This window comes from Lonchura striata, chromosome 15 (assembly GCF_050655825.1).
Source record: "Lonchura striata isolate lonStrDom1 chromosome 15, ASM5065582v1, whole genome shotgun sequence".
NCBI classification, from domain to species: Eukaryota; Metazoa; Chordata; class Aves; order Passeriformes; family Estrildidae; genus Lonchura; species Lonchura striata.
Window position 1 is genome coordinate 2,494,496 of NC_140717.1, and position 142,967 is coordinate 2,637,462.

At 44.8% G+C, this 142,967-nt stretch overlaps 3 protein-coding genes across 3 annotated transcripts; all 3 read left to right on the forward strand.

Annotated features, from left to right (window-relative positions):
* Positions 1–1,976: 1,976 nt before the first annotated feature.
* On the forward strand, positions 1,977–72,273 carry LOC146765976 (TOG array regulator of axonemal microtubules protein 2-like). The gene is made up of 8 exons (XM_085592816.1): positions 1,977–35,380; positions 36,691–41,219; positions 42,381–42,498; positions 43,464–43,567; positions 44,924–45,128; positions 50,481–50,697; positions 51,744–51,830; positions 52,716–72,273. Exons 2-8 carry the CDS (start codon positions 40,900–40,902, stop codon positions 52,949–52,951), a joined length of 1,287 nt encoding a protein of 428 aa, XP_085448942.1. The 5' UTR covers positions 1,977–35,380; positions 36,691–40,899; the 3' UTR covers positions 52,952–72,273.
* A 76-nt stretch (positions 72,274–72,349) lies between these two features.
* LOC146765977 (TOG array regulator of axonemal microtubules protein 2-like) lies at positions 72,350–80,759 on the forward strand. Its single transcript, XM_085592817.1, has 3 exons — positions 72,350–76,920; positions 78,082–78,199; positions 79,165–80,759. Exons 1-3 carry the CDS (start codon positions 76,601–76,603, stop codon positions 79,273–79,275), a joined length of 549 nt encoding a protein of 182 aa, XP_085448943.1. The 5' UTR covers positions 72,350–76,600; the 3' UTR covers positions 79,276–80,759.
* Positions 80,760–84,229: 3,470 nt separating this feature from the next.
* On the forward strand, positions 84,230–139,681 carry LOC146765978 (TOG array regulator of axonemal microtubules protein 2-like). The gene is made up of 9 exons (XM_085592818.1): positions 84,230–106,781; positions 108,092–112,621; positions 113,783–113,900; positions 114,866–114,969; positions 116,326–116,530; positions 117,666–117,882; positions 118,929–119,015; positions 119,901–138,264; positions 139,575–139,681. The coding sequence occupies exons 2-8, from the start codon at positions 112,302–112,304 to the stop codon at positions 120,134–120,136; spliced, it is 1,287 nt and encodes a 428-aa protein (XP_085448944.1). The 5' UTR covers positions 84,230–106,781; positions 108,092–112,301; the 3' UTR covers positions 120,137–138,264; positions 139,575–139,681.
* The last annotated feature ends 3,286 nt before the right edge of the window (positions 139,682–142,967 follow it).

Genomic DNA, 142,967 nt, shown 5'->3' on the forward strand with positions numbered 1-142,967 from the left:
GCAGCTGCTCTGTTTTGCAGAACTGCATGACAGATACTACCTATATTTGTGGAAAGCTCACTTAACATTTTAGATGAAATATTAATTTATTTTTCTGTCCAGTAGGCTAGGATTTTTAATTGTGTGAGAGCTTGCACTGAAGCAACTCGTGGGGTGAAAAATGAGGTTAGTATTACAGAAGTGCACCCCACTTCATATTTCTCATGGTTTTGATTGTTCTGTTTAACATGAAAGGAACAAACTTAATTCTAAATACAAACTATATTTATGATAAACTTAATGTTATGCTTTTGATTATCTAATTGATTGTCCCTCTTTTTCTTTTGCCATTGAAAAGCAATGGTAAAATGAACAGAAAAATCACAGGCATTACTAAAACTCATTAAAACTTAGTAAAAAAAGTCTATAACATAATTAAAAACACACTTATGAAAAAACCCAAAGTCTACAATCTTCTGTGGGTGAAACACAAATCTTTGCACAATCCACTTTTGCTGTGCATCCTCTGATTTACTTGTGGAGAGATTAGTGTTCTCTTGAAATTGATAAGTTTAACATTCTTCAATGAAATCTATCCAGATTCTGCACCTGCTAAAACACAAACAAACTCAACACTCCCCACAGGGACTGGAGGGTCCTCTCTCAATTCTGTTTCCTAAAATTTGCATGAAGAAATGGAAATATCAACATCTTTATAATAAACATGAAAAAACATCAAGAACAAAACAATGCATATAGTAAAGAAACTAACAACAAATAAAAATCAATCAGATAATACACAATTAATATTACATATAAAATCACAGTTACCAAGTGCTACACTATCAAATTGTCATCCCAGAGTCTGCAGCAGCTGATAAACCTTAAAACAACAGAGATTTGGATAAAACATGTCCGGATCATGTCTCTCCAAAACTCCCTTTGAGGCTCAGCTGCCTTACATGGTCAAATTGTCAAGCCAAAAGGACTTGAATACTTTTTGATGCAGAAAACACCTGGGTCAATCACACCATCCACGTAGAGCCAGAGCTTGGCCAGAGCTCAAACTCTAATTGGAGGATATGTTTTAACACATTATAAAACAAAAGTCCTAGAAATAACAGTTATAAGTAAAAAACCTTATTATTAAAACTTTATCAAACTATCAAATAATTGAACCTGTCTAAAATCTCTTTCAAGACAAAAATTCTCTAAATACAACAAACCCTTTCTTCAGAAATCTGAAAATTTGAAGTCTGAAATCTTGAACTAAAATTTGGACAATGAATTTTTAAAGGAAGATGAATTGCAGCTGCATAAAAGATTGGATAAAGAAAACACATGAGTAGTTAAAAAATCAAAAACACAGGATCCTGAAAAAATATCTTGTAATCAATCACCTAAAGAGACAATAAAACATATGAAAACTGACTGTAAATACTATAACAACACCTTAATACCTTAATACCTTAATAATAATTCTTATCACAAAAATCAGACAACTCACATTTTATGATTAACCTATTAACAGGAAATGTTTAAAATAGTTTAAGCAAATCCTTTTAAAGCACTCATATAACATTAGTAACAATCACTACTTATCATTACTTACAAAAACTTAACAATCACTATTTATCGTATTATCTATAAAACTTAAAAATCACTATTACTTATATTATTATCTATAAAAACCCAAAGACGGAGATTACAAACTCAATACTAAAATTCCATCAGATGACATTTTCTCAACTCTTTGTTTTCAGAGACATTTTTGGTAATTAAATCATTACTAACATTTCTATCTTTATACAGTGATTTTTATCCATATCATATTTGAAATAACATTGATTCACATAATGTTCATCCTTCTTGGTATCTTGGAAAACACTCGGTACTGCTGTACTTTTTCATTACGTCTTCTGACTCTTGTAAGAAATTGGGAAGATGCTGTTGAAATTTTTGCTGTAGTGTTGCGATCCCGCCACCGGCGGCGCTGCTGCTCTCGGCGTTGTCGCTGCCATGGCAACCAGGACTGTGCCGCCATCTCCGCCGCCATTGCTGGGCGCTGCGGGGAGATGAGGGGCGGCGCCGCCTCGCTCCCGTCCTTGTTGTGTCACCTTGTGGATGGGAGAAGAGACACCCCCGCCACGGCCGCGCCCCGCCTGCTCCGGCTCCAGCGCGGCTGAGCCCCAGGAACGCCCCTCTCCCCCCTTGCGCTGCTGCTCGGCAGCAAGGAGCCTTCCGTCTCTCGGCTGATGTCCGCTCCGCCCCGGGCTCGCCTCCGGCTCGGTGCTGGCCGGCCCCGCTCTGTCTGGCCCCGCGCCTGCTCCGTTCTACCTGATTCCCGTTCACAAAAAGTGAATTTGGGATCCCAGTCCCGTTGCCATAAAGCAATTTGGATCTCAATTTCCAGCACCTCAATGCTACTAGTGTCTATGGGAGGTACAGGCATTTCAGAAGCAGAGATGGGAATGGGAAAATTTGTGAGAACCGGAGGGTTTGGCTCACTGGAGAGAAGCGAGGATTTACATTCCTTATTTTTCTCCAGAGCTGTCCGTATCACTTCCACCGCCCTCTTTTCTGCCTGACACATTAACAATTCGTTATCAACCACTCTCCAAAGTTTACTCATTTCCTTGCCCGGTTTATCCTCATCTAACACTAATTCCCACAACTTATCCCTATATCTCCTCCATTCGGAAAGTTCATGAACACTATGGGGGTTAACGAAAAAGCCGTAAGACTCAGCATGATGCAATAGCGAAGGGAGATCCTTATCTAAGTCAATCCCCCTAATCTGCCTTTTTCTAAGAGAAGCACTAAATAAATCATATGCTGCTTGCCTTTCCATGATTACGTCGGTACCATTGCTGGCTCCTTCAGGCTTCGGCAGCACGTATCGGCTGAGCCCGCTTCTACGGTCACTCAGGGCGCGGAGCAGAGCGTTTTGCCTCTTCTCTTTATTTTCGCCGTCCTTCCAGCTGCAGGACCCGAACCCCAACGCAGCACCTCTCTCGCCTTAGGCTCGGATCAGGTCCCTGCTTTCGGGCGCCAGTTGTTAGAGGGAAATGCCGCGGGAGACAAGACTCATGCTATCATGATCATCAAGTCTCAGTTTATTGTGACAGATTACACAGTTTATATATGTTCGTTAATTAGCTCATACATATTGCAAAAGCCAAGCTCATGATTGGTTGCTATGTGACTTGTACTATTATCTTAAAAGTATCTTTATGATCTATACATGCCTGTCCAGCTGGCCTTGCAGTTAGAACAGCTTAGTACCCCTTTGTTCTTCTCTATCTACTTCTACATACCAAGCAGTTTCAATATCCTGCTTTCTGCACACCATCTACTCTTCAGGGCCATGCGAACTTTGCAGCAGTCACGTAGCCCTCCCTATTTGGATTAATTTTACAGTATCATGTCCCTTGTCGTTCAACCATTCCTCTGTCAGGCTCTCTTCAACTGCTTTTTCCCTTTTTCCAGAAAAAGGTGCCTGATAATGTGGCTGTCAAGTGGACTGAACCTGCTCTAATGAGAGTTGTACAGTACATTACATTTCAGAAGTTCACCTGTTAGTTAGAGATCCTGGAAGAGTTGATCAGAGCCCTGCACTTCTCCAGACACAGATTCTGAGACAAACAAAACTTATATCTCCTCCAGCCATAGTTTTGGCAAAATCATAATTGCCCTCAGTACGTGAGGCAACCATATAGAAAAATGGGCATTGTAAATATCTGCTTCCTTACTTGTAAAGCAAAGGAAGCCTTTTTCATTAATAAATTGAATTGATTTAATGATTTATAGTGGAGAGAAATACCATAGGAACTATTTTGTCCCCAACCAAACCACTTAAAAACAGAAGAAAATCTTTCAAGCAGCATGAGGTTGCACAACCATTCCAGTGAGTGGCCCACAGGAAAACAGTGAAATTGGGCAAGCAAGTGCTGACCTGAGAGAAAGGATCTTCTGAGTGCTGCAGCCACTCTTCAAACAAGGACATTTTAATCCAGCTTTCATGTTGTTTGTTCTCTTCACAGATTTTTGATTATTTTGTCCTGAGAATATGTGACAGCCACAAGAAAGTGAGGCAGAAGGCGCTGGATGTGCTAGCTGAAATCATAGGGCTCCTGGATGATGCCATGAACCCTGTGATGATCCGTTTGGTAGAAGGAATAGCAAAGAACCTGAGCTCAAATGATCCCGGGGTTCACGCTGCGGCTATGAGAGCACTGGAAGAATCAATTGCTCATTTAGGTGAGGCTGACCCCCAGCATGGACTCTCCTCAACTGCATCTCTGCCTCTCCCACACAAAGAGAACACTGAGTGCCTTGATAGCTGCTGTTGTCTGTGGAATGCTCCAGCTGACACCCACCAGAAGCTGTGGAGGTGCAGCCCCTTATGCACCAGTCCCCAAACAGGCTTGAATGTGATCAGCAATTCCCAAAAGTCCCAGGAGCCCTTGGCTCTGTGCTGCTTGTCTGAAGAGCAAGTCCTGGACTACAGCTTTGCTACAATTCAGAGGCAAAGGGGTTTTGGAGTTTGCTTGGGCCCCATCTGACTTCCCAAGTGAACAGCTTGGCTGTTGGCATGAAGGGACACTGGCCCATCAGAGCTTCTGCAGAGCAGCCATCTGGAAGGCTCTACATTATAGGCATTAGCTGCCTATTTTCCCTCTTTCTTCTTTGTTTTCTTTTTTCAAAGGGGAACTTACAATTCACCAAGTTAATTTATTTATAACAAATCTAAATCCAGATGTCAATGGTGCCTTGTTCAACATATTGTTTTGTGTGGGGCAAGATTGCTCTAGCAAATATCTACATGGGCACTGGCTGCTCTAAATTCCTTTGCCACACAGATTTATGTCAGCTCTGAAAATGACTGAAAAATGGAGTGTTGAAGAGGCAGGTCTCCAAGGGGCATTTCCACTTTCTCCTGCTCAGCTGCTTTGTGAACTCAGGAACTGCCTGAGTCCCAAGGATGGGGTTCTTCCTTTTTGCTGTGGGATACAAACCCTTTTCACTGCTTACATGTGGCCGAACTCTTGAGATCCCTGATGTGAAATGTTTTAACATAGCTCCTGGTACAGAAGACAAGCTTGAATTTACAAATGTGAAAGGAGAACTTTTCTTTTGGGATCTTAAACCCTGCCAAGTAGGCTGGAAGGAAAGATGAAAAGGATTTAAAAATCAGCAGAAATTTACTTTCTTGTATAAAATGGGGTTGCCCCTGACCTTTCCCTCCTCACTGTCTTTTCCTATGACCTCAGAAGAGTGAGCAAAAACATATGTTTCATTTGTAGATAAAATATCACTGATGAAAGAGTGCAGCAATCAATGGAGCCAAATGAGTGGCCAAGCTCTGCTGGATGTCGCAGATTGTATCGCAGGTATGGCCTCCAAATATACTGTTAGTAGCAAATTTTTGTCTTTGTTTGATATAGTTCAGTTCAGAAAATGAGCAGAGAGCAGATTTCAGAAACAATGTGAGAAAAATACTTGCGTTTTGGTTAAATTTCAATCTGCTTGTGTAGCATTTTTCTCTCTCTATGCCCCTATTTCAGTGGACATTATAAGAAAAAATGCCATTAACATTGGAGAGGAAATGCCATTAAAATGTGGAGATGCCCAAATGCCACGGCAATGGGGTCTGGGTAATTCTCTAAGACACGCTGAAGTTTGAAACAGCTCTGTGTTGTGAGCTACAAAATCATTCTGCCAAAGACACCAGCTAATCACTGATATTTCTTCTCCAGCTGTCAAGGAGCAGCCATCTCTGGGGGGCTGGAGTTTTGAAGTGTGTTCTCATACTGCCCTTTGCTGTGTGCCACTGAGCAAAGGGAAGAGTCAGATTAGACATTTGGTACTTGACATCAAAGTTACAAACATGGAATCATCCCTTTTACTAGAAATCTCTTAATTGCCTCTCTAGGGTGCATTTCCAAATCTTCAGTGTGGGTTTAGACAACTCCTTAATAGGAATAAAAGGCAATTTGATATTTCAGTCATTGTTCATGCAGAAATAGATTGTGAAATAATTTAGTAAAGGTACAAAGTCTGCCACAGGGACAAGGCTCTGGTTGGAGAAATTAGTCCTGAGGCATTGGTGGTTCTGTTTCAAGGATCACCAGCTGCTTTGCCCGTTTCTGGATCATGGGGTTGTGCATGCTCTTTCACTGATCTTAGCCAGAGAGGCTTCCAAGCAGCAAAAGCAGAGGTAGACCCTTGTTTGCATGGAGGCTGGTGGGTAAGAAGCCGTGTCTCTCTCCCAGCAGAGCTCGTGGAGTGGGTTTACGCCAGGAGCCCTGAAGCCATCCAGCGCTACGCCCTGCCTGTGCTCTGGTCCTTCCTGGACAAAAAAGCTCTGCCTGTCCGAAGTGCCAACGTCCGCACGGTGGCCACCAGGCTTGCCCTGGCCCTCTATGAGGTTATGGGCAACAAACTGAAGAAGTGTGCTGCCAGCAAACCTCGATACATGCGGGAGAACCTCTCCAACATTCTGTGCTGGTGAAGGCAGGATGTTCTCCAGGAAGATGACCAAATGCTGAGTTGGACACCTCCGGATTTGACCTCTTAGCTGTGCCAAAAATGACGAAATACGAAGGAAGGGCGTGCATCTGCCCCCGCTTTCTCCATCGCCCTTCCTAGTCATGACATGGGGTGCCTGAAGAAACTCCAGACTGAAGACAAGGTGAAGGCTGAGCATGGCTCAGCCTCACACAGAGGTGAGGGGGAGCTGGGCTCTCTCTGGTGGGAGGAAGGCTCTTGTGGCAGCCCAGAGAGCCTGTGCACATTGCCAGGGAACAGCTGTGCCCCGTGTGCCCCTGCAATGAGCTGTGCTCTGCCAGTGCCCCTGGAGCTGTCGGGCTGCTCAGCTGTGGGGCAGGGAGAGGAGCAGGAGGGTGCATGTGCAGCTGAGCCATTCCTGGGTACAGCACAGGGCTCTGGGCTCCTGCTGTCCCAGGGCAGCCCAGAGGCCAGGCTGTTCCTGTGGCAGCCCTGTGGAAGTGGGTCAGGGTTTTCCCCTGGCCTGCCTCCAGTGTCTGCCAGCAGGAGCATGCTTCCCTGTTTAGAAGTTGGCAGGAAATGTGTCCCATGAAATCTAGAGCTTAAGCTGCTTTAGGTTTGCATTGTGGCCTTTGTTACATTTTGTGTCTCCACTTCGCAGGCCTCACTGGATATCCTCTTACCAAGTTTTGTCTGGACACTTCTGATTGTCTCTTACCTGTAAAGTCCTTGCTTCTCATCCAGAAGAGCTCTCATCCTTCCAAGTTCAGGAAGAAGCTGCCGCCTGCTTGAAGAGTAGTTGAAGAATAGGATTTATGCATTAGTCTTCATAGATACAGATGTACATATGTTCTGATATTTAGATGTAGTTTTGATTAAATGTATTTTGATTGTATCTTGAAATTTTGGTGACATATTTTTAAGTGTATATATTTTATTTTGATGGTTTTAAAAAAAGGTAAATAAATAAATAAAATTTAAATAAGCCAAGCAGAGAATGTGAGACCCAGACCTATCCAGCCTAGAGGTTATGGGAGTGCAGCTCACTCAATGTGCCAGTGTCTCACACATCCTGTCATCACTGGGCTTCTCTTCTTCCTCTTTTACCATGTTTTCTTTGTGTCATTTGCACTGCTCTTTGTCATTTGGCATTACAACTCAGCCACCCATTGACATGTCTGGGGGACAATGGACCCACAAGATCCTGTATAGTCAAAAGTTTTCCATGTAGATGTACTCTGTGCTCACAAAAGGCCTGAGAAAAGAAATCAAGAGGAGTGTGCCCAAATCCCAAAGCTTTGCTCCTTTGCAGCCTCACACAGATCTGGCTCACAGGTGTTTTCAGTCATAATTTCATAGGTAAGAAGAGGACACGAAAAAAGATGCACTGCTTTGGAAAAATCATCTGTATGTATATTTACCCAGGACAGCAGTCCAACTGTGTTGTTTGCAACCTGTTGTGAGGCAAATAACAAGTGACAAGGGTTCCTCAAATCTTTTTAAACTCCATCCTGGGTGCCATTCAGACCACAGTATTATGGGATAATACTGTAGTGCATCCCACACACATTCTGCCTCCAATAAAAGCTTGGCTTGTCTTATTAGAGTGAAATACATAGAAGAGTAATAAAATGGACAGTTAAACTTGTCACTTTGGAATGACTCTCCTGCTTTTCAATGTCAACCCTGCACCTCATGTCCCATGGCTTGTTACAAACAAGTGTCCAAGATTGCTTAAAAATTCTTTGGCAAGGTTCAGTAAAAGCCAGATTGAATATTGAGCAACAGCTCAACAAAATTCAATGGCAGCATTCACACTATTACTTACTGGTCAATTAAGGCATAACAAGGAAAAAAAGTAACAAATACAATGCAGTCAATTAAACAAGAAATGTACTGAGAACTATACGTGTGTGTGTGTGTGAGTGTGTGTGTGTGTGTGTGTGTTTGCATTTGAGAAGGGGACAGAAAGAACAAGGATCCAAAGGAATACCACCTAAAAGCTTAACAGCACTCAAGCTTAACTCCAGGAGTGGGGCTGTTGGCCCAGGATCCATTGTTGATGGGTGATCCTTCCAGAGCAGCAAACCTGAGAGCTCGCTGGCTCTGAGAGGCCCCACGCAAAGGGAGGCTGCTGCTGGCAGCTGCTGTGGTCCAGGAGAGCTCCAAGGGGCTCCTTTTGGAGTGTTGATTATAAAATAAAATGCTTCCTCATGGCTGCACTTTGGGTCAGCAGCCTGCCTTTGAAAGTGGGAGAAGAAGGATGCCATGCCACTGAGGCCAGAAAAGTGGTTTCCAAGGCTGTTCACAGAACGCCCCAGGAGCTCATCAGACAGCACAAGCTCCTGGGAGCACTCAGTGTTTCTGAAAAACTCCTGAGGAGCTGGGTCCAGGGGCTGTTCAGCAAGGCCGAGGCCTGACAAGTGTTTCTCAAATCACCATGTGGCCTGACAAGGCCAGGGGGATTCACCACCACAATCTGAAATATGAAGTTTTGATGTAGGGTAAAAAGCCACGGCCCAGTGGAAGTGGGCCGTGTCCTCAGGCCTGTGGGAGAATCACAATGCAGATCCTTGTGGTAGTGATTCCATCTCTCCCCACTTTTCTAAATTCTTGGTTGCAAGGTCACTTAGGTTAGACACACAGCTCACAAGCAGTGCTCCTGAAGTTTTCTGCACAATGAATTAAAATGAGAATCGTGTCACATCCAAAAATCTTGTTCTGTTGTGGTTTAATTACTGTTTTGAAGAATTTCTAGAGCAGCAAACCTGCTTCCTCAAATATTTACTGTGCGTGGCATGGAGCACAGAGGAAAGATTTAATGTTAAAAGCATCACCCAGGCAATGCTCAGGTTTTGCCCTGAGCTTTCCTTAGGGTGATCTGAAAGATTCAATGTCACTGGCAGAAACTCCTGCAATGGCTGCTGGTCAGCAGAGCAGGGCGGTCAGCTGTGAAACAAGTGTTGGCACAAGCAGCAGCTTACCCAGGGCAGCAAATCAAAAGCTGGGAAGGAGCTGATCTGAAGGCCAAACCTCCTTAGCTCCTTCTAAAAAGCTGGAACAGTTCCTCATTCCAATGAGATGATGCTGGACACCACAGCTCTGCGTGAGGACTGGACACAGGTCTGTTCCCACTGAGTGCTGCGATGGTTTCTGCAGGAGCTCTGGGCTCCTGCTCGTGGTGACACAATGAGGAGACAAGGAGCCAAGTGCACTCCTAAAATTCCAAACGGTGCAGGATGTCTCCCAGACCCAACCTGCCACCGCCTACAACTCGGGCTGCCCTGGCAGTGCCAAATGCCTCTTACAAACTGACATCAGGAAACTGGAGGGGTGAGTTTTGTTTCCCATGGGAAAGAGCCAGCGTTCATTCATGTCCATGGGCCTGCCACTGGAGCTGGTGCTGTATTTTTCACATTGCTTTAACCCCCCTGCCAAGTGCTATCGATGGCTGAGAAAGGACACAAAAGGATTAACATGACACTGAAGTCTTCCTTTCACTTAGTTCCTCTGTGTTAATGAAACCCATCTAATTATCTGGACCTAGGATTGAAGACTCCAGATATAATCTCAAGATGGAAAAGCTAATTGTATTTTGTCATATGCTGCAAAACAGCATATAACTAAAAATATTGAGGATGGATGAAGGCAAGTACTTTAAACCTAACATTCAATTTGGTTTCAAGCAAAGGAAGTTGTTAGTTGTAAGCCAAACCATGCTGGCCCCTGTGAAAGGACCTTCCTCTTCCACTCATCTGTGAAGTGTTTCAGATATTTAGGAAAAATATTATTTTTTTGAGGGAAATGCACTATTGTGCAGGAACAACCATTCTTTCAGAAATGCAGCCTACTTATTCACAGAATCATGTATTTCCAAAGCCCTTTTAACTCAGTTTTTTGACACACCATTAGCTTCGTAATGAGAAAGCAAGCATGGTCTCACAATAATCACAAGTTCTGTATGATAGTGTCTATCTACAGATACAGCTAAAGGAAGGTGCACTAGTACACCAAAGTTTACAGCACAATATCCAGGTTCTAGTATCTAAAAAAGAAAACTTTGGGTAAAACTTACATGACCTTAAAGGATCAAGCCTTTATTGCAATATTTACAATGTCTGCTGTATCAGAGGTTATGTTAGGGATTTTATTGAGGTTATTTGCCTGTATAAAGGCCCAAAGATTTGATTCCTAAGCACCTGTGATATGCTATTATCAACTGCCAAAATAATGATTTAAACTTTAAACAACCCGCCGCTTTAAATAACCTGTCAAGTTTTGATCAAACACTAAAAGCCAAGGACATACCTCTAAACCCCTAGTGGAAAAAACGAGTCACCTTGTTGTTCTCCCAAACAAATTTGAATTAAATAATGACTGAGGAACTTTCACAATTTGCTTTCTGGGCTGGTATTTCAAGCCAAATTCTGCACATGCAAAGAAGCAACCCTTTGCTTTCTTTAGCATTTACACTTCCTAGAAAGTTTCATTTCCACACAGGACACCCCACATCGCTGTAGCTCACAGCAAAGAAGGGAAAGTCTCAGCACAAAAACACAGGAACACACAGCCATGATTTCTCTAGTGGTGGGCTATGACACAAACAAAAACTGTTGCCAGGAAATGGCTCTTCAGATTGCATTTACTACTCTACACACTTCATTTCTCTCTGTTATAGAAATATTCTTCAGCCAACCTACCACTAAGTGTCTTGTTTGCTTGAATCACTGACAACCAGAGTACTTGCATTAACGTTCACCCAGTTTTGTTTTTTTTTTTTCACAGCCTACCCTTTTCACACCATTTCTGCTCTTGCAATTAATCTTGCAAGATTAATTCTGTGAAATGATCGGTGACATTTATAATGTTTGAACAAGAAAGAAAAAGTGCCTTGATGCTTCTCTGTCTGTTTGTATTTTTTGCAGCTTCAATGGAAAATCTACAACAGGCTTTGTTTGCTAATTATTTTAATTTGCAGCTTGGAGAGAAGAAGGGTTAGCACCTATCAGATAAACTTTACTCTAAAGATGAAAAGAATCACATGGGAATCAGAGCATCAGGCCCTAGATGAATTATTTTCCTGCTTTTTATGAATCAGAGAACATTTCAGCCATAAATTTCATTTCCAGAGCAAGAGGAAGGGATACATGTCCCAGGCTCTACCAGCAAAGGAAAACATTGGCTCACTGACACTGCCCCTTGCTTGCTTTTGAAAAATAGTTGACACCAGAAATATCTTCAAAATGCAAAGCAAACAATTATTTTCCAGCACCCTCTTCTTTTAGTGACTTGTGCTGCCCATGTTTCCCATGCTATTTGATTTCTGTATGCTATCATCTAGGAATCTGTGTGGTCTTATTATTATATTTGACAGGTTTTGTTTATAATAAATATATTCTTATATAATAATATAAATCTGTTCTTAAAATAAATATAAACATATCTGCAGTTATAAATATAAACACAAATATTAAATATTATATAATAATTTATATAAATGTATTATTATATTTGGCATATAATATATATTATTATTCCTGCTAAATTTACAAAGACTCAGGTCTCCAGGCAACTGTTGTTAACCAGTCACATAGTGCCCATACCTCAGTTTTAGCTAATCAACACTTTCAATGGAGTGAGAAACTATATTATCCATTGATCTTAAGAAAAGAATAACTGGACTTTACTAATGACCTATTAACAAGCTGTCTGCTGCTCGCTTACCAGCCGCCACCATGGGGTTTTTTTCATATTAACAGGTAAATTTTCACAGAGAGAATGCTGAATGGATTCACTGTGAGTTATTTGGGCATCTTCAGCATTTCTCAAGTTATATTCCAGGTGCTCCAGCCCACCCCAAGGCACAGAAAGAGAGAGCAGAATGGACAACATTGCTCCTCTACTGTGTCCCTCACCCAGATCACCTCAGTCTCTTATTCAGCTCCAGGCTTCATGATGGGCAGTGGTGACTTGAAGGCTCTAGATAGATGCAGAGACCTCAAGTAATGAGCTGCAGAACAAATATCTCTCACTATAAATCAAGAAAACAAAGTAGTTAAAACCAATCTAGCACACTAAGCATGAAGTGAATGCAGAACTGTTCCATCAGAGGAACTGATGCACTGCAACTTGGAATTTTTTTTCCACTTTCTTTTAAAGCCGTAATCCTGAAGTGTAAACATAGAGGCAGTGAGGGGAGAAGTAGCAGAGTTCAGAGTATGAGGCCCCTCACACACAACAGGAAGGTGGGAATAGTCTAGTACCTTATAAAAAATATACCAGTACTACTGTTTTCCGTACAACAGAGAAGAGGAAATAATTGATCTCTTTTTTTCATTTCACCTTCTTCAAAGCAGTCAATAGTTTAAATTTCAGATAAGACGCAAAGAGGAAGAACAGGACAAAGATTGAAAGCACATGCTGCTTTTGGACACGGATGTTATTCCAAGTAAACCCTATAACTGTGCATTAGATTATGCACTGCTTTCTCAATGCAACACTTGTGTAGCAATTTAAGCTGGCCAGCAGAGTACTTCAGTCTGTTACTAGATCTACTGGATTCTTCCCTTCTCTCTGCTTTCCCAGCTCCTGAAAAATCCTCTAGAAGATTGAGCAGGAAGCTCAGGTGCCTTACTCGGGTCTCTTTCCCAGCCAGGAACACAAACCCAGGCACTGCTGCTCACAGAGCTGCCGGATAGTTCAGTCTCCTCTGCCACCCGGTGGCTTTGTGCCCATCCTGCAACCTGACCACGGCTTCTCCTCCAGGGAACACTTGGCAGAGTTATTAATGCATTTTCTCGGGCTGCAAAAGGCAACTTAATGGAGTACAATGACAGCAGAAAGCCAAAGCCTCGTATTCTCGTAACACAAAAAGCGCTTTTGAATGGTTTCTGATGTTCTTCACCCAAAAAAAAAGCTTTCCTCAAAATCCATCAAGTTCTAGTAATGAGTTCCACCTCATAATCAATATGAAAATTTAGTTAAAGTCTGAGGGTATAAGAATAGCCTTGAGCATAACCACCAATACCCTTCCATATCACCACCAGGTGTTTTTTTCAATAGTGGAAAGCTACAGAAATACTTAATATTTAGGTTTTGTGTTGGTCTTGTCTCAAGGGGGTTTTTGTGGTTAGTTTGGCTTTTTGTTGGCTTTTGGGCTTTTTCCATGAAAAATACTGTAAGGTATTGCTTGCATCCAAAAGTGACTTGCAATCTGTCAAATTCTTGAGCTTTTGGTTTCCTTCCCTACAAGAAAATTGCCAACCAGTAAATAAAGGCAGCACCTTTGTCCCAGATTTAACTAGCACTACATTCTGACTGTCTGAAGTAAGGCTCTATAGACATATACTGTCTCAGTTTTGGTTTTACTTGATCGTGTTTTATTTTCTTGGATCTCTCTCAGATCACAACAGATAATGCCTCTAATGTCAGGAAAGTGCTTTTGCAAGTAGAAAAACTCCAGCTGTAAATAACCAATTGTTAGTAGCACCAGCACCAATGACCCTGATTTATGTAGTTTATTTGAGCAACATTCCTTGTGGCAGAAAATAGTAATCTGGCCTGTACATTTAATGCATCTATTCTGGGAGATTTAAACTTGCCATTTAAAGACTCCTGTTTAACTTCCATTCCTTCTATCTCCCCCTCCAAATATAACCCATCATTCCTGAAATTCTATCAATTAAGCCTTGTATTCTTGACCTTCCACATTGTAATTCTGAATGTTTTAGATGTAATGAAGTAGCTGTATTCATACAGATATAAACACAGTTTAATAGACCTAGAGGGCCCTTGAAAATGGAAGTCAGGAAAAAGCTCCACTCTAAATTAGCATGTTGCAAATTGTCAGTAAGATTAAAATGCATGTGTAGTGCTGAAAATTACCTTACTGCTTCATGAATGGGGAGTCAATCTACCTAAACCCTAAGAAATAGCAAAGAGATGGGAGAAACAAAGGCCCAGAAATTTTGTTGAGCACAATCTACCCTGGCTGTTAAATCTGCAAGTAACATGAACTGCTACAATTCACAAAAAATGAGGCAGACCTGGCACATAAAGTTATCTACCACTATCTAATCCATATGCATATCCCAAGCCAGAAAATAATTTCACTAGATATTGCTGAATTTTGCAACTATATAAAACAGCCGCTTTTCTACTGCAAACTACCTATTTTAAAGGTAGTTTGCTGTAGAAAAGAAAAAAAAATTTTTAAAAAAATCAAGCCATGTCAGGTGTTGCACAATTTTTTTTTGTGTCTTGTCAAGACTGTGTTTTCAAGGCAGGTCTACATTCCAGTTATGCACAAGTTAACACCTATCAGTTTCATTTGCAAACAAATCAGGTTCCATCAGAAGAAACTTAGGTAACACTAAGTAGTTATAATACACATATCAACCTCTTTAATGTCATACTCCCTATGTTTTTAATCTCTATATCCATGTTTAGTAAGAAGGTTTAGCATACACAATTGTGGCAGCACATTTCTCCCTCTCTCAGGATTTTTCATAGAGGTGCACAGAGAGAAATGAAAGAGAAAACAATTTCTATTTTTGCTCCTTGTTTTTTCTCATGTGGAATGTGTTTGGAGATTTGTTTATCTGGAGCGAGCACTTTATTGTATTCTGATAAGGATTGTTTGAGCGTGATGGCCAATCCAACCCACCTGGGGCTGGACTCTCAGAGAGGGTCACGAGTTGTGTTAGAGTCAAAGAAAGTAGTATGCAGTTTTAGTATCCTCCTTTTATATAGTATATTAATGTATTTTAGTATAGTTGTAATAAAGAAATCATTCAGCCTTCTGAATTGAGTCAGACTTCATAATTTCTTCCCATTGGGTTCACCTGCATTGACAACAGGACCATGGGATAAATGCAGGGAATTCAGCTGCAATGGCATTTGTTTAATCTTTTTTTCTGATTCCTTTCCCCATGGGTGGCAGATTTGGAAGTATTTGTCTTGTACTTTGGCTTCTTGGTCAGACTTGCTCATGAATGTGTTGTAAAATCTCATCTACCTCTTTCTACTGAAAAATGCTTGCACAAGGCTTACAAACCAGTTCCCACTATGATTAGCCCAGTGTCCCTGCTTAAGTCCAGGTACACTTGTATTAAAAAGGAGTCAACTATTCTAACTCAGGAGGCAGGAGTTGTAATGTTGGGTTTGGGTGTGTGTGAAGGAAAGGAAGCCGGAATAAAGCCTTGCCACAATGAAGGAGAAATTTGCATGGCCAATTTACACCCTACAGATACACTGATCATATCAGCCCCCTGAATACTAATGATGAGTACAAAGCTCCTTTGAATAGGTAGGAGAGATGAGACTTGAAGAAATAATTTTGCAGATGTATAAAAAGGGATCAGACCCATGGGCCCCATGGCTCAGGCTTAGTTCTGCCAAATCAAGCATGATTAGTTTTATCCACTCTGTTTAGAATAACCTGCCTGGGCTATTTCCATTAAGAAAATTTTGAATTGTCAGGAACTACCAAGATCAGAAATGTTCTGAGGCAGATGATGATTATGTTAGGTTTGGGTGCCTCTGCAATAAAGAAAGCAGGGAATAAACCCCTGGAACAATGAAGCAGAGCAAAAGTGGAAGGTTGATGGTCAGTTTGTTCCCTACAGCTATCAGCCAACTGAATTCTGGGGTCCTGAACTGGGGAGTGCAAAGCTTCTTTGACTTCCACCACCTAGTGCCATGTTTGTGCCCCACCACTTAGTTGGATGTGAAGAGAAATAAACAAAATCCCACACCAACAAGCTGCAACCCAGAACTGAGTGGGAATTACAGAAATAAAGACCTTGAAAAGTAGCTTTGGAAATGGTTTACTGCCTAGACAGTGTGAAATCCTCAGGCCTGGCCTGGCCCGGCTTAGGGCTGGGTGCCCTGGGGAAGGGAAAGGAATGGAACTTGGGGTGTGGTTTTGCAGCCATGGAAACCAGAGAACCATAGATGTAACTACCAGTGCATCACAAAGGGGCAGCCCCACGCCAGGGCTGTGACAGTTGTGGTTGACACAGTCACAGTCTGGCTCTGCCTCTGTGAGTGAGTGCTGGCGACTGGAGTCACCCAACCTCGTGCTAAGGCTGGGTACAAAGCTCCTGTCGCTGCCCACACTGAGATTACTCCCGAATTCAAACCCAGACACTTCTGTGAGGCAGAAGCAGGGGTTTGAAGATGGAATTTACTGCAAAAGGAAAGACCTCTGAAGGCAAAGGTGAGGATAGAAAGGAGGTGAAAGGCTGAAGCCAAATGGCAAAAAAAAAAATCCACCAGATTTCAGGGAAAACTGGTCCATGGTGGCCAGTGCTGACTCTGTGTCAGAGTAGGTGGCTGACAGCTACAGATGATCCTGAAAGGACGCCATGGCACCACAAAATTCTTTAATTATTTTACTCTACTTTCTCCTTTTTGACAGTAGCCAAATCAGTCACACTGTCAGCCAGGATAGGGACTGTGGCCACAGCTGACCACAAATTGGACATGGTCATGAGATGCAAGTCCTGTTTCTTTTTTTTCCCTCAATGCTGGGTGTCAGTAAAGATAAATTTCCCATTCTTCCTTGGCTTGCTGATCATGTCCAAACCTGAGGATGGTATTATGGTGCTATAGAAACACCAATAAGGCCTGCCTGCTTGCTGAGAGGTCTTTGTGGTTTGCAGAACTGGCAGTCACATCTGTGTAGGTCTTTCCTGGGGATTTCCATAAGGCCAGCCTCAAAGAAGGAAACTTTTTTCCCCTCTTATCATTGGACCCTTCCATGTTTCCCTTCAGACTTGCTAAGTCAATACTGTTGAGAGAAATCAAACACAGGCTAGTTCCATGAAAAAGAAAGCCAAAGAAATTTTCACAGTAATTAAAAATTATTCCCCTCGAGTGCCACACCTGTAAGATGTGTTGATGATGAAGGTGGGAGTTCAGCTAACTCACTCCTTCCCCTCTGAGCATGGCTCAGCCTCACACAGAGGTGAGGGGGAGCTGGGCTCTCTCTGGTGGGAGGAAGGCTCTTGTGGCAGCCCAGAGAGCCTGTGCACATTGCCAGGGAACAGCTGTGCCCTGCATGTGCCCCTGCAATGAGCTGTGCTCCCAGTGCCCCTGGAGCTGTCGGGCTGCTCAGCTGTGGGGCAGGGAGAGGAGCAGGAGGGTGCATGTGCAGCTGAGCCATTCCTGGGTACAGCACAGGGCTCTGGGCTCCTGCTGTCCCAGGGCAGCCCAGAGGCCAGGCTGTTCCTGTGGCAGCCCTGTGGAAGTGGGTCAGGGTTTTCCCCTGGCCTGCCTCCAGTGTCTGCCAGCAGAAGCATGCTTCCCTGTTTAGAAGTTGGCAGGAAATGTGTCCCATGAAATCTAGAGCTTAAGCTGCTTTAGGTTTGCATTGTGGCCTTTGTTACATTTTGTGTCTCCACTTCGCAGGCCTCACTGGATATCCTCTTACCAAGTTTTGTCTGGACACTTCTGATTGTCTCTTACCTGCAAAGTCCTTGCTTCTCATCCAGAAGAGCTCTCATCCTTCCAAGTTCAGGAAGAAGCTGCCGCCTGCTTGAAGAGTAGTTGAAGAATAGGATTTATGCATTAGTCTTCATAGATACAGATGTACATATGTTCTGATATTTAGATGTAGTTTTGATTAAATGTATTTTGATTGTATCTTGAAATTTTGGTGACATATTTTTAAGTGTATCTATTTTATTTTGATGGTTTTAAAAAAAGGTAAATAAATAAATAAAATTTAAATAAGCCAAGCAGAGAATGTGAGACCCAGACCTATCCAGCCTAGAGGTTATGGGAGTGCAGCTCACTCAATGTGCCAGTGTCTCACACATCCTGTCATCACTGGGCTTCTCTTCTTCCTCTTTTACCATGTTTTCTTTGTGTCATTTGCACTGCTCTTTGTCATTTGGCATTACAACTCAGCCACCCATTGACATGTCTAGGGGACAATGGACCCACAAGATCCTGTATAGTCAAAAGTTTTCCATGTAGATGTACTCTGTGCTCACAAAAGGCCTGAGAAAAGAAATCAAGAGGAGTGTGCCCAAATCCCAAAGCTTTGCTCCTTTGCAGCCTCACACAGATCTGGCTCACAGGTGTTTTCAGTCATAATTTCATAGGTAAGAAGAGGACACGAAAAAAGATGCACTGCTTTGGAAAAATCATCTGTATGTATATTTACCCAGGACAGCAGTCCAACTGTGTTGTTTGCAACCTGTTGTGAGGCAAATAACAAGTGACAAGGGTTCCTCAAATCTTTTTAAACTCCATCCTGGGTGCCATTCAGACCACAGTATTATGGGATAATACTGTAGTGCATCCCACACACATTCTGCCTCCAATAAAAGCTTGGCTTGTCTTATTAGAGTGAAATACATAGAAGAGTAATAAAATGGACAGTTAAACTTGTCACTTTGGAATGACTCTCCTGCTTTTCAATGTCAACCCTGCACCTCATGTCCCATGGCTTGTTACAAACAAGTGTCCAAGATTGCTTAAAAATTCTTTGGCAAGGTTCAGTAAAAGCCAGATTGAATATTGAGCAACAGCTCAACAAAATTCAATGGCAGCATTCACACTATTACTTACTGGTCAATTAAGGCATAACAAGGAAAAAAAGTAACAAATACAATGCAGTCAATTAAACAAGAAATGTACTGAGAACTATACGTGTGTGTGTGTGTGTGTGTGTGTGTGTGTGTGTGTGTGTGTTTGCATTTGAGAAGGGGACAGAAAGAACATGGATCCAAAGGAATACCACCTAAAAGCTTAACAGCACTCAAGCTTAACTCCAGGAGTGGGGCTGTTGGCCCAGGATCCATTGTTGATGGGTGATCCTTCCAGAGCAGCAAACCTGAGAGCTCGCTGGCTCTGAGAGGCCCCACGCAAAGGGAGGCTGCTGCTGGCAGCTGCTGTGGTCCAGGAGAGCTCCAAGGGGCTCCTTTTGGAGTGTTGATTATAAAATAAAATGCTTCCTCATGGCTGCACTTTGGGTCAGCAGCCTGCCTTTGAAAGTGGGAGAAGAAGGATGCCATGCCACTGAGGCCAGAAAAGTGGTTTCCAAGGCTGTTCACAGAACGCCCCAGGAGCTCATCAGACAGCACAAGCTCCTGGGAGCACTCAGTGTTTCTGAAAAACTCCTGAGGAGCTGGGTCCAGGGGCTGTTCAGCAAGGCCGAGGCCTGACAAGTGTTTCTCAAATCACCATGTGGCCTGACAAGGCCAGGGGGATTCACCACCACAATCTGAAATATGAAGTTTTGATGTAGGGTAAAAAGCCACGGCCCAGTGGAAGTGGGCCGTGTCCTCAGGCCTGTGGGAGAATCACAATGCAGATCCTTGTGGTAGTGATTCCATCTCTCCCCACTTTTCTAAATTCTTGGTTGCAAGGTCACTTAGGTTAGACACACAGCTCACAAGCAGTGCTCCTGAAGTTTTCTGCACAATGAATTAAAATGAGAATCGTGTCACATCCAAAAATCTTGTTCTGTTGTGGTTTAATTACTGTTTTGAAGAATTTCTAGAGCAGCAAACCTGCTTCCTCAAATATTTACTGTGCGTGGCATGGAGCACAGAGGAAAGATTTAATGTTAAAAGCATCACCCAGGCAATGCTCAGGTTTTGCCCTGAGCTTTCCTTAGGGTGATCTGAAAGATTCAATGTCACTGGCAGAAACTCCTGCAATGGCTGCTGGTCAGCAGAGCAGGGCGGTCAGCTGTGAAACAAGTGTTGGCACAAGCAGCAGCTTACCCAGGGCAGCAAATCAAAAGCTGGGAAGGAGCTGATCTGAAGGCCAAACCTCCTTAGCTCCTTCTAAAAAGCTGGAACAGTTCCTCATTCCAATGAGATGATGCTGGACACCACAGCTCTGCGTGAGGACTGGACACAGGTCTGTTCTCACTGAGTGCTGCGATGGTTTCTGCAGGAGCTCTGGGCTCCTGCTCGTGGTGACACAATGAGGAGACAAAGAGCCAAGTGCACTCCTAAAATTCCAAACGGTGCAGGATGTCTCCCAGACCCAACCTGCCACCGCCTACAACTCGGGCTGCCCTGGCAGTGCCAAATGCCTCTTACAAACTGACATCAGGAAATTGGAGGGGTGAGTTTTGTTTCCCATGGGAAAGAGCCAGCGTTCATTCATGTCCATGGGCCTGCCACTGGAGCTGGTGCTGTATTTTTCACATTGCTTTAACCCCCCTGCCAAGTGCTATCGATGGCTGAGAAAGGACACAAAAGGATTAACATGACACTGAAGTCTTCCTTTCACTTAGTTCCTCTGTGTTAATGAAACCCATCTAATTATCTGGACCTAGGATTGAAGACTCCAGATATAATCTCAAGATGGAAAAGCTAATTGTATTTTGTCATATGCTGCAAAACAGCATATAACTAAAAATATTGAGGATGGATGAAGGCAAGTACTTTAAACCTAACATTCAATTTGGTTTCAAGCAAAGGAAGTTGTTTAGTTGTAAGCCAAACCATGCTGGCCCCTGTGAAAGGACCTTCCTCTTCCACTCATCTGTGAAGTGTTTCAGATATTTAGGAAAAATATTATTTTTTTGATGGAAATGCACTATTGTGCAGGAACAACCATTCTTTCAGAAATGCAGCCTACTTATTCACAGAATCATGTATTTCCAAAGCCCTTTTAACTCAGTTTTTTGACACACCATTAGCTTCGTAATGAGAAAGCAAGCATGGTCTCACAGTAATCACAAGTTCTGTATGATAGTGTCTATCTACAGATACAGCTAAAGGAAGGTGCACTAGTACACCAAAGTTTACAGCACAATATCCAGGTTCTAGTATCTAAAAAAGAAAACTTTGGGTAAAACTTACATGACCTTAAAGGATCAAGCCTTTATTGCAATATTTACAATGTCTGCTGTATCAGAGGTTATGTTAGGGATTTTATTGAGGTTATTTGCCTGTATAAAGGCCCAAAGATTTGATTCCTAAGCACCTGTGATATGCTATTATCAACTGCCAAAATAATGATTTAAACTTTAAACAACCCGCCGCTTTAAATAACCTGTCAAGTTTTGATCAAACACTAAAAGCCAAGGACATACCTCTAAACCCCTAGTGGAAAAAACGAGTCACCTTGTTGTTCTCCCAAACAAATTTGAATTAAATAATGACTGAGGAACTTTCACAATTTGCTTTCTGGGCTGGTATTTCAAGCCAAATTCTGCACATGCAAAGAAGCAACCCTTTGCTTTCTTTAGCATTTACACTTCCTAGAAAGTTTCATTTCCACACAGGACACCCCACATCGCTGTAGCTCACAGCAAAGAAGGGAAAGTCTCAGCACAAAAACACAGGAACACACAGCCATGCTTTCTCTAGTGGTGGGCTATGACACAAACAAAAACTGTTGCCAGGAAATGGCTCTTCAGATTGCATTTACTACTCTACACACTTCATTTCTCTCTGTTATAGAAATATTCTTCAGCCAACCTACCACTAAGTGTCTTGTTTGCTTGAATCACTGACAACCAGAGTACTTGCATTAACGTTCACCCAGTTTTGTTTTTTTTTTTTCACAGCCTACCCTTTTCACACCATTTCTGCTCTTGCAATTAATCTTGCAAGATTAATTCTGTGAAATGATCGGTGACATTTATAATGTTTGAACAAGAAAGAAAAAGTGCCTTGATGCTTCTCTGTCTGTTTGTATTTTTTGCAGCTTCAATGGAAAATCTACAACAGGCTTTGTTTGCTAATTATTTTAATTTGCAGCTTGGAGAGAAGAAGGGTTAGCACCTATCAGATAAACTTTACTCTAAAGATGAAAAGAATCACATGGGAATCAGAGCATCAGGCCCTAGATGAATTATTTTCCTGCTTTTTATGAATCAGAGAACATTTCAGCCATAAATTTCATTTCCAGAGCAAGAGGAAGGGATACATGTCCCAGGCTCTACCAGCAAAGGAAAACATTGGCTCACTGACACTGCCCCTTGCTTGCTTTTGAAAAATAGTTGACACCAGAAATATTTTCAAAATGCAAAGCAAACAATTATTTTCCAGCACCCTCTTCTTTTAGTGACTTGTGCTGCCCATGTTTCCCATGCTATTTGATTTCTGTATGCTATCATCTAGGAATCTGTGTGGTCTTATTATTATATTTGGCAGGTTTTGTTTATAATAAATATATTCTTATATAATAATATAAATCTGTTCTTAAAATAAATATAAACATATCTGCAGTTATAAATATAAACACAAATATTAAATATTATATAATAATTTATATAAATGTATTATTATATTTGGCATATAATATATATTATTATTCCTGCTAAATTTACAAAGACTCAGGTCTCCAGGCAACTGTTGTTAACCAGTCACATAGTGCCCATACCTCAGTTTTAGCTAATCAACACTTTCAATGGAGTGAGAAACTATATTATCCATTGATCTTAAGAAAAGAATAACTGGACTTTACTAATGACCTATTAACAAGCTGTCTGCTGCTCGCTTACCAGCCGCCACCATGGGGTTTTTTTCATATTAACAGGTAAATTTTCACAGAGAGAATGCTGAATGGATTCACTGTGAGTTATTTGGGCATCTTCAGCATTTCTCAAGTTATATTCCAGGTGCTCCAGCCCACCCCAAGGCACAGAAAGAGAGAGCAGAATGGACAACATTGCTCCTCTACTGTGTCCCTCACCCAGATCACCTCAGTCTCTTATTCAGCTCCAGGCTTCATGATGGGCAGTGGTGACTTGAAGGCTCTAGATAGATGCAGAGACCTCAAGTAATGAGCTGCAGAACAAATATCTCTCACTATAAATCAAGCAAACAAAGTAATTAAAACCAATCTAGCACACTAAGCATGAAGTGAATGCAGAACTGTTCCATCAGAGGAACTGATGCACTGCAACTTGGATTTTTTTTTCCACTTTCTTTTAAAGCCGTAATCCTGAAGTGTAAACATAGAGGCAGTGAGGGGAGAAGCAGCAGAGTTCAGAGTATGAGGCCCCTCACACACAACAGGAAGGTGGGAATAGTCTAGTACCTTATAAAAAATATACCAGTACTACTGTTTTCCGTACAACAGAGAAGAGGAAATAATTGATCTCTTTTTTTCATTTCACCTTCTTCAAAGCAGTCAATAGTTTAAATTTCAGATAAGAAGCAAAGAGGAAGAACAGGACAAAGATTGAAAGCACATGCTGCTTTTGGACACGGATGTTATTCCAAGTAAACCCTATAACTGTGCATTAGATTATGCACTGCTTTCTCAATGCAACACTTGTGTAGCAATTTAAGCTGGCCAGCAGAGTACTTCAGTCTGTTACTAGATCTACTGGATTCTTCCCTTCTCTCTGCTTTCCCAGCTCCTGAAAAATCCTCTAGAAGATTGAGCAGGAAGCTCAGATGCCTTACTCGGGTCTCTTTCCCAGCCAGGAACACAAACCCAGGCACTGCTGCTCACAGAGCTGCCGGATAGTTCAGTCTCCTCTGCCACCCGGTGGCTTTGTGCCCATCCTGCAACCTGACCACGGCTTCTCCTCCAGGGAACACTTGGCAGAGTTATTAATGCATTTTCTCGGGCTGCAAAAGGCAACTTAATGGAGTACAATGACAGCAGAAAGCCAAAGCCTCGTATTCTCGTAACACAAAAAGCGCTTTTGAATGGTTTCTGATGTTCTTCACCCAAAAAAAAAGCTTTCCTCAAAATCCATCAAGTTCTAGTAATGAGTTCCACCTCATAATCAATATGAAAATTTAGTTAAAGTCTGAGGGTATAAGAATAGCCTTGAGCATAACCACCAATACCCTTCCATATCACCACCAGGTGTTTTTTTTCAATAGTGGAAAGCTACAGAAATACTTAATATTTAGGTTTTGTGTTGGTCTTGTCTCAAGGGGGTTTTTGTGGTTAGTTTGGCTTTTTGTTGGGTTTTGGGCTTTTTCCATGAAAAATACTGTAAGGTATTGCTTGCATCCAAAAGTGACTTGCAATCTGTCAAATTCTTGAGCTTTTGGTTTCCTTCCCTACAAGAAAATTGCCAACCAGTAAATAAAGGCAGCACCTTTGTCCCAGATTTAACTAGCACTACATTCTGACTGTCTGAAGTAAGGCTCTATAGACATATACTGTCTCAGTTTTGGTTTTACTTGATCGTGTTTTATTTTCTTGGATCTCTCTCAGATCACAACAGATAATGCCTCTAATGTCAGGAAAGTGCTTTTGCAAGTAGAAAAACTCCAGCTGTAAATAACCAATTGTTAGTAGCACCAGCACCAATGACCTTGATTTATGTAGTTTATTTGAGCAACATTCCTTGTGGCAGAAAATAGTAATCTGGCCTGTACATTTAATGCATCTATTCTGGGAGATTTAAACTTGCCATTTAAAGACTCCTGTTTAACTTCCATTCCTTCTATCTCCCCCTCCAAATATAACCCATCATTCCTGAAATTCTATCAATTAAGCCTTGTATTCTTGACCTTCCACATTGTAATTCTGAATGTTTTAGATGTAATGAAGTAGCTGTATTCATACAGATATAAACACAGTTTAATAGACCTAGAGGGCCCTTGAAAATGGAAGTCAGGAAAAAGCTCCACTCTAAATTAGCATGTTGCAAATTGTCAGTAAGATTAAAATGCATGTGTAGTGCTGAAAATTACCTTACTGCTTCATGAATGGGGAGTCAATCTACCTAAACCCTAAGAAATAGCAAAGAGATGGGAGAAACAAAGGCCCAGAAATTTTGTTGAGCACAATCTACCCTGGCTGTTAAATCTGCAAGTAACATGAACTGCTACAATTCACAAAAAATGAGGCAGACCTGGCACATAAAGTTATCTACCACTATCTAATCCATATGCATATGCCAAGCCAGAAAATAATTTCACTAGATATTGCTGAATTTTGTAACTATATAAAACAGCCGCTTTTCTACTGCAAACTACCTATTTTAAAGGTAGTTTGCTGTAGAAAAGAAAAAAAAAATTAAAAAAAAATCAAGCCATGTCAGGTGTTGCACAATTTTTTTTTGTGTCTTGTCAAGACTGTGTTTTCAAGGCAGGTCTACATTCCAGTTATGCACAAGTTAACACCTATCAGTTTCATTTGCAAACAAATCAGGTTCCATCAGAAGAAACTTAGGTAACACTAAGTAGTTATAATACACATATCAACCTCTTTAATGTCATACTCCCTATGTTTTTAATCTCTATATCCATGTTTAGTAAGAAGGTTTAGCATACACAATTGTGGCAGCACATTTCTCCCTCTCTCAGGATTTTTCATAGAGGTGCACAGAGAGAAATGAAAGAGAAAACAATTTCTATTTTTGCTCCTTGTTTTTTCTCATGTGGAATGTGTTTGGAGATTTGTTTATCTGGAGTGAGCACTTTATTGTATTCTGATAAGGATTGTTTGAGCGTGATGGCCAATCCAACCCACCTGGGGCTGGACTCTCAGAGAGGGTCACGAGTTGTGTTAGAGTCAAAGAAAGTAGTATGCAGTTTTAGTATCCTCCTTTTATATAGTATATTAATGTATTTTAGTATAGTTGTAATAAAGAAATCATTCAGCCTTCTGAATTGAGTCAGACTTCATAATTTCTTCCCGTTGGGTTCACCTGCATTGACAACAGGACCATGGGATAAATGCAGGGAATTCAGCTGCAATGGCATTTGTTTAATCTTTTTTTCTGATTCCTTTCCCCATGGGTGGCAGATTTGGAAGTATTTGTCTTGTACTTTGGCTTCTTGGTCAGACTTGCTCATGAATGTGTTGTAAAATCTCATCTACCTCTTTCTACTGAAAAATGCTTGCACAAGGCTTACAAACCAGTTCCCACTATGATTAGCCCAGTGTCCCTGCTTAAGTCCAGGTACACTTGTATTAAAAAGGAGTCAACTATTCTAACTCAGGAGGCAGGAGTTGTAATGTTGGGTTTGGGTGTGTGTGAAGGAAAGGAAGCCGGAATAAAGCCTTGCCACAATGAAGGAGAAATTTGCATGGCCAATTTACACCCTACAGATACACTGATCATATCAGCCCCCTGAATACTAATGATGAGTACAAAGCTCCTTTGAATAGGTAGGAGAGATGAGACTTGAAGAAATAATTTTGCAGATGTATAAAAAGGGATCAGACCCATGGGCCCCATGGCTCAGGCTTAGTTCTGCCAAATCAAGCATGATTAGTTTTATCCACTCTGTTTAGAATAACCTGCCTGGGCTATTTCCATTAAGAAAATTTTGAATTGTCAGGAACTACCAAGATCAGAAATGTTCTGAGGCAGATGATGATTATGTTAGGTTTGGGTGCCTCTGCAATAAAGAAAGCAGGGAATAAACCCCTGGAACAATGAAGCAGAGCAAAAGTGGAAGGTTGATGGTCAGTTTGTTCCCTACAGCTATCAGCCAACTGAATTCTGGGGTCCTGAACTGGGGAGTGCAAAGCTTCTTTGACTTCCACCACCTAGTGCCATGTTTGTGCCCCACCACTTAGTTGGATGTGAAGAGAAATAAACAAAATCCCACACCAACAAGCTGCAACCCAGAACTGAGTGGGAATTACAGAAATAAAGACCTTGAAAAGTAGCTTTGGAAATGGTTTACTGCCTAGACAGTGTGAAATCCTCAGGCCTGGCCTGGCCCAGCTTAGGGCTGGGTGCCCTGGGGAAGGGAAAGGAATGGAACTTGGGGTGTGGTTTTGCAGCCATGGAAACCAGAGAACCATAGATGTAACTACCAGTGCATCACAAAGGGGCAGCCCCACGCCAGGGCTGTGACAGTTGTGGTTGACACAGTCACAGTCTGGCTCTGCCTCTGTGAGTGAGTGCTGGCGACTGGAGTCGCCCAACCTCGTGCTAAGGCTGGGTACAAAGCTCCTGTCGCTGCCCACACTGAGATTACTCCCGAATTCAAACCCAGACACTTCTGTGAGGCAGAAGCAGGGGTTTGAAGATGGAATTTACTGCAAAAGGAAAGACCTCTGAAGGCAAAGGTGAGGATAGAAAGGAGGTGAAAGGCTGAAGCCAAATGGCAAAAAAAAAAATCCACCAGATTTCAGGGAAAACTGGTCCATGGTGGCCAGTGCTGACTCTGTGTCAGAGTAGGTGGCTGACAGCTACAGATGATCCTGAAAGGACGCCATGGCACCACAAAATTCTTTAATTATTTTACTCTACTTTCTCCTTTTTGACAGTAGCCAAATCAGTCACACTGTCAGCCAGGATAGGGACTGTGGCCACAGCTGACCACAAATTGGACATGGTCATGAGATGCAAGTCCTGTTTCTTTTTTTTTCCCTCAATGCTGGGTGTCAGTAAAGATAAATTTCCCATTCTTCCTTGGCTTGCTGATCATGTCCAAACCTGAGGATGGTATTATGGTGCTATAGAAACACCAATAAGGCCTGCCTGCTTGCTGAGAGGTCTTTGTGGTTTGCAGAACTGGCAGTCACATCTGTGTAGGTCTTTCCTGGGGATTTCCATAAGGCCAGCCTCAAAGAAGGAAACTTTTTTCCCCTCTTATCATTGGACCCTTCCATGTTTCCCTTCAGACTTGCTAAGTCAATACTGTTGAGAGAAATCAAACACAGGCTAGTTCCATGAAAAAGAAAGCCAAAGGAATTTTCACAGTAATTAAAAATTATTCCCCTCGAGTGCCACACCTGTAAGATGTGTTGATGATAAAGGTGGGAGTTCAGCTAACTCACTCCTTCCCCTCTGAGCATGGCTCAGCCTCACACAGAGGTGAGGGGGAGCTGGGCTCTCTCTGGTGGGAGGAAGGCTCTTGTGGCAGCCCAGAGAGCCTGTGCACATTGCCAGGGAACAGCTGTGCCCTGCATGTGCCCCTGCAATGAGCTGTGCTCCCAGTGCCCCTGGAGCTGTCGGGCTGCTCAGCTGTGGGGCAGGGAGAGGAGCAGGAGGGTGCATGTGCAGCTGAGCCATTCCTGGGTACAGCACAGGGCTCTGGGCTCCTGCTGTCCCAGGGCAGCCCAGAGGCCAGGCTGTTCCTGTGGCAGCCCTGTGGAAGTGGGTCAGGGTTTTCCCCTGGCCTGCCTCCAGTGTCCGCCAGCAGAAGCATGCTTCCCTGTTTAGAAGTTGGCAGGAAATGTGTCCCATGAAATCTAGAGCGTAAGCTGCTTTAGGTTTGCATTGTGGCCTTTGTTACATTTTGTGTCTCCACTTCGCAGGCCTCACCGGATATCCTCTTGCCAAGAGGTTTTCCATTGGAAATCCCTCAATGCTCCTTCCATCCAAGCCATTGCCTTCCATCCAGAAGGGCTCTCCTTCCACCATGCCAGGGCAGACATATGGCAGAGAGCAGGAGAATGGGGGAAATGGCAATGGCTCTGATGAGCACCGGATAAAAATACAGGAGCAGAGAGCAGAGGGAAGAGGACATGAGGTAAGGAGACAAAGTCCTGTGTAAAGTTTCACTTGATGTGCTGTAGGCAGAGCTGTGAGACCTTTTCCATGACACGAACTTGAAGTTCCCTGAAGTTTGAACAGGTCCTGGTTTGGCTCTTTCACTGTGCCAGCAATGATGGGATATGAAGGAAGGGTGTGCACCTGCACCCTCTGCCTCCAGCCCCCTTCCTGGCCAAGGCATGGGGGCCCTGGAGGAACTTGGGCAGGCTGAGACCTTGCAGAGAGCAGCAGGGCAGGGAGCTCTACTGAGCTTCTAAATGCCAGTGAGCCTGAGATGATGGAAGTGTGGGAGCTGGAGAGCAGCGAGCACCCTGAGAGCTCAGCAGCATCTGGGTTCAAAGGCTGCGGGGGATCTGCAGGAGGGAAGCACAGCAGCAGAAGAAATGAGGGGCTTGGAAAAAGGAGGTTTTGTCATTCTGCAGAATGGATTTGTGGAAATTGGCTGGAGATCAGCACTGGCTGTTAGGAACCTTTAGGGGCAGGGAGACAATAGTGATCTAAACCCACTCCCATGCCATCCAAAATGCCAGTGGAGGCAGTGGCACCCCAGAACATCTTGATGTCCAACATGTGAATGCCTGTTGGGAATGAAGCCACACTTGCAGAGAAGTGTGCATGAGGGGAGAGGTGGCAAATCTGAGACATGGTCTCTCCATCGGCACCTCCCTTTCCATTCCCCTCCTGGTCCAAGCTCCACCATCAGTTTGACTTTTCCTGCCAGGTCTCAGCTGAGGGCATATCTGAATATCTTCAGGCATGAATGGGGGCAAGGCTGGATGCTTGATCTGAGCAATATGTTCTACTCTTTCCAGGCTTTCTCGCTCTATTCCATTGGTGGGGATACGAAGAAGGGGTTATTGGGACCACCTTTGATCCCCCCAATAAGGAAGGCAGGAAGCCCCCCAGTTGGCAGCACTGCAGGGTCCCTGCCACATCAGGATTTCCAGAAGCCCCAGGAGATGAGGTAAGCCAAGGTGTCTGCAGCTCCAGTGCGCTGTTCATCTCACTCTTCCCATCTCGTGTGGTCATTTTGCACAGTCAGGTGTTCCATGTGTTGAGGCAAATCTCTGTGTATTCACCATTTTGCCCATCCATGATGATCCATTACAATGTCAAACCCAACACCATAAGCCCCTAGAGCAGAGGTGGTGGTGGGGAAGAGGAGGCAGGGCTTCAAAGCACCTCAAGATGGGTCCTCTCCTGGACGTGGCTATAGATTCCATTTTTAATTGTAGTGGTGTCACTTGGAACTGTATTTCACGGGTCTGGATCCTGCAGACCTTTGAATACTGTGATCCTTGACTGTCAAATTCTGCAGCCAGGAGAATATGCTTGGGCAAATGCTGGCTACAGGAGAGGTGTCTGCAAATTCAGGTGCTGCTTCTGTAACCATCAGGTGAAAATTCACTGTGCCTGGGCCTCCCTGTGAAATGAGATCCCCAACAAATTTTGGGGTATAGATGTATAGCAGGATTGATGTTTGATCAACCTGGCTGTGTTTCAGCCGGAGCTTGGCCAGCTCTGTGTGACTCCAGCAACAGAAAGCTTAAGGACAATTTAATCAGCTTTGCCTCTTGTTGGGTTTGTGTTGCATTTCCTCCTTCATCAGAGTGACCATGTTAAGAAATTTTGCCTCCTTTCATCAACACCCATTCCCTCCCTTCTCTTTCTACCTCCTCATTTGTTCTTTTGTCCTCCATTTTCTCAAGGCTGAGATCCAGCAGCAGAAGCCGAGACAACAACTCTGAAGATGCAGGTAGGTAGAGGACATGCCTGTCCTAGAATTAACATTGTAGTCTTAACTCAGAAGTAACATTTGTAAAGCTTGGTTAAAACTTATTATTTTCAAAGTTTCTTTAAAGTAATTTCAAATCCTTGATCTGCTCAGTGGACTCTCACTGGGAGCATGCTCTGGTGGTGCAGTGAAAATTCCTCCAGTGTGAAGTGTTGAGTGGTACCTTGTGGCCCTGGAAATGCAGTGCAGGAAAAGAACACCTCCCTCTCCATCCTCCTCATTCCTTTTATCTCCATGAAACCTTTCCAGTGTCAGAATTAGTAGTGAAAAAGAAGGCATTTGGCATGAAATGAGAAATGTTCCCACTCCTCCCTCCTGCTTGATAGAAAGTCCTTTTGAATTTTCCAATGAAGGAGAAGGAGGCTGCCAAATGGATGCAGCCTATGCAGGGTCTGGGTTTGACACCCTCTTACAGCACAAGCCCAAAGGCACCTATGGCAGGGTCAGGATGACAAATCTCTTCCCTGGCTCCCTCTGCCTGTATCAGAGTTGCAGGCTGAGGCTAGGGAGGAGTTGCTTTCTGCCTTGTCCCTGCTCCTGCCTTGCCTGATCCCAGGCAGGTGGAATTGTGCCACACAAAATGCAGTCTCTGTTGCATCTGGGTCAGCCAATGCTTTCAGGTTGAAAGCCTCAGTGACACTGTTGTTGTTCCTTTGCCATCTCTGGGTGTGTAATGATAGGAGAGATGAGACTTGAAGAAATAATTCTGCTGATGCAGAAACAGGAATTAGATCCCCCGGTCCCTTTGCTCAGGGTTAGTTCTGTCAAATCCTGGGTACAGACACTTTGGAATGACTCCTTATTTGCTGATATACATCTGGAATGTTTAGTGCAGCTAGGGTGCTCAGTAAATAAGGTGACATTTTTGCTGGATTAATTCTGGACTAGAAATGGCCTCATTAAACCTTACCTGTCTCACCTTTATTACTGACCGCAGCATTCTACAGGGTGAAAGAATCCAGTTTTAAGACACTCATCCTGCTTGGCTGCCATATGATTTTATCCTCTTTGAAACCATGTAAAGATTTAGTTCTTTTAGTTCTAACAGCTCTGTTGGAGAGTATTTCAGAATGAAATAACAAATTTTGAATTGACAGTATTAGGCAAGATCAGAAATGTTTTGAGTCAGGTCATGTATATGTTTGGGGGTCTGTTGAAAAGAAGGTAGGGAATAAACCCCTGGACCAGGTAAGTGGAGCAAAAATGGAACTTTTGGATAACCACTTTGTTCCCTACAAATACAGGCTTGCTGAATACTGGGTACATTAAAGGAGAAAGCAAAACTTCCTTTGCATCTAACATTGTTTGTGTCCCAGCACTTCCTTTGTTGGAAAGAGTAATATAAAAATCCCAAAAGTGCAAAACCCAACATAGCATTGAGTGAGACCTACAGAAAAAGAGGCCTTGAAAACTACTTTTGAAATCAATTACTTCCTAGACAGAGTCACATTCTAGAGACCACTGTGAATTTCCAACTGTTTGGAAGCAAAGGCATCCTGTAGTAGTGGGGAGGCAATAGGCAACACATGAAGTAGTAGAACCCTTCTCTCTTTCCAGCTCCATATTGTTCAGAGAAATTAAACTGATGCTAGTTTCATTAAAAATTACCAACCAGTCTTTCCAGTAACTAAAATATGCTTTGAATTCCTCATCCATTAGATGGGCTGATTGTAAAGGCATGAGTTCAATGAACTCACTTCTTCTCTTGTACCTGAATTACAGCTTCCTCTGAGACTACAACAAAAATGGAGAGGAAGAAGGCAAAGAACTCTTGGTGCGGGCTAGGATCTGGGATGCCTCTGTTCCCAAGGGAACTGGCTGACCTTTTTGGCTTGAGGACCCATGTGCCAAAGCCCAACCTTGGCAATGAAGGTCTCGGCTCCCAGCCAGCTCAGGGGACCTTGGCCCAGGAGCCGCAGAGCAGCACTGGCCCCAGAGTCACTGCCAGGGAGGACCAGGTGAAGGCTGAGCATGGCTCAGCCTCACAAAAAGGTAAGGGGGGAGCTGGGCCCTTCTCTGGTGGGAGGAAGGCTCTTGTGGCAGCCTGGAGAGCCTGAGCACATTCCCAGGGAACAGCTGTGCCCTGCATGTGCTCCCTGCAATGAGCTGTGCTCTGCCAGTGCCCCCTGGAGCTGTAGGGCTGCTCAGCTGTGGGGCAGGCAGAGGAAATGGAAGGTGCATATCTTACAGTTAGAAAATGCATTCTCTAGTGTCAAGAAGACAGTACACATTTGGGTAACACTCCCTCAATGCTAAGCTTTTCTTTGAATGTCCTCTTAAATATTCCAACAAAGAGAAGAAAATGTTGATCTAAATGTAGGTATTAGAACACAGGACTTCTTTTAGGAACCAGAAAGAAGATGTTTACTAAAATCAGCATGAATAAGGGCAAATAGGGATCTCTGTCAAGAGCAATCTCCATCTCTGCCCTTCTCTATCAAGTACAGAGGCTCTCCAGCATCCAGGGGCTGCAGCCTTCATCATGCAGCAGGTCTCAGTCTGCTGGCCAACAGAGTAAATGTCATGGCTGCTGCCAGTAGCCCATCCCTTGGGAGAGGGTCTAGGAGGATGTACCTTGCTGCTCTCAATCCCAGTCTCTGTGTTTAATGGGAGCTCTGCAATCTGGAACCTGTCTTGCCTGTTGCCCAGCATGGTATTTTTGGGGGCTTGAAGTCTGCCAGAGATTTACAAGAGCCTTTGCTTCCATTACCAGGCCTCCCACTGAGCCGGGCCAAGGAGCTGGGTCATCCCAGCAGTCCTGGTTTTACCAGTGACAAAGAGATCAAGGAAGGCTTTGGAAAGGTAAGGAATAAGGACAGGGATGAGCAGACCTCCTCTCCAGTGGCTATTTAGTACCTGGCCCACAATGTCACTGAAAATCATAATCTTCCCCTCCTGGGGGATAGGGATTCTCTTGGGAATATATTTGACAGCTACTGAGCAATTGCTTGACTATTTCCAGTGGTGTCAAGTTTGGAAATGGTGTTAAGGTCATGCCAGAAGCATACTTTATGTGCAAAGGCTGTTTTAGAGAAGTTCTGAATGACAGAGTAAGCTACACATTAGTGAATGTAGGCAAAGTGCACCCTCAGAAGCAGAGAAGCAAAGATTCTAATGTTGAGTGTAAGCAAGGCTGCAAAATAAAATGGGAGAGTTTTACTTTTCTGGGTTACCTTTGTGGCTGCATCTCACAGCCCTCTCACTCTCAAGTTTTCTGCTCATTAACATCCGTGTTTCTGCAACTTGTTTTCACGACTCCTCCTTTTGGTCTCATGGTCTCAGAGACCAAGTCCTTTCAGAGTCCTTCAGAACTGAGTCCTTCAGAAGGCAGGAAGGGAGAAACAGCTGTAGTTCCTGGCCATGAGTGTTAAGCAACAGCTCATTACCCCTTCTTGCTGGGTATTGCACATGGTTTTTATTCTCCTGCCATGGCCTGTGGGAACTGAACTGCCTGCTCACTGGCCATGTGAGCTCTTCATCTGTCTTGGAGCACTCCTATGACTTTCATGCTTCAAGCAGGCCTTCCTGACAGAGGTTGCAGTTGCAACAGTGTAAGGTTGTGGCACTGAAGGGTTCCACCTCGCTGTGTGTAATTGCCAGGGTGAGGATGGGAGACCTTCCTCTGAAACTATTGGAATGTCTGTGGAGCTGCACTGAAGCCTGTGGCACTTTATGGACTCTGTGCCCGGGATGAGATGTTGTGTCTGGTTTGTGTGTCTCTGCTTACAGTCTGTGATGTATTTCCATTGCACCTAGATCCGTGCTGCATTGTGGAAGTTGGCTGAAGAGCACTTAGAGCCAAAGGACATAGAGCATATAGTGGAAGGGATAAAGAACAGAAGAAAAAATAAAAGATTCTTGCAGCCTCCTGATACAGTTGAGCCCGGGGATGAAGCTGAAGCAAGTAAGTGGTGGCTACACTTGTGGTCCTTTCTGACCACTTGCTTGCCCTTTGCACATTGTTGCAATCAGACTGGGGGGCTGTTTGGCTTGCATCTGAGTGGAAGCTTAAATAGGATTTATTTATTTTTCCCAAAGAAAAATACAGAGGCGTGAAGTGTCTTCCCTATGGCCTCACTGAGTCAGTACCAGAATATCAGCCTCCCACCTTTACCTCTAAAGTCTTTCAGAGTAGAAAATTCTGTCTTGCAAAGTACACTGAGGGTTCAGACTCTCTCCTGGAGAGCAGCCTCCCGAGAAGGTGACTCCAAAAGAATGCTTTTCAACCTGAAAAAAAACAAAATTCAGTTCCTTCTAATGAAAACACCAGAGATGAATATGTCCCTGCTCACAGGGGTTGGACTAAATGGTGCTTAAAGGTGCCCTCCAAACCAAACTCTTCTTGGATTCTGTGATTCTGTGATCATTGGCCCATTTTAGTGTTATACTTGGTATAAAGTGGTATATTATTGCTATATTTGAAGTTCTTTGGGATAACAAAGAGATGTTACCCACCTCCAGCAAGTTTCCAGGCTCTTTTCATCATCAGCCTGTCCAGCACCCTCCACTTATAAACTCCTATTTGGTTCCTGCAGGGATTAACCTACCACCTGTCAATGGCACAGCTTCTGGAGTGCAGAAAAAACACCCTGGTGGTGCCTTGAAGAAAAAGGTCTTGAGGAAGCAGGACAATGTGCCCTTACCACCCATCGTCCGTGGGGATGGCAGCGTCCCACACAGCTCCTCAGGTAAGCCTGCTCCATGGCAGCTTTTTCCTGCGTGGGTTTGTCCTTGCCCAAGGAGCACAAACTGCCTCCTGCCTCAGCCAGCACAGCTGGGATCCTGGGTCCATAGCCTGTCCTGAGATTGAACAGCAAAGCTACTTTGGAGTTACTCCAGCTTGGTAGTACTGCAGCAGTTGGTTCTTAGAGATCTGCTAGAAAGTTGAGCTGAATGAAATCGTGGTAAAGGTCTAAGCTCTGGCTTTTGCCCATCCTGATATAATCCAAACTACAGCACTGGTGCCAGGAGGTTGCTGTGACTGCAGGGATGAGCTGCAGGGCAGTCTGCCAGGGTCTCACTGTGCACCTACAAGAACCACAGGATCAGTTGTGCACTCACCATCTGGGCCCTCTGCCTGTGCTGCTGTCCGGCTCTGCATGCAGCTTTTCTGCTCTCCCAGCAAGGGCTGGCTCTGCACAGCCGTCAGCAGCTCGGTGCAGTCGTGCTGCTGCTCCCAGAAGTGCCCGATGGCTCCTCGCTGCCACCATCCCACGGGCTGCAATGCCAAGAGGGAACAAGCAGTGCCTCCTGTGCCACCCAGCAAATACAGCGGCTGTGTGCAGCAGTGACAGGCACAGGGGGCTGCCTGCTGCTCCCAGGCTGTTGGCTGCCTGCAGGAAACACTCAGCAGATAGTCCCTAGTGGCTCCTGTCTCTCCTTTTTGGGCAGCCTGCCTGTGCTGTGATCCCAAGTAGGGTGAGATAAGAAGAAGGGAGCTAGGAAGGATACTTGGAAAGCTCTTTTCTAGTGATGCTGCTTCCATGTTCAGGATTGACCAGAGCTAACCTGACGTGGCTCTCCATCCATAGTGAATCTAGATGTGTATGTCTACATAATTCAGCATTGTCACTGGTGTCAGTGGCTGCGGTACATCAGTGACACCCAGATTAGCTCCTGTCTGAATATTTTTGATGATATGGTTCCTCCATACTTTGTGACAACATGCAAGGGAGCACAAAAACCCTACAGAGTCTAGAGCAGTTCATCTAGATTCTGGGACTATAGATGTGGCCGCAGGAACCTGCCTCTGGCTGTGGCCCCTGTGGCACTGGGGAGCTGGCGCTGCGGGGCCATGGTCAGGTTCAGCCCGGAGCTGTGCCCAGCCGGGGAGGCTGGGGGAAAGCAAGGAGCCCAAGGCGCCAGGCAGCAGGGAAGCCTCTGCCCCAGTGCCCGTGTGTGCCCATGGAGCCCTTGCTGGGAGATGGGCTGCAGGCCGCTCCATGGCGGGGTGCCCTGCCCGGGGCTGCAGCGCCCATGGCCGACCCTGTCCTTACAGTGACCTCGGAGACGGCCGCTGGTGCCAAACACCGAGAAGAGCCATGCCGTGGGACTGTACAGAAGAACGCAGCCCCTGCCGACCCACAGAAGTCCTTGCTGGAGGGGCTCTCCTCGCTCGGCAGCGATGAGTGGTAAGAAAGGCCCCGTTCACTGTGTCCATTTTAGCACTAAGGTTGGTTAGAAGCGAGTCTTGCTGCTGCCTCTGAGCCCCGAGAGCCCAGAGGGCCGAAGGGCACTGGTGAAACTACTGCAGAGCACTGAGAGGATAAAGATTTGAGAGCAGCCTTTCCTCAGCCTTGCTCTGCAGCAGTGCTCCAGCTGCAGCAGCTCCATGCTGTTTCCTCAGTTTGCCTGCTGCTCTGTGGGGCTGCAAAGGAAATCTTGAGGGGAGAGAGAAAGCTGTGGGATGAGATGATTTGCTGACTGAAGGCAGAGCAGGATGGCAGCAGTTTTTCGTGCAGGTTTGGGTGCCTTGGGCCACTGACCCAGTGGGATTAAGATTCCTCTCTGCTCCCACTGCTGCCAGCAATGGCAGGTGACAGGGTCTCCCTGTGACCTCCTGCATGGCAGTCCCAGAAACAGCTCCAGGGAGTTCTTCTTTCTGAGAAACCGACTGAGTTGTGCTTTCAAGTCCCTCAGTCTGTCATTACTCCTAAGGGCTCATGGCAGAAGAGAAGGAAAAAGAAAGAAAATCCTCTAGGAATCCTGCACTTTTGGAATTCAGCTTTTTCCTTCTCACTGCTTCATATGGGCCTGAGATGTTTTGTCAATACTCACAATGTGTCCCAAAATTATACACAGGCAGAAGGAGGCCCAGAGATGATAACCCTACAATGTTAGGTGGTATTGGTTTTGTTTTTGGTGTCTTTTTGATCACTCTCTGGTGGATGCTTCATTCACACAGGGGTAAGGCCTCCATTCACACTGGCATAAGCATGAAAAATCTGTCCCGATGCATCTCCTTGTGCAGCCACATTTGCTCTGCCCTTTCTCTTCCCCATTTCTCTTTGGTGCCCTGTGAGGTGCAGAGAGCTCCTGCAGATGTGGGGGTCAGGATGACACTCAGGGGTGCCCATGGGATCAGTCACCAGCCCTGTGCTGCAGCTCTGATGCCTCACAGACCTTCCTCTGGCTGAGAGCCTACAGAAAGCAAGTGTTGGGAGATGGAGTTTTTTGCAACTTTTAAATAACATGTTGCTGTTGGGGGGGTTGTTTTAGGCAGGGGGGTTTGGGAAAAGCCAGGGTTTCAACAGTTCTTGCCCAGGGGTGGAATCTTCTAGGATATCCTGCTGCTTTTTAGGGGAATGTGTGAGGTGAAGTGGGTGACACACAAGCTTAGACTGAAGAGTGGAAACTCGGCTCCAGAGTGGCAGCGCAGACTCTCCCTGCTGAACTGCCTGCTGGGGCTGACAAGGAAGGAAAATGCCCCAGTAACAGCCCCATGGGACTGTGTCTCAGGGACTGGTACAGGGAGGTGACAAGAAACAGCAGCATGGCTCAGTCTCACAGCTTCTAGGAAGCAGTGACAGAGGGGCATCATGTGCCAGAGATTTCAGAAATACTGTCTTCTTAAACAGCCACAAATGAAGACTCTGATACCCCTCTGTTTGCCTCTTGGATTTTTATATGCTTTTGACAGCCACAGCATCCTGTGGCAACGTGTTCCACGATTTCATTAAGTGCTCCTTGAAAAGCACCTCCTGTGGTTTGGATGAGCTGCCAGCCTGGTCATTTCAGAGGGTGCTGCCTAGTTCTTGGATGGAGAGAAATATCAATCAATCTTTTTGGTACTTGCCTTTCAGGGAGCAGAAGGAGAAGGGACTCTTCAAGATCAAACAGCTGGCTGAATCCCATTCAGATGTCCTGCTCTCTCGACTTCGGGATATTTGCTTGGCACTTACCAGTGAGGTGAGAACATTGCTCTGAATTGTTCCCCATACTCCTTACATGGTGTGTAGAGTAGGTATGTGCTTGTTCATCTCCATGTGTGCTCAGGGCATGTCTTCATTTCTGGTTTTAGACCTTCTATTTCTAATGTCTGTCAGCTCTCTGTAGGCTCTGTGTGTACATGTAGCTGTATTTACTGGTAGGTCAGGTATCTGACACTTGTTCTTCGAGTGAGGTGCCATTATAATGCAATGTGCAAATGCAGAAACTGAGACACTGATGACATTATTTACCAGAATCCTAATCTCTGCCCAAGCTGTAATTCAACACTGCAAATTATTCTGTAGACCTGAGGCTGAGTTTTCTGTTTCCTGGCTGAGTGCTTCAGCTGCTAGTGTTGCCTTCTGGAATAGGAGCACCTGACTCTTTTATCTTTATGACTTGTGCCTTTATGATTTGAAAGCAGTCCTTGTTTTAATTTACTAGCAAAAGGACCTGAAATCAAAGTAGTGGGCATTTTAGAAGTGTAAAATAGAACACTTTAGTGATTTTTTTTTTTTTAAAGCCTGCAATAAGCACGTCTGTGGCCAGAAATTGGGTAAGTGCTTTCCGTGCTTGTGCTCTTCTGCTCTTCTTGTGCTTTTATGTTCCTCTGGACACAGTAGGATGTTTTGTCATTTCCTGGGACTTCTGTTGAAGGCAACTGATTTCTTTTCAAGGTGATTCTTATGTTTTCCCTCATGACTTCCCCAGGTGACCAACCTCCGTTCAAAGGTGTCCTACTCTGCAATTGTCACTCTGGGAGAGTTCTTTGCAAACTTGAAGAAGGACATGGACTCTGAGGTAGAAGAGGTTGCACCAGTCCTTCTCCAGATGGTGTGGAACTCCCCAGAGTTCATACAGAAGGCAGCCTGTCACACCCTGGGGCTCATGGTGGAAAATGTGACTCCTGCACGAGCAATGACTACTCTCATTGACAGGGGAGTCAAGTAGGTTCTTCTTTTAATGATATTCTTCACCTTCTCCTGTGTGAGTGGGGGAAGGGATGAGAGAGAGAGTGGGAATGGTGGGAGTGGGAATGGGTCCTGTATCCTGCATCTTCTGTGAACTCAGGGACTTGATTCTCTGATCTACCTCATTTCTTTCCTCTTGTCACCTATTTCTGCCCTCCTGCAGCAGAATCATAGAACTTCTCAGAATCACAGAACTGTAGAATATGGGGAGTTGGAAGGGGCCCTTCAGGATCATCAGGTCCAGCTTTTGGCTTTGCACAGAACAGCCCAAGGGTCAGACCAAGTGCCTGAGATTGTTGTCCAAATGCTTCTTCAACTCTGTCAGGCTTAGTGCTGTAACCACTGCCCTGGGGAGCCTGTTCCAGTGCCCAACCACCCTCTGGGTGGAAAACTTTTCTCCTGATATCCAAACTAGAGCTCGTCCCACGCAGCTTCCTGCTGCCTCCTGGAGTTCTCCCAGTCTGTCAGATTTTCTTACACATGGTAACCACTGGGGAAATGAAAGGCCAAGGATAGAGCCTTGTGCTTTTGTGCTTTTGCAGCTGTGAATGGTGTTTGGTATTTAACAGCACTAACCACAGAGACCCTGGGAAAACCATGTCTCCTCTTGATGCCATTAATTTGAGAAATAAGGAGGGTGTTTGCTGCTGCCTAGAGCACATGGGGGAGAATGCGTTGGTGAGGCACAGCCTACACAGCAGGTAGAGCTCCTGCCAAAAGGAGTCTTGTATGACTGTCCTGGCCTTAGAGCTCTACTTTCAATTCAAACTGATGTTTCAGCTTAGCCTTGAGATGGTGAATCACTTTACAGGCACCTTCACAGGCCAACTACCATGGGAGAGCTGAAGAAAATGCTGCCTTAACTGTTGGTGCTGGGCTGATAGCTCCCAAGAGGCACTCTCTAGAACAGGACAATCTGGCTAAAATGCCTGCCACTCTTTCCTCAGCTTTGGAATAGGGTAAAACATTCAGATATATCCGTTGCCAAGCCTTACAGAAGAAACAGGCTGCATTGCTGGATATTCTGCAACTTCACAGCCCACAGCATGTTTTCCCTGCATTTGTTTTTCTCCAAAGGTCTGCAGATTTGGGGAGAAATGGGTGGAAAGAGCATCAATCCTGCTGCAGCTCTGTGTAGTGGGTGCCCTCTGATGGGTCAGCATGAATTGTCCTTAATTTCTTAATAATTCATATGTGATCTATTCTTTTAATCTTTCTCTGAGAAAATACTGTGAAAGAAATGGAGTATCAGATAGTGCAGGGAGACTGAATTCCTCCCTCTTCCTCACAGTCAGTCCTTCTGTACAATGCTAACTTTGTGTTTATCTGAGGGCAGAACCTTCTACAGGTGTCTGAAGTTGCAGGGAGAGCCCGGGACTCCTTCCCCCAGCAAGGACAGGGAACAGGCTCTGGCCAAGGCCTGTGCTGCTGTTGCTCCTTCTCCTTGTGCCCAGTGTTTCTCTCTTCTTCCCAGGAGCCGCTACGTCCAGGTGCGGAAGTGCGCGGCCGAGCTCCTCCTGTCTTTGATGGAGAGAATGGGAGTCACAAAGCTCGCAGACACCCCCAGGGTTGAGATGTTGGCACATGCGGCAGGGAAGCTTGCACAGGACTGTCACCAGGACACAAGGTAATGATCTTCATTTCACCTCCTCAAACAGGAAAACCATTTTGTGTCTGGCTAGAAAGGTAAAACCACAAATGAGTGGAAACTGAAGGAAATAAAAAGTGACCTCGCTGTGTGGCTAAGGGGCATAGACTCAGAGAATATGCTGAGTTCGAATGGACCTGTCAGGGTCACCCAGTCCAGCTCCTGGCCATGTGCAGGGGGCCCCAAGAGTCACTCCTCATGCCTGGGAGCATTGTGCAAACACTTATTGAGCTCAGACAGCCTTGGTGCTGTGACCCCTGCTTTGGGTTGCCTGGGAAATGACTGTAGTTGGTAACCTGAGGTTGGCCAGCAAAAAGGTGCATTATCAACTTCCTGTAACTTGAAGGATTCTTTACTGAGATCAAAAGAGCTCCAATTAGTCTGTCAAACAGTTTTGTTTGGTCTTAGGTGCACAACACAAAGCCAAAGTGTTGGCTAATGTTATTCACTGAAGGATCCCAAACATCTGTTTCTCATTAAGACTTTCCTAGAAATATTTCAAGGTTTGTTAGCCAATGTGTTCAGTCTTTCTAAACCCCTTCCACAGATTTCTGCAATGCTGTTATCTGTGGCTCAGTGACCTCCAAATTTCTTCTTGAAGAAGACTGTGATTTCCTAGTGGCCAGATCAACCCAAACTGCCAAAAGCCCCTTACTTTGATGATGAAATTCCCATTAATAGCTGCCAAGAACACGAGAGCAACTAGCTGCCTCTGTGCATACATATAGTATAGAATAATCAATAGGACGCATGAGGTGTTTTGTCCTGGCTTCCCTGCCAGTTAAAGAAAGGCAAATTATTGTGCAATGGCAGCAGGACACTGCTAATAGGCTCTGACAACAAAGCAGATGTATTTTGCATGTTCTCTGGGAACACCCACAGTTTCAGAGTGAAATGATATTTTTCTGTGGCCCCACATTCTCCTCTTGTCTCTTGTGTTCAGCTGACAACACTGTGCAGTGTCAAGTGGAGGGAAATTTCCCTCTTTGCTGAGTAGGTAATGCCTTCTCATGCAAGGATTGCACCTGATGAGTTTAAGATACCCTTCCTTTGTTCATTTTTTCATTTTCATTTTCTTCCTTCCTTCCTTCCTCCCTTCCTCCCTTCCTTTCTCCCATCCTTCCTTCCATCCCTCCTTAGGCATTTTGGACAGGAGATGGTAAAGATATTGCTGAGTCACCAAAAATTGAAAATGCTTTTGGAACGATCTCTTTCCACCTGTGACCTGGAAGACATTCTGGCAAGAATTAAGAAGAAGGTAAGTGCTTAGCAGGAGAAATGTCTCCTTTGTGCAAGTACTGCCACCACTCATACGAGATCAAACATACCCAATCTGTCTTTATCTCATTCCTCTTCTGCTGAATCATTTTGCTCCTGGGAATGAGCTGGTAAACCTCAGCCTGTTCATTTGCAAGCCGCAAAGGGACTGATATTATTAGGGAAAAAGTGAGATTTTGAATATTTTGAATATTGGTCACAATGAAGAAAGGGAAAGAGGAGAAAATGGATTTACATTTAAGAGTAAGGCCCCCACCACGCTGTCCCTGCTCTGCCCCCAGTAAAGCAATTAAATGAGAATAGGAGATAACAGTCTGAAGATAACAGTATCTTTAAGACACTCAAAGTAGTAGTACCAAGAAAACTTCCAAATATACAAAAGATGTCCAAGTCAAGACTAGTTACTACAATTTCTGTCTGTCTTTTGGGAATACTGCCCTGCTCTCAAGCCCTGTGGAGCTGGAAGAAGTTTGGTGAATCCAGCAGCATTCAGCAAAAAATTCTTTGTTTGTTTGGAGGGGGATTTTACTTTTTTATTGAAAAAATATAGAAAGGAGTGTGCCTTTGTGCAGGCACAGGGAGAGTGAGTGTTGAACCAAATCAACTTCCAACACAATGGGCTGACCCACAAAGAGTCCAATTTTTTCTGCTGCTTCCTTTAAGAACACTCATTGCCTACCAGTTTTCATAATTCCCATTTGTGCTCAAGATTAATGAATTTGGGGTTTCAGACTGCTGCTCAGTATGGTAGCACCCATAACCTGCCTTGGGCTATAGAAAGCAAAGAGTTGGCATCACTGAATCTCTGGTCTGTTTCCTTCTGTAAGTTAGGAAATGTTTCCCTAAGCCTTGATAGCAGTGATCCCGGTTCTAACTGGTGTTTTAAACAGGGAATTTCCTATTTTATATTCTAAAGATGGATGGGGTTTCTCCATGTCTTTGTAGGAGATGGAAAACCAGAAGAGTGAATGCCCAGCTGTCAAGGAGCCAGTGGAGAAGAGGAATGATGGCCCCAAGAAGCCCCAGGCCACGATGTCTTCTAGCAAACGGTACTGAGCACTTTTGTGAGATGTGACCAAGCATATGACAAGTTTTACATGCCTCTCCCTCAGGAAAATCTTTCTGACAGAGATGACCAGTGCCAGAGATTGTTTCCTTTCCCTACAAATGCTCTAGGATAAAAAATATCTACCTCTGCATTACACTGAACACAACTTCTCTGGAAGGGTTTTCACAAAAATGGAGAGACAAAAAGACACCCATTGGTTGCAGCTCAGACAATCCAGTGCAGTGGCAAGGGCGGTGTTGTGGAGGCTATGACAGGGCCAAGTTTCTGCTGCCTGACTTGAGACAAGTAAATTCAACCAAGGCTTTTTTCATCTGAGTAGAGTCTTTTTTAGATGGATGTTTTGATGAGAAGTCCCAGTCTAGAAGCAAGATGCCATTCCACAAAGATGCAGTTCTCACCATGTGGTTTGGCCTGGCTGAGTCATGGTTTTCTTACCCTCAAGCAGTACCAAGTTTGAGTAGTAAGTAGCAAGGCAATTCCTGAGCAGCTTTGGTCAACAGGTGTCTCAATGTGGACTTTTTGTCTTGATATTCCCGTCCTTCATATAGTTTACTTGATGGACAGCATGTTTGGTTTATTTCCCCCTGTGCTGCAATCAGCATTTAAGACAGGAATTTGGTCCTCGCTGTCTCTTCATTCCAATGGCAGAGCTACTTGTACCTGTTCTCCTCTGATAACAGAGGGTATTTATTTAGCCCTGTCACACTCAGTGGTGTCAGGAAAGTGACCACGTGCCTCAGTAGCATCTTCCCGTGCTCATGGATGAGACAGGTTGATCGAGGAGAATTGTTCCCAGTGGGGTTGTTAAGCTGTGGATCTAGTCTCTAGGGAAGCAAATGAAATGTGAGCATAGTTCTGGGATGTCTGGCTTCTGGTTTTATCTCTGTTACTGATTTTCTGGATCCTTCACATATGGCCCTGTTCATCTGCTCAGATGCATCTGAGTTACTTTTCCAAATTGTCATGGCTGGTTGTAGAGGCACTTCTCCGGAGTGATGAGTTTCCTTATTATAAGACACACGCATCCCATATGAGGAGGCATTTAAACTTGGAAGTAGCATCTCTCTTTCCCCACAAAGCAATGTGAGCAGTGCACCTTGGAAGCCATCTGAAGATAGATCAGATGCATCTCATCCTTGGTTTTCCTGAGTGAGAACTGGCGAGAATGTTACTAGCAGTTTGTCTCCTGTAATGATTGTCACAAGGTCCACGTTGTTCTTCAGAGCCTCATGTTTTTCTAGCTTGAAATCACATCATTAGGAAAGCTCAAGATATTTGCTCACATTTAACTGAAGCTATTATCACCAAGAGGTTCTAATTTGGTTTTGTTTTCCAGGGTGGAGTCTACTTCTGATGGACACCTCTTACACCATGCAAAAGTCCAGGCCACGTTACCTGCAGCTGCAGAAGAGATGGAGCCACTCCACAAACTTTACCAGCTCCTGGAAGCCAAGGGGTTTCAAACACGGCTGGAAGGAGTGGCACTCCTCCTAGAGCTGTGCAAAAACAGCCCCCAGCTAATCTCCAATAACATTGTCCAAGTATGTAGGGTATTTTCATTATTCCTTTCCTTTAGCTCCTTTCCCAAGCCTGTAAAGGTAATTCAGTGTGTCTTGGCACAACATCCTGGCTGTTTGGGACAGGCTGGTCCCTCTTACCCAGACAAATTTAATTCAGGTCCAGGCTTCAGGACAAGTTATTTCAGTCCAGCTGTATTTGTCTGGCAGGTGCCTATTGATGCTGTTCATCAGATGATGACAGAATTTTCTTCTGGTGCAACTGCTGCTGTCTCCTACTCCCAGTTGGGTTAATTGAAGGGAATTCAGCCACTGAAAGCATGGAAATTACAATCCAGATTAAAAATGGGTTTGCATGGGGAACAGAAGTATCAGGCCGGGTTTGTTTAAACCCAGGATTTTTTAAAGAATACATCTGTAGACTCCATCTTGTCTTGCACAGGCACAACTCTGGCTACTCATTTCCATCCTTGTCCCTAATCCTCTTGGTAAAGACAGTGCTCACCCTTCTTGGGGGGCTTTTTATTCTCTTTGAAAAGGAGGAAAACAGCTAAGAACAGATCTCTGCCTTCTCCTCCCAGTAACTGCTTGTTAGAGGGAAATGCCGCGGGAGACAAGACTCATGCTATCATGATCATCAAGTCTCAGTTTATTGTGACAGATTACACAGTTTATATATGTTCGTTAATTAGCTCATACATATTGCAAAAGCCAAGCTCATGATTGGTTGCTATGTGACTTGTACTATTATCTTAAAAGTATCTTTATGATCTATACATGCCTGTCCAGCTGGCCTTGCAGTTAGAACAGCTTAGTACCCCTTTGTTCTTCTCTATCTACTTCTACATACCAAGCAGTTTCAATATCCTGCTTTCTGCACACCATCTACTCTTCAGGGCCATGCGAACTTTGCAGCAGTCACGTAGCCCTCCCTATTTGGATTAATTTTACAGTATCATGTCCCTTGTCGTTCAACCATTCCTCTGTCAGGCTCTCTTCATCTCCCCCGTTTTCCTTTTGTACAAGAAGGTGTGCATTCAGCATTTTCTGCAAAAGCTGCTGCATCAAGCCTTGCAAGCAAGTAAACACACAGGGCAAAACAAACAAAAGTATCACAATTATGCTTAGAACTATTATGCCGTATTTGATAATGTCTCTTAACTATGGTCCAATCCCCAATCCTTTTAGCTATCTTTTTAAACCTAATCTATCCTCTACCTTTAACTGTTGAGTTAGCTCGGTCAATTTTCGTATTTGCTTATGGATAGATGTAGCGTGATCAGAAAAGTTCATACAGCACATTCCTTCAAATTCTTCACAACTATGACCTTGGGCTAGAAGAAGTAAATTAGTGGCAGCTGCTCTGTTTTGCAGAACTGCATGACAGATACTACCTATATTTGTGGAAAGCTCACTTAACATTTTAGATGAAATATTAATTTATTTTTCTGTCCAGTAGGCTAGGATTTTTAATTGTGTGAGAGCTTGCACTGAAGCAACTCGTGGGGTGAAAAATGAGGTTAGTATTACAGAAGTGCACCCCACTTCATATTTCTCATGGTTTTGATTGTTCTGTTTAACATGAAAGGAACAAACTTAATTCTAAATACAAACTATATTTATGATAAACTTAATGTTATGCTTTTGATTATCTAATTGATTGTCCCTCTTTTTCTTTTGCCATTGAAAAGCAATGGTAAAATGAACAGAAAAATCACAGGCATTACTAAAACTCATTAAAACTTAGTAAAAAAAGTCTATAACATAATTAAAAACACACTTATGAAAAAACCCAAAGTCTACAATCTTCTGTGGGTGAAACACAAATCTTTGCACAATCCACTTTTGCTGTGCATCCTCTGATTTACTTGTGGAGAGATTAGTGTTCTCTTGAAATTGATAAGTTTAACATTCTTCAATGAAATCTATCCAGATTCTGCACCTGCTAAAACACAAACAAACTCAACACTCCCCACAGGGACTGGAGGGTCCTCTCTCAATTCTGTTTCCTAAAATTTGCATGAAGAAATGGAAATATCAACATCTTTATAATAAACATGAAAAAACATCAAGAACAAAACAATGCATATAGTAAAGAAACTAACAACAAATAAAAATCAATCAGATAATACACAATTAATATTACATATAAAATCACAGTTACCAAGTGCTACACTATCAAATTGTCATCCCAGAGTCTGCAGCAGCTGATAAACCTTAAAACAACAGAGATTTGGATAAAACATGTCCGGATCATGTCTCTCCAAAACTCCCTTTGAGGCTCAGCTGCCTTACATGGTCAAATTGTCAAGCCAAAAGGACTTGAATACTTTTTGATGCAGAAAACACCTGGGTCAATCACACCATCCACGTAGAGCCAGAGCTTGGCCAGAGCTCAAACTCTAATTGGAGGATATGTTTTAACACATTATAAAACAAAAGTCCTAGAAATAACAGTTATAAGTAAAAAACCTTATTATTAAAACTTTATCAAACTATCAAATAATTGAACCTGTCTAAAATCTCTTTCAAGACAAAAATTCTCTAAATACAACAAACCCTTTCTTCAGAAATCTGAAAATTTGAAGTCTGAAATCTTGAACTAAAATTTGGACAATGAATTTTTAAAGGAAGATGAATTGCAGCTGCATAAAAGATTGGATAAAGAAAACACATGAGTAGTTAAAAAATCAAAAACACAGGATCCTGAAAAAATATCTTGTAATCAATCACCTAAAGAGACAATAAAACATATGAAAACTGACTGTAAATACTATAACAACACCTTAATACCTTAATACCTTAATAATAATTCTTATCACAAAAATCAGACAACTCACATTTTATGATTAACCTATTAACAGGAAATGTTTAAAATAGTTTAAGCAAATCCTTTTAAAGCACTCATATAACATTAGTAACAATCACTACTTATCATTACTTACAAAAACTTAACAATCACTATTTATCGTATTATCTATAAAACTTAAAAATCACTATTACTTATATTATTATCTATAAAAACCCAAAGACGGAGATTACAAACTCAATACTAAAATTCCATCAGATGACATTTTCTCAACTCTTTGTTTTCAGAGACATTTTTGGTAATTAAATCATTACTAACATTTCTATCTTTATACAGTGATTTTTATCCATATCATATTTGAAATAACATTGATTCACATAATGTTCATCCTTCTTGGTATCTTGGAAAACACTCGGTACTGCTGTACTTTTTCATTACGTCTTCTGACTCTTGTAAGAAATTGGGAAGATGCTGTTGAAATTTTTGCTGTAGTGTTGCGATCCCGCCACCGGCGGCGCTGCTGCTCTCGGCGTTGTCGCTGCCATGGCAACCAGGACTGTGCCGCCATCTCCGCCGCCATTGCTGGGCGCTGCGGGGAGATGAGGGGCGGCGCCGCCTCGCTCCCGTCCTTGTTGTGTCACCTTGTGGATGGGAGAAGAGACACCCCCGCCACGGCCGCGCCCCGCCTGCTCCGGCTCCAGCGCGGCTGAGCCCCAGGAACGCCCCTCTCCCCCCTTGCGCTGCTGCTCGGCAGCAAGGAGCCTTCCGTCTCTCGGCTGATGTCCGCTCCGCCCCGGGCTCGCCTCCGGCTCGGTGCTGGCCGGCCCCGCTCTGTCTGGCCCCGCGCCTGCTCCGTTCTACCTGATTCCCGTTCACAAAAAGTGAATTTGGGATCCCAGTCCCGTTGCCATAAAGCAATTTGGATCTCAATTTCCAGCACCTCAATGCTACTAGTGTCTATGGGAGGTACAGGCATTTCAGAAGCAGAGATGGGAATGGGAAAATTTGTGAGAACCGGAGGGTTTGGCTCACTGGAGAGAAGCGAGGATTTACATTCCTTATTTTTCTCCAGAGCTGTCCGTATCACTTCCACCGCCCTCTTTTCTGCCTGACACATTAACAATTCGTTATCAACCACTCTCCAAAGTTTACTCATTTCCTTGCCCGGTTTATCCTCATCTAACACTAATTCCCACAACTTATCCCTATATCTCCTCCATTCGGAAAGTTCATGAACACTATGGGGGTTAACGAAAAAGCCGTAAGACTCAGCATGATGCAATAGCGAAGGGAGATCCTTATCTAAGTCAATCCCCCTAATCTGCCTTTTTCTAAGAGAAGCACTAAATAAATCATATGCTGCTTGCCTTTCCATGATTACGTCGGTACCATTGCTGGCTCCTTCAGGCTTCGGCAGCACGTATCGGCTGAGCCCGCTTCTACGGTCACTCAGGGCGCGGAGCAGAGCGTTTTGCCTCTTCTCTTTATTTTCGCCGTCCTTCCAGCTGCAGGACCCGAACCCCAACGCAGCACCTCTCTCGCCTTAGGCTCGGATCAGGTCCCTGCTTTCGGGCGCCAGTTGTTAGAGGGAAATGCCGCGGGAGACAAGACTCATGCTATCATGATCATCAAGTCTCAGTTTATTGTGACAGATTACACAGTTTATATATGTTCGTTAATTAGCTCATACATATTGCAAAAGCCAAGCTCATGATTGGTTGCTATGTGACTTGTACTATTATCTTAAAAGTATCTTTATGATCTATACATGCCTGTCCAGCTGGCCTTGCAGTTAGAACAGCTTAGTACCCCTTTGTTCTTCTCTATCTACTTCTACATACCAAGCAGTTTCAATATCCTGCTTTCTGCACACCATCTACTCTTCAGGGCCATGCGAACTTTGCAGCAGTCACGTAGCCCTCCCTATTTGGATTAATTTTACAGTATCATGTCCCTTGTCGTTCAACCATTCCTCTGTCAGGCTCTCTTCAACTGCTTTTTCCCTTTTTCCAGAAAAAGGTGCCTGATAATGTGGCTGTCAAGTGGACTGAACCTGCTCTAATGAGAGTTGTACAGTACATTACATTTCAGAAGTTCACCTGTTAGTTAGAGATCCTGGAAGAGTTGATCAGAGCCCTGCACTTCTCCAGACACAGATTCTGAGACAAACAAAACTTATATCTCCTCCAGCCATAGTTTTGGCAAAATCATAATTGCCCTCAGTACGTGAGGCAACCATATAGAAAAATGGGCATTGTAAATATCTGCTTCCTTACTTGTAAAGCAAAGGAAGCCTTTTTCATTAATAAATTGAATTGATTTAATGATTTATAGTGGAGAGAAATACCATAGGAACTATTTTGTCCCCAACCAAACCACTTAAAAACAGAAGAAAATCTTTCAAGCAGCATGAGGTTGCACAACCATTCCAGTGAGTGGCCCACAGGAAAACAGTGAAATTGGGCAAGCAAGTGCTGACCTGAGAGAAAGGATCTTCTGAGTGCTGCAGCCACTCTTCAAACAAGGACATTTTAATCCAGCTTTCATGTTGTTTGTTCTCTTCACAGATTTTTGATTATTTTGTCCTGAGAATATGTGACAGCCACAAGAAAGTGAGGCAGAAGGCGCTGGATGTGCTAGCTGAAATCATAGGGCTCCTGGATGATGCCATGAACCCTGTGATGATCCGTTTGGTAGAAGGAATAGCAAAGAACCTGAGCTCAAATGATCCCGGGGTTCACGCTGCGGCTATGAGAGCACTGGAAGAATCAATTGCTCATTTAGGTGAGGCTGACCCCCAGCATGGACTCTCCTCAACTGCATCTCTGCCTCTCCCACACAAAGAGAACACTGAGTGCCTTGATAGCTGCTGTTGTCTGTGGAATGCTCCAGCTGACACCCACCAGAAGCTGTGGAGGTGCAGCCCCTTATGCACCAGTCCCCAAACAGGCTTGAATGTGATCAGCAATTCCCAAAAGTCCCAGGAGCCCTTGGCTCTGTGCTGCTTGTCTGAAGAGCAAGTCCTGGACTACAGCTTTGCTACAATTCAGAGGCAAAGGGGTTTTGGAGTTTGCTTGGGCCCCATCTGACTTCCCAAATGAACAGCTTGGCTGTTGGCATGAAGGGACACTGGCCCATCAGAGCTTCTGCAGAGCAGCCATCTGGAAGGCTCTACATTATAGGCATTAGCTGCCTATTTTCCCTCTTTCTTCTTTGTTTTCTTTTTTCAAAGGGGAACTTACAATTCACCAAGTTAATTTATTTATAACAAATCTAAATCCAGATGTCAATGGTGCCTTGTTCAACATATTGTTTTGTGTGGGGCAAGATTGCTCTAGCAAATATCTACATGGGCACTGGCTGCTCTAAATTCCTTTGCCACACAGATTTATGTCAGCTCTGAAAATGACTGAAAAATGGAGTGTTGAAGAGGCAGGTCTCCAAGGGGCATTTCCACTTTCTCCTGCTCAGCTGCTTTGTGAACTCAGGAACTGCCTGAGTCCCAAGGATGGGGTTCTTCCTTTTTGCTGTGGGATACAAACCCTTTTCACTGCTTACATGTGGCCGAACTCTTGAGATCCCTGATGTGAAATGTTTTAACATAGCTCCTGGTACAGAAGACAAGCTTGAATTTACAAATGTGAAAGGAGAACTTTTCTTTTGGGATCTTAAACCCTGCCAAGTAGGCTGGAAGGAAAGATGAAAAGGATTTAAAAATCAGCAGAAATTTACTTTCTTGTATAAAATGGGGTTGCCCCTGACCTTTCCCTCCTCACTGTCTTTTCCTATGACCTCAGAAGAGTGAGCAAAAACATATGTTTCATTTGTAGATAAAATATCACTGATGAAAGAGTGCAGCAATCAATGGAGCCAAATGAGTGGCCAAGCTCTGCTGGATGTCGCAGATTGTATCGCAGGTATGGCCTCCAAATATACTGTTAGTAGCAAATTTTTGTCTTTGTTTGATATAGTTCAGTTCAGAAAATGAGCAGAGAGCAGATTTCAGAAACAATGTGAGAAAAATACTTGCGTTTTGGTTAAATTTCAATCTGCTTGTGTAGCATTTTTCTCTCTCTATGCCCCTATTTCAGTGGACATTATAAGAAAAAATGCCATTAACATTGGAGAGGAAATGCCATTAAAATGTGGAGATGCCCAAATGCCACGGCAATGGGGTCTGGGTAATTCTCTAAGACACGCTGAAGTTTGAAACAGCTCTGTGTTGTGAGCTACAAAATCATTCTGCCAAAGACACCAGCTAATCACTGATATTTCTTCTCCAGCTGTCAAGGAGCAGCCATCTCTGGGGGGCTGGAGTTTTGAAGTGTGTTCTCATACTGCCCTTTGCTGTGTGCCACTGAGCAAAGGGAAGAGTCAGATTAGACATTTGGTACTTGACATCAAAGTTACAAACATGGAATCATCCCTTTTACTAGAAATCTCTTAATTGCCTCTCTAGGGTGCATTTCCAAATCTTCAGTGTGGGTTTAGACAACTCCTTAATAGGAATAAAAGGCAATTTGATATTTCAGTCATTGTTCATGCAGAAATAGATTGTGAAATAATTTAGTAAAGGTACAAAGTCTGCCACAGGGACAAGGCTCTGGTTGGAGAAATTAGTCCTGAGGCATTGGTGGTTCTGTTTCAAGGATCACCAGCTGCTTTGCCCGTTTCTGGATCATGGGGTTGTGCATGCTCTTTCACTGATCTTAGCCAGAGAGGCTTCCAAGCAGCAAAAGCAGAGGTAGACCCTTGTTTGCATGGAGGCTGGTGGGTAAGAAGCCGTGTCTCTCTCCCAGCAGAGCTCGTGGAGTGGGTTTACGCCAGGAGCCCTGAAGTCATCCAGCGCTACGCCCTGCCTGTGCTCTGGTCCTTCCTGGACAAAAAAGCTCTGCCTGTCCGAAGTGCCAACGTCCGCACGGTGGCCACCAGGCTTGCCCTGGCCCTCTATGAGGTTATGGGCAACAAACTGAAGAAGTGTGCTGCCAGCAAACCTCGATACATGCGGGAGAACCTCTCCAACATTCTGTGCTGGTGAAGGCAGGATGTTCTCCAGGAAGATGACCAAATGCTGAGTTGGACACCTCCGGATTTGACCTCTTAGCTGTGCCAAAAATGACGAAATACGAAGGAAGGGCGTGCATCTGCCCCCGCTTTCTCCATCGCCCTTCCTAGTCATGACATGGGGTGCCTGAAGAAACTCCAGACTGAAGACAAGGTGAAGGCTGAGCATGGCTCAGCCTCACACAGAGGTGAGGGGGAGCTGGGCTCTCTCTGGTGGGAGGAAGGCTCTTGTGGCAGCCCAGAGAGCCTGTGCACATTGCCAGGGAACAGCTGTGCCCCGTGTGCCCCTGCAATGAGCTGTGCTCTGCCAGTGCCCCTGGAGCTGTCGGGCTGCTCAGCTGTGGGGCAGGGAGAGGAGCAGGAGGGTGCATGTGCAGCTGAGCCATTCCTGGGTACAGCACAGGGCTCTGGGCTCCTGCTGTCCCAGGGCAGCCCAGAGGCCAGGCTGTTCCTGTGGCAGCCCTGTGGAAGTGGGTCAGGGTTTTCCCCTGGCCTGCCTCCAGTGTCTGCCAGCAGGAGCATGCTTCCCTGTTTAGAAGTTGGCAGGAAATGTGTCCCATGAAATCTAGAGCTTAAGCTGCTTTAGGTTTGCATTGTGGCCTTTGTTACATTTTGTGTCTCCACTTCGCAGGCCTCACTGGATATCCTCTTACCAAGTTTTGTCTGGACACTTCTGATTGTCTCTTACCTGCAAAGTCCTTGCTTCTCATCCAGAAGAGCTCTCATCCTTCCAAGTTCAGGAAGAAGCTGCCGCCTGCTTGAAGAGTAGTTGAAGAATAGGATTTATGCATTAGTCTTCATAGATACAGATGTACATATGTTCTGATATTTAGATGTAGTTTTGATTAAATGTATTTTGATTGTATCTTGAAATTTTGGTGACATATTTTTAAGTGTATATATTTTATTTTGATGGTTTTAAAAAAAGGTAAATAAATAAATAAAATTTAAATAAGCCAAGCAGAGAATGTGAGACCCAGACCTATCCAGCCTAGAGGTTATGGGAGTGCAGCTCACTCAATGTGCCAGTGTCTCACACATCCTGTCATCACTGGGCTTCTCTTCTTCCTCTTTTACCATGTTTTCTTTGTGTCATTTGCACTGCTCTTTGTCATTTGGCATTACAACTCAGCCACCCATTGACATGTCTGGGGGACAATGGACCCACAAGATCCTGTATAGTCAAAAGTTTTCCATGTAGATGTACTCTGTGCTCACAAAAGGCCTGAGAAAAGAAATCAAGAGGAGTGTGCCCAAATCCCAAAGCTTTGCTCCTTTGCAGCCTCACACAGATCTGGCTCACAGGTGTTTTCAGTCATAATTTCATAGGTAAGAAGAGGACACGAAAAAAGATGCACTGCTTTGGAAAAATCATCTGTATGTATATTTACCCAGGACAGCAGTCCAACTGTGTTGTTTGCAACCTGTTGTGAGGCAAATAACAAGTGACAAGGGTTCCTCAAATCTTTTTAAACTCCATCCTGGGTGCCATTCAGACCACAGTATTATGGGATAATACTGTAGTGCATCCCACACACATTCTGCCTCCAATAAAAGCTTGGCTTGTCTTATTAGAGTGAAATACATAGAAGAGTAATAAAATGGACAGTTAAACTTGTCACTTTGGAATGACTCTCCTGCTTTTCAATGTCAACCCTGCACCTCATGTCCCATGGCTTGTTACAAACAAGTGTCCAAGATTGCTTAAAAATTCTTTGGCAAGGTTCAGTAAAAGCCAGATTGAATATTGAGCAACAGCTCAACAAAATTCAATGGCAGCATTCACACTATTACTTACTGGTCAATTAAGGCATAACAAGGAAAAAAAGTAACAAATACAATGCAGTCAATTAAACAAGAAATGTACTGAGAACTATACGTGTGTGTGTGTGTGAGTGTGTGTGTGTGTGTGTGTGTTTGCATTTGAGAAGGGGACAGAAAGAACAAGGATCCAAAGGAATACCACCTAAAAGCTTAACAGCACTCAAGCTTAACTCCAGGAGTGGGGCTGTTGGCCCAGGATCCATTGTTGATGGGTGATCCTTCCAGAGCAGCAAACCTGAGAGCTCGCTGGCTCTGAGAGGCCCCACGCAAAGGGAGGCTGCTGCTGGCAGCTGCTGTGGTCCAGGAGAGCTCCAAGGGGCTCCTTTTGGAGTGTTGATTATAAAATAAAATGCTTCCTCATGGCTGCACTTTGGGTCAGCAGCCTGCCTTTGAAAGTGGGAGAAGAAGGATGCCATGCCACTGAGGCCAGAAAAGTGGTTTCCAAGGCTGTTCACAGAACGCCCCAGGAGCTCATCAGACAGCACAAGCTCCTGGGAGCACTCAGTGTTTCTGAAAAACTCCTGAGGAGCTGGGTCCAGGGGCTGTTCAGCAAGGCCGAGGCCTGACAAGTGTTTCTCAAATCACCATGTGGCCTGACAAGGCCAGGGGGATTCACCACCACAATCTGAAATATGAAGTTTTGATGTAGGGTAAAAAGCCACGGCCCAGTGGAAGTGGGCCGTGTCCTCAGGCCTGTGGGAGAATCACAATGCAGATCCTTGTGGTAGTGATTCCATCTCTCCCCACTTTTCTAAATTCTTGGTTGCAAGGTCACTTAGGTTAGACACACAGCTCACAAGCAGTGCTCCTGAAGTTTTCTGCACAATGAATTAAAATGAGAATCGTGTCACATCCAAAAATCTTGTTCTGTTGTGGTTTAATTACTGTTTTGAAGAATTTCTAGAGCAGCAAACCTGCTTCCTCAAATATTTACTGTGCGTGGCATGGAGCACAGAGGAAAGATTTAATGTTAAAAGCATCACCCAGGCAATGCTCAGGTTTTGCCCTGAGCTTTCCTTAGGGTGATCTGAAAGATTCAATGTCACTGGCAGAAACTCCTGCAATGGCTGCTGGTCAGCAGAGCAGGGCGGTCAGCTGTGAAACAAGTGTTGGCACAAGCAGCAGCTTACCCAGGGCAGCAAATCAAAAGCTGGGAAGGAGCTGATCTGAAGGCCAAACCTCCTTAGCTCCTTCTAAAAAGCTGGAACAGTTCCTCATTCCAATGAGATGATGCTGGACACCACAGCTCTGCGTGAGGACTGGACACAGGTCTGTTCCCACTGAGTGCTGCGATGGTTTCTGCAGGAGCTCTGGGCTCCTGCTCGTGGTGACACAATGAGGAGACAAGGAGCCAAGTGCACTCCTAAAATTCCAAACGGTGCAGGATGTCTCCCAGACCCAACCTGCCACCGCCTACAACTCGGGCTGCCCTGGCAGTGCCAAATACCTCTTACAAACTGACATCAGGAAACTGGAGGGGTGAGTTTTGTTTCCCATGGGAAAGAGCCAGCGTTCATTCATGTCCATGGGCCTGCCACTGGAGCTGGTGCTGTATTTTTCACATTGCTTTAACCCCCCTGCCAAGTGCTATCGATGGCTGAGAAAGGACACAAAAGGATTAACATGACACTGAAGTCTTCCTTTCACTTAGTTCCTCTGTGTTAATGAAACCCATCTAATTATCTGGACCTAGGATTGAAGACTCCAGATATAATCTCAAGATGGAAAAGCTAATTGTATTTTGTCATATGCTGCAAAACAGCATATAACTAAAAATATTGAGGATGGATGAAGGCAAGTACTTTAAACCTAACATTCAATTTGGTTTCAAGCAAAGGAAGTTGTTAGTTGTAAGCCAAACCATGCTGGCCCCTGTGAAAGGACCTTCCTCTTCCACTCATCTGTGAAGTGTTTCAGATATTTAGGAAAAATATTATTTTTTTGAGGGAAATGCACTATTGTGCAGGAACAACCATTCTTTCAGAAATGCAGCCTACTTATTCACAGAATCATGTATTTCCAAAGCCCTTTTAACTCAGTTTTTTGACACACCATTAGCTTCGTAATGAGAAAGCAAGCATGGTCTCACAATAATCACAAGTTCTGTATGATAGTGTCTATCTACAGATACAGCTAAAGGAAGGTGCACTAGTACACCAAAGTTTACAGCACAATATCCAGGTTCTAGTATCTAAAAAAGAAAACTTTGGGTAAAACTTACATGACCTTAAAGGATCAAGCCTTTATTGCAATATTTACAATGTCTGCTGTATCAGAGGTTATGTTAGGGATTTTATTGAGGTTATTTGCCTGTATAAAGGCCCAAAGATTTGATTCCTAAGCACCTGTGATATGCTATTATCAACTGCCAAAATAATGATTTAAACTTTAAACAACCCGCCGCTTTAAATAACCTGTCAAGTTTTGATCAAACACTAAAAGCCAAGGACATACCTCTAAACCCCTAGTGGAAAAAACGAGTCACCTTGTTGTTCTCCCAAACAAATTTGAATTAAATAATGACTGAGGAACTTTCACAATTTGCTTTCTGGGCTGGTATTTCAAGCCAAATTCTGCACATGCAAAGAAGCAACCCTTTGCTTTCTTTAGCATTTACACTTCCTAGAAAGTTTCATTTCCACACAGGACACCCCACATCGCTGTAGCTCACAGCAAAGAAGGGAAAGTCTCAGCACAAAAACACAGGAACACACAGCCATGCTTTCTCTAGTGGTGGGCTATGACACAAACAAAAACTGTTGCCAGGAAATGGCTCTTCAGATTGCATTTACTACTCTACACACTTCATTTCTCTCTGTTATAGAAATATTCTTCAGCCAACCTACCACTAAGTGTCTTGTTTGCTTGAATCACTGACAACCAGAGTACTTGCATTAACGTTCACCCAGTTTTGTTTTTTTTTTTTCACAGCCTACCCTTTTCACACCATTTCTGCTCTTGCAATTAATCTTGCAAGATTAATTCTGTGAAATGATCGGTGACATTTATAATGTTTGAACAAGAAAGAAAAAGTGCCTTGATGCTTCTCTGTCTGTTTGTATTTTTTGCAGCTTCAATGGAAAATCTACAACAGGCTTTGTTTGCTAATTATTTTAATTTGCAGCTTGGAGAGAAGAAGGGTTAGCACCTATCAGATAAACTTTACTCTAAAGATGAAAAGAATCACATGGGAATCAGAGCATCAGGCCCTAGATGAATTATTTTCCTGCTTTTTATGAATCAGAGAACATTTCAGCCATAAATTTCATTTCCAGAGCAAGAGGAAGGGATACATGTCCCAGGCTCTACCAGCAAAGGAAAACATTGGCTCACTGACACTGCCCCTTGCTTGCTTTTGAAAAATAGTTGACACCAGAAATATCTTCAAAATGCAAAGCAAACAATTATTTTCCAGCACCCTCTTCTTTTAGTGACTTGTGCTGCCCATGTTTCCCATGCTATTTGATTTCTGTATGCTATCATCTAGGAATCTGTGTGGTCTTATTATTATATTTGACAGGTTTTGTTTATAATAAATATATTCTTATATAATAATATAAATCTGTTCTTAAAATAAATATAAACATATCTGCAGTTATAAATATAAACACAAATATTAAATATTATATAATAATTTATATAAATGTATTATTATATTTGGCATATAATATATATTATTATTCCTGCTAAATTTACAAAGACTCAGGTCTCCAGGCAACTGTTGTTAACCAGTCACATAGTGCCCATACCTCAGTTTTAGCTAATCAACACTTTCAATGGAGTGAGAAACTATATTATCCATTGATCTTAAGAAAAGAATAACTGGACTTTACTAATGACCTATTAACAAGCTGTCTGCTGCTCGCTTACCAGCCGCCACCATGGGGTTTTTTTCATATTAACAGGTAAATTTTCACAGAGAGAATGCTGAATGGATTCACTGTGAGTTATTTGGGCATCTTCAGCATTTCTCAAGTTATATTCCAGGTGCTCCAGCCCACCCCAAGGCACAGAAAGAGAGAGCAGAATGGACAACATTGCTCCTCTACTGTGTCCCTCACCCAGATCACCTCAGTCTCTTATTCAGCTCCAGGCTTCATGATGGGCAGTGGTGACTTGAAGGCTCTAGATAGATGCAGAGACCTCAAGTAATGAGCTGCAGAACAAATATATCTCACTATAAATCAAGAAAACAAAGTAGTTAAAACCAATCTAGCACACTAAGCATGAAGTGAATGCAGAACTGTTCCATCAGAGGAACTGATGCACTGCAACTTGGAATTTTTTTTCCACTTTCTTTTAAAGCCGTAATCCTGAAGTGTAAACATAGAGGCAGTGAGGGGAGAAGTAGCAGAGTTCAGAGTATGAGGCCCCTCACACACAACAGGAAGGTGGGAATAGTCTAGTACCTTATAAAAAATATACCAGTACTACTGTTTTCCGTACAACAGAGAAGAGGAAATAATTGATCTCTTTTTTTCATTTCACCTTCTTCAAAGCAGTCAATAGTTTAAATTTCAGATAAGAAGCAAAAAGGAAGAACAGGACAAAGATTGAAAGCACATGCTGCTTTTGGACACGGATGTTATTCCAAGTAAACCCTATAACTGTGCATTAGATTATGCACTGCTTTCTCAATGCAACACTTGTGTAGCAATTTAAGCTGGCCAGCAGAGTACTTCAGTCTGTTACTAGATCTACTGGATTCTTCCCTTCTCTCTGCTTTCCCAGCTCCTGAAAAATCCTCTAGAAGATTGAGCAGGAAGCTCAGGTGCCTTACTCGGGTCTCTTTCCCAGCCAGGAACACAAACCCAGGCACTGCTGCTCACAGAGCTGCCGGATAGTTCAGTCTCCTCTGCCACCCGGTGGCTTTGTGCCCATCCTGCAACCTGACCACGGCTTCTCCTCCAGGGAACACTTGGCAGAGTTATTAATGCATTTTCTCGGGCTGCAAAAGGCAACTTAATGGAGTACAATGACAGCAGAAAGCCAAAGCCTCGTATTCTCGTAACACAAAAAGCGCTTTTGAATGGTTTCTGATGTTCTTCACCCAAAAAAAAGCTTTCCTCAAAATCCATCAAGTTCTAGTAATGAGTTCCACCTCATAATCAATATGAAAATTTAGTTAAAGTCTGAGGGTATAAGAATAGCCTTGAGCATAACCACCAATACCCTTCCATATCACCACCAGGTGTTTTTTTCAATAGTGGAAAGCTACAGAAATACTTAATATTTAGGTTTTGTGTTGGTCTTGTCTCAAGGGGGTTTTTGTGGTTAGTTTGGCTTTTTGTTGGCTTTTGGGCTTTTTCCATGAAAAATACTGTAAGGTATTGCTTGCATCCAAAAGTGACTTGCAATCTGTCAAATTCTTGAGCTTTTGGTTTCCTTCCCTACAAGAAAATTGCCAACCAGTAAATAAAGGCAGCACCTTTGTCCCAGATTTAACTAGCACTACATTCTGACTGTCTGAAGTAAGGCTCTATAGACATATACTGTCTCAGTTTTGGTTTTACTTGATCGTGTTTTATTTTCTTGGATCTCTCTCAGATCACAACAGATAATGCCTCTAATGTCAGGAAAGTGCTTTTGCAAGTAGAAAAACTCCAGCTGTAAATAACCAATTGTTAGTAGCACCAGCACCAATGACCCTGATTTATGTAGTTTATTTGAGCAACATTCCTTGTGGCAGAAAATAGTAATCTGGCCTGTACATTTAATGCATCTATTCTGGGAGATTTAAACTTGCCATTTAAAGACTCCTGTTTAACTTCCATTCCTTCTATCTCCCCCTCCAAATATAACCCATCATTCCTGAAATTCTATCAATTAAGCCTTGTATTCTTGACCTTCCACATTGTAATTCTGAATGTTTTAGATGTAATGAAGTAGCTGTATTCATACAGATATAAACACAGTTTAATAGACCTAGAGGGCCCTTGAAAATGGAAGTCAGGAAAAAGCTCCACTCTAAATTAGCATGTTGCAAATTGTCAGTAAGATTAAAATGCATGTGTAGTGCTGAAAATTACCTTACTGCTTCATGAATGGGGAGTCAATCTACCTAAACCCTAAGAAATAGCAAAGAGATGGGAGAAACAAAGGCCCAGAAATTTTGTTGAGCACAATCTACCCTGGCTGTTAAATCTGCAAGTAACATGAACTGCTACAATTCACAAAAAATGAGGCAGACCTGGCACATAAAGTTATCTACCACTATCTAATCCATATGCATATGCCAAGCCAGAAAATAATTTCACTAGATATTGCTGAATTTTGTAACTATATAAAACAGCCGCTTTTCTACTGCAAACTACCTATTTTAAAGGTAGTTTGCTGTAGAAAAGAAAAAAAAAATTAAAAAAAAATCAAGCCATGTCAGGTGTTGCACAATTTTTTTTTGTGTCTTGTCAAGACTGTGTTTTCAAGGCAGGTCTACATTCCAGTTATGCACAAGTTAACACCTATCAGTTTCATTTGCAAACAAATCAGGTTCCATCAGAAGAAACTTAGGTAACACTAAGTAGTTATAATACACATATCAACCTCTTTAATGTCATACTCCCTATGTTTTTAATCTCTATATCCATGTTTAGTAAGAAGGTTTAGCATACACAATTGTGGCAGCACATTTCTCCCTCTCTCAGGATTTTTCATAGAGGTGCACAGAGAGAAATGAAAGAGAAAACAATTTCTATTTTTGCTCCTTGTTTTTTCTCATGTGGAATGTGTTTGGAGATTTGTTTATCTGGAGTGAGCACTTTATTGTATTCTGATAAGGATTGTTTGAGCGTGATGGCCAATCCAACCCACCTGGGGCTGGACTCTCAGAGAGGGTCACGAGTTGTGTTAGAGTCAAAGAAAGTAGTATGCAGTTTTAGTATCCTCCTTTTATATAGTATATTAATGTATTTTAGTATAGTTGTAATAAAGAAATCATTCAGCCTTCTGAATTGAGTCAGACTTCATAATTTCTTCCCGTTGGGTTCACCTGCATTGACAACAGGACCATGGGATAAATGCAGGGAATTCAGCTGCAATGGCATTTGTTTAATCTTTTTTTCTGATTCCTTTCCCCATGGGTGGCAGATTTGGAAGTATTTGTCTTGTACTTTGGCTTCTTGGTCAGACTTGCTCATGAATGTGTTGTAAAATCTCATCTACCTCTTTCTACTGAAAAATGCTTGCACAAGGCTTACAAACCAGTTCCCACTATGATTAGCCCAGTGTCCCTGCTTAAGTCCAGGTACACTTGTATTAAAAAGGAGTCAACTATTCTAACTCAGGAGGCAGGAGTTGTAATGTTGGGTTTGGGTGTGTGTGAAGGAAAGGAAGCCGGAATAAAGCCTTGCCACAATGAAGGAGAAATTTGCATGGCCAATTTACACCCTACAGATACACTGATCATATCAGCCCCCTGAATACTAATGATGAGTACAAAGCTCCTTTGAATAGGTAGGAGAGATGAGACTTGAAGAAATAATTTTGCAGATGTATAAAAAGGGATCAGACCCATGGGCCCCATGGCTCAGGCTTAGTTCTGCCAAATCAAGCATGATTAGTTTTATCCACTCTGTTTAGAATAACCTGCCTGGGCTATTTCCATTAAGAAAATTTTGAATTGTCAGGAACTACCAAGATCAGAAATGTTCTGAGGCAGATGATGATTATGTTAGGTTTGGGTGCCTCTGCAATAAAGAAAGCAGGGAATAAACCCCTGGAACAATGAAGCAGAGCAAAAGTGGAAGGTTGATGGTCAGTTTGTTCCCTACAGCTATCAGCCAACTGAATTCTGGGGTCCTGAACTGGGGAGTGCAAAGCTTCTTTGACTTCCACCACCTAGTGCCATGTTTGTGCCCCACCACTTAGTTGGATGTGAAGAGAAATAAACAAAATCCCACACCAACAAGCTGCAACCCAGAACTGAGTGGGAATTACAGAAATAAAGACCTTGAAAAGTAGCTTTGGAAATGGTTTACTGCCTAGACAGTGTGAAATCCTCAGGCCTGGCCTGGCCCAGCTTAGGGCTGGGTGCCCTGGGGAAGGGAAAGGAATGGAACTTGGGGTGTGGTTTTGCAGCCATGGAAACCAGAGAACCATAGATGTAACTACCAGTGCATCACAAAGGGGCAGCCCCACGCCAGGGCTGTGACAGTTGTGGTTGACACAGTCACAGTCTGGCTCTGCCTCTGTGAGTGAGTGCTGGCGACTGGAGTCACCCAACCTCGTGCTAAGGCTGGGTACAAAGCTCCTGTCGCTGCCCACACTGAGATTACTCCCGAATTCAAACCCAGACACTTCTGTGAGGCAGAAGCAGGGGTTTGAAGATGGAATTTACTGCAAAAGGAAAGACCTCTGAAGGCAAAGGTGAGGATAGAAAGGAGGTGAAAGGCTGAAGCCAAATGGCAAAAAAAAAAATCCACCAGATTTCAGGGAAAACTGGTCCATGGTGGCCAGTGCTGACTCTGTGTCAGAGTAGGTGGCTGACAGCTACAGATGATCCTGAAAGGACGCCATGGCACCACAAAATTCTTTAATTATTTTACTCTACTTTCTCCTTTTTGACAGTAGCCAAATCAGTCACACTGTCAGCCAGGATAGGGACTGTGGCCACAGCTGACCACAAATTGGACATGGTCATGAGATGCAAGTCCTGTTTCTTTTTTTTTCCCTCAATGCTGGGTGTCAGTAAAGATAAATTTCCCATTCTTCCTTGGCTTGCTGATCATGTCCAAACCTGAGGATGGTATTATGGTGCTATAGAAACACCAATAAGGCCTGCCTGCTTGCTGAGAGGTCTTTGTGGTTTGCAGAACTGGCAGTCACATCTGTGTAGGTCTTTCCTGGGGATTTCCATAAGGCCAGCCTCAAAGAAGGAAACTTTTTTCCCCTCTTATCATTGGACCCTTCCATGTTTCCCTTCAGACTTGCTAAGTCAATACTGTTGAGAGAAATCAAACCCAGGCTAGTTCCATGAAAAAGAAAGCCAAAGGAATTTTCACAGTAATTAAAAATTATTCCCCTCGAGTGCCACACCTGTAAGATGTGTTGATGATAAAGGTGGGAGTTCAGCTAACTCACTCCTTCCCCTCTGAGCATGGCTCAGCCTCACACAGAGGTGAGGGGGAGCTGGGCTCTCTCTGGTGGGAGGAAGGCTCTTGTGGCAGCCCAGAGAGCCTGTGCACATTGCCAGGGAACAGCTGTGCCCTGCATGTGCCCCTGCAATGAGCTGTGCTCCCAGTGCCCCTGGAGCTGTCGGGCTGCTCAGCTGTGGGGCAGGGAGAGGAGCAGGAGGGTGCATGTGCAGCTGAGCCATTCCTGGGTACAGCACAGGGCTCTGGGCTCCTGCTGTCCCAGGGCAGCCCAGAGGCCAGGCTGTTCCTGTGGCAGCCCTGTGGAAGTGGGTCAGGGTTTTCCCCTGGCCTGCCTCCAGTGTCCGCCAGCAGAAGCATGCTTCCCTGTTTAGAAGTTGGCAGGAAATGTGTCCCATGAAATCTAGAGCGTAAGCTGCTTTAGGTTTGCATTGTGGCCTTTGTTACATTTTGTGTCTCCACTTCGCAGGCCTCACCGGATATCCTCTTGCCAAGAGGTTTTCCATTGGAAATCCCTCAATGCTCCTTCCATCCAAGCCATTGCCTTCCATCCAGAAGGGCTCTCCTTCCACCATGCCAGGGCAGACATATGGCAGAGAGCAGGAGAATGGGGGAAATGGCAATGGCTCTGATGAGCACCGGATAAAAATACAGGAGCAGAGAGCAGAGGGAAGAGGACATGAGGTAAGGAGACAAAGTCCTGTGTAAAGTTTCACTTGATGTGCTGTAGGCAGAGCTGTGAGACCTTTTCCATGACACGAACTTGAAGTTCACTGAAGTTTGAACAGGTCCTGGTTTGGCTCTTTCACTGTGCCAGCAATGATGGGATATGAAGGAAGGGTGTGCACCTGCACCCTCTGCCTCCAGCCCCCTTCCTGGCCATGGCATGGGGGCCCTGGAGGAACTTGGGCAGGCTGAGACCTTGCAGAGAGCAGCAGGGCAGGGAGCTCTACTGAGCTTCTAAATGCCAGTGAGCCTGAGATGATGGAAGTGTGGGAGCTGGAGAGCAGCGAGCACCCTGAGAGCTCAGCAGCATCTGGGTTCAAAGGCTGCGGGGGATCTGCAGGAGGGAAGCACAGCAGCAGAAGAAATGAGGGGCTTGGAAAAAGGAGGTTTTGTCATTCTGCAGAATGGCTTTGTGGAAATTGGCTGGAGATCAGCACTGGCTGTTAGGAACCTTTAGGGGCAGGGAGACAATAGTGATCTAAACCCACTCCCATGCCATCCAAAATGCCAGTGGAGGCAGTGGCACCCCAGAACATCTTGATGTCCAACATGTGAATGCCTGTTGGGAATGAAGCCACACTTGCAGAGAAGTGTGCATGAGGGGAGAGGTGGCAAATCTGAGACATGGTCTCTCCATCGGCACCTCCCTTTCCATTCCCCTCCTGGTCCAAGCTCCACCATCAGTTTGACTTTTCCTGCCAGGTCTCAGCTGAGGGCATATCTGAATATCTTCAGGCATGAATGGGGGCAAGGCTGGATGCTTGATCTGAGCAATATGTTCTACTCTTTCCAGGCTTTCTCGCTCTATTCCATTGGTGGGGATACGAAGAAGGGGTTATTGGGACCACCTTTGATCCCCCCAATAAGGAAGGCAGGAAGCCCCCCAGTTGGCAGCACTGCAGGGTCCCTGCCACATCAGGATTTCCAGAAGCCCCAGGAGATGAGGTAAGCCAAGGTGTCTGCAGCTCCAGTGCGCTGTTCATCTCACTCTTCCCATCTCGTGTGGTCATTTTGCACAGTCAGGTGTTCCATGTGTTGAGGCAAATCTCTGTGTATTCACCATTTTGCCCATCCATGATGATCCATTACAATGTCAAACCCAACACCATAAGCCCCTAGAGCAGAGGTGGTGGTGGGGAAGAGGAGGCAGGGCTTCAAAGCACCTCAAGATGGGTCCTCTCCTGGACGTGGCTATAGATTCCATTTTTAATTGTAGTGGTGTCACTTGGAACTGTATTTCACGGGTCTGGATCCTGCAGACCTTTGAATACTGTGATCCTTGACTGTCAAATTCTGCAGCCAGGAGAATATGCTTGGGCAAATGCTGGCTACAGGAGAGGTGTCTGCAAATTCAGGTGCTGCTTCTGTAACCATCAGGTGAAAATTCACTGTGCCTGGGCCTCCCTGTGAAATGAGATCCCCAACAAATTTTGGGGTATAGATGTATAGCAGGATTGATGTTTGATCAACCTGGCTGTGTTTCAGCCGGAGCTTGGCCAGCTCTGTGTGACTCCAGCAACAGAAAGCTTAAGGACAATTTAATCAGCTTTGCCTCTTGTTGGGTTTGTGTTGCATTTCCTCCTTCATCAGAGTGACCATGTTAAGAAATTTTGCCTCCTTTCATCAACACCCATTCCCTCCCTTCTCTTTCTACCTCCTCATTTGTTCTTTTGTCCTCCATTTTCTCAAGGCTGAGATCCAGCAGCAGAAGCCGAGACAACAACTCTGAAGATGCAGGTAGGTAGAGGACATGCCTGTCCTAGAATTAACATTGTAGTCTTAACTCAGAAGTAACATTTGTAAAGCTTGGTTAAAACTTATTATTTTCAAAGTTTCTTTAAAGTAATTTCAAATCCTTGATCTGCTCAGTGGACTCTCACTGGGAGCATGCTCTGGTGGTGCAGTGAAAATTCCTCCAGTGTGAAGTGTTGAGTGGTACCTTGTGGCCCTGGAAATGCAGTGCAGGAAAAGAACACCTCCCTCTCCATCCTCCTCATTCCTTTTATCTCCATGAAACCTTTCCAGTGTCAGAATTAGTAGTGAAAAAGAAGGCATTTGGCATGAAATGAGAAATGTTCCCACTCCTCCCTCCTGCTTGATAGAAAGTCCTTTTGAATTTTCCAATGAAGGAGAAGGAGGCTGCCAAATGGATGCAGCCTATGCAGGGTCTGGGTTTGACACCCTCTTACAGCACAAGCCCAAAGGCACCTATGGCAGGGTCAGGATGACAAATCTCTTCCCTGGCTCCCTCTGCCTGTATCAGAGTTGCAGGCTGAGGCTAGGGAGGAGTTGCTTTCTGCCTTGTCCCTGCTCCTGCCTTGCCTGATCCCAGGCAGGTGGAATTGTGCCACACAAAATGCAGTCTCTGTTGCATCTGGGTCAGCCAATGCTTTCAGGTTGAAAGCCTCAGTGACACTGTTGTTGTTCCTTTGCCATCTCTGGGTGTGTAATGATAGGAGAGATGAGACTTGAAGAAATAATTCTGCTGATGCAGAAACAGGAATTAGATCCCCCGGTCCCTTTGCTCAGGGTTAGTTCTGTCAAATCCTGGGTACAGACACTTTGGAATGACTCCTTATTTGCTGATATACATCTGGAATGTTTAGTGCAGCTAGGGTGCTCAGTAAATAAGGTGACATTTTTGCTGGATTAATTCTGGACTAGAAATGGCCTCATTAAACCTTACCTGTCTCACCTTTATTACTGACCGCAGCATTCTACAGGGTGAAAGAATCCAGTTTTAAGACACTCATCCTGCTTGGCTGCCATATGATTTTATCCTCTTTGAAACCATGTAAAGATTTAGTTCTTTTAGTTCTAACAGCTCTGTTGGAGAGTATTTCAGAATGAAATAACAAATTTTGAATTGACAGTATTAGGCAAGATCAGAAATGTTTTGAGTCAGGTCATGTATATGTTTGGGGGTCTGTTGAAAAGAAGGTAGGGAATAAACCCCTGGACCAGGTAAGTGGAGCAAAAATGGAACTTTTGGATAACCACTTTGTTCCCTACAAATACAGGCTTGCTGAATACTGGGTACATTAAAGGAGAAAGCAAAACTTCCTTTGCATCTAACATTGTTTGTGTCCCAGCACTTCCTTTGTTGGAAAGAGTAATATAAAAATCCCAAAAGTGCAAAACCCAACATAGCATTGAGTGAGACCTACAGAAAAAGAGGCCTTGAAAACTACTTTTGAAATCAATTACTTCCTAGACAGAGTCACATTCTAGAGACCACTGTGAATTTCCAACTGTTTGGAAGCAAAGGCATCCTGTAGTAGTGGGGAGGCAATAGGCAACACATGAAGTAGTAGAACCCTTCTCTCTTTCCAGCTCCATATTGTTCAGAGAAATTAAACTGATGCTAGTTTCATTAAAAATTACCAACCAGTCTTTCCAGTAACTAAAATATGCTTTGAATTCCTCATCCATTAGATGGGCTGATTGTAAAGGCATGAGTTCAATGAACTCACTTCTTCTCTTGTACCTGAATTACAGCTTCCTCTGAGACTACAACAAAAATGGAGAGGAAGAAGGCAAAGAACTCTTGGTGCGGGCTAGGATCTGGGATGCCTCTGTTCCCAAGGGAACTGGCTGACCTTTTTGGCTTGAGGACCCATGTGCCAAAGCCCAACCTTGGCAATGAAGGTCTCGGCTCCCAGCCAGCTCAGGGGACCTTGGCCCAGGAGCCGCAGAGCAGCACTGGCCCCAGAGTCACTGCCAGGGAGGACCAGGTGAAGGCTGAGCATGGCTCAGCCTCACAAAAAGGTAAGGGGGGAGCTGGGCCCTTCTCTGGTGGGAGGAAGGCTCTTGTGGCAGCCTGGAGAGCCTGAGCACATTCCCAGGGAACAGCTGTGCCCTGCATGTGCTCCCTGCAATGAGCTGTGCTCTGCCAGTGCCCCCTGGAGCTGTAGGGCTGCTCAGCTGTGGGGCAGGCAGAGGAAATGGAAGGTGCATATCTTACAGTTAGAAAATGCATTCTCTAGTGTCAAGAAGACAGTACACATTTGGGTAACACTCCCTCAATGCTAAGCTTTTCTTTGAATGTCCTCTTAAATATTCCAACAAAGAGAAGAAAATGTTGATCTAAATGTAGGTATTAGAACACAGGACTTCTTTTAGGAACCAGAAAGAAGATGTTTACTAAAATCAGCATGAATAAGGGCAAATAGGGATCTCTGTCAAGAGCAATCTCCATCTCTGCCCTTCTCTATCAAGTACAGAGGCTCTCCAGCATCCAGGGGCTGCAGCCTTCATCATGCAGCAGGTCTCAGTCTGCTGGCCAACAGAGTAAATGTCATGGCTGCTGCCAGTAGCCCATCCCTTGGGAGAGGGTCTAGGAGGATGTACCTTGCTGCTCTCAATCCCAGTCTCTGTGTTTAATGGGAGCTCTGCAATCTGGAACCTGTCTTGCCTGTTGCCCAGCATGGTATTTTTGGGGGCTTGAAGTCTGCCAGAGATTTACAAGAGCCTTTGCTTCCATTACCAGGCCTCCCACTGAGCCGGGCCAAGGAGCTGGGTCATCCCAGCAGTCCTGGTTTTACCAGTGACAAAGAGATCAAGGAAGGCTTTGGAAAGGTAAGGAATAAGGACAGGGATGAGCAGACCTCCTCTCCAGTGGCTATTTAGTACCTGGCCCACAATGTCACTGAAAATCATAATCTTCCCCTCCTGGGGGATAGGGATTCTCTTGGGAATATATTTGACAGCTACTGAGCAATTGCTTGACTATTTCCAGTGGTGTCAAGTTTGGAAATGGTGTTAAGGTCATGCCAGAAGCATACTTTATGTGCAAAGGCTGTTTTAGAGAAGTTCTGAATGACAGAGTAAGCTACACATTAGTGAATGTAGGCAAAGTGCACCCTCAGAAGCAGAGAAGCAAAGATTCTAATGTTGAGTGTAAGCAAGGCTGCAAAATAAAATGGGAGAGTTTTACTTTTCTGGGTTACCTTTGTGGCTGCATCTCACAGCCCTCTCACTCTCAAGTTTTCTGCTCATTAACATCCGTGTTTCTGCAACTTGTTTTCACGACTCCTCCTTTTGGTCTCATGGTCTCAGAGACCAAGTCCTTTCAGAGTCCTTCAGAACTGAGTCCTTCAGAAGGCAGGAAGGGAGAAACAGCTGTAGTTCCTGGCCATGAGTGTTAAGCAACAGCTCATTACCCCTTCTTGCTGGGTATTGCACATGGTTTTTATTCTCCTGCCATGGCCTGTGGGAACTGAACTGCCTGCTCACTGGCCATGTGAGCTCTTCATCTGTCTTGGAGCACTCCTATGACTTTCATGCTTCAAGCAGGCCTTCCTGACAGAGGTTGCAGTTGCAACAGTGTAAGGTTGTGGCACTGAAGGGTTCCACCTCGCTGTGTGTAATTGCCAGGGTGAGGATGGGAGACCTTCCTCTGAAACTATTGGAATGTCTGTGGAGCTGCACTGAAGCCTGTGGCACTTTATGGACTCTGTGCCCGGGATGAGATGTTGTGTCTGGTTTGTGTGTCTCTGCTTACAGTCTGTGATGTATTTCCATTGCACCTAGATCCGTGCTGCATTGTGGAAGTTGGCTGAAGAGCACTTAGAGCCAAAGGACATAGAGCATATAGTGGAAGGGATAAAGAACAGAAGAAAAAATAAAAGATTCTTGCAGCCTCCTGATACAGTTGAGCCCGGGGATGAAGCTGAAGCAAGTAAGTGGTGGCTACACTTGTGGTCCTTTCTGACCACTTGCTTGCCCTTTGCACATTGTTGCAATCAGACTGGGGGGCTGTTTGGCTTGCATCTGAGTGGAAGCTTAAATAGGATTTATTTATTTTTCCCAAAGAAAAATACAGAGGTGTGAAGTGTCTTCCCTATGGCCTCACTGAGTCAGTACCAGAATATCAGCCTCCCACCTTTACCTCTAAAGTCTTTCAGAGTAGAAAATTCTGTCTTGCAAAGTACACTGAGGGTTCAGACTCTCTCCTGGAGAGCAGCCTCCCGAGAAGGTGACTCCAAAAGAATGCTTTTCAACCTGAAAAAAAACAAAATTCAGTTCCTTCTAATGAAAACACCAGAGATGAATATGTCCCTGCTCACAGGGGTTGGACTAAATGGTGCTTAAAGGTGCCCTCCAAACCAAACTCTTCTTGGATTCTGTGATTCTGTGATCATTGGCCCATTTTAGTGTTATACTTGGTATAAAGTGGTATATTATTGCTATATTTGAAGTTCTTTGGGATAACAAAGAGATGTTACCCACCTCCAGCAAGTTTCCAGGCTCTTTTCATCATCAGCCTGTCCAGCACCCTCCACTTATAAACTCCTATTTGGTTCCTGCAGGGATTAACCTACCACCTGTCAATGGCACAGCTTCTGGAGTGCAGAAAAAACACCCTGGTGGTGCCTTGAAGAAAAAGGTCTTGAGGAAGCAGGACAATGTGCCCTTACCACCCATCGTCCGTGGGGATGGCAGCGTCCCACACAGCTCCTCAGGTAAGCCTGCTCCATGGCAGCTTTTTCCTGCGTGGGTTTGTCCTTGCCCAAGGAGCACAAACTGCCTCCTGCCTCAGCCAGCACAGCTGGGATCCTGGGTCCATAGCCTGTCCTGAGATTGAACAGCAAAGCTACTTTGGAGTTACTCCAGCTTGGTAGTACTGCAGCAGTTGGTTCTTAGAGATCTGCTAGAAAGTTGAGCTGAATGAAATCGTGGTAAAGGTCTAAGCTCTGGCTTTTGCCCATCCTGATATAATCCAAACTACAGCACTGGTGCCAGGAGGTTGCTGTGACTGCAGGGATGAGCTGCAGGGCAGTCTGCCAGGGTCTCACTGTGCACCTACAAGAACCACAGGATCAGTTGTGCACTCACCATCTGGGCCCTCTGCCTGTGCTGCTGTCCGGCTCTGCATGCAGCTTTTCTGCTCTCCCAGCAAGGGCTGGCTCTGCACAGCCGTCAGCAGCTCGGTGCAGTCGTGCTGCTGCTCCCAGAAGTGCCCGATGGCTCCTCGCTGCCACCATCCCACGGGCTGCAATGCCAAGAGGGAACAAGCAGTGCCTCCTGTGCCACCCAGCAAATACAGCGGCTGTGTGCAGCAGTGACAGGCACAGGGGGCTGCCTGCTGCTCCCAGGCTGTTGGCTGCCTGCAGGAAACACTCAGCAGATAGTCCCTAGTGGCTCCTGTCTCTCCTTTTTGGGCAGCCTGCCTGTGCTGTGATCCCAAGTAGGGTGAGATAAGAAGAAGGGAGCTAGGAAGGATACTTGGAAAGCTCTTTTCTAGTGATGCTGCTTCCATGTTCAGGATTGACCAGAGCTAACCTGACGTGGCTCTCCATCCATAGTGAATCTAGATGTGTATGTCTACATAATTCAGCATTGTCACTGGTGTCAGTGGCTGCGGTACATCAGTGACACCCAGATTAGCTCCTGTCTGAATATTTTTGATGATATGGTTCCTCCATACTTTGTGACAACATGCAAGGGAGCGCAAAAACCCTACAGAGTCTAGAGCAGTTCATCTAGATTCTGGGACTATAGATGTGGCCGCAGGAACCTGCCTCTGGCTGTGGCCCCTGTGGCACTGGGGAGCTGGCGCTGCGGGGCCATGGTCAGGTTCAGCCCGGAGCTGTGCCCAGCCGGGGAGGCTGGGGGAAAGCAAGGAGCCCAAGGCGCCAGGCAGCAGGGAAGCCTCTGCCCCAGTGCCCGTGTGTGCCCATGGAGCCCTGGCTGGGAGATGGGCTGCAGGCCGCTCCATGGCGGGGTGCCCTGCCCGGGGCTGCAGCGCCCATGGCCGACCCTGTCCTTACAGTGACCTCGGAGATGGCCGCTGGTGCCAAACACCGAGAAGAGCCATGCCGTGGGACTGTACAGAAGAACGCAGCCCCTGCCGACCCACAGAAGTCCTTGCTGGAGGGGCTCTCCTCGCTCGGCAGCGATGAGTGGTAAGAAAGGCCCCGTTCACTGTGTCCATTTTAGCACTAAGGTTGGTTAGAAGCGAGTCTTGCTGCTGCCTCTGAGCCCCGAGAGCCCAGAGGGCCGAAGGGCACTGGTGAAACTACTGCAGAGCACTGAGAGGATAAAGATTTGAGAGCAGCCTTTCCTCAGCCTTGCTCTGCAGCAGTGCTCCAGCTGCAGCAGCTCCATGCTGTTTCCTCAGTTTGCCTGCTGCTCTGTGGGGCTGCAAAGGAAATCTTGAGGGGAGAGAGAAAGCTGTGGGATGAGATGATTTGCTGACTGAAGGCAGAGCAGGATGGCAGCAGTTTTTCGTGCAGGTTTGGGTGCCTTGGGCCACTGACCCAGTGGGATTAAGATTCCTCTCTGCTCCCACTGCTGCCAGCAATGGCAGGTGACAGGGTCTCCCTGTGACCTCCTGCATGGCAGTCCCAGAAACAGCTCCAGGGAGTTCTTCTTTCTGAGAAACCGACTGAGTTGTGCTTTCAAGTCCCTCAGTCTGTCATTACTCCTAGGGGCTCATGGCAGAAGAGAAGGAAAAAGAAAGAAAATCCTCTAGGAATCCTGCACTTTTGGAATTCAGCTTTTTCCTTCTCACTGCTTCATATGGGCCTGAGATGTTTTGTCAATACTCACAATGTGTCCCAAAATTATACACAGGCAGAAGGAGGCCCAGAGATGATAACCCTACAATGTTAGGTGGTATTGGTTTTGTTTTTGGTGTCTTTTTGATCACTCTCTGGTGGATGCTTCATTCACACAGGGGTAAGGCCTCCATTCACACTGGCATAAGCATGAAAAATCTGTCCCGATGCATCTCCTTGTGCAGCCACATTTGCTCTGCCCTTTCTCTTCCCCATTTCTCTTTGGTGCCCTGTGAGGTGCAGAGAGCTCCTGCAGATGTGGGGGTCAGGATGACACTCAGGGGTGCCCATGGGATCAGTCACCAGCCCTGTGCTGCAGCCCTGATGCCTCACAGACCTTCCTCTGGCTGAGAGCCTACAGAAAGCAAGTGTTGGGAGATGGAGTTTTTTGCAACTTTTAAATAACATGTTGCTGTTGGGGGGGTTGTTTTAGGCAGGGGGGTTTGGGAAAAGCCAGGGTTTCAACAGTTCTTGCCCAGGGGTGGAATCTTCTAGGATATCCTGCTGCTTTTTAGGGGAATGTGTGAGGTGAAGTGGGTGACACACAAGCTTAGACTGAAGAGTGGAAACTCGGCTCCAGAGTGGCAGCGCAGACTCTCCCTGCTGAACTGCCTGCTGGGGCTGATAAGGAAGGAAAATGCCCCAGTAACAGCCCCATGGGACTGTGTCTCAGGGACTGGTACAGGGAGGTGACAAGAAACAGCAGCATGGCTGAGTCTCACAGCTTCTAGGAAGCAGTGACAGAGGGGCATCATGTGCCAGAGATTTCAGAAATACTGTCTTCTTAAACAGCCACAAATGAAGACTCTGATACCCCTCTGTTTGCCTCTTGGATTTTTATATGCTTTTGACAGCCACAGCATCCTGTGGCAACGTGTTCCACGATTTCATTAAGTGCTCCTTGAAAAGCACCTCCTGTGGTTTGGATGAGCTGCCAGCCTGGTCATTTCAGAGGGTGCTGCCTAGTTCTTGGATGGAGAGAAATATCAATCAATCTTTTTGGTACTTGCCTTTCAGGGAGCAGAAGGAGAAGGGACTCTTCAAGATCAAACAGCTGGCTGAATCCCATTCAGATGTCCTGCTCTCTCGACTTCGGGATATTTGCTTGGCACTTACCAGTGAGGTGAGAACATTGCTCTGAATTGTTCCCCATACTCCTTACATGGTGTGTAGAGTAGGTATGTGCTTGTTCATCTCCATGTGTGCTCAGGGCATGTCTTCATTTCTGGTTTTAGACCTTCTATTTCTAATGTCTGTCAGCTCTCTGTAGGCTCTGTGTGTACATGTAGCTGTATTTACTGGTAGGTCAGGTATCTGACACTTGTTCTTCGAGTGAGGTGCCATTATAATGCAATGTGCAAATGCAGAAACTGAGACACTGATGACATTATTTACCAGAATCCTAATCTCTGCCCAAGCTGTAATTCAACACTGCAAATTATTCTGTAGACCTGAGGCTGAGTTTTCTGTTTCCTGGCTGAGTGCTTCAGCTGCTAGTGTTGCTTTCTGGAATAGGAGCACCTGACTCTTTTATCTTTATGACTTGTGCCTTTATGATTTGAAAGCAGTCCTTGTTTTAATTTACTAGCAAAAGGACCTGAAATCAAAGTAGTGGGCATTTTAGAAGTGTAAAATAGAACACTTTAGTGATTTTTTTTTTTTTTAAAGCCTGCAATAAGCAGGTCTGTGGCCAGAAATTGGGTAAGTGCTTTCCGTGCTTGTGCTCTTCTGCTCTTCTTGTGCTTTTATGTTCCTCTGGACACAGTAGGATGTTTTGTCATTTCCTGGGACTTCTGTTGAAGGCAACTGATTTCTTTTCAAGGTGATTCTTATGTTTTCCCTCATGACTTCCCCAGGTGACCAACCTCCGTTCAAAGGTGTCCTACTCTGCAATTGTCACTCTGGGAGAGTTCTTTGCAAACTTGAAGAAGGACATGGACTCTGAGGTAGAAGAGGTTGCACCAGTCCTTCTCCAGATGGTGTGGAACTCCCCAGAGTTCATACAGAAGGCAGCCTGTCACGCCCTGGGGCTCATGGTGGAAAATGTGACTCCTGCACGAGCAATGACTACTCTCATTGACAGGGGAGTCAAGTAGGTTCTTCTTTTAATGATATTCTTCACCTTCTCCTGTGTGAGTGGGGGAAGGGATGAGAGAGAGAGTGGGAATGGTGGGAGTGGGAATGGGTCCTGTATCCTGCATCTTCTGTGAACTCAGGGACTTGATTCTCTGATCTACCTCATTTCTTTCCTCTTGTCACCTATTTCTGCCCTCCTGCAGCAGAATCATAGAACTTCTCAGAATCACAGAACTGTAGAATATGGGGAGTTGGAAGGGGCCCTTCAGGATCATCAGGTCCAGCTTTTGGCTTTGCACAGAACAGCCCAAGGGTCAGACCAAGTGCCTGAGATTGTTGTCCAAATGCTTCTTCAACTCTGTCAGGCTTAGTGCTGTAACCACTGCCCTGGGGAGCCTGTTCCAGTGCCCAACCACCCTCTGGGTGGAAAACTTTTCTCCTGATATCCAAACTAGAGCTCGTCCCACGCAGCTTCCTGCTGCCTCCTGGAGTTCTCCCAGTCTGTCAGATTTTCTTACACATGGTAACCACTGGGGAAATGAAAGGCCAAGGATAGAGCCTTGTGCTTTTGTGCTTTTGCAGCTGTGAATGGTGTTTGGTATTTAACAGCACTAACCACAGAGACCCTGGGAAAACCATGTCTCCTCTTGATGCCATTAATTTGAGAAATAAGGAGGGTGTTTGCTGCTGCCTAGAGCACATGGGGGAGAATGCGTTGGTGAGGCACAGCCTACACAGCAGGTAGAGCTCCTGCCAAAAGGAGTCTTGTATGACTGTCCTGGCCTTAGAGCTCTACTTTCAATTCAAACTGATGTTTCAGCTTAGCCTTGAGATGGTGAATCACTTTACAGGCACCTTCACAGGCCAACTACCATGGGAGAGCTGAAGAAAATGCTGCCTTAACTGTTGGTGCTGGGCTGATAGCTCCCAAGAGGCACTCTCTAGAACAGGACAATCTGGCTAAAATGCCTGCCACTCTTTCCTCAGCTTTGGAATAGGGTAAAACATTCAGATATATCCGTTGCCAAGCCTTACAGAAGAAACAGGCTGCATTGCTGGATATTCTGCAACTTCACAGCCCACAGCATGTTTTCCCTGCATTTGTTTTTCTCCAAAGGTCTGCAGATTTGGGGAGAAATGGGTGGAAAGAGCATCAATCCTGCTGCAGCTCTGTGTAGTGGGTGCCCTCTGATGGGTCAGCATGAATTGTCCTTAATTTCTTAATAATTCATATGTGATCTATTCTTTTAATCTTTCTCTGAGAAAATACTGTGAAAGAAATGGAGTATCAGATAGTGCAGGGAGACTGAATTCCTCCCTCTTCCTCACAGTCAGTCCTTCTGTACAATGCTAACTTTGTGTTTATCTGAGGGCAGAACCTTCTACAGGTGTCTGAAGTTGCAGGGAGAGCCCGGGCCTCCTTCCCCCAGCAAGGACAGGGAACAGGCTCTGGCCAAGGCCTGTGCTGCTGTTGCTCCTTCTCCTTGTGCCCAGTGTTTCTCTCTTCTTCCCAGGAGCCGCTACGTCCAGGTGCGGAAGTGCGCGGCCGAGCTCCTCCTGTCTTTGATGGAGAGAATGGGAGTCACAAAGCTCGCAGACACCCCCAGGGTTGAGATGTTGGCACATGCGGCAGGGAAGCTTGCACAGGACTGTCACCAGGACACAAGGTAATGATCTTCATTTCACCTCCTCAAACAGGAAAACCATTTTGTGTCTGGCTAGAAAGGTAAAACCACAAATGAGTGGAAACTGAAGGAAATAAAAAGTGACCTCGCTGTGTGGCTAAGGGGCATAGACTCAGAGAATATGCTGAGTTCGAATGGACCTGTCAGGGTCACCCAGTCCAGCTCCTGGCCATGTGCAGGGGGCCCCAAGAGTCACTCCTCATGCCTGGGAGCATTGTGCAAACACTTATTGAGCTCAGACAGCCTTGGTGCTGTGACCCCTGCTTTGGGTTGCCTGGGAAATGACTGTAGTTGGTAACCTGAGGTTGGCCAGCAAAAAGGTGCATTATCAACTTCCTGTAACTTGAAGGATTCTTTACTGAGATCAAAAGAGCTCCAATTAGTCTGTCAAACAGTTTTGTTTGGTCTTAGGTGCACAACACAAAGCCAAAGTGTTGGCTAATGTTATTCACTGAAGGATCCCAAACATCTGTTTCTCATTAAGACTTTCCTAGAAATATTTCAAGGTTTGTTAGCCAATGTGTTCAGTCTTTCTAAACCCCTTCCACAGATTTCTGCAATGCTGTTATCTGTGGCTCAGTGACCTCCAAATTTCTTCTTGAAGAAGACTGTGATTTCCTAGTGGCCAGATCAACCCAAACTGCCAAAAGCCCCTTACTTTGATGATGAAATTCCCATTAATAGCTGCCAAGAACATGAGAGCAACTAGCTGCCTCTGTGCATACATATAGTATAGAATAATCAATAGGACGCATGAGGTGTTTTGTCCTGGCTTCCCTGCCAGTTAAAGAAAGGCAAATTATTGTGCAATGGCAGCAGGACACTGCTAATAGGCTCTGACAACAAAGCAGATGTATTTTGCATGTTCTCTGGGAACACCCACAGTTTCAGAGTGAAATGATATTTTTCTGTGGCCCCACATTCTCCTCTTGTCTCTTGTGTTCAGCTGACAACACTGTGCAGTGTCAAGTGGAGGGAAATTTCCCTCTTTGCTGAGTAGGTAATGCCTTCTCATGCAAGGATTGCACCTGATGAGTTTAAGATACCCTTCCTTTGTTCATTTTTTCATTTTCATTTTCTTCCTTCCTTCCTTCCTCCCTTCCTCCCTTCCTTTCTCCCATCCTTCCTTCCATCCCTCCTTAGGCATTTTGGACAGGAGATGGTAAAGATATTGCTGAGTCACCAAAAATTGAAAATGCTTTTGGAACGATCTCTTTCCACCTGTGACCTGGAAGACATTCTGGCAAGAATTAAGAAGAAGGTAAGTGCTTAGCAGGAGAAATGTCTCCTTTGTGCAAGTACTGCCACCACTCATACGAGATCAAACATACCCAATCTGTCTTTATCTCATTCCTCTTCTGCTGAATCATTTTGCTCCTGGGAATGAGCTGGTAAACCTCAGCCTGTTCATTTGCAAGCCGCAAAGGGACTGATATTATTAGGGAAAAAGTGAGATTTTGAATATTTTGAATATTGGTCACAATGAAGAAAGGGAAAGAGGAGAAAATGGATTTACATTTAAGAGTAAGGCCCCCACCACGCTGTCCCTGCTCTGCCCCCAGTAAAGCAATTAAATGAGAATAGGAGATAACAGTCTGAAGATAACAGTATCTTTAAGACACTCAAAGTAGTAGTACCAAGAAAACTTCCAAATATACAAAAGATGTCCAAGTCAAGACTAGTTACTACAATTTCTGTCTGTCTTTTGGGAATACTGCCCTGCTCTCAAGCCCTGTGGAGCTGGAAGAAGTTTGGTGAATCCAGCAGCATCCAGCAAAAAATTCTTTGTTTGTTTGGAGGGGGATTTTACTTTTTTATTGAAAAAATATAGAAAGGAGTGTGCCTTTGTGCAGGCACAGGGAGAGTGAGTGTTGAACCAAATCAACTTCCAACACAATGGGCTGACCCACAAAGAGTCCAATTTTTTCTGCTGCTTCCTTTAAGAACACTCATTGCCTACCAGTTTTCATAATTCCCATTTGTGCTCAAGATTAATGAATTTGGGGCTTCAGACTGCTGCTCAGTATGGTAGCACCCATAACCTGCCTTGGGCTATAGAAAGCAAAGAGTTGGCATCACTGAATCTCTGGTCTGTTTCCTTCTGTAAGTTAGGAAATGTTTCCCTAAGCCTTGATAGCAGTGATCCCGGTTCTAACTGGTGTTTTAAACAGGGAATTTCCTATTTTATATTCTAAAGATGGATGGGGTTTCTCCATGTCTTTGTAGGAGATGGAAAACCAGAAGAGTGAATGCCCAGCTGTCAAGGAGCCAGTGGAGAAGAGGAATGATGGCCCCAAGAAGCCCCAGGCCACGATGTCTTCTAGCAAACGGTACTGAGCACTTTTGTGAGATGTGACCAAGCATATGACAAGTTTTACATGCCTCTCCCTCAGGAAAATCTTTCTGACAGAGATGACCAGTGCCAGAGATTGTTTCCTTTCCCTACAAATGCTCTAGGATAAAAAATATCTACCTCTGCATTACACTGAACACAACTTCTCTGGAAGGGTTTTCACAAAAATGGAGAGACAAAAAGACACCCATTGGTTGCAGCTCAGACAATCCAGTGCAGTGGCAAGGGCGGTGTTGTGGAGGCTATGACAGGGCCAAGTTTCTGCTGCCTGACTTGAGACAAGTAAATTCAACCAAGGCTTTTTTCATCTGAGTAGAGTCTTTTTTAGATGGATGTTTTGATGAGAAGTCCCAGTCTAGAAGCAAGATGCCATTCCACAAAGATGCAGTTCTCACCATGTGGTTTGGCCTGGCTGAGTCATGGTTTTCTTACCCTCAAGCAGTACCAAGTTTGAGTAGTAAGTAGCAAGGCAATTCCTGAGCAGCTTTGGTCAACAGGTGTCTCAATGTGGACTTTTTGTCTTGATATTCCCGTCCTTCATATAGTTTACTTGATGGACAGCATGTTTGGTTTATTTCCCCCTGTGCTGCAATCAGCATTTAAGACAGGAATTTGGTCCTCGCTGTCTCTTCATTCCAATGGCAGAGCTACTTGTACCTGTTCTCCTCTGATAACAGAGGGTATTTATTTAGCCCTGTCACACTCAGTGGTGTCAGGAAAGTGACCACGTGCCTCAGTAGCATCTTCCCGTGCTCATGGATGAGACAGGTTGATCGAGGAGAATTGTTCCCAGTGGGGTTGTTAAGCTGTGGATCTAGTCTCTAGGGAAGCAAATGAAATGTGAGCATAGTTCTGGGATGTCTGGCTTCTGGTTTTATCTCTGTTACTGATTTTCTGGATCCTTCACATATGGCCCTGTTCATCTGCTCAGATGCATCTGAGTTACTTTTCCAAATTGTCATGGCTGGTTGTAGAGGCACTTCTCCGGAGTGATGAGTTTCCTTATTATAAGACACACACATCCCATATGAGGAGGCATTTAAACTTGGAAGTAGCATCTCTCTTTCCCCACAAAGCAATGTGAGCAGTGCACCTTGGAAGCCATCTGAAGATAGATCAGATGCATCTCATCCTTGGTTTTCCTGAGTGAGAACTGGCGAGAATGTTACTAGCAGTTTGTCTCCTGTAATGATTGTCACAAGGTCCACGTTGTTCTTCAGAGCCTCATGTTTTTCTAGCTTGAAATCACATCATTAGGAAAGCTCAAGATATTTGCTCACATTTAACTGAAGCTATTATCACCAAGAGGTTCTAATTTGGTTTTGTTTTCCAGGGTGGAGTCTACTTCTGATGGACACCTCTTACACCATGCAAAAGTCCAGGCCACGTTACCTGCAGCTGCAGAAGAGATGGAGCCACTCCACAAACTTTACCAGCTCCTGGAAGCCAAGGGGTTTCAAACACGGCTGGAAGGAGTGGCACTCCTCCTAGAGCTGTGCAAAAACAGCCCCCAGCTAATCTCCAATAACATTGTCCAAGTATGTAGGGTATTTTCATTATTCCTTTCCTTTAGCTCCTTTCCCAAGCCTGTAAAGGTAATTCAGTGTGTCTTGGCACAACATCCTGGCTGTTTGGGACAGGCTGGTCCCTCTTACCCAGACAAATTTAATTCAGGTCCAGGCTTCAGGACAAGTTATTTCAGTCCAGCTGTATTTGTCTGGCAGGTGCCTATTGATGCTGTTCATCAGATGATGACAGAATTTTCTTCTGGTGCAACTGCTGCTGTCTCCTACTCCCAGTTGGGTTAATTGAAGGGAATTCAGCCACTGAAAGCATGGAAATTACAATCCAGATTAAAAATGGGTTTGCATGGGGAACAGAAGTATCAGGCCGGGTTTGTTTAAACCCAGGATTTTTTAAAGAATACATCTGTAGACTCCATCTTGTCTTGCACAGGCACAACTCTGGCTACTCATTTCCATCCTTGTCCCTAATCCTCTTGGTAAAGACAGTGCTCACCCTTCTTGGGGGGCTTTTTATTCTCTTTGAAAAGGAGGAAAACAGCTAAGAACAGATCTCTGCCTTCTCCTCCCAGTAACTGCTTGTTAGAGGGAAATGCCGCGGGAGACAAGACTCATGCTATCATGATCATCAAGTCTCAGTTTATTGTGACAGATTACACAGTTTATATATGTTCGTTAATTAGCTCATACATATTGCAAAAGCCAAGCTCATGATTGGTTGCTATGTGACTTGTACTATTATCTTAAAAGTATCTTTATGATCTATACATGCCTGTCCGGCTGGCCTTGCAGTTAGAACAGCTTAGTACCCCTTTGTTCTTCTCTATCTACTTCTACATACCAAGCAGTTTCAATATCCTGCTTTCTGCACACCATCTACTCTTCAGGGCCATGCGAACTTTGCAGCAGTCACGTAGCCCTCCCTATTTGGATTAATTTTACAGTATCATGTCCCTTGTCGTTCAACCATTCCTCTGTCAGGCTCTCTTCATCTCCCCCGTTTTCCTTTTGTACAAGAAGGTGTGCATTCAGCATTTTCTGCAAAAGCTGCTGCATCAAGCCTTGCAAGCAAGTAAACACACAGGGCAAAACAAACAAAAGTATCACAATTATGCTTAGAACTATTATGCCGTATTTGATAATGTCTCTTAACTATGGTCCAATCCCCAATCCTTTTAGCTATCTTTTTAAACCTAATCTATCCTCTACCTTTAACTGTTGAGTTAGCTCGGTCAATTTTCGTATTTGCTTATGGATAGATGTAGCGTGATCAGAAAAGTTCATACAGCACATTCCTTCAAATTCTTCACAACTATGACCTTGGGCTAGAAGAAGTAAATTAGTGGCAGCTGCTCTGTTTTGCAGAACTGCATGACAGATACTACCTATATTTGTGGAAAGCTCACTTAACATTTTAGATGAAATATTAATTTATTTTTCTGTCCAGTAGGCTAGGATTTTTAATTGTGTGAGAGCTTGCACTGAAGCAACTCGTGGGGTGAAAAATGAGGTTAGTATTACAGAAGTGCACCCCACTTCATATTTCTCATGGTTTTGATTGTTCTGTTTAACATGAAAGGAACAAACTTAATTCTAAATACAAACTATATTTATGATAAACTTAATGTTATGCTTTTGATTATCTAATTGATTGTCCCTCTTTTTCTTTTGCCATTGAAAAGCAATGGTAAAATGAACAGAAAAATCACAGGCATTACTAAAACTCATTAAAACTTAGTAAAAAAAGTCTATAACATAATTAAAAACACACTTATGAAAAAACCCAAAGTCTACAATCTTCTGTGGGTGAAACACAAATCTTTGCACAATCCACTTTTGCTGTGCATCCTCTGATTTACTTGTGGAGAGATTAGTGTTCTCTTGAAATTGATAAGTTTAACATTCTTCAATGAAATCTATCCAGATTCTGCACCTGCTAAAACACAAACAAACTCAACACTCCCCACAGGGACTGGAGGGTCCTCTCTCAATTCTGTTTCCTAAAATTTGCATGAAGAAATGGAAATATCAACATCTTTATAATAAACATGAAAAAACATCAAGAACAAAACAATGCATATAGTAAAGAAACTAACAACAAATAAAAATCAATCAGATAATACACAATTAATATTACATATAAAATCACAGTTACCAAGTGCTACACTATCAAATTGTCATCCCAGAGTCTGCAGCAGCTGATAAACCTTAAAACAACAGAGATTTGGATAAAACATGTCCGGATCATGTCTCTCCAAAACTCCCTTTGAGGCTCAGCTGCCTTACATGGTCAAATTGTCAAGCCAAAAGGACTTGAATACTTTTTGATGCAGAAAACACCTGGGTCAATCACACCATCCACGTAGAGCCAGAGCTTGGCCAGAGCTCAAACTCTAATTGGAGGATATGTTTTAACACATTATAAAACAAAAGTCCTAGAAATAACAGTTATAAGTAAAAAACCTTATTATTAAAACTTTATCAAACTATCAAATAATTGAACCTGTCTAAAATCTCTTTCAAGACAAAAATTCTCTAAATACAACAAACCCTTTCTTCAGAAATCTGAAAATTTGAAGTCTGAAATCTTGAACTAAAATTTGGACAATGAATTTTTAAAGGAAGATGAATTGCAGCTGCATAAAAGATTGGATAAAGAAAACACGTGAGTAGTTAAAAAATCAAAAACACAGGATCCTGAAAAAATATCTTGTAATCAATCACCTAAAGAGACAATAAAACATATGAAAACTGACTGTAAATACTATAACAACACCTTAATACCTTAATACCTTAATAATAATTCTTATCACAAAAATCAGACAACTCACATTTTATGATTAACCTATTAACAGGAAATGTTTAAAATAGTTTAAGCAAATCCTTTTAAAGCACTCATATAACATTAGTAACAATCACTACTTATCATTACTTACAAAAACTTAACAATCACTATTTATCGTATTATCTATAAAACTTAAAAATCACTATTACTTATATTATTATCTATAAAAACCCAAAGACGGAGATTACAAACTCAATACTAAAATTCCATCAGATGACATTTTCTCAACTCTTTGTTTTCAGAGACATTTTTGGTAATTAAATCATTACTAACATTTCTATCTTTATACAGTGATTTTTATCCATATCATATTTGAAATAACATTGATTCACATAATGTTCATCCTTCTTGGTATCTTGGAAAACACTCGGTACTGCTGTACTTTTTCATTATGTCTCTGACTCTTGTAAGAAATTGGGAAGATGCTGTTGAAATTTTTGCTGTAGTGTTGCGATCCCGCCACCGGCGGCGCTGCTGCTCTCGGCGTTGTCGCTGCCATGGCAACCAGGACTGTGCCGCCATCTCCGCCGCCATTGCTGGGCGCTGAGGGGCGATGAGGGGCGGCGCCGCCTCGCTCCCGTCCTTGTTGTGTCACCTTGTGGATGGGAGAAGAGACACCCCCGCCACGGCCGCGCCCCGCCTGCTCCGGCTCCAGCGCGGCTGAGCCCCAGGAACGCCCCTCTCCCCCCTTGCGCTGCTGCTCGGCAGCAAGGAGCCTTCCGTCTCTCGGCTGATGTCCGCTCCGCCCCGGGCTCGCCTCCGGCTCGGTGCTGGCCGGCCCCGCTCTGTCTGGCCCCGCGCCTGCTCCGTTCTACCTGATCCCCGTTCACAAAAAGTGAATTTGGGATCCCAGTCCCGTTGCATAAAGCAATTTGGATCTCAATTTCCAGCACCTCAATGCTACTAGTGTCTATGGGAGGTACAGGCATTTCAGAAGCAGAGATGGGAATGGGAAAATTTGTGAGAACCGGAGGGTTTGGCTCACTGGAGAGAAGCGAGGATTTACATTCCTTATTTTTCTCCAGAGCTGTCCGTATCACTTCCACCGCCCTCTTTTCTGCCTGACACATTAACAATTCGTTATCAACCACTCTCCAAAGTTTACTCATTTCCTTGCCCGGTTTATCCTCATCTAACACTAATTCCCACAACTTATCCCTATATCTCCTCCATTCGGAAAGTTCATGAACACTATGGGGGTTAACGAAAAAGCCGTAAGACTCAGCATGATGCAATAGCGAAGGGAGATCCTTATCTAAGTCAATCCCCCTAATCTGCCTTTTTCTAAGAGAAGCACTAAATAAATCATATGCTGCTTGCCTTTCCATGATTACGTCGGTACCATTGCTGGCTCCTTCAGGCTTCGGCAGCACGTATCGGCTGAGCCCGCTTCTACGGTCACTCAGGGCGCGGAGCAGAGCGTTTTGCCTCTTCTCTTTATTTTCGCCGTCCTTCCAGCTGCAGGACCCGAACCCCAACGCAGCACCTCTCTCGCCTTAGGCTCGGATCAGGTCCCTGCTTTCGGGCGCCAGTTGTTAGAGGGAAATGCCGCGGGAGACAAGACTCATGCTATCATGATCATCAAGTCTCAGTTTATTGTGACAGATTACACAGTTTATATATGTTCGTTAATTAGCTCATACATATTGCAAAAGCCAAGCTCATGATTGGTTGCTATGTGACTTGTACTATTATCTTAAAAGTATCTTTATGATCTATACATGCCTGTCCAGCTGGCCTTGCAGTTAGAACAGCTTAGTACCCCTTTGTTCTTCTCTATCTACTTCTACATACCAAGCAGTTTCAATATCCTGCTTTCTGCACACCATCTACTCTTCAGGGCCATGCGAACTTTGCAGCAGTCACGTAGCCCTCCCTATTTGGATTAATTTTACAGTATCATGTCCCTTGTCGTTCAACCATTCCTCTGTCAGGCTCTCTTCAACTGCTTTTTCCCTTTTTCCAGAAAAAGGTGCCTGATAATGTGGCTGTCAAGTGGACTGAACCTGCTCTAATGAGAGTTGTACAGTACATTACATTTCAGAAGTTCACCTGTTAGTTAGAGATCCTGGAAGAGTTGATCAGAGCCCTGCACTTCTCCAGACACAGATTCTGAGACAAACAAAACTTATATCTCCTCCAGCCATAGTTTTGGCAAAATCATAATTGCCCTCAGTACGTGAGGCAACCATATAGAAAAATGGGCATTGTAAATATCTGCTTCCTTACTTGTAAAGCAAAGGAAGCCTTTTTCATTAATAAATTGAATTGATTTAATGATTTATAGTGGAGAGAAATACCATAGGAACTATTTTGTCCCCAACCAAACCACTTAAAAACAGAAGAAAATCTTTCAAGCAGCATGAGGTTGCACAACCATTCCAGTGAGTGGCCCACAGGAAAACAGTGAAATTGGGCAAGCAAGTGCTGACCTGAGAGAAAGGATCTTCTGAGTGCTGCAGCCACTCTTCAAACAAGGACATTTTAATCCAGCTTTCATGTTGTTTGTTCTCTTCACAGATTTTTGATTATTTTGTCCTGAGAATATGTGACAGCCACAAGAAAGTGAGGCAGAAGGCGCTGGATGTGCTAGCTGAAATCATAGGGCTCCTGGATGATGCCATGAACCCTGTGATGATCCGTTTGGTAGAAGGAATAGCAAAGAACCTGAGCTCAAATGATCCCGGGGTTCACGCTGCGGCTATGAGAGCACTGGAAGAATCAATTGCTCATTTAGGTGAGGCTGACCCCCAGCATGGACTCTCCTCAACTGCATCTCTGCCTCTCCCACACAAAGAGAACACTGAGTGCCTTGATAGCTGCTGTTGTCTGTGGAATGCTCCAGCTGACACCCACCAGAAGCTGTGGAGGTGCAGCCCCTTATGCACCAGTCCCCAAACAGGCTTGAATGTGATCAGCAATTCCCAAAAGTCCCAGGAGCCCTTGGCTCTGTGCTGCTTGTCTGAAGAGCAAGTCCTGGACTACAGCTTTGCTACAATTCAGAGGCAAAGGGGTTTTGGAGTTTGCTTGGGCCCCATCTGACTTCCCAAATGAACAGCTTGGCTGTTGGCATGAAGGGACACTGGCCCATCAGAGCTTCTGCAGAGCAGCCATCTGGAAGGCTCTACATTATAGGCATTAGCTGCCTATTTTCCCTCTTTCTTCTTTGTTTTCTTTTTTCAAAGGGGAACTTACAATTCACCAAGTTAATTTATTTATAACAAATCTAAATCCAGATGTCAATGGTGCCTTGTTCAACATATTGTTTTGTGTGGGGCAAGATTGCTCTAGCAAATATCTACATGGGCACTGGCTGCTCTAAATTCCTTTGCCACACAGATTTATGTCAGCTCTGAAAATGACTGAAAAATGGAGTGTTGAAGAGGCAGGTCTCCAAGGGGCATTTCCACTTTCTCCTGCTCAGCTGCTTTGTGAACTCAGGAACTGCCTGAGTCCCAAGGATGGGGTTCTTCCTTTTTGCTGTGGGATACAAACCCTTTTCACTGCTTACATGTGACCGAACTCTTGAGATCCCTGATGTGAAATGTTTTAACATAGCTCCTGGTACAGAAGACAAGCTTGAATTTACAAATGTGAAAGGAGAACTTTTCTTTTGGGATCTTAAACCCTGCCAAGTAGGCTGGAAGGAAAGATGAAAAGGATTTAAAAATCAGCAGAAATTTACTTTCTTGTATAAAATGGGGTTGCCCCTGACCTTTCCCTCCTCACTGTCTTTTCCTATGACCTCAGAAGAGTGAGCAAAAACATATGTTTCATTTGTAGATAAAATATCACTGATGAAAGAGTGCAGCAATCAATGGAGCCAAATGAGTGGCCAAGCTCTGCTGGATGTCGCAGATTGTATCGCAGGTATGGCCTCCAAATATACTGTTAGTAGCAAATTTTTGTCTTTGTTTGATATAGTTCAGTTCAGAAAATGAGCAGAGAGCAGATTTCAGAAACAATGTGAGAAAAATACTTGCGTTTTGGTTAAATTTCAATCTGCTTGTGTAGCATTTTTCTCTCTCTATGCCCCTATTTCAGTGGACATTATAAGAAAAAATGCCATTAACATTGGAGAGGAAATGCCATTAAAATGTGGAGATGCCCAAATGCCACGGCAATGGGGTCTGGGTAATTCTCTAAGACACGCTGAAGTTTGAAACAGCTCTGTGTTGTGAGCTACAAAATCATTCTGCCAAAGACACCAGCTAATCACTGATATTTCTTCTCCAGCTGTCAAGGAGCAGCCATCTCTGGGGGGCTGGAGTTTTGAAGTGTGTTCTCATACTGCCCTTTGCTGTGTGCCACTGAGCAAAGGGAAGAGTCAGATTAGACATTTGGTACTTGACATCAAAGTTACAAACATGGAATCATCCCTTTTACTAGAAATCTCTTAATTGCCTCTCTAGGGTGCATTTCCAAATCTTCAGTGTGGGTTTAGACAACTCCTTAATAGGAATAAAAGGCAATTTGATATTTCAGTCATTGTTCATGCAGAAATAGATTGTGAAATAATTTAGTAAAGGTACAAAGTCTGCCACAGGGACAAGGCTCTGGTTGGAGAAATTAGTCCTGAGGCATTGGTGGTTCTGTTTCAAGGATCACCAGCTGCTTTGCCCGTTTCTGGATCATGGGGTTGTGCATGCTCTTTCACTGATCTTAGCCAGAGAGGCTTCCAAGCAGCAAAAGCAGAGGTAGACCCTTGTTTGCATGGAGGCTGGTGGGTAAGAAGCCGTGTCTCTCTCCCAGCAGAGCTCGTGGAGTGGGTTTACGCCAGGAGCCCTGAAGCCATCCAGCGCTACGCCCTGCCTGTGCTCTGGTCCTTCCTGGACAAAAAAGCTCTGCCTGTCCGAAGTGCCAACGTCCGCACGGTGGCCACCAGGCTTGCCCTGGCCCTCTATGAGGTTATGGGCAACAAACTGAAGAAGTGTGCTGCCAGCAAACCTCGATACATGCGGGAGAACCTCTCCAACATTCTGTGCTGGTGAAGGCAGGATGTTCTCCAGGAAGATGACCAAATGCTGAGTTGGACACCTCCGGATTTGACCTCTTAGCTGTGCCAAAAATGACGAAATACGAAGGAAGGGCGTGCATCTGCCCCCGCTTTCTCCATCGCCCTTCCTAGTCATGACATGGGGTGCCTGAAGAAACTCCAGACTGAAGACAAGGTGAAGGCTGAGCATGGCTCAGCCTCACACAGAGGTGAGGGGGAGCTGGGCTCTCTCTGGTGGGAGGAAGGCTCTTGTGGCAGCCCAGAGAGCCTGTGCACATTGCCAGGGAACAGCTGTGCCCCGTGTGCCCCTGCAATGAGCTGTGCTCTGCCAGTGCCCCTGGAGCTGTCGGGCTGCTCAGCTGTGGGGCAGGGAGAGGAGCAGGAGGGTGCATGTGCAGCTGAGCCATTCCTGGGTACAGCACAGGGCTCTGGGCTCCTGCTGTCCCAGGGCAGCCCAGAGGCCAGGCTGTTCCTGTGGCAGCCCTGTGGAAGTGGGTCAGGGTTTTCCCCTGGCCTGCCTCCAGTGTCTGCCAGCAGGAGCATGCTTCCCTGTTTAGAAGTTGGCAGGAAATGTGTCCCATGAAATCTAGAGCTTAAGCTGCTTTAGGTTTGCATTGTGGCCTTTGTTACATTTTGTGTCTCCACTTCGCAGGCCTCACTGGATATCCTCTTACCAAGTTTTGTCTGGACACTTCTGATTGTCTCTTACCTGCAAAGTCCTTGCTTCTCATCCAGAAGAGCTCTCATCCTTCCAAGTTCAGGAAGAAGCTGCCGCCTGCTTGAAGAGTAGTTGAAGAATAGGATTTATGCATTAGTCTTCATAGATACAGATGTACATATGTTCTGATATTTAGATGTAGTTTTGATTAAATGTATTTTGATTGTATCTTGAAATTTTGGTGACATATTTTTAAGTGTATATATTTTATTTTGATGGTTTTAAAAAAAGGTAAATAAATAAATAAAATTTAAATAAGCCAAGCAGAGAATGTGAGACCCAGACCTATCCAGCCTAGAGGTTATGGGAGTGCAGCTCACTCAATGTGCCAGTGTCTCACACATCCTGTCATCACTGGGCTTCTCTTCTTCCTCTTTTACCATGTTTTCTTTGTGTCATTTGCACTGCTCTTTGTCATTTGGCATTACAACTCAGCCACCCATTGACATGTCTGGGGGACAATGGACCCACAAGATCCTGTATAGTCAAAAGTTTTCCATGTAGATGTACTCTGTGCTCACAAAAGGCCTGAGAAAAGAAATCAAGAGGAGTGTGCCCAAATCCCAAAGCTTTGCTCCTTTGCAGCCTCACACAGATCTGGCTCACAGGTGTTTTCAGTCATAATTTCATAGGTAAGAAGAGGACACGAAAAAAGATGCACTGCTTTGGAAAAATCATCTGTATGTATATTTACCCAGGACAGCAGTCCAACTGTGTTGTTTGCAACCTGTTGTGAGGCAAATAACAAGTGACAAGGGTTCCTCAAATCTTTTTAAACTCCATCCTGGGTGCCATTCAGACCACAGTATTATGGGATAATACTGTAGTGCATCCCACACACATTCTGCCTCCAATAAAAGCTTGGCTTGTCTTATTAGAGTGAAATACATAGAAGAGTAATAAAATGGACAGTTAAACTTGTCACTTTGGAATGACTCTCCTGCTTTTCAATGTCAACCCTGCACCTCATGTCCCATGGCTTGTTACAAACAAGTGTCCAAGATTGCTTAAAAATTCTTTGGCAAGGTTCAGTAAAAGCCAGATTGAATATTGAGCAACAGCTCAACAAAATTCAATGGCAGCATTCACACTATTACTTACTGGTCAATTAAGGCATAACAAGGAAAAAAAGTAACAAATACAATGCAGTCAATTAAACAAGAAATGTACTGAGAACTATACGTGTGTGTGTGTGTGAGTGTGTGTGTGTGTGTGTGTGTTTGCATTTGAGAAGGGGACAGAAAGAACAAGGATCCAAAGGAATACCACCTAAAAGCTTAACAGCACTCAAGCTTAACTCCAGGAGTGGGGCTGTTGGCCCAGGATCCATTGTTGATGGGTGATCCTTCCAGAGCAGCAAACCTGAGAGCTCGCTGGCTCTGAGAGGCCCCACGCAAAGGGAGGCTGCTGCTGGCAGCTGCTGTGGTCCAGGAGAGCTCCAAGGGGCTCCTTTTGGAGTGTTGATTATAAAATAAAATGCTTCCTCATGGCTGCACTTTGGGTCAGCAGCCTGCCTTTGAAAGTGGGAGAAGAAGGATGCCATGCCACTGAGGCCAGAAAAGTGGTTTCCAAGGCTGTTCACAGAACGCCCCAGGAGCTCATCAGACAGCACAAGCTCCTGGGAGCACTCAGTGTTTCTGAAAAACTCCTGAGGAGCTGGGTCCAGGGGCTGTTCAGCAAGGCCGAGGCCTGACAAGTGTTTCTCAAATCACCATGTGGCCTGACAAGGCCAGGGGGATTCACCACCACAATCTGAAATATGAAGTTTTGATGTAGGGTAAAAAGCCACGGCCCAGTGGAAGTGGGCCGTGTCCTCAGGCCTGTGGGAGAATCACAATGCAGATCCTTGTGGTAGTGATTCCATCTCTCCCCACTTTTCTAAATTCTTGGTTGCAAGGTCACTTAGGTTAGACACACAGCTCACAAGCAGTGCTCCTGAAGTTTTCTGCACAATGAATTAAAATGAGAATCGTGTCACATCCAAAAATCTTGTTCTGTTGTGGTTTAATTACTGTTTTGAAGAATTTCTAGAGCAGCAAACCTGCTTCCTCAAATATTTACTGTGCGTGGCATGGAGCACAGAGGAAAGATTTAATGTTAAAAGCATCACCCAGGCAATGCTCAGGTTTTGCCCTGAGCTTTCCTTAGGGTGATCTGAAAGATTCAATGTCACTGGCAGAAACTCCTGCAATGGCTGCTGGTCAGCAGAGCAGGGCGGTCAGCTGTGAAACAAGTGTTGGCACAAGCAGCAGCTTACCCAGGGCAGCAAATCAAAAGCTGGGAAGGAGCTGATCTGAAGGCCAAACCTCCTTAGCTCCTTCTAAAAAGCTGGAACAGTTCCTCATTCCAATGAGATGATGCTGGACACCACAGCTCTGCGTGAGGACTGGACACAGGTCTGTTCCCACTGAGTGCTGCGATGGTTTCTGCAGGAGCTCTGGGCTCCTGCTCGTGGTGACACAATGAGGAGACAAGGAGCCAAGTGCACTCCTAAAATTCCAAACGGTGCAGGATGTCTCCCAGACCCAACCTGCCACCGCCTACAACTCGGGCTGCCCTGGCAGTGCCAAATGCCTCTTACAAACTGACATCAGGAAACTGGAGGGGTGAGTTTTGTTTCCCATGGGAAAGAGCCAGCGTTCATTCATGTCCATGGGCCTGCCACTGGAGCTGGTGCTGTATTTTTCACATTGCTTTAACCCCCCTGCCAAGTGCTATCGATGGCTGAGAAAGGACACAAAAGGATTAACATGACACTGAAGTCTTCCTTTCACTTAGTTCCTCTGTGTTAATGAAACCCATCTAATTATCTGGACCTAGGATTGAAGACTCCAGATATAATCTCAAGATGGAAAAGCTAATTGTATTTTGTCATATGCTGCAAAACAGCATATAACTAAAAATATTGAGGATGGATGAAGGCAAGTACTTTAAACCTAACATTCAATTTGGTTTCAAGCAAAGGAAGTTGTTAGTTGTAAGCCAAACCATGCTGGCCCCTGTGAAAGGACCTTCCTCTTCCACTCATCTGTGAAGTGTTTCAGATATTTAGGAAAAATATTATTTTTTTGAGGGAAATGCACTATTGTGCAGGAACAACCATTCTTTCAGAAATGCAGCCTACTTATTCACAGAATCATGTATTTCCAAAGCCCTTTTAACTCAGTTTTTTGACACACCATTAGCTTCGTAATGAGAAAGCAAGCATGGTCTCACAATAATCACAAGTTCTGTATGATAGTGTCTATCTACAGATACAGCTAAAGGAAGGTGCACTAGTACACCAAAGTTTACAGCACAATATCCAGGTTCTAGTATCTAAAAAAGAAAACTTTGGGTAAAACTTACATGACCTTAAAGGATCAAGCCTTTATTGCAATATTTACAATGTCTGCTGTATCAGAGGTTATGTTAGGGATTTTATTGAGGTTATTTGCCTGTATAAAGGCCCAAAGATTTGATTCCTAAGCACCTGTGATATGCTATTATCAACTGCCAAAATAATGATTTAAACTTTAAACAACCCGCCGCTTTAAATAACCTGTCAAGTTTTGATCAAACACTAAAAGCCAAGGACATACCTCTAAACCCCTAGTGGAAAAAACGAGTCACCTTGTTGTTCTCCCAAACAAATTTGAATTAAATAATGACTGAGGAACTTTCACAATTTGCTTTCTGGGCTGGTATTTCAAGCCAAATTCTGCACATGCAAAGAAGCAACCCTTTGCTTTCTTTAGCATTTACACTTCCTAGAAAGTTTCATTTCCACACAGGACACCCCACATCGCTGTAGCTCACAGCAAAGAAGGGAAAGTCTCAGCACAAAAACACAGGAACACACAGCCATGATTTCTCTAGTGGTGGGCTATGACACAAACAAAAACTGTTGCCAGGAAATGGCTCTTCAGATTGCATTTACTACTCTACACACTTCATTTCTCTCTGTTATAGAAATATTCTTCAGCCAACCTACCACTAAGTGTCTTGTTTGCTTGAATCACTGACAACCAGAGTACTTGCATTAACGTTCACCCAGTTTTGTTTTTTTTTTTTCACAGCCTACCCTTTTCACACCATTTCTGCTCTTGCAATTAATCTTGCAAGATTAATTCTGTGAAATGATCGGTGACATTTATAATGTTTGAACAAGAAAGAAAAAGTGCCTTGATGCTTCTCTGTCTGTTTGTATTTTTTGCAGCTTCAATGGAAAATCTACAACAGGCTTTGTTTGCTAATTATTTTAATTTGCAGCTTGGAGAGAAGAAGGGTTAGCACCTATCAGATAAACTTTACTCTAAAGATGAAAAGAATCACATGGGAATCAGAGCATCAGGCCCTAGATGAATTATTTTCCTGCTTTTTATGAATCAGAGAACATTTCAGCCATAAATTTCATTTCCAGAGCAAGAGGAAGGGATACATGTCCCAGGCTCTACCAGCAAAGGAAAACATTGGCTCACTGACACTGCCCCTTGCTTGCTTTTGAAAAATAGTTGACACCAGAAATATTTTCAAAATGCAAAGCAAACAATTATTTTCCAGCACCCTCTTCTTTTAGTGACTTGTGCTGCCCATGTTTCCCATGCTATTTGATTTCTGTATGCTATCATCTAGGAATCTGTGTGGTCTTATTATTATATTTGGCAGGTTTTGTTTATAATAAATATATTCTTATATAATAATATAAATCTGTTCTTAAAATAAATATAAACATATCTGCAGTTATAAATATAAACACAAATATTAAATATTATATAATAATTTATATAAATGTATTATTATATTTGGCATATAATATATATTATTATTCCTGCTAAATTTACAAAGACTCAGGTCTCCAGGCAACTGTTGTTAACCAGTCACATAGTGCCCATACCTCAGTTTTAGCTAATCAACACTTTCAATGGAGTGAGAAACTATATTATCCATTGATCTTAAGAAAAGAATAACTGGACTTTACTAATGACCTATTAACAAGCTGTCTGCTGCTCGCTTACCAGCCGCCACCATGGGGTTTTTTTCATATTAACAGGTAAATTTTCACAGAGAGAATGCTGAATGGATTCACTGTGAGTTATTTGGGCATCTTCAGCATTTCTCAAGTTATATTCCAGGTGCTCCAGCCCACCCCAAGGCACAGAAAGAGAGAGCAGAATGGACAACATTGCTCCTCTACTGTGTCCCTCACCCAGATCACCTCAGTCTCTTATTCAGCTCCAGGCTTCATGATGGGCAGTGGTGACTTGAAGGCTCTAGATAGATGCAGAGACCTCAAGTAATGAGCTGCAGAACAAATATCTCTCACTATAAATCAAGCAAACAAAGTAATTAAAACCAATCTAGCACACTAAGCATGAAGTGAATGCAGAACTGTTCCATCAGAGGAACTGATGCACTGCAACTTGGATTTTTTTTTCCACTTTCTTTTAAAGCCGTAATCCTGAAGTGTAAACATAGAGGCAGTGAGGGGAGAAGCAGCAGAGTTCAGAGTATGAGGCCCCTCACACACAACAGGAAGGTGGGAATAGTCTAGTACCTTATAAAAAATATACCAGTACTACTGTTTTCCGTACAACAGAGAAGAGGAAATAATTGATCTCTTTTTTTCATTTCACCTTCTTCAAAGCAGTCAATAGTTTAAATTTCAGATAAGAAGCAAAGAGGAAGAACAGGACAAAGATTGAAAGCACATGCTGCTTTTGGACACGGATGTTATTCCAAGTAAACCCTATAACTGTGCATTAGATTATGCACTGCTTTCTCAATGCAACACTTGTGTAGCAATTTAAGCTGGCCAGCAGAGTACTTCAGTCTGTTACTAGATCTACTGGATTCTTCCCTTCTCTCTGCTTTCCCAGCTCCTGAAAAATCCTCTAGAAGATTGAGCAGGAAGCTCAGATGCCTTACTCGGGTCTCTTTCCCAGCCAGGAACACAAACCCAGGCACTGCTGCTCACAGAGCTGCCGGATAGTTCAGTCTCCTCTGCCACCCGGTGGCTTTGTGCCCATCCTGCAACCTGACCACGGCTTCTCCTCCAGGGAACACTTGGCAGAGTTATTAATGCATTTTCTCGGGCTGCAAAAGGCAACTTAATGGAGTACAATGACAGCAGAAAGCCAAAGCCTCGTATTCTCATAACACAAAAAGCGCTTTTGAATGGTTTCTGATGTTCTTCACCCAAAAAAAAAGCTTTCCTCAAAATCCATCAAGTTCTAGTAATGAGTTCCACCTCATAATCAATATGAAAATTTAGTTAAAGTCTGAGGGTATAAGAATAGCCTTGAGCATAACCACCAATACCCTTCCATATCACCACCAGGTGTTTTTTTTCAATAGTGGAAAGCTACAGAAATACTTAATATTTAGGTTTTGTGTTGGTCTTGTCTCAAGGGGGTTTTTGTGGTTAGTTTGGCTTTTTGTTGGCTTTTGGGCTTTTTCCATGAAAAATACTGTAAGGTATTGCTTGCATCCAAAAGTGACTTGCAATCTGTCAAATTCTTGAGCTTTTGGTTTCCTTCCCTACAAGAAAATTGCCAACCAGTAAATAAAGGCAGCACCTTTGTCCCAGATTTAACTAGCACTACATTCTGACTGTCTGAAGTAAGGCTCTATAGACATATACTGTCTCAGTTTTGGTTTTACTTGATCGTGTTTTATTTTCTTGGATCTCTCTCAGATCACAACAGATAATGCCTCTAATGTCAGGAAAGTGCTTTTGCAAGTAGAAAAACTCCAGCTGTAAATAACCAATTGTTAGTAGCACCAGCACCAATGACCTTGATTTATGTAGTTTATTTGAGCAACATTCCTTGTGGCAGAAAATAGTAATCTGGCCTGTACATTTAATGCATCTATTCTGGGAGATTTAAACTTGCCATTTAAAGACTCCTGTTTAACTTCCATTCCTTCTATCTCCCCCTCCAAATATAACCCATCATTCCTGAAATTCTATCAATTAAGCCTTGTATTCTTGACCTTCCACATTGTAATTCTGAATGTTTTAGATGTAATGAAGTAGCTGTATTCATACAGATATAAACACAGTTTAATAGACCTAGAGGGCCCTTGAAAATGGAAGTCAGGAAAAAGCTCCACTCTAAATTAGCATGTTGCAAATTGTCAGTAAGATTAAAATGCATGTGTAGTGCTGAAAATTACCTTACTGCTTCATGAATGGGGAGTCAATCTACCTAAACCCTAAGAAATAGCAAAGAGATGGGAGAAACAAAGGCCCAGAAATTTTGTTGAGCACAATCTACCCTGGCTGTTAAATCTGCAAGTAACATGAACTGCTACAATTCACAAAAAATGAGGCAGACCTGGCACATAAAGTTATCTACCACTATCTAATCCATATGCATATGCCAAGCCAGAAAATAATTTCACTAGATATTGCTGAATTTTGTAACTATATAAAACAGCCGCTTTTCTACTGCAAACTACCTATTTTAAAGGTAGTTTGCTGTAGAAAAGAAAAAAAAAATTAAAAAAAAATCAAGCCATGTCAGGTGTTGCACAATTTTTTTTTGTGTCTTGTCAAGACTGTGTTTTCAAGGCAGGTCTACATTCCAGTTATGCACAAGTTAACACCTATCAGTTTCATTTGCAAACAAATCAGGTTCCATCAGAAGAAACTTAGGTAACACTAAGTAGTTATAATACACATATCAACCTCTTTAATGTCATACTCCCTATGTTTTTAATCTCTATATCCATGTTTAGTAAGAAGGTTTAGCATACACAATTGTGGCAGCACATTTCTCCCTCTCTCAGGATTTTTCATAGAGGTGCACAGAGAGAAATGAAAGAGAAAACAATTTCTATTTTTGCTCCTTGTTTTTTCTCATGTGGAATGTGTTTGGAGATTTGTTTATCTGGAGTGAGCACTTTATTGTATTCTGATAAGGATTGTTTGAGCGTGATGGCCAATCCAACCCACCTGGGGCTGGACTCTCAGAGAGGGTCACGAGTTGTGTTAGAGTCAAAGAAAGTAGTATGCAGTTTTAGTATCCTCCTTTTATATAGTATATTAATGTATTTTAGTATAGTTGTAATAAAGAAATCATTCAGCCTTCTGAATTGAGTCAGACTTCATAATTTCTTCCCGTTGGGTTCACCTGCATTGACAACAGGACCATGGGATAAATGCAGGGAATTCAGCTGCAATGGCATTTGTTTAATCTTTTTTTCTGATTCCTTTCCCCATGGGTGGCAGATTTGGAAGTATTTGTCTTGTACTTTGGCTTCTTGGTCAGACTTGCTCATGAATGTGTTGTAAAATCTCATCTACCTCTTTCTACTGAAAAATGCTTGCACAAGGCTTACAAACCAGTTCCCACTATGATTAGCCCAGTGTCCCTGCTTAAGTCCAGGTACACTTGTATTAAAAAGGAGTCAACTATTCTAACTCAGGAGGCAGGAGTTGTAATGTTGGGTTTGGGTGTGTGTGAAGGAAAGGAAGCCGGAATAAAGCCTTGCCACAATGAAGGAGAAATTTGCATGGCCAATTTACACCCTACAGATACACTGATCATATCAGCCCCCTGAATACTAATGATGAGTACAAAGCTCCTTTGAATAGGTAGGAGAGATGAGACTTGAAGAAATAATTTTGCAGATGTATAAAAAGGGATCAGACCCATGGGCCCCATGGCTCAGGCTTAGTTCTGCCAAATCAAGCATGATTAGTTTTATCCACTCTGTTTAGAATAACCTGCCTGGGCTATTTCCATTAAGAAAATTTTGAATTGTCAGGAACTACCAAGATCAGAAATGTTCTGAGGCAGATGATGATTATGTTAGGTTTGGGTGCCTCTGCAATAAAGAAAGCAGGGAATAAACCCCTGGAACAATGAAGCAGAGCAAAAGTGGAAGGTTGATGGTCAGTTTGTTCCCTACAGCTATCAGCCAACTGAATTCTGGGGTCCTGAACTGGGGAGTGCAAAGCTTCTTTGACTTCCACCACCTAGTGCCATGTTTGTGCCCCACCACTTAGTTGGATGTGAAGAGAAATAAACAAAATCCCACACCAACAAGCTGCAACCCAGAACTGAGTGGGAATTACAGAAATAAAGACCTTGAAAAGTAGCTTTGGAAATGGTTTACTGCCTAGACAGTGTGAAATCCTCAGGCCTGGCCTGGCCCAGCTTAGGGCTGGGTGCCCTGGGGAAGGGAAAGGAATGGAACTTGGGGTGTGGTTTTGCAGCCATGGAAACCAGAGAACCATAGATGTAACTACCAGTGCATCACAAAGGGGCAGCCCCACGCCAGGGCTGTGACAGTTGTGGTTGACACAGTCACAGTCTGGCTCTGCCTCTGTGAGTGAGTGCTGGCGACTGGAGTCACCCAACCTCGTGCTAAGGCTGGGTACAAAGCTCCTGTCGCTGCCCACACTGAGATTACTCCCGAATTCAAACCCAGACACTTCTGTGAGGCAGAAGCAGGGGTTTGAAGATGGAATTTACTGCAAAAGGAAAGACCTCTGAAGGCAAAGGTGAGGATAGAAAGGAGGTGAAAGGCTGAAGCCAAATGGCAAAAAAAAAAATCCACCAGATTTCAGGGAAAACTGGTCCATGGTGGCCAGTGCTGACTCTGTGTCAGAGTAGGTGGCTGACAGCTACAGATGATCCTGAAAGGACGCCATGGCACCACAAAATTCTTTAATTATTTTACTCTACTTTCTCCTTTTTGACAGTAGCCAAATCAGTCACACTGTCAGCCAGGATAGGGACTGTGGCCACAGCTGACCACAAATTGGACATGGTCATGAGATGCAAGTCCTGTTTCTTTTTTTTTCCCTCAATGCTGGGTGTCAGTAAAGATAAATTTCCCATTCTTCCTTGGCTTGCTGATCATGTCCAAACCTGAGGATGGTATTATGGTGCTATAGAAACACCAATAAGGCCTGCCTGCTTGCTGAGAGGTCTTTGTGGTTTGCAGAACTGGCAGTCACATCTGTGTAGGTCTTTCCTGGGGATTTCCATAAGGCCAGCCTCAAAGAAGGAAACTTTTTTCCCCTCTTATCATTGGACCCTTCCATGTTTCCCTTCAGACTTGCTAAGTCAATACTGTTGAGAGAAATCAAACCCAGGCTAGTTCCATGAAAAAGAAAGCCAAAGGAATTTTCACAGTAATTAAAAATTATTCCCCTCGAGTGCCACACCTGTAAGATGTGTTGATGATAAAGGTGGGAGTTCAGCTAACTCACTCCTTCCCCTCTGAGCATGGCTCAGCCTCACACAGAGGTGAGGGGGAGCTGGGCTCTCTCTGGTGGGAGGAAGGCTCTTGTGGCAGCCCAGAGAGCCTGTGCACATTGCCAGGGAACAGCTGTGCCCTGCATGTGCCCCTGCAATGAGCTGTGCTCCCAGTGCCCCTGGAGCTGTCGGGCTGCTCAGCTGTGGGGCAGGGAGAGGAGCAGGAGGGTGCATGTGCAGCTGAGCCATTCCTGGGTACAGCACAGGGCTCTGGGCTCCTGCTGTCCCAGGGCAGCCCAGAGGCCAGGCTGTTCCTGTGGCAGCCCTGTGGAAGTGGGTCAGGGTTTTCCCCTGGCCTGCCTCCAGTGTCCGCCAGCAGAAGCATGCTTCCCTGTTTAGAAGTTGGCAGGAAATGTGTCCCATGAAATCTAGAGCGTAAGCTGCTTTAGGTTTGCATTGTGGCCTTTGTTACATTTTGTGTCTCCACTTCGCAGGCCTCACCGGATATCCTCTTGCCAAGAGGTTTTCCATTGGAAATCCCTCAATGCTCCTTCCATCCAAGCCATTGCCTTCCATCCAGAAGGGCTCTCCTTCCACCATGCCAGGGCAGACATATGGCAGAGAGCAGGAGAATGGGGGAAATGGCAATGGCTCTGATGAGCACCGGATAAAAATACAGGAGCAGAGAGCAGAGGGAAGAGGACATGAGGTAAGGAGACAAAGTCCTGTGTAAAGTTTCACTTGATGTGCTGTAGGCAGAGCTGTGAGACCTTTTCCATGACACGAACTTGAAGTTCACTGAAGTTTGAACAGGTCCTGGTTTGGCTCTTTCACTGTGCCAGCAATGATGGGATATGAAGGAAGGGTGTGCACCTGCACCCTCTGCCTCCAGCCCCCTTCCTGGCCATGGCATGGGGGCCCTGGAGGAACTTGGGCAGGCTGAGACCTTGCAGAGAGCAGCAGGGCAGGGAGCTCTACTGAGCTTCTAAATGCCAGTGAGCCTGAGATGATGGAAGTGTGGGAGCTGGAGAGCAGCGAGCACCCTGAGAGCTCAGCAGCATCTGGGTTCAAAGGCTGCGGGGGATCTGCAGGAGGGAAGCACAGCAGCAGAAGAAATGAGGGGCTTGGAAAAAGGAGGTTTTGTCATTCTGCAGAATGGCTTTGTGGAAATTGGCTGGAGATCAGCACTGGCTGTTAGGAACCTTTAGGGGCAGGGAGACAATAGTGATCTAAACCCACTCCCATGCCATCCAAAATGCCAGTGGAGGCAGTGGCACCCCAGAACATCTTGATGTCCAACATGTGAATGCCTGTTGGGAATGAAGCCACACTTGCAGAGAAGTGTGCATGAGGGGAGAGGTGGCAAATCTGAGACATGGTCTCTCCATCGGCACCTCCCTTTCCATTCCCCTCCTGGTCCAAGCTCCACCATCAGTTTGACTTTTCCTGCCAGGTCTCAGCTGAGGGCATATCTGAATATCTTCAGGCATGAATGGGGGCAAGGCTGGATGCTTGATCTGAGCAATATGTTCTACTCTTTCCAGGCTTTCTCGCTCTATTCCATTGGTGGGGATACGAAGAAGGGGTTATTGGGACCACCTTTGATCCCCCCAATAAGGAAGGCAGGAAGCCCCCCAGTTGGCAGCACTGCAGGGTCCCTGCCACATCAGGATTTCCAGAAGCCCCAGGAGATGAGGTAAGCCAAGGTGTCTGCAGCTCCAGTGCGCTGTTCATCTCACTCTTCCCATCTCGTGTGGTCATTTTGCACAGTCAGGTGTTCCATGTGTTGAGGCAAATCTCTGTGTATTCACCATTTTGCCCATCCATGATGATCCATTACAATGTCAAACCCAACACCATAAGCCCCTAGAGCAGAGGTGGTGGTGGGGAAGAGGAGGCAGGGCTTCAAAGCACCTCAAGATGGGTCCTCTCCTGGACGTGGCTATAGATTCCATTTTTAATTGTAGTGGTGTCACTTGGAACTGTATTTCACGGGTCTGGATCCTGCAGACCTTTGAATACTGTGATCCTTGACTGTCAAATTCTGCAGCCAGGAGAATATGCTTGGGCAAATGCTGGCTACAGGAGAGGTGTCTGCAAATTCAGGTGCTGCTTCTGTAACCATCAGGTGAAAATTCACTGTGCCTGGGCCTCCCTGTGAAATGAGATCCCCAACAAATTTTGGGGTATAGATGTATAGCAGGATTGATGTTTGATCAACCTGGCTGTGTTTCAGCCGGAGCTTGGCCAGCTCTGTGTGACTCCAGCAACAGAAAGCTTAAGGACAATTTAATCAGCTTTGCCTCTTGTTGGGTTTGTGTTGCATTTCCTCCTTCATCAGAGTGACCATGTTAAGAAATTTTGCCTCCTTTCATCAACACCCATTCCCTCCCTTCTCTTTCTACCTCCTCATTTGTTCTTTTGTCCTCCATTTTCTCAAGGCTGAGATCCAGCAGCAGAAGCCGAGACAACAACTCTGAAGATGCAGGTAGGTAGAGGACATGCCTGTCCTAGAATTAACATTGTAGTCTTAACTCAGAAGTAACATTTGTAAAGCTTGGTTAAAACTTATTATTTTCAAAGTTTCTTTAAAGTAATTTCAAATCCTTGATCTGCTCAGTGGACTCTCACTGGGAGCATGCTCTGGTGGTGCAGTGAAAATTCCTCCAGTGTGAAGTGTTGAGTGGTACCTTGTGGCCCTGGAAATGCAGTGCAGGAAAAGAACACCTCCCTCTCCATCCTCCTCATTCCTTTTATCTCCATGAAACCTTTCCAGTGTCAGAATTAGTAGTGAAAAAGAAGGCATTTGGCATGAAATGAGAAATGTTCCCACTCCTCCCTCCTGCTTGATAGAAAGTCCTTTTGAATTTTCCAATGAAGGAGAAGGAGGCTGCCAAATGGATGCAGCCTATGCAGGGTCTGGGTTTGACACCCTCTTACAGCACAAGCCCAAAGGCACCTATGGCAGGGTCAGGATGACAAATCTCTTCCCTGGCTCCCTCTGCCTGTATCAGAGTTGCAGGCTGAGGCTAGGGAGGAGTTGCTTTCTGCCTTGTCCCTGCTCCTGCCTTGCCTGATCCCAGGCAGGTGGAATTGTGCCACACAAAATGCAGTCTCTGTTGCATCTGGGTCAGCCAATGCTTTCAGGTTGAAAGCCTCAGTGACACTGTTGTTGTTCCTTTGCCATCTCTGGGTGTGTAATGATAGGAGAGATGAGACTTGAAGAAATAATTCTGCTGATGCAGAAACAGGAATTAGATCCCCCGGTCCCTTTGCTCAGGGTTAGTTCTGTCAAATCCTGGGTACAGACACTTTGGAATGACTCCTTATTTGCTGATATACATCTGGAATGTTTAGTGCAGCTAGGGTGCTCAGTAAATAAGGTGACATTTTTGCTGGATTAATTCTGGACTAGAAATGGCCTCATTAAACCTTACCTGTCTCACCTTTATTACTGACCGCAGCATTCTACAGGGTGAAAGAATCCAGTTTTAAGACACTCATCCTGCTTGGCTGCCATATGATTTTATCCTCTTTGAAACCATGTAAAGATTTAGTTCTTTTAGTTCTAACAGCTCTGTTGGAGAGTATTTCAGAATGAAATAACAAATTTTGAATTGACAGTATTAGGCAAGATCAGAAATGTTTTGAGTCAGGTCATGTATATGTTTGGGGGTCTGTTGAAAAGAAGGTAGGGAATAAACCCCTGGACCAGGTAAGTGGAGCAAAAATGGAACTTTTGGATAACCACTTTGTTCCCTACAAATACAGGCTTGCTGAATACTGGGTACATTAAAGGAGAAAGCAAAACTTCCTTTGCATCTAACATTGTTTGTGTCCCAGCACTTCCTTTGTTGGAAAGAGTAATATAAAAATCCCAAAAGTGCAAAACCCAACATAGCATTGAGTGAGACCTACAGAAAAAGAGGCCTTGAAAACTACTTTTGAAATCAATTACTTCCTAGACAGAGTCACATTCTAGAGACCACTGTGAATTTCCAACTGTTTGGAAGCAAAGGCATCCTGTAGTAGTGGGGAGGCAATAGGCAACACATGAAGTAGTAGAACCCTTCTCTCTTTCCAGCTCCATATTGTTCAGAGAAATTAAACTGATGCTAGTTTCATTAAAAATTACCAACCAGTCTTTCCAGTAACTAAAATATGCTTTGAATTCCTCATCCATTAGATGGGCTGATTGTAAAGGCATGAGTTCAATGAACTCACTTCTTCTCTTGTACCTGAATTACAGCTTCCTCTGAGACTACAACAAAAATGGAGAGGAAGAAGGCAAAGAACTCTTGGTGCGGGCTAGGATCTGGGATGCCTCTGTTCCCAAGGGAACTGGCTGACCTTTTTGGCTTGAGGACCCATGTGCCAAAGCCCAACCTTGGCAATGAAGGTCTCGGCTCCCAGCCAGCTCAGGGGACCTTGGCCCAGGAGCCGCAGAGCAGCACTGGCCCCAGAGTCACTGCCAGGGAGGACCAGGTGAAGGCTGAGCATGGCTCAGCCTCACAAAAAGGTAAGGGGGGAGCTGGGCCCTTCTCTGGTGGGAGGAAGGCTCTTGTGGCAGCCTGGAGAGCCTGAGCACATTCCCAGGGAACAGCTGTGCCCTGCATGTGCTCCCTGCAATGAGCTGTGCTCTGCCAGTGCCCCCTGGAGCTGTAGGGCTGCTCAGCTGTGGGGCAGGCAGAGGAAATGGAAGGTGCATATCTTACAGTTAGAAAATGCATTCTCTAGTGTCAAGAAGACAGTACACATTTGGGTAACACTCCCTCAATGCTAAGCTTTTCTTTGAATGTCCTCTTAAATATTCCAACAAAGAGAAGAAAATGTTGATCTAAATGTAGGTATTAGAACACAGGACTTCTTTTAGGAACCAGAAAGAAGATGTTTACTAAAATCAGCATGAATAAGGGCAAATAGGGATCTCTGTCAAGAGCAATCTCCATCTCTGCCCTTCTCTATCAAGTACAGAGGCTCTCCAGCATCCAGGGGCTGCAGCCTTCATCATGCAGCAGGTCTCAGTCTGCTGGCCAACAGAGTAAATGTCATGGCTGCTGCCAGTAGCCCATCCCTTGGGAGAGGGTCTAGGAGGATGTACCTTGCTGCTCTCAATCCCAGTCTCTGTGTTTAATGGGAGCTCTGCAATCTGGAACCTGTCTTGCCTGTTGCCCAGCATGGTATTTTTGGGGGCTTGAAGTCTGCCAGAGATTTACAAGAGCCTTTGCTTCCATTACCAGGCCTCCCACTGAGCCGGGCCAAGGAGCTGGGTCATCCCAGCAGTCCTGGTTTTACCAGTGACAAAGAGATCAAGGAAGGCTTTGGAAAGGTAAGGAATAAGGACAGGGATGAGCAGACCTCCTCTCCAGTGGCTATTTAGTACCTGGCCCACAATGTCACTGAAAATCATAATCTTCCCCTCCTGGGGGATAGGGATTCTCTTGGGAATATATTTGACAGCTACTGAGCAATTGCTTGACTATTTCCAGTGGTGTCAAGTTTGGAAATGGTGTTAAGGTCATGCCAGAAGCATACTTTATGTGCAAAGGCTGTTTTAGAGAAGTTCTGAATGACAGAGTAAGCTACACATTAGTGAATGTAGGCAAAGTGCACCCTCAGAAGCAGAGAAGCAAAGATTCTAATGTTGAGTGTAAGCAAGGCTGCAAAATAAAATGGGAGAGTTTTACTTTTCTGGGTTACCTTTGTGGCTGCATCTCACAGCCCTCTCACTCTCAAGTTTTCTGCTCATTAACATCCGTGTTTCTGCAACTTGTTTTCACGACTCCTCCTTTTGGTCTCATGGTCTCAGAGACCAAGTCCTTTCAGAGTCCTTCAGAACTGAGTCCTTCAGAAGGCAGGAAGGGAGAAACAGCTGTAGTTCCTGGCCATGAGTGTTAAGCAACAGCTCATTACCCCTTCTTGCTGGGTATTGCACATGGTTTTTATTCTCCTGCCATGGCCTGTGGGAACTGAACTGCCTGCTCACTGGCCATGTGAGCTCTTCATCTGTCTTGGAGCACTCCTATGACTTTCATGCTTCAAGCAGGCCTTCCTGACAGAGGTTGCAGTTGCAACAGTGTAAGGTTGTGGCACTGAAGGGTTCCACCTCGCTGTGTGTAATTGCCAGGGTGAGGATGGGAGACCTTCCTCTGAAACTATTGGAATGTCTGTGGAGCTGCACTGAAGCCTGTGGCACTTTATGGACTCTGTGCCCGGGATGAGATGTTGTGTCTGGTTTGTGTGTCTCTGCTTACAGTCTGTGATGTATTTCCATTGCACCTAGATCCGTGCTGCATTGTGGAAGTTGGCTGAAGAGCACTTAGAGCCAAAGGACATAGAGCATATAGTGGAAGGGATAAAGAACAGAAGAAAAAATAAAAGATTCTTGCAGCCTCCTGATACAGTTGAGCCCGGGGATGAAGCTGAAGCAAGTAAGTGGTGGCTACACTTGTGGTCCTTTCTGACCACTTGCTTGCCCTTTGCACATTGTTGCAATCAGACTGGGGGGCTGTTTGGCTTGCATCTGAGTGGAAGCTTAAATAGGATTTATTTATTTTTCCCAAAGAAAAATACAGAGGCGTGAAGTGTCTTCCCTATGGCCTCACTGAGTCAGTACCAGAATATCAGCCTCCCACCTTTACCTCTAAAGTCTTTCAGAGTAGAAAATTCTGTCTTGCAAAGTACACTGAGGGTTCAGACTCTCTCCTGGAGAGCAGCCTCCCGAGAAGGTGACTCCAAAAGAATGCTTTTCAACCTGAAAAAAAACAAAATTCAGTTCCTTCTAATGAAAACACCAGAGATGAATATGTCCCTGCTCACAGGGGTTGGACTAAATGGTGCTTAAAGGTGCCCTCCAAACCAAACTCTTCTTGGATTCTGTGATTCTGTGATCATTGGCCCATTTTAGTGTTATACTTGGTATAAAGTGGTATATTATTGCTATATTTGAAGTTCTTTGGGATAACAAAGAGATGTTACCCACCTCCAGCAAGTTTCCAGGCTCTTTTCATCATCAGCCTGTCCAGCACCCTCCACTTATAAACTCCTATTTGGTTCCTGCAGGGATTAACCTACCACCTGTCAATGGCACAGCTTCTGGAGTGCAGAAAAAACACCCTGGTGGTGCCTTGAAGAAAAAGGTCTTGAGGAAGCAGGACAATGTGCCCTTACCACCCATCGTCCGTGGGGATGGCAGCGTCCCACACAGCTCCTCAGGTAAGCCTGCTCCATGGCAGCTTTTTCCTGCGTGGGTTTGTCCTTGCCCAAGGAGCACAAACTGCCTCCTGCCTCAGCCAGCACAGCTGGGATCCTGGGTCCATAGCCTGTCCTGAGATTGAACAGCAAAGCTACTTTGGAGTTACTCCAGCTTGGTAGTACTGCAGCAGTTGGTTCTTAGAGATCTGCTAGAAAGTTGAGCTGAATGAAATCGTGGTAAAGGTCTAAGCTCTGGCTTTTGCCCATCCTGATATAATCCAAACTACAGCACTGGTGCCAGGAGGTTGCTGTGACTGCAGGGATGAGCTGCAGGGCAGTCTGCCAGGGTCTCACTGTGCACCTACAAGAACCACAGGATCAGTTGTGCACTCACCATCTGGGCCCTCTGCCTGTGCTGCTGTCCGGCTCTGCATGCAGCTTTTCTGCTCTCCCAGCAAGGGCTGGCTCTGCACAGCCGTCAGCAGCTCGGTGCAGTCGTGCTGCTGCTCCCAGAAGTGCCCGATGGCTCCTCGCTGCCACCATCCCACGGGCTGCAATGCCAAGAGGGAACAAGCAGTGCCTCCTGTGCCACCCAGCAAATACAGCGGCTGTGTGCAGCAGTGACAGGCACAGGGGGCTGCCTGCTGCTCCCAGGCTGTTGGCTGCCTGCAGGAAACACTCAGCAGATAGTCCCTAGTGGCTCCTGTCTCTCCTTTTTGGGCAGCCTGCCTGTGCTGTGATCCCAAGTAGGGTGAGATAAGAAGAAGGGAGCTAGGAAGGATACTTGGAAAGCTCTTTTCTAGTGATGCTGCTTCCATGTTCAGGATTGACCAGAGCTAACCTGACGTGGCTCTCCATCCATAGTGAATCTAGATGTGTATGTCTACATAATTCAGCATTGTCACTGGTGTCAGTGGCTGCGGTACATCAGTGACACCCAGATTAGCTCCTGTCTGAATATTTTTGATGATATGGTTCCTCCATACTTTGTGACAACATGCAAGGGAGCACAAAAACCCTACAGAGTCTAGAGCAGTTCATCTAGATTCTGGGACTATAGATGTGGCCGCAGGAACCTGCCTCTGGCTGTGGCCCCTGTGGCACTGGGGAGCTGGCGCTGCGGGGCCATGGTCAGGTTCAGCCCGGAGCTGTGCCCAGCCGGGGAGGCTGGGGGAAAGCAAGGAGCCCAAGGCGCCAGGCAGCAGGGAAGCCTCTGCCCCAGTGCCCGTGTGTGCCCATGGAGCCCTGGCTGGGAGATGGGCTGCAGGCCGCTCCATGGCGGGGTGCCCTGCCCGGGGCTGCAGCGCCCATGGCCGACCCTGTCCTTACAGTGACCTCGGAGACGGCCGCTGGTGCCAAACACCGAGAAGAGCCATGCCGTGGGACTGTACAGAAGAACGCAGCCCCTGCCGACCCACAGAAGTCCTTGCTGGAGGGGCTCTCCTCGCTCGGCAGCGATGAGTGGTAAGAAAGGCCCCGTTCACTGTGTCCATTTTAGCACTAAGGTTGGTTAGAAGCGAGTCTTGCTGCTGCCTCTGAGCCCCGAGAGCCCAGAGGGCCGAAGGGCACTGGTGAAACTACTGCAGAGCACTGAGAGGATAAAGATTTGAGAGCAGCCTTTCCTCAGCCTTGCTCTGCAGCAGTGCTCCAGCTGCAGCAGCTCCATGCTGTTTCCTCAGTTTGCCTGCTGCTCTGTGGGGCTGCAAAGGAAATCTTGAGGGGAGAGAGAAAGCTGTGGGATGAGATGATTTGCTGACTGAAGGCAGAGCAGGATGGCAGCAGTTTTTCGTGCAGGTTTGGGTGCCTTGGGCCACTGACCCAGTGGGATTAAGATTCCTCTCTGCTCCCACTGCTGCCAGCAATGGCAGGTGACAGGGTCTCCCTGTGACCTCCTGCATGGCAGTCCCAGAAACAGCTCCAGGGAGTTCTTCTTTCTGAGAAACCGACTGAGTTGTGCTTTCAAGTCCCTCAGTCTGTCATTACTCCTAGGGGCTCATGGCAGAAGAGAAGGAAAAAGAAAGAAAATCCTCTAGGAATCCTGCACTTTTGGAATTCAGCTTTTTCCTTCTCACTGCTTCATATGGGCCTGAGATGTTTTGTCAATACTCACAATGTGTCCCAAAATTATACACAGGCAGAAGGAGGCCCAGAGATGATAACCCTACAATGTTAGGTGGTATTGGTTTTGTTTTTGGTGTCTTTTTGATCACTCTCTGGTGGATGCTTCATTCACACAGGGGTAAGGCCTCCATTCACACTGGCATAAGCATGAAAAATCTGTCCCGATGCATCTCCTTGTGCAGCCACATTTGCTCTGCCCTTTCTCTTCCCCATTTCTCTTTGGTGCCCTGTGAGGTGCAGAGAGCTCCTGCAGATGTGGGGGTCAGGATGACACTCAGGGGTGCCCATGGGATCAGTCACCAGCCCTGTGCTGCAGCTCTGATGCCTCACAGACCTTCCTCTGGCTGAGAGCCTACAGAAAGCAAGTGTTGGGAGATGGAGTTTTTTGCAACTTTTAAATAACATGTTGCTGTTGGGGGGGTTGTTTTAGGCAGGGGGGTTTGGGAAAAGCCAGGGTTTCAACAGTTCTTGCCCAGGGGTGGAATCTTCTAGGATATCCTGCTGCTTTTTAGGGGAATGTGTGAGGTGAAGTGGGTGACACACAAGCTTAGACTGAAGAGTGGAAACTCGGCTCCAGAGTGGCAGCGCAGACTCTCCCTGCTGAACTGCCTGCTGGGGCTGACAAGGAAGGAAAATGCCCCAGTAACAGCCCCATGGGACTGTGTCTCAGGGACTGGTACAGGGAGGTGACAAGAAACAGCAGCATGGCTCAGTCTCACAGCTTCTAGGAAGCAGTGACAGAGGGGCATCATGTGCCAGAGATTTCAGAAATACTGTCTTCTTAAACAGCCACAAATGAAGACTCTGATACCCCTCTGTTTGCCTCTTGGATTTTTTTATGCTTTTGACAGCCACAGCATCCTGTGGCAACGTGTTCCACGATTTCATTAAGTGCTCCTTGAAAAGCACCTCCTGTGGTTTGGATGAGCTGCCAGCCTGGTCATTTCAGAGGGTGCTGCCTAGTTCTTGGATGGAGAGAAATATCAATCAATCTTTTTGGTACTTGCCTTTCAGGGAGCAGAAGGAGAAGGGACTCTTCAAGATCAAACAGCTGGCTGAATCCCATTCAGATGTCCTGCTCTCTCGACTTCGGGATATTTGCTTGGCACTTACCAGTGAGGTGAGAACATTGCTCTGAATTGTTCCCCATACTCCTTACATGGTGTGTAGAGTAGGTATGTGCTTGTTCATCTCCATGTGTGCTCAGGGCATGTCTTCATTTCTGGTTTTAGACCTTCTATTTCTAATGTCTGTCAGCTCTCTGTAGGCTCTGTGTGTACATGTAGCTGTATTTACTGGTAGGTCAGGTATCTGACACTTGTTCTTCGAGTGAGGTGCCATTATAATGCAATGTGCAAATGCAGAAACTGAGACACTGATGACATTATTTACCAGAATCCTAATCTCTGCCCAAGCTGTAATTCAACACTGCAAATTATTCTGTAGACCTGAGGCTGAGTTTTCTGTTTCCTGGCTGAGTGCTTCAGCTGCTAGTGTTGCCTTCTGGAATAGGAGCACCTGACTCTTTTATCTTTATGACTTGTGCCTTTATGATTTGAAAGCAGTCCTTGTTTTAATTTACTAGCAAAAGGACCTGAAATCAAAGTAGTGGGCATTTTAGAAGTGTAAAATAGAACACTTTAGTGATTTTTTTTTTTTTTAAAGCCTGCAATAAGCACGTCTGTGGCCAGAAATTGGGTAAGTGCTTTCCGTGCTTGTGCTCTTCTGCTCTTCTTGTGCTTTTATGTTCCTCTGGACACAGTAGGATGTTTTGTCATTTCCTGGGACTTCTGTTGAAGGCAACTGATTTCTTTTCAAGGTGATTCTTATGTTTTCCCTCATGACTTCCCCAGGTGACCAACCTCCGTTCAAAGGTGTCCTACTCTGCAATTGTCACTCTGGGAGAGTTCTTTGCAAACTTGAAGAAGGACATGGACTCTGAGGTAGAAGAGGTTGCACCAGTCCTTCTCCAGATGGTGTGGAACTCCCCAGAGTTCATACAGAAGGCAGCCTGTCACACCCTGGGGCTCATGGTGGAAAATGTGACTCCTGCACGAGCAATGACTACTCTCATTGACAGGGGAGTCAAGTAGGTTCTTCTTTTAATGATATTCTTCACCTTCTCCTGTGTGAGTGGGGGAAGGGATGAGAGAGAGAGTGGGAATGGTGGGAGTGGGAATGGGTCCTGTATCCTGCATCTTCTGTGAACTCAGGGACTTGATTCTCTGATCTACCTCATTTCTTTCCTCTTGTCACCTATTTCTGCCCTCCTGCAGCAGAATCATAGAACTTCTCAGAATCACAGAACTGTAGAATATGGGGAGTTGGAAGGGGCCCTTCAGGATCATCAGGTCCAGCTTTTGGCTTTGCACAGAACAGCCCAAGGGTCAGACCAAGTGCCTGAGATTGTTGTCCAAATGCTTCTTCAACTCTGTCAGGCTTAGTGCTGTAACCACTGCCCTGGGGAGCCTGTTCCAGTGCCCAACCACCCTCTGGGTGGAAAACTTTTCTCCTGATATCCAAACTAGAGCTCGTCCCACGCAGCTTCCTGCTGCCTCCTGGAGTTCTCCCAGTCTGTCAGATTTTCTTAGACATGGTAACCACTGGGGAAATGAAAGGCCAAGGATAGAGCCTTGTGCTTTTGTGCTTTTGCAGCTGTGAATGGTGTTTGGTATTTAACAGCACTAACCACAGAGACCCTGGGAAAACCATGTCTCCTCTTGATGCCATTAATTTGAGAAATAAGGAGGGTGTTTGCTGCTGCCTAGAGCACATGGGGGAGAATGCGTTGGTGAGGCACAGCCTACACAGCAGGTAGAGCTCCTGCCAAAAGGAGTCTTGTATGACTGTCCTGGCCTTAGAGCTCTACTTTCAATTCAAACTGATGTTTCAGCTTAGCCTTGAGATGGTGAATCACTTTACAGGCACCTTCACAGGCCAACTACCATGGGAGAGCTGAAGAAAATGCTGCCTTAACTGTTGGTGCTGGGCTGATAGCTCCCAAGAGGCACTCTCTAGAACAGGACAATCTGGCTAAAATGCCTGCCACTCTTTCCTCAGCTTTGGAATAGGGTAAAACATTCAGATATATCCGTTGCCAAGCCTTACAGAAGAAACAGGCTGCATTGCTGGATATTCTGCAACTTCACAGCCCACAGCATGTTTTCCCTGCATTTGTTTTTCTCCAAAGGTCTGCAGATTTGGGGAGAAATGGGTGGAAAGAGCATCAATCCTGCTGCAGCTCTGTGTAGTGGGTGCCCTCTGATGGGTCAGCATGAATTGTCCTTAATTTCTTAATAATTCATATGTGATCTATTCTTTTAATCTTTCTCTGAGAAAATACTGTGAAAGAAATGGAGTATCAGATAGTGCAGGGAGACTGAATTCCTCCCTCTTCCTCACAGTCAGTCCTTCTGTACAATGCTAACTTTGTGTTTATCTGAGGGCAGAACCTTCTACAGGTGTCTGAAGTTGCAGGGAGAGCCCGGGCCTCCTTCCCCCAGCAAGGACAGGGAACAGGCTCTGGCCAAGGCCTGTGCTGCTGTTGCTCCTTCTCCTTGTGCCCAGTGTTTCTCTCTTCTTCCCAGGAGCCGCTACGTCCAGGTGCGGAAGTGCGCGGCCGAGCTCCTCCTGTCTTTGATGGAGAGAATGGGAGTCACAAAGCTCGCAGACACCCCCAGGGTTGAGATGTTGGCACATGCGGCAGGGAAGCTTGCACAGGACTGTCACCAGGACACAAGGTAATGATCTTCATTTCACCTCCTCAAACAGGAAAACCATTTTGTGTCTGGCTAGAAAGGTAAAACCACAAATGAGTGGAAACTGAAGGAAATAAAAAGTGACCTCGCTGTGTGGCTAAGGGGCATAGACTCAGAGAATATGCTGAGTTCGAATGGACCTGTCAGGGTCACCCAGTCCAGCTCCTGGCCATGTGCAGGGGGCCCCAAGAGTCACTCCTCATGCCTGGGAGCATTGTGCAAACACTTATTGAGCTCAGACAGCCTTGGTGCTGTGACCCCTGCTTTGGGTTGCCTGGGAAATGACTGTAGTTGGTAACCTGAGGTTGGCCAGCAAAAAGGTGCATTATCAACTTCCTGTAACTTGAAGGATTCTTTACTGAGATCAAAAGAGCTCCAATTAGTCTGTCAAACAGTTTTGTTTGGTCTTAGGTGCACAACACAAAGCCAAAGTGTTGGCTAATGTTATTCACTGAAGGATCCCAAACATCTGTTTCTCATTAAGACTTTCCTAGAAATATTTCAAGGTTTGTTAGCCAATGTGTTCAGTCTTTCTAAACCCCTTCCACAGATTTCTGCAATGCTGTTATCTGTGGCTCAGTGACCTCCAAATTTCTTCTTGAAGAAGACTGTGATTTCCTAGTGGCCAGATCAACCCAAACTGCCAAAAGCCCCTTACTTTGATGATGAAATTCCCATTAATAGCTGCCAAGAACATGAGAGCAACTAGCTGCCTCTGTGCATACATATAGTATAGAATAATCAATAGGACGCATGAGGTGTTTTGTCCTGGCTTCCCTGCCAGTTAAAGAAAGGCAAATTATTGTGCAATGGCAGCAGGACACTGCTAATAGGCTCTGACAACAAAGCAGATGTATTTTGCATGTTCTCTGGGAACACCCACAGTTTCAGAGTGAAATGATATTTTTCTGTGGCCCCACATTCTCCTCTTGTCTCTTGTGTTCAGCTGACAACACTGTGCAGTGTCAAGTGGAGGGAAATTTCCCTCTTTGCTGAGTAGGTAATGCCTTCTCATGCAAGGATTGCACCTGATGAGTTTAAGATACCCTTCCTTTGTTCATTTTTTCATTTTCATTTTCTTCCTTCCTTCCTTCCTCCCTTCCTCCCTTCCTTTCTCCCATCCTTCCTTCCATCCCTCCTTAGGCATTTTGGACAGGAGATGGTAAAGATATTGCTGAGTCACCAAAAATTGAAAATGCTTTTGGAACGATCTCTTTCCACCTGTGACCTGGAAGACATTCTGGCAAGAATTAAGAAGAAGGTAAGTGCTTAGCAGGAGAAATGTCTCCTTTGTGCAAGTACTGCCACCACTCATACGAGATCAAACATACCCAATCTGTCTTTATCTCATTCCTCTTCTGCTGAATCATTTTGCTCCTGGGAATGAGCTGGTAAACCTCAGCCTGTTCATTTGCAAGCCGCAAAGGGACTGATATTATTAGGGAAAAAGTGAGATTTTGAATATTTTGAATATTGGTCACAATGAAGAAAGGGAAAGAGGAGAAAATGGATTTACATTTAAGAGTAAGGCCCCCACCACGCTGTCCCTGCTCTGCCCCCAGTAAAGCAATTAAATGAGAATAGGAGATAACAGTCTGAAGATAACAGTATCTTTAAGACACTCAAAGTAGTAGTACCAAGAAAACTTCCAAATATACAAAAGATGTCCAAGTCAAGACTAGTTACTACAATTTCTGTCTGTCTTTTGGGAATACTGCCCTGCTCTCAAGCCCTGTGGAGCTGGAAGAAGTTTGGTGAATCCAGCAGCATCCAGCAAAAAATTCTTTGTTTGTTTGGAGGGGGATTTTACTTTTTTATTGAAAAAATATAGAAAGGAGTGTGCCTTTGTGCAGGCACAGGGAGAGTGAGTGTTGAACCAAATCAACTTCCAACACAATGGGCTGACCCACAAAGAGTCCAATTTTTTCTGCTGCTTCCTTTAAGAACACTCATTGCCTACCAGTTTTCATAATTCCCATTTGTGCTCAAGATTAATGAATTTGGGGTTTCAGACTGCTGCTCAGTATGGTAGCACCCATAACCTGCCTTGGGCTATAGAAAGCAAAGAGTTGGCATCACTGAATCTCTGGTCTGTTTCCTTCTCTAAGTTAGGAAATGTTTCCCTAAGCCTTGATAGCAGTGATCCCGGTTCTAACTGGTGTTTTAAACAGGGAATTTCCTATTTTATATTCTAAAGATGGATGGGGTTTCTCCATGTCTTTGTAGGAGATGGAAAACCAGAAGAGTGAATGCCCAGCTGTCAAGGAGCCAGTGGAGAAGAGGAATGATGGCCCCAAGAAGCCCCAGGCCACGATGTCTTCTAGCAAACGGTACTGAGCACTTTTGTGAGATGTGACCAAGCATATGACAAGTTTTACATGCCTCTCCCTCAGGAAAATCTTTCTGACAGAGATGACCAGTGCCAGAGATTGTTTCCTTTCCCTACAAATGCTCTAGGATAAAAAATATCTACCTCTGCATTACACTGAACACAACTTCTCTGGAAGGGTTTTCACAAAAATGGAGAGACAAAAAGACACCCATTGGTTGCAGCTCAGACAATCCAGTGCAGTGGCAAGGGCGGTGTTGTGGAGGCTATGACAGGGCCAAGTTTCTGCTGCCTGACTTGAGACAAGTAAATTCAACCAAGGCTTTTTTCATCTGAGTAGAGTCTTTTTTAGATGGATGTTTTGATGAGAAGTCCCAGTCTAGAAGCAAGATGCCATTCCACAAAGATGCAGTTCTCACCATGTGGTTTGGCCTGGCTGAGTCATGGTTTTCTTACCCTCAAGCAGTACCAAGTTTGAGTAGTAAGTAGCAAGGCAATTCCTGAGCAGCTTTGGTCAACAGGTGTCTCAATGTGGACTTTTTGTCTTGATATTCCCGTCCTTCATATAGTTTACTTGATGGACAGCATGTTTGGTTTATTTCCCCCTGTGCTGCAATCAGCATTTAAGACAGGAATTTGGTCCTCGCTGTCTCTTCATTCCAATGGCAGAGCTACTTGTACCTGTTCTCCTCTGATAACAGAGGGTATTTATTTAGCCCTGTCACACTCAGTGGTGTCAGGAAAGTGACCACGTGCCTCAGTAGCATCTTCCCGTGCTCATGGATGAGACAGGTTGATCGAGGAGAATTGTTCCCAGTGGGGTTGTTAAGCTGTGGATCTAGTCTCTAGGGAAGCAAATGAAATGTGAGCATAGTTCTGGGATGTCTGGCTTCTGGTTTTATCTCTGTTACTGATTTTCTGGATCCTTCACATATGGCCCTGTTCATCTGCTCAGATGCATCTGAGTTACTTTTCCAAATTGTCATGGCTGGTTGTAGAGGCACTTCTCCGGAGTGATGAGTTTCCTTATTATAAGACACACACATCCCATATGAGGAGGCATTTAAACTTGGAAGTAGCATCTCTCTTTCCCCACAAAGCAATGTGAGCAGTGCACCTTGGAAGCCATCTGAAGATAGATCAGATGCATCTCATCCTTGGTTTTCCTGAGTGAGAACTGGCGAGAATGTTACTAGCAGTTTGTCTCCTGTAATGATTGTCACAAGGTCCACGTTGTTCTTCAGAGCCTCATGTTTTTCTAGCTTGAAATCACATCATTAGGAAAGCTCAAGATATTTGCTCACATTTAACTGAAGCTATTATCACCAAGAGGTTCTAATTTGGTTTTGTTTTCCAGGGTGGAGTCTACTTCTGATGGACACCTCTTACACCATGCAAAAGTCCAGGCCACGTTACCTGCAGCTGCAGAAGAGATGGAGCCACTCCACAAACTTTACCAGCTCCTGGAAGCCAAGGGGTTTCAAACACGGCTGGAAGGAGTGGCACTCCTCCTAGAGCTGTGCAAAAACAGCCCCCAGCTAATCTCCAATAACATTGTCCAAGTATGTAGGGTATTTTCATTATTCCTTTCCTTTAGCTCCTTTCCCAAGCCTGTAAAGGTAATTCAGTGTGTCTTGGCACAACATCCTGGCTGTTTGGGACAGGCTGGTCCCTCTTACCCAGACAAATTTAATTCAGGTCCAGGCTTCAGGACAAGTTATTTCAGTCCAGCTGTATTTGTCTGGCAGGTGCCTATTGATGCTGTTCATCAGATGATGACAGAATTTTCTTCTGGTGCAACTGCTGCTGTCTCCTACTCCCAGTTGGGTTAATTGAAGGGAATTCAGCCACTGAAAGCATGGAAATTACAATCCAGATTAAAAATGGGTTTGCATGGGGAACAGAAGTATCAGGCCGGGTTTGTTTAAACCCAGGATTTTTTAAAGAATACATCTGTAGACTCCATCTTGTCTTGCACAGGCACAACTCTGGCTACTCATTTCCATCCTTGTCCCTAATCCTCTTGGTAAAGACAGTGCTCACCCTTCTTGGGGGGCTTTTTATTCTCTTTGAAAAGGAGGAAAACAGCTAAGAACAGATCTCTGCCTTCTCCTCCCAGTAACTGCTTTTTCCCTTTTTCCAGAAAAAGGTGCCTGATAATGTGGCTGTCAAGTGGACTGAACCTGCTCTAATGAGAGTTGTACAGTACATTACATTTCAGAAGTTCACCTGTTAGTTAGAGATCCTGGAAGAGTTGATCAGAGCCCTGCACTTCTCCAGACACAGATTCTGAGACAAACAAAACTTATATCTCCTCCAGCCATAGTTTTGGCAAAATCATAATTGCCCTCAGTACGTGAGGCAACCATATAGAAAAATGGGCATTGTAAATATCTGCTTCCTTACTTGTAAAGCAAAGGAAGCCTTTTTCATTAATAAATTGAATTGATTTAATGATTTATAGTGGAGAGAAATACCATAGGAACTATTTTGTCCCCAACCAAACCACTTAAAAACAGAAGAAAATCTTTCAAGCAGCATGAGGTTGCACAACCATTCCAGTGAGTGGCCCACAGGAAAACAGTGAAATTGGGCAAGCAAGTGCTGACCTGAGAGAAAGGATCTTCTGAGTGCTGCAGCCACTCTTCAAACAAGGACATTTTAATCCAGCTTTCATGTTGTTTGTTCTCTTCACAGATTTTTGATTATTTTGTCCTGAGAATATGTGACAGCCACAAGAAAGTGAGGCAGAAGGCGCTGGATGTGCTAGCTGAAATCATAGGGCTCCTGGATGATGCCATGAACCCTGTGATGATCCGTTTGGTAGAAGGAATAGCAAAGAACCTGAGCTCAAATGATCCCGGGGTTCACGCTGCGGCTATGAGAGCACTGGAAGAATCAATTGCTCATTTAGGTGAGGCTGACCCCCAGCATGGACTCTCCTCAACTGCATCTCTGCCTCTCCCACACAAAGAGAACACTGAGTGCCTTGATAGCTGCTGTTGTCTGTGGAATGCTCCAGCTGACACCCACCAGAAGCTGTGGAGGTGCAGCCCCTTATGCACCAGTCCCCAAACAGGCTTGAATGTGATCAGCAATTCCCAAAAGTCCCAGGAGCCCTTGGCTCTGTGCTGCTTGTCTGAAGAGCAAGTCCTGGACTACAGCTTTGCTACAATTCAGAGGCAAAGGGGTTTTGGAGTTTGCTTGGGCCCCATCTGACTTCCCAAGTGAACAGCTTGGCTGTTGGCATGAAGGGACACTGGCCCATCAGAGCTTCTGCAGAGCAGCCATCTGGAAGGCTCTACATTATAGGCATTAGCTGCCTATTTTCCCTCTTTCTTCTTTGTTTTCTTTTTTCAAAGGGGAACTTACAATTCACCAAGTTAATTTATTTATAACAAATCTAAATCCAGATGTCAATGGTGCCTTGTTCAACATATTGTTTTGTGTGGGGCAAGATTGCTCTAGCAAATATCTACATGGGCACTGGCTGCTCTAAATTCCTTTGCCACACAGATTTATGTCAGCTCTGAAAATGACTGAAAAATGGAGTGTTGAAGAGGCAGGTCTCCAAGGGGCATTTCCACTTTCTCCTGCTCAGCTGCTTTGTGAACTCAGGAACTGCCTGAGTCCCAAGGATGGGGTTCTTCCTTTTTGCTGTGGGATACAAACCCTTTTCACTGCTTACATGTGACCGAACTCTTGAGATCCCTGATGTGAAATGTTTTAACATAGCTCCTGGTACAGAAGACAAGCTTGAATTTACAAATGTGAAAGGAGAACTTTTCTTTTGGGATCTTAAACCCTGCCAAGTAGGCTGGAAGGAAAGATGAAAAGGATTTAAAAATCAGCAGAAATTTACTTTCTTGTATAAAATGGGGTTGCCCCTGACCTTTCCCTCCTCACTGTCTTTTCCTATGACCTCAGAAGAGTGAGCAAAAACATATGTTTCATTTGTAGATAAAATATCACTGATGAAAGAGTGCAGCAATCAATGGAGCCAAATGAGTGGCCAAGCTCTGCTGGATGTCGCAGATTGTATCGCAGGTATGGCCTCCAAATATACTGTTAGTAGCAAATTTTTGTCTTTGTTTGATATAGTTCAGTTCAGAAAATGAGCAGAGAGCAGATTTCAGAAACAATGTGAGAAAAATACTTGCGTTTTGGTTAAATTTCAATCTGCTTGTGTAGCATTTTTCTCTCTCTATGCCCCTATTTCAGTGGACATTATAAGAAAAAATGCCATTAACATTGGAGAGGAAATGCCATTAAAATGTGGAGATGCCCAAATGCCACGGCAATGGGGTCTGGGTAATTCTCTAAGACACGCTGAAGTTTGAAACAGCTCTGTGTTGTGAGCTACAAAATCATTCTGCCAAAGACACCAGCTAATCACTGATATTTCTTCTCCAGCTGTCAAGGAGCAGCCATCTCTGGGGGGCTGGAGTTTTGAAGTGTGTTCTCATACTGCCCTTTGCTGTGTGCCACTGAGCAAAGGGAAGAGTCAGATTAGACATTTGGTACTTGACATCAAAGTTACAAACATGGAATCATCCCTTTTACTAGAAATCTCTTAATTGCCTCTCTAGGGTGCATTTCCAAATCTTCAGTGTGGGTTTAGACAACTCCTTAATAGGAATAAAAGGCAATTTGATATTTCAGTCATTGTTCATGCAGAAATAGATTGTGAAATAATTTAGTAAAGGTACAAAGTCTGCCACAGGGACAAGGCTCTGGTTGGAGAAATTAGTCCTGAGGCATTGGTGGTTCTGTTTCAAGGATCACCAGCTGCTTTGCCCGTTTCTGGATCATGGGGTTGTGCATGCTCTTTCACTGATCTTAGCCAGAGAGGCTTCCAAGCAGCAAAAGCAGAGGTAGACCCTTGTTTGCATGGAGGCTGGTGGGTAAGAAGCCGTGTCTCTCTCCCAGCAGAGCTCGTGGAGTGGGTTTACGCCAGGAGCCCTGAAGTCATCCAGCGCTACGCCCTGCCTGTGCTCTGGTCCTTCCTGGACAAAAAAGCTCTGCCTGTCCGAAGTGCCAACGTCCGCACGGTGGCCACCAGGCTTGCCCTGGCCCTCTATGAGGTTATGGGCAACAAACTGAAGAAGTGTGCTGCCAGCAAACCTCGATACATGCGGGAGAACCTCTCCAACATTCTGTGCTGGTGAAGGCAGGATGTTCTCCAGGAAGATGACCAAATGCTGAGTTGGACACCTCCGGATTTGACCTCTTAGCTGTGCCAAAAATGACGAAATACGAAGGAAGGGCGTGCATCTGCCCCCGCTTTCTCCATCGCCCTTCCTAGTCATGACATGGGGTGCCTGAAGAAACTCCAGACTGAAGACAAGGTGAAGGCTGAGCATGGCTCAGCCTCACACAGAGGTGAGGGGGAGCTGGGCTCTCTCTGGTGGGAGGAAGGCTCTTGTGGCAGCCCAGAGAGCCTGTGCACATTGCCAGGGAACAGCTGTGCCCCGTGTGCCCCTGCAATGAGCTGTGCTCTGCCAGTGCCCCTGGAGCTGTCGGGCTGCTCAGCTGTGGGGCAGGGAGAGGAGCAGGAGGGTGCATGTGCAGCTGAGCCATTCCTGGGTACAGCACAGGGCTCTGGGCTCCTGCTGTCCCAGGGCAGCCCAGAGGCCAGGCTGTTCCTGTGGCAGCCCTGTGGAAGTGGGTCAGGGTTTTCCCCTGGCCTGCCTCCAGTGTCTGCCAGCAGGAGCATGCTTCCCTGTTTAGAAGTTGGCAGGAAATGTGTCCCATGAAATCTAGAGCTTAAGCTGCTTTAGGTTTGCATTGTGGCCTTTGTTACATTTTGTGTCTCCACTTCGCAGGCCTCACTGGATATCCTCTTACCAAGTTTTGTCTGGACACTTCTGATTGTCTCTTACCTGCAAAGTCCTTGCTTCTCATCCAGAAGAGCTCTCATCCTTCCAAGTTCAGGAAGAAGCTGCCGCCTGCTTGAAGAGTAGTTGAAGAATAGGATTTATGCATTAGTCTTCATAGATACAGATGTACATATGTTCTGATATTTAGATGTAGTTTTGATTAAATGTATTTTGATTGTATCTTGAAATTTTGGTGACATATTTTTAAGTGTATATATTTTATTTTGATGGTTTTAAAAAAAGGTAAATAAATAAATAAAATTTAAATAAGCCAAGCAGAGAATGTGAGACCCAGACCTATCCAGCCTAGAGGTTATGGGAGTGCAGCTCACTCAATGTGCCAGTGTCTCACACATCCTGTCATCACTGGGCTTCTCTTCTTCCTCTTTTACCATGTTTTCTTTGTGTCATTTGCACTGCTCTTTGTCATTTGGCATTACAACTCAGCCACCCATTGACATGTCTGGGGGACAATGGACCCACAAGATCCTGTATAGTCAAAAGTTTTCCATGTAGATGTACTCTGTGCTCACAAAAGGCCTGAGAAAAGAAATCAAGAGGAGTGTGCCCAAATCCCAAAGCTTTGCTCCTTTGCAGCCTCACACAGATCTGGCTCACAGGTGTTTTCAGTCATAATTTCATAGGTAAGAAGAGGACACGAAAAAAGATGCACTGCTTTGGAAAAATCATCTGTATGTATATTTACCCAGGACAGCAGTCCAACTGTGTTGTTTGCAACCTGTTGTGAGGCAAATAACAAGTGACAAGGGTTCCTCAAATCTTTTTAAACTCCATCCTGGGTGCCATTCAGACCACAGTATTATGGGATAATACTGTAGTGCATCCCACACACATTCTGCCTCCAATAAAAGCTTGGCTTGTCTTATTAGAGTGAAATACATAGAAGAGTAATAAAATGGACAGTTAAACTTGTCACTTTGGAATGACTCTCCTGCTTTTCAATGTCAACCCTGCACCTCATGTCCCATGGCTTGTTACAAACAAGTGTCCAAGATTGCTTAAAAATTCTTTGGCAAGGTTCAGTAAAAGCCAGATTGAATATTGAGCAACAGCTCAACAAAATTCAATGGCAGCATTCACACTATTACTTACTGGTCAATTAAGGCATAACAAGGAAAAAAAGTAACAAATACAATGCAGTCAATTAAACAAGAAATGTACTGAGAACTATACGTGTGTGTGTGTGTGAGTGTGTGTGTGTGTGTGTGTGTTTGCATTTGAGAAGGGGACAGAAAGAACAAGGATCCAAAGGAATACCACCTAAAAGCTTAACAGCACTCAAGCTTAACTCCAGGAGTGGGGCTGTTGGCCCAGGATCCATTGTTGATGGGTGATCCTTCCAGAGCAGCAAACCTGAGAGCTCGCTGGCTCTGAGAGGCCCCACGCAAAGGGAGGCTGCTGCTGGCAGCTGCTGTGGTCCAGGAGAGCTCCAAGGGGCTCCTTTTGGAGTGTTGATTATAAAATAAAATGCTTCCTCATGGCTGCACTTTGGGTCAGCAGCCTGCCTTTGAAAGTGGGAGAAGAAGGATGCCATGCCACTGAGGCCAGAAAAGTGGTTTCCAAGGCTGTTCACAGAACGCCCCAGGAGCTCATCAGACAGCACAAGCTCCTGGGAGCACTCAGTGTTTCTGAAAAACTCCTGAGGAGCTGGGTCCAGGGGCTGTTCAGCAAGGCCGAGGCCTGACAAGTGTTTCTCAAATCACCATGTGGCCTGACAAGGCCAGGGGGATTCACCACCACAATCTGAAATATGAAGTTTTGATGTAGGGTAAAAAGCCACGGCCCAGTGGAAGTGGGCCGTGTCCTCAGGCCTGTGGGAGAATCACAATGCAGATCCTTGTGGTAGTGATTCCATCTCTCCCCACTTTTCTAAATTCTTGGTTGCAAGGTCACTTAGGTTAGACACACAGCTCACAAGCAGTGCTCCTGAAGTTTTCTGCACAATGAATTAAAATGAGAATCGTGTCACATCCAAAAATCTTGTTCTGTTGTGGTTTAATTACTGTTTTGAAGAATTTCTAGAGCAGCAAACCTGCTTCCTCAAATATTTACTGTGCGTGGCATGGAGCACAGAGGAAAGATTTAATGTTAAAAGCATCACCCAGGCAATGCTCAGGTTTTGCCCTGAGCTTTCCTTAGGGTGATCTGAAAGATTCAATGTCACTGGCAGAAACTCCTGCAATGGCTGCTGGTCAGCAGAGCAGGGCGGTCAGCTGTGAAACAAGTGTTGGCACAAGCAGCAGCTTACCCAGGGCAGCAAATCAAAAGCTGGGAAGGAGCTGATCTGAAGGCCAAACCTCCTTAGCTCCTTCTAAAAAGCTGGAACAGTTCCTCATTCCAATGAGATGATGCTGGACACCACAGCTCTGCGTGAGGACTGGACACAGGTCTGTTCCCACTGAGTGCTGCGATGGTTTCTGCAGGAGCTCTGGGCTCCTGCTCGTGGTGACACAATGAGGAGACAAGGAGCCAAGTGCACTCCTAAAATTCCAAACGGTGCAGGATGTCTCCCAGACCCAACCTGCCACCGCCTACAACTCGGGCTGCCCTGGCAGTGCCAAATACCTCTTACAAACTGACATCAGGAAACTGGAGGGGTGAGTTTTGTTTCCCATGGGAAAGAGCCAGCGTTCATTCATGTCCATGGGCCTGCCACTGGAGCTGGTGCTGTATTTTTCACATTGCTTTAACCCCCCTGCCAAGTGCTATCGATGGCTGAGAAAGGACACAAAAGGATTAACATGACACTGAAGTCTTCCTTTCACTTAGTTCCTCTGTGTTAATGAAACCCATCTAATTATCTGGACCTAGGATTGAAGACTCCAGATATAATCTCAAGATGGAAAAGCTAATTGTATTTTGTCATATGCTGCAAAACAGCATATAACTAAAAATATTGAGGATGGATGAAGGCAAGTACTTTAAACCTAACATTCAATTTGGTTTCAAGCAAAGGAAGTTGTTAGTTGTAAGCCAAACCATGCTGGCCCCTGTGAAAGGACCTTCCTCTTCCACTCATCTGTGAAGTGTTTCAGATATTTAGGAAAAATATTATTTTTTTGAGGGAAATGCACTATTGTGCAGGAACAACCATTCTTTCAGAAATGCAGCCTACTTATTCACAGAATCATGTATTTCCAAAGCCCTTTTAACTCAGTTTTTTGACACACCATTAGCTTCGTAATGAGAAAGCAAGCATGGTCTCACAATAATCACAAGTTCTGTATGATAGTGTCTATCTACAGATACAGCTAAAGGAAGGTGCACTAGTACACCAAAGTTTACAGCACAATATCCAGGTTCTAGTATCTAAAAAAGAAAACTTTGGGTAAAACTTACATGACCTTAAAGGATCAAGCCTTTATTGCAATATTTACAATGTCTGCTGTATCAGAGGTTATGTTAGGGATTTTATTGAGGTTATTTGCCTGTATAAAGGCCCAAAGATTTGATTCCTAAGCACCTGTGATATGCTATTATCAACTGCCAAAATAATGATTTAAACTTTAAACAACCCGCCGCTTTAAATAACCTGTCAAGTTTTGATCAAACACTAAAAGCCAAGGACATACCTCTAAACCATTAGTGGAAAAAACGAGTCACCTTGTTGTTCTCCCAAACAAATTTGAATTAAATAATGACTGAGGAACTTTCACAATTTGCTTTCTGGGCTGGTATTTCAAGCCAAATTCTGCACATGCAAAGAAGCAACCCTTTGCTTTCTTTAGCATTTACACTTCCTAGAAAGTTTCATTTCCACACAGGACACCCCACATCGCTGTAGCTCACAGCAAAGAAGGGAAAGTCTCAGCACAAAAACACAGGAACACACAGCCATGCTTTCTCTAGTGGTGGGCTATGACACAAACAAAAACTGTTGCCAGGAAATGGCTCTTCAGATTGCATTTACTACTCTACACACTTCATTTCTCTCTGTTATAGAAATATTCTTCAGCCAACCTACCACTAAGTGTCTTGTTTGCTTGAATCACTGACAACCAGAGTACTTGCATTAACGTTCACCCAGTTTTGTTTTTTTTTTTTCACAGCCTACCCTTTTCACACCATTTCTGCTCTTGCAATTAATCTTGCAAGATTAATTCTGTGAAATGATCGGTGACATTTATAATGTTTGAACAAGAAAGAAAAAGTGCCTTGATGCTTCTCTGTCTGTTTGTATTTTTTGCAGCTTCAATGGAAAATCTACAACAGGCTTTGTTTGCTAATTATTTTAATTTGCAGCTTGGAGAGAAGAAGGGTTAGCACCTATCAGATAAACTTTACTCTAAAGATGAAAAGAATCACATGGGAATCAGAGCATCAGGCCCTAGATGAATTATTTTCCTGCTTTTTATGAATCAGAGAACATTTCAGCCATAAATTTCATTTCCAGAGCAAGAGGAAGGGATACATGTCCCAGGCTCTACCAGCAAAGGAAAACATTGGCTCACTGACACTGCCCCTTGCTTGCTTTTGAAAAATAGTTGACACCAGAAATATCTTCAAAATGCAAAGCAAACAATTATTTTCCAGCACCCTCTTCTTTTAGTGACTTGTGCTGCCCATGTTTCCCATGCTATTTGATTTCTGTATGCTATCATCTAGGAATCTGTGTGGTCTTATTATTATATTTGACAGGTTTTGTTTATAATAAATATATTCTTATATAATAATATAAATCTGTTCTTAAAATAAATATAAACATATCTGCAGTTATAAATATAAACACAAATATTAAATATTATATAATAATTTATATAAATGTATTATTATATTTGGCATATAATATATATTATTATTCCTGCTAAATTTACAAAGACTCAGGTCTCCAGGCAACTGTTGTTAACCAGTCACATAGTGCCCATACCTCAGTTTTAGCTAATCAACACTTTCAATGGAGTGAGAAACTATATTATCCATTGATCTTAAGAAAAGAATAACTGGACTTTACTAATGACCTATTAACAAGCTGTCTGCTGCTCGCTTACCAGCCGCCACCATGGGGTTTTTTTCATATTAACAGGTAAATTTTCACAGAGAGAATGCTGAATGGATTCACTGTGAGTTATTTGGGCATCTTCAGCATTTCTCAAGTTATATTCCAGGTGCTCCAGCCCACCCCAAGGCACAGAAAGAGAGAGCAGAATGGACAACATTGCTCCTCTACTGTGTCCCTCACCCAGATCACCTCAGTCTCTTATTCAGCTCCAGGCTTCATGATGGGCAGTGGTGACTTGAAGGCTCTAGATAGATGCAGAGACCTCAAGTAATGAGCTGCAGAACAAATATATCTCACTATAAATCAAGAAAACAAAGTAGTTAAAACCAATCTAGCACACTAAGCATGAAGTGAATGCAGAACTGTTCCATCAGAGGAACTGATGCACTGCAACTTGGAATTTTTTTTCCACTTTCTTTTAAAGCCGTAATCCTGAAGTGTAAACATAGAGGCAGTGAGGGGAGAAGTAGCAGAGTTCAGAGTATGAGGCCCCTCACACACAACAGGAAGGTGGGAATAGTCTAGTACCTTATAAAAAATATACCAGTACTACTGTTTTCCGTACAACAGAGAAGAGGAAATAATTGATCTCTTTTTTTCATTTCACCTTCTTCAAAGCAGTCAATAGTTTAAATTTCAGATAAGAAGCAAAGAGGAAGAACAGGACAAAGATTGAAAGCACATGCTGCTTTTGGACACGGATGTTATTCCAAGTAAACCCTATAACTGTGCATTAGATTATGCACTGCTTTCTCAATGCAACACTTGTGTAGCAATTTAAGCTGGCCAGCAGAGTACTTCAGTCTGTTACTAGATCTACTGGATTCTTCCCTTCTCTCTGCTTTCCCAGCTCCTGAAAAATCCTCTAGAAGATTGAGCAGGAAGCTCAGATGCCTTACTCGGGTCTCTTTCCCAGCCAGGAACACAAACCCAGGCACTGCTGCTCACAGAGCTGCCGGATAGTTCAGTCTCCTCTGCCACCCGGTGGCTTTGTGCCCATCCTGCAACCTGACCACGGCTTCTCCTCCAGGGAACACTTGGCAGAGTTATTAATGCATTTTCTCGGGCTGCAAAAGGCAACTTAATGGAGTACAATGACAGCAGAAAGCCAAAGCCTCGTATTCTCGTAACACAAAAAGCGCTTTTGAATGGTTTCTGATGTTCTTCACCCAAAAAAAAGCTTTCCTCAAAATCCATCAAGTTCTAGTAATGAGTTCCACCTCATAATCAATATGAAAATTTAGTTAAAGTCTGAGGGTATAAGAATAGCCTTGAGCATAACCACCAATACCCTTCCATATCACCACCAGGTGTTTTTTTCAATAGTGGAAAGCTACAGAAATACTTAATATTTAGGTTTTGTGTTGGTCTTGTCTCAAGGGGGTTTTTGTGGTTAGTTTGGCTTTTTGTTGGCTTTTGGGCTTTTTCCATGAAAAATACTGTAAGGTATTGCTTGCATCCAAAAGTGACTTGCAATCTGTCAAATTCTTGAGCTTTTGGTTTCCTTCCCTACAAGAAAATTGCCAACCAGTAAATAAAGGCAGCACCTTTGTCCCAGATTTAACTAGCACTACATTCTGACTGTCTGAAGTAAGGCTCTATAGACATATACTGTCTCAGTTTTGGTTTTACTTGATCGTGTTTTATTTTCTTGGATCTCTCTCAGATCACAACAGATAATGCCTCTAATGTCAGGAAAGTGCTTTTGCAAGTAGAAAAACTCCAGCTGTAAATAACCAATTGTTAGTAGCACCAGCACCAATGACCCTGATTCATGTAGTTTATTTGAGCAACATTCCTTGTGGCAGAAAATAGTAATCTGGCCTGTACATTTAATGCATCTATTCTGGGAGATTTAAACTTGCCATTTAAAGACTCCTGTTTAACTTCCATTCCTTCTATCTCCCCCTCCAAATATAACCCATCATTCCTGAAATTCTATCAATTAAGCCTTGTATTCTTGACCTTCCACATTGTAATTCTGAATGTTTTAGATGTAATGAAGTAGCTGTATTCATACAGATATAAACACAGTTTAATAGACCTAGAGGGCCCTTGAAAATGGAAGTCAGGAAAAAGCTCCACTCTAAATTAGCATGTTGCAAATTGTCAGTAAGATTAAAATGCATGTGTAGTGCTGAAAATTACCTTACTGCTTCATGAATGGGGAGTCAATCTACCTAAACCCTAAGAAATAGCAAAGAGATGGGAGAAACAAAGGCCCAGAAATTTTGTTGAGCACAATCTACCCTGGCTGTTAAATCTGCAAGTAACATGAACTGCTACAATTCACAAAAAATGAGGCAGACCTGGCACATAAAGTTATCTACCACTATCTAATCCATATGCATATCCCAAGCCAGAAAATAATTTCACTAGATATTGCTGAATTTTGTAACTATATAAAACAGCCGCTTTTCTACTGCAAACTACCTATTTTAAAGGTAGTTTGCTGTAGAAAAGAAAAAAAAATTTTTAAAAAAATCAAGCCATGTCAGGTGTTGCACAATTTTTTTTTGTGTCTTGTCAAGACTGTGTTTTCAAGGCAGGTCTACATTCCAGTTATGCACAAGTTAACACCTATCAGTTTCATTTGCAAACAAATCAGGTTCCATCAGAAGAAACTTAGGTAACACTAAGTAGTTATAATACACATATCAACCTCTTTAATGTCATACTCCCTATGTTTTTAATCTCTATATCCATGTTTAGTAAGAAGGTTTAGCATACACAATTGTGGCAGCACATTTCTCCCTCTCTCAGGATTTTTCATAGAGGTGCACAGAGAGAAATGAAAGAGAAAACAATTTCTATTTTTGCTCCTTGTTTTTTCTCATGTGGAATGTGTTTGGAGATTTGTTTATCTGGAGCGAGCACTTTATTGTATTCTGATAAGGATTGTTTGAGCGTGATGGCCAATCCAACCCACCTGGGGCTGGACTCTCAGAGAGGGTCACGAGTTGTGTTAGAGTCAAAGAAAGTAGTATGCAGTTTTAGTATCCTCCTTTTATATAGTATATTAATGTATTTTAGTATAGTTGTAATAAAGAAATCATTCAGCCTTCTGAATTGAGTCAGACTTCATAATTTCTTCCCATTGGGTTCACCTGCATTGACAACAGGACCATGGGATAAATGCAGGGAATTCAGCTGCAATGGCATTTGTTTAATCTTTTTTTCTGATTCCTTTCCCCATGGGTGGCAGATTTGGAAGTATTTGTCTTGTACTTTGGCTTCTTGGTCAGACTTGCTCATGAATGTGTTGTAAAATCTCATCTACCTCTTTCTACTGAAAAATGCTTGCACAAGGCTTACAAACCAGTTCCCACTATGATTAGCCCAGTGTCCCTGCTTAAGTCCAGGTACACTTGTATTAAAAAGGAGTCAACTATTCTAACTCAGGAGGCAGGAGTTGTAATGTTGGGTTTGGGTGTGTGTGAAGGAAAGGAAGCCGGAATAAAGCCTTGCCACAATGAAGGAGAAATTTGCATGGCCAATTTACACCCTACAGATACACTGATCATATCAGCCCCCTGAATACTAATGATGAGTACAAAGCTCCTTTGAATAGGTAGGAGAGATGAGACTTGAAGAAATAATTTTGCAGATGTATAAAAAGGGATCAGACCCATGGGCCCCATGGCTCAGGCTTAGTTCTGCCAAATCAAGCATGATTAGTTTTATCCACTCTGTTTAGAATAACCTGCCTGGGCTATTTCCATTAAGAAAATTTTGAATTGTCAGGAACTACCAAGATCAGAAATGTTCTGAGGCAGATGATGATTATGTTAGGTTTGGGTGCCTCTGCAATAAAGAAAGCAGGGAATAAACCCCTGGAACAATGAAGCAGAGCAAAAGTGGAAGGTTGATGGTCAGTTTGTTCCCTACAGCTATCAGCCAACTGAATTCTGGGGTCCTGAACTGGGGAGTGCAAAGCTTCTTTGACTTCCACCACCTAGTGCCATGTTTGTGCCCCACCACTTAGTTGGATGTGAAGAGAAATAAACAAAATCCCACACCAACAAGCTGCAACCCAGAACTGAGTGGGAATTACAGAAATAAAGACCTTGAAAAGTAGCTTTGGAAATGGTTTACTGCCTAGACAGTGTGAAATCCTCAGGCCTGGCCTGGCCCAGCTTAGGGCTGGGTGCCCTGGGGAAGGGAAAGGAATGGAACTTGGGGTGTGGTTTTGCAGCCATGGAAACCAGAGAACCATAGATGTAACTACCAGTGCATCACAAAGGGGCAGCCCCACGCCAGGGCTGTGACAGTTGTGGTTGACACAGTCACAGTCTGGCTCTGCCTCTGTGAGTGAGTGCTGGCGACTGGAGTCACCCAACCTCGTGCTAAGGCTGGGTACAAAGCTCCTGTCGCTGCCCACACTGAGATTACTCCCGAATTCAAACCCAGACACTTCTGTGAGGCAGAAGCAGGGGTTTGAAGATGGAATTTACTGCAAAAGGAAAGACCTCTGAAGGCAAAGGTGAGGATAGAAAGGAGGTGAAAGGCTGAAGCCAAATGGCAAAAAAAAAAATCCACCAGATTTCAGGGAAAACTGGTCCATGGTGGCCAGTGCTGACTCTGTGTCAGAGTAGGTGGCTGACAGCTACAGATGATCCTGAAAGGACGCCATGGCACCACAAAATTCTTTAATTATTTTACTCTACTTTCTCCTTTTTGACAGTAGCCAAATCAGTCACACTGTCAGCCAGGATAGGGACTGTGGCCACAGCTGACCACAAATTGGACATGGTCATGAGATGCAAGTCCTGTTTCTTTTTTTTCCCTCAATGCTGGGTGTCAGTAAAGATAAATTTCCCATTCTTCCTTGGCTTGCTGATCATGTCCAAACCTGAGGATGGTATTATGGTGCTATAGAAACACCAATAAGGCCTGCCTGCTTGCTGAAAGGTCTTTGTGGTTTGCAGAACTGGCAGTCACATCTGTGTAGGTCTTTCCTGGGGATTTCCATAAGGCCAGCCTCAAAGAAGGAAACTTTTTTCCCCTCTTATCATTGGACCCTTCCATGTTTCCCTTCAGACTTGCTAAGTCAATACTGTTGAGAGAAATCAAACACAGGCTAGTTCCATGAAAAAGAAAGCCAAAGAAATTTTCACAGTAATTAAAAATTATTCCCCTCGAGTGCCACACCTGTAAGATGTGTTGATGATGAAGGTGGGAGTTCAGCTAACTCACTCCTTCCCCTCTGAGCATGGCTCAGCCTCACACAGAGGTGAGGGGGAGCTGGGCTCTCTCTGGTGGGAGGAAGGCTCTTGTGGCAGCCCAGAGAGCCTGTGCACATTGCCAGGGAACAGCTGTGCCCTGCATGTGCCCCTGCAATGAGCTGTGCTCCCAGTGCCCCTGGAGCTGTCGGGCTGCTCAGCTGTGGGGCAGGGAGAGGAGCAGGAGGGTGCATGTGCAGCTGAGCCATTCCTGGGTACAGCACAGGGCTCTGGGCTCCTGCTGTCCCAGGGCAGCCCAGAGGCCAGGCTGTTCCTGTGGCAGCCCTGTGGAAGTGGGTCAGGGTTTTCCCCTGGCCTGCCTCCAGTGTCTGCCAGCAGAAGCATGCTTCCCTGTTTAGAAGTTGGCAGGAAATGTGTCCCATGAAATCTAGAGCGTAAGCTGCTTTAGGTTTGCATTGTGGCCTTTGTTACATTTTGTGTCTCCACTTCGCAGGCCTCACCGGATATCCTCTTGCCAAGAGGTTTTCCATTGGAAATCCCTCAATGCTCCTTCCATCCAAGCCATTGCCTTCCATCCAGAAGGGCTCTCCTTCCACCATGCCAGGGCAGACATATGGCAGAGAGCAGGAGAATGGGGGAAATGGCAATGGCTCTGATGAGCACCGGATAAAAATACAGGAGCAGAGAGCAGAGGGAAGAGGACATGAGGTAAGGAGACAAAGTCCTGTGTAAAGTTTCACTTGATGTGCTGTAGGCAGAGCTGTGAGACCTTTTCCATGACACGAACTTGAAGTTCCCTGAAGTTTGAACAGGTCCTGGTTTGGCTCTTTCACTGTGCCAGCAATGATGGGATATGAAGGAAGGGTGTGCACCTGCACCCTCTGCCTCCAGCCCCCTTCCTGGCCATGGCATGGGGGCCCTGGAGGAACTTGGGCAGGCTGAGACCTTGCAGAGAGCAGCAGGGCAGGGAGCTCTACTGAGCTTCTAAATGCCAGTGAGCCTGAGATGATGGAAGTGTGGGAGCTGGAGAGCAGCGAGCACCCTGAGAGCTCAGCAGCATCTGGGCTCAAAGGCTGCGGGGGATCTGCAGGAGGGAAGCACAGCAGCAGAAGAAATGAGGGGCTTGGAAAAAGGAGGTTTTGTCATTCTGCAGAATGGCTTTGTGGAAATTGGCTGGAGATCAGCACTGGCTGTTAGGAACCTTTAGGGGCAGGGAGACAATAGTGATCTAAACCCACTCCCATGCCATCCAAAATGCCAGTGGAGGCAGTGGCACCCCAGAACATCTTGATGTCCAACATGTGAATGCCTGTTGGGAATGAAGCCACACTTGCAGAGAAGTGTGCATGAGGGGAGAGGTGGCAAATCTGAGACATGGTCTCTCCATCGGCACCTCCCTTTCCATTCCCCTCCTGGTCCAAGCTCCACCATCAGTTTGACTTTTCCTGCCAGGTCTCAGCTGAGGGCATATCTGAATATCTTCAGGCATGAATGGGGGCAAGGCTGGATGCTTGATCTGAGCAATATGTTCTACTCTTTCCAGGCTTTCTTGCTCTATTCCATTGGTGGGGATACGAAGAAGGGGTTATTGGGACCACCTTTGATCCCCCCAATAAGGAAGGCAGGAAGCCCCCCAGTTGGCAGCACTGCAGGGTCCCTGCCACATCAGGATTTCCAGAAGCCCCAGGAGATGAGGTAAGCCAAGGTGTCTGCAGCTCCAGTGCGCTGTTCATCTCACTCTTCCCGTCTCGTGTGGTCATTTTGCACAGTCAGGTGTTCCATGTGTTGAGGCAAATCTCTGTGTATTCACCATTTTGCCCATCCATGATGATCCATTACAATGTCAAACCCAACACCATAAGCCCCTAGAGCAGAGGTGGTGGTGGGGAAGAGGAGGCAGGGCTTCAAAGCACCTCAAGATGGGTCCTCTCCTGGACGTGGCTATAGATTCCATTTTTAATTGTAGTGTTGTCACTTGGAACTGTATTTCACGGGTCTGGATCCTGCAGACCTTTGAATACTGTGATCCTTGACTGTCAAATTCTGCAGCCAGGAGAATATGCTTGGGCAAATGCTGGCTACAGGAGAGGTGTCTGCAAATTCAGGTGCTGCTTCTGTAACCATCAGGTGAAAATTCACTGTGCCTGGGCCTCCCTGTGAAATGAGATCCCCAACAAATTTTGGGGTATAGATGTATAGCAGGATTGATGTTTGATCAACCTGGCTGTGTTTCAGCCAGAGCTTGGCCAGCTCTGTGTGACTCCAGCAACAGAAAGCTTAAGGACAATTTAATCAGCTTTGCCTCTTGTTGGGTTTGTGTTGCATTTCCTCCTTCATCAGAGTGACCATGTTAAGAAATTTTGCCTCCTTTCATCAACACCCATTCCCTCCCTTCTCTTTCTACCTCCTCATTTGTTCTTTTGTCCTCCATTTTCTCAAGGCTGAGATCCAGCAGCAGAAGCCGAGACAACAACTCTGAAGATGCAGGTAGGTAGAGGACATGTCTGTCCCAGAATTAACATTGTAGTCTTAACTCAGAAGTAACATTTGTAAAGCTTGGTTAAAACCTATTATTTTCAAAGTTTCTTTAAAGTAATTTCAAATCCTTGATCTGCTCAGTGGACTCTCACTGGGAGCATGCTCTGGTGGTGCAGTGAAAATTCCTCCAGTGTGAAGTGTTGAGTGGTACCTTGTGGCCCTGGAAATGCAGTGCAGGAAAAGAACACCTCCCTCTCCATCCTCCTCATTCCTTTTATCTCCATGAAACCTTTCCAGTGTCAGAATTAGTAGTGAAAAAGAAGGCATTTGGCATGAAATGAGAAATGTTCCCACTCCTCCCTCCTGCTTGATAGAAAGTCCTTTTGAATTTTCCAATGAAGGAGAAGGAGGCTGCCAAATGGATGCAGCCTATGCAGGGTCTGGGTTTGACACCCTCTTACAGCACAAGCCCAAAGGCACCTATGGCAGGGTCAGGATGACAAATCTCTTCCCTGGCTCCCTCTGCCTGTATCAGAGTTGCAGGCTGAGGCTAGGGAGGAGTTGCTTTCTGCCTTGTCCCTGCTCCTGCCTTGCCTGATCCCAGGCAGGTGGAATTGTGCCACACAAAATGCAGTCTCTGTTGCATCTGGGTCAGCCAATGCTTTCAGGTTGAAAGCCTCAGTGACACTGTTGTTGTTCCTTTGCCATCTCTGGGTGTGTAATGATAGGAGAGATGAGACTTGAAGAAATAATTCTGCTGATGCAGAAACAGGAATTAGATCCCCTGGTCCCTTTGCTCAGGGTTAGTTCTGTCAAATCCTGGGTACAGACACTTTGGAATGACTCCTTATTTGCTGATATACATCTGGAATGTTTAGTGCAGCTAGGGTGCTCAGTAAATAAGGTGACATTTTTGCTGGATTAATTCTGGACTAGAAATGGCCTCATTAAACCTTACCTGTCTCACCTTTATTACTGACCGCAGCATTCTACAGGGTGAAAGAATCCAGTTTTAAGACACTCATCCTGCTTGGCTGCCATATGATTTTATCCTCTTTGAAACCATGTAAAGATTTAGTTCTTTTAGTTCTAACAGCTCTGTTGGAGAGTATTTCAGAATGAAATAACAAATTTTGAATTGACAGTATTAGGCAAGATCAGAAATGTTTTGAGTCAGGTCATGTATATGTTTGGGGGTCTGTTGAAAAGAAGGTAGGGAATAAACCCCTGGACCAGGTAAGTGGAGCAAAAATGGAACTTTTGGATAACCACTTTGTTCCCTACAAATACAGGCTTGCTGAATACTGGGTACATTAAAGGAGAAAGCAAAACTTCCTTTGCATCTAACATTGTTTGTGTCCCAGCACTTCCTTTGTTGGAAAGAGTAATATAAAAATCCCAAAAGTGCAAAACCCAACATAGCATTGAGTGAGACCTACAGAAAAAGAGGCCTTGAAAACTACTTTTGAAATCAATTACTTCCTAGACAGAGTCACATTCTAGAGACCACTGTGAATTTCCAACTGTTTGGAAGCAAAGGCATCCTGTAGTAGTGGGGAGGCAATAGGCAACACATGAAGTAGTAGAACCCTTCTCTCTTTCCAGCTCCATATTGTTCAGAGAAATTAAACTGATGCTAGTTTCATTAAAAATTACCAACCAGTCTTTCCAGTAACTAAAATATGCTTTGAATTCCTCATCCATTAGATGGGCTGATTGTAAAGGCATGAGTTCAATGAACTCACTTCTTCTCTTGTACCTGAATTACAGCTTCCTCTGAGACTACAACAAAAATGGAGAGGAAGAAGGCAAAGAACTCTTGGTGCAGGCTAGGATCTGGGATGCCTCTGTTCCCAAGGGAACTGGCTGACCTTTTTGGCTTGAGGACCCATGTGCCAAAGCCCAACCTTGGCAATGAAGGTCTCGGCTCCCAGCCAGCTCAGGGGACCTTGGCCCAGGAGCCGCAGAGCAGCACTGGCCCCAGAGTCACTGCCAGGGAGGACCAGGTGAAGGCTGAGCATGGCTCAGCCTCACAAAAAGGTAAGGGGGGAGCTGGGCCCTTCTCTGGTGGGAGGAAGGCTCTTGTGGCAGCCTGGAGAGCCTGAGCACATTCCCAGGGAACAGCTGTGCCCTGCATGTGCTCCCTGCAATGAGCTGTGCTCTGCCAGTGCCCCCTGGAGCTGTAGGGCTGCTCAGCTGTGGGGCAGGCAGAGGAAATGGAAGGTGCATATCTTACAGTTAGAAAATGCATTCTCTAGTGTCAAGAAGACAGTACACATTTGGGTAACACTCCCTCAATGCTAAGCTTTTCTTTGAATGTCTTCTTAAATATTCCAACAAAGAGAAGAAAATGTTGATCTAAATGTAGGTATTAGAACACAGGACTTCTTTTAGGAACCAGAAAGAAGATGTTTACTAAAATCAGCATGAATAAGGGCAAATAGGGATCTCTGTCAAGAGCAATCTCCATCTCTGCCCTTCTCTATCAAGTACAGAGGCTCTCCAGCATCCAGGGGCTGCAGCCTTCATCATGCAGCAGGTCTCAGTCTGCTGGCCAACAGAGTAAATGTCATGGCTGCTGCCAGTAGCCCATCCCTTGGGAGAGGGTCTAGGAGGATGTACCTTGCTGCTCTCAATCCCAGTCTCTGTGTTTAATGGGAGCTCTGCAATCTGGAACCTGTCTTGCCTGTTGCCCAGCATGGTATTTTTGGGGGCTTGAAGTCTGCCAGAGATTTACAAGAGCCTTTGCTTCCATTACCAGGCCTCCCACTGAGCCGGGCCAAGGAGCTGGGTCATCCCAGCAGTCCTGGTTTTACCAGTGACAAAGAGATCAAGGAAGGCTTTGGAAAGGTAAGGAATAAGGACAGGGATGAGCAGACCTCCTCTCCAGTGGCTATTTAGTACCTGGCCCACAATGTCACTGAAAATCATAATCTTCCCCTCCTGGGGGATAGGGATTCTCTTGGGAATATATTTGACAGCTACTGAGCAATTGCTTGACTATTTCCAGTGGTGTCAAGTTTGGAAATGGTGTTAAGGACATGCCAGAAGCATACTTTATGTGCAAAGGCTGTTTTAGAGAAGTTCTGAATGACAGAGTAAGCTACACATTAGTGAATGTAGGCAAAGTGCACCCTCAGAAGCAGAGAAGCAAAGATTCTAATGTTGAGTGTAAGCAAGGCTGCAAAATAAAATGGGAGAGTTTTACTTTTCTGGGTTACCTTTGTGGCTGCATCTCACAGCCCTCTCACTCTCAAGTTTTCTGCTCATTAACATCCGTGTTTCTGCAACTTGTTTTCACGACTCCTCCTTTTGGTCTCATGGTCTCAGAGACCAAGTCCTTTCAGAGTCCTTCAGAACTGAGTCCTTCAGAAGGCAGGAAGGGAGAAACAGCTGTAGTTCCTGGCCATGAGTGTTAAGCAACAGCTCATTACCCCTTCTTGCTGGGTATTGCACATGGTTTTTATTCTCCTGCCATGGCCTGTGGGAACTGAACTGCCTGCTCACTGGCCATGTGAGCTCTTCATCTGTCTTGGAGCACTCCTATGACTTTCATGCTTCAAGCAGGCCTTCCTGACAGAGGTTGCAGTTGCAACAGTGTAAGGTTGTGGCACTGAAGGGTTCCACCTCGCTGTGTGTAATTGCCAGGGTGAGGATGGGAGACCTTCCTCTGAAACTATTGGAATGTCTGTGGAGCTGCACTGAAGCCTGTGGCACTTTATGGACTCTGTGCCCGGGATGAGATGTTGTGTCTGGTTTGTGTGTCTCTGCTTACAGTCTGTGATGTATTTCCATTGCACCTAGATCCGTGCTGCATTGTGGAAGTTGGCTGAAGAGCACTTAGAGCCAAAGGACATAGAGCATATAGTGGAAGGGATAAAGAACAGAAGAAAAAATAAAAGATTCTTGCAGCCTCCTGATACAGTTGAGCCCGGGGATGAAGCTGAAGCAAGTAAGTGGTGGCTACACTTGTGGTCCTTTCTGACCACTTGCTTGCCCTTTGCACATTGTTGCAATCAGACTGGGGGGCTGTTTGGCTTGCATCTGAGTGGAAGCTTAAATAGGATTTATTTATTTTTCCCAAAGAAAAATACAGAGGCGTGAAGTGTCTTCCCTATGGCCTCACTGAGTCAGTACCAGAATATCAGCCTCCCACCTTTACCTCTAAAGTCTTTCAGAGTAGAAAATTCTGTCTTGCAAAGTACACTGAGGGTTCAGACTCTCTCCTGGAGAGCAGCCTCCCGAGAAGGTGACTCCAAAAGAATGCTTTTCAACCTGAAAAAAAACAAAATTCAGTTCCTTCTAATGAAAACACCAGAGATGAATATGTCCCTGCTCACAGGGGTTGGACTAAATGGTGCTTAAAGGTGCCCTCCAAACCAAACTCTTCTTGGATTCTGTGATTCTGTGATCATTGGCCCATTTTAGTGTTATACTTGGTATAAAGTGGTATATTATTGCTATATTTGAAGTTCTTTGGGATAACAAAGAGATGTTACCCACCTCCAGCAAGTTTCCAGGCTCTTTTCATCATCAGCCTGTCCAGCACCCTCCACTTATAAACTCCTATTTGGTTCCTGCAGGGATTAACCTACCACCTGTCAATGGCACAGCTTCTGGAGTGCAGAAAAAACACCCTGGTGGTGCCTTGAAGAAAAAGGTCTTGAGGAAGCAGGACAATGTGCCCTTACCACCCATCGTCCGTGGGGATGGCAGCGTCCCACACAGCTCCTCAGGTAAGCCTGCTCCATGGCAGCTTTTTCCTGCGTGGGTTTGTCCTTGCCCAAGGAGCACAAACTGCCTCCTGCCTCAGCCAGCACAGCTGGGATCCTGGGTCCATAGCCTGTCCTGAGATTGAACAGCAAAGCTACTTTGGAGTTACTCCAGCTTGGCAGTACTGCAGCAGTTGGTTCTTAGAGATCTGCTAGAAAGTTGAGCTGAATGAAATCGTGGTAAAGGTCTAAGCTCTGGCTTTTGCCCATCCTGATATAATCCAAACTACAGCACTGGTGCCAGGAGGTTGCTGTGACTGCAGGGATGAGCTGCAGGGCAGTCTGCCAGGGTCTCACTGTGCACCTACAAGAACCACAGGATCAGTTGTGCACTCACCATCTGGGCCCTCTGCCTGTGCTGCTGTCCGGCTCTGCATGCAGCTTTTCTGCTCTCCCAGCAAGGGCTGGCTCTGCACAGCCGTCAGCAGCTCGGTGCAGTCGTGCTGCTGCTCCCAGAAGTGCCCGATGGCTCCTCGCTGCCACCATCCCACGGGCTGCAATGCCAAGAGGGAACAAGCAGTGCCTCCTGTGCCACCCAGCAAATACAGCGGCTGTGTGCAGCAGTGACAGGCACAGGGGGCTGCCTGCTGCTCCCAGGCTGTTGGCTGCCTGCAGGAAACACTCAGCAGATAGTCCCTAGTGGCTCCTGTCTCTCCTTTTTGGGCAGCCTGCCTGTGCTGTGATCCCAAGTAGGGTGAGATAAGAAGAAGGGAGCTAGGAAGGATACTTGGAAAGCTCTTTTCTAGTGATGCTGCTTCCATGTTCAGGATTGACCAGAGCTAACCTGACGTGGCTCTCCATCCATAGTGAATCTAGATGTGTATGTCTACATAATTCAGCATTGTCACTGGTGTCAGTGGCTGCGGTACATCAGTGACACCCAGATTAGCTCCTGTCTGAATATTTTTGATGATATGGTTCCTCCATACTTTGTGACAACATGCAAGGGAGCGCAAAAACCCTACAGAGTCTAGAGCAGTTCATCTAGATTCTGGGACTATAGATGTGGCCGCAGGAACCTGCCTCTGGCTGTGGCCCCTGTGGCACTGGGGAGCTGGCGCTGCGGGGCCATGGTCAGGTTCAGCCTGGAGCTGTGCCCAGCCGGGGAGGCTGGGGGAAAGCAAGGAGCCCAAGGCGCCAGGCAGCAGGGAAGCCTCTGCCCCAGTGCCCGTGTGTGCCCATGGAGCCCTGGCTGGGAGATGGGCTGCAGGCCGCTCCATGGCGGGGTGCCCTGCCCGGGGCTGCAGCGCCCATGGCCGACCCTGTCCTTACAGTGACCTCGGAGACGGCCGCTGGTGCCAAACACCGAGAAGAGCCATGCCGTGGGACTGTACAGAAGAACGCAGCCCCTGCCGACCCACAGAAGTCCTTGCTGGAGGGGCTCTCCTCGCTCGGCAGCGATGAGTGGTAAGAAAGGCCCCGTTCACTGTGTCCATTTTAGCACTAAGGTTGGTTAGAAGCGAGTCTTGCTGCTGCCTCTGAGCCCCGAGAGCCCAGAGGGCCGAAGGGCACTGGTGAAACTACTGCAGAGCACTGAGAGGATAAAGATTTGAGAGCAGCCTTTCCTCAGCCTTGCTCTGCAGCAGTGCTCCAGCTGCAGCAGCTCCATGCTGTTTCCTCAGTTTGCCTGCTGCTCTGTGGGGCTGCAAAGGAAATCTTGAGGGGAGAGAGAAAGCTGTGGGATGAGATGATTTGCTGACTGAAGGCAGAGCAGGATGGCAGCAGTTTTTCGTGCAGGTTTGGGTGCCTTGGGCCACTGACCCAGTGGGATTAAGATTCCTCTCTGCTCCCACTGCTGCCAGCAATGGCAGGTGACAGGGTCTCCCTGTGACCTCCTGCATGGCAGTCCCAGAAACAGCTCCAGGGAGTTCTTCTTTCTGAGAAACCGACTGAGTTGTGCTTTCAAGTCCCTCAGTCTGTCATTACTCCTAAGGGCTCATGGCAGAAGAGAAGGAAAAAGAAAGAAAATCCTCTAGGAATCCTGCACTTTTGGAATTCAGCTTTTTCCTTCTCACTGCTTCATATGGGCCTGAGATGTTTTGTCAATACTCACAATGTGTCCCAAAATTATACACAGGCAGAAGGAGGCCCAGAGATGATAACCCTACAATGTTAGGTGGTATTGGTTTTGTTTTTGGTGTCTTTTTGATCACTCTCTGGTGGATGCTTCATTCACACAGGGGTAAGGCCTCCATTCACACTGGCATAAGCATGAAAAATCTGTCCCGATGCATCTCCTTGTGCAGCCACATTTGCTCTGCCCTTTCTCTTCCCCATTTCTCTTTGGTGCCCTGTGAGGTGCAGAGAGCTCCTGCAGATGTGGGGGTCAGGATGACACTCAGGGGTGCCCATGGGATCAGTCACCAGCCCTGTGCTGCAGCTCTGATGCCTCACAGACCTTCCTCTGGCTGAGAGCCTACAGAAAGCAAGTGTTGGGAGATGGAGTTTTTTGCAACTTTTAAATAACATGTTGCTGTTGGGGGGGTTGTTTTAGGCAGGGGGGTTTGGGAAAAGCCAGGGTTTCAACAGTTCTTGCCCAGGGGTGGAATCTTCTAGGATATCCTGCTGCTTTTTAGGGGAATGTGTGAGGTGAAGTGGGTGACACACAAGCTTAGACTGAAGAGTGGAAACTCGGCTCCAGAGTGGCAGCGCAGACTCTCCCTGCTGAACTGCCTGCTGGGGCTGACAAGGAAGGAAAATGCCCCAGTAACAGCCCCATGGGACTGTGTCTCAGGGACTGGTACAGGGAGGTGACAAGAAACAGCAGCATGGCTGAGTCTCACAGCTTCTAGGAAGCAGTGACAGAGGGGCATCATGTGCCAGAGATTTCAGAAATACTGTCTTCTTAAACAGCCACAAATGAAGACTCTGATACCCCTCTGTTTGCCTCTTGGATTTTTATATGCTTTTGACAGCCACAGCATCCTGTGGCAACGTGTTCCACGATTTCATTAAGTGCTCCTTGAAAAGCACCTCCTGTGGTTTGGATGAGCTGCCAGCCTGGTCATTTCAGAGGGTGCTGCCTAGTTCTTGGATGGAGAGAAATATCAATCAATCTTTTTGGTACTTGCCTTTCAGGGAGCAGAAGGAGAAGGGACTCTTCAAGATCAAACAGCTGGCTGAATCCCATTCAGATGTCCTGCTCTCTCGACTTCGGGATATTTGCTTGGCACTTACCAGTGAGGTGAGAACATTGCTCTGAATTGTTCCCCATACTCCTTACATGGTGTGTAGAGTAGGTATGTGCTTGTTCATCTCCATGTGTGCTCAGGGCATGTCTTCATTTCTGGTTTTAGACCTTCTATTTCTAATGTCTGTCAGCTCTCTGTAGGCTCTGTGTGTACATGTAGCTGTATTTACTGGTAGGTCAGGTATCTGACACTTGTTCTTCGAGTGAGGTGCCATTATAATGCAATGTGCAAATGCAGAAACTGAGACACTGATGACATTATTTACCAGAATCCTAATCTCTGCCCAAGCTGTAATTCAACACTGCAAATTATTCTGTAGACCTGAGGCTGAGTTTTCTGTTTCCTGGCTGAGTGCTTCAGCTGCTAGTGTTGCTTTCTGGAATAGGAGCACCTGACTCTTTTATCTTTATGACTTGTGCCTTTATGATTTGAAAGCAGTCCTTGTTTTAATTTACTAGCAAAAGGACCTGAAATCAAAGTAGTGGGCATTTTAGAAGTGTAAAATAGAACACTTTAGTGATTTTTTTTTTTTTTAAAGCCTGCAATAAGCAGGTCTGTGGCCAGAAATTGGGTAAGTGCTTTCCGTGCTTGTGCTCTTCTGCTCTTCTTGTGCTTTTATGTTCCTCTGGACACAGTAGGATGTTTTGTCATTTCCTGGGACTTCTGTTGAAGGCAACTGATTTCTTTTCAAGGTGATTCTTATGTTTTCCCTCATGACTTCCCCAGGTGACCAACCTCCGTTCAAAGGTGTCCTACTCTGCAATTGTCACTCTGGGAGAGTTCTTTGCAAACTTGAAGAAGGACATGGACTCTGAGGTAGAAGAGGTTGCACCAGTCCTTCTCCAGATGGTGTGGAACTCCCCAGAGTTCATACAGAAGGCAGCCTGTCACGCCCTGGGGCTCATGGTGGAAAATGTGACTCCTGCACGAGCAATGACTACTCTCATTGACAGGGGAGTCAAGTAGGTTCTTCTTTTAATTATATTCTTCACCTTCTCCTGTGTGAGTGGGGGAAGGGATGAGAGAGAGAGTGGGAATGGTGGGAGTGGGAATGGGTCCTGTATCCTGCATCTTCTGTGAACTCAGGGACTTGATTCTCTGATCTACCTCATTTCTTTCCTCTTGTCACCTATTTCTGCCCTCCTGCAGCAGAATCATAGAACTTCTCAGAATCACAGAACTGTAGAATATGGGGAGTTGGAAGGGGCCCTTCAGGATCATCAGGTCCAGCTTTTGGCTTTGCACAGAACAGCCCAAGGGTCAGACCAAGTGCCTGAGATTGTTGTCCAAATGCTTCTTCAACTCTGTCAGGCTTAGTGCTGTGACCACTGCCCTGGGGAGCCTGTTCCAGTGCCCAACCACCCTCTGGGTGGAAAACTTTTCTCCTGATATCCAAACTAGAGCTCGTCCCACGCAGCTTCCTGCTGCCTCCTGGAGTTCTCCCAGTCTGTCAGATTTTCTTACACATGGTAACCA

Coding starts and splice junctions, on each gene's coding strand:
- LOC146765977 (XM_085592817.1), top strand. CDS start 76,601: ATGCTAACTTTGTGTTTATCTGAGGGCAGAACCTTCTACAGGTGTCTG. Junction 76,921..78,081: donor GACTGTCACCAGGACACAAG/GTAATGATCTTC, acceptor ATCCCTCCTTAG/GCATTTTGGACAGGAGATGG. Junction 78,200..79,164: donor TGGCAAGAATTAAGAAGAAG/GTAAGTGCTTAG, acceptor ATGTCTTTGTAG/GAGATGGAAAACCAGAAGAG.
- LOC146765976 (XM_085592816.1), top strand. CDS start 40,900: ATGCTAACTTTGTGTTTATCTGAGGGCAGAACCTTCTACAGGTGTCTG. Junction 42,499..43,463: donor TGGCAAGAATTAAGAAGAAG/GTAAGTGCTTAG, acceptor ATGTCTTTGTAG/GAGATGGAAAACCAGAAGAG. Junction 51,831..52,715: donor TGTCGCAGATTGTATCGCAG/GTATGGCCTCCA, acceptor CTCTCCCAGCAG/AGCTCGTGGAGTGGGTTTAC.
- LOC146765978 (XM_085592818.1), top strand. CDS start 112,302: ATGCTAACTTTGTGTTTATCTGAGGGCAGAACCTTCTACAGGTGTCTG. Junction 112,622..113,782: donor GACTGTCACCAGGACACAAG/GTAATGATCTTC, acceptor ATCCCTCCTTAG/GCATTTTGGACAGGAGATGG. Junction 117,883..118,928: donor AGAATCAATTGCTCATTTAG/GTGAGGCTGACC, acceptor TTTCATTTGTAG/ATAAAATATCACTGATGAAA.